The sequence below is a fragment of the Canis lupus genome, chromosome 1 (genome assembly GCF_003254725.2).
Source record: "Canis lupus dingo isolate Sandy chromosome 1, ASM325472v2, whole genome shotgun sequence".
Lineage (NCBI taxonomy): Eukaryota > Metazoa > Chordata > Mammalia > Carnivora > Canidae > Canis > Canis lupus.
The window spans coordinates 48,852,924-48,978,493 of NC_064243.1; the positions used below are offsets into that span (position 1 = coordinate 48,852,924).

Sequence of the window (125,570 nt, forward strand, 5' to 3'; positions counted from 1 at the left end):
AATGACCAATACTTGTCCTTCATGCTGAAGAGAAGTTGCAATTTTTTTATTTTTCTTTTAATCACCAATAATAAGAAGTTGCATTTTAATATGACTTGTAGAGCCACGTTTTAATCAGGATGTGGGCATTTCCAACTCTGCAGTACTTGGGCAAGAGGGCCTATTTTTTTCAATGGAAGGGAAGGGTTGTTCAGTTTTCTTTAAACCATCATCTAGGTAAAAGGGTGGTTTGTCCCACGGACAACAGCCACACTAACAGGGGTGTTCTAAATACTCATCTGTTATAAGCCACTTCAACTAACAGAAGGACAAATAATGGCATAAGAAAAGAAGATTGTATCCATTAAATAGGTCTTTCAAGGACCAGGATAAAATAAAGATTTTTTAAAAATCTGAGCGTTTGGGATCCATGGGTGGCTCAGCGGTTTGGCACCTGCCTTTGGCCCAGGGCGTGATCCTGGAGGCCCGGGATCGAGTCCCACATCGGGCTCCCTGCATGGAGCCTGCTTCTCCCTCTGCCTGTGTCTCTGCCTCTCTCTCTCTGTATGTCTATCATGAATAAATAAATCTTTAAAAAAAAAAAATCTGAGCGTTTGCTAGCAGCAGACCCTCACTAAAGGAAATCCTTAAGCATTTATTTCAGGAAAAAAGGATATTGTCCCAGATGGTATGAATGAGATACAGAAAGAAATTAAAAACAAAGAAAGGGGAAAATATGTGGGTAAATCTAGGAAAACATTGATACATAAAATAAGAAGGAGAAGAATGAGATAATAATGTTCTTGGAGAGTAATTTCAAAAAATAGAATTAAAATATACAGCAACAATAGCACTAGGTTAGAAGCAGTGATTGAAATGAAAGTGTTTTAAGGATTTCATGTTATTTGGAAAGAGAGTTTAGTACCAATTAACTTTCTAGTTTGATAAATTATGCATATATAGTTTTGTAGTAGCTGTGAAAAGAACAGGAATAAAATGTATTATTTTTATTTTTTTAAAAGATTTTACTTACTTATTCATGAGAGACACAGAGAGGCAGAGACACAGGCAGAGGGAGAAGCAGGCTCCATGCAGGGAGCCCAATGTGGGACTCGATCCCAGGACCCCGGGATCATGCCCTAAGCTAAAGGTAGACACTCAACTGCCGAGCCACCCAGGCATCCCTAAAATGTATTATTTTTAAACTACTATAGAAAAGAAATGACATGAGAAAACCTAACCAATCAATCCAAATGAAGATAAGAAAAGACAGGAAAAGGAATATGGAAATGGTAGAACAAGCAGAAATCACAAAATAATATAATAATATGGGAAATATAAACACTTCATTAATTACAATAAATAAACACTAATTTCCCCAGTTAAAAGACAATGATTAAGAGACATTTTAAAAAGAAATACATTAAAAATATATAGATACAGGAAATCAACATTAAATAAAAGGTTAAAAACATATATACAGGTCATTACCAGTTTTTTTTTTTTAATTTTTTTATTTATTTATGATAGTTACAGAGAGAGAGAGGCAGAGACACAGGGAGAAGCAGGCTCCATGCACCGGGAGCCCGATGTGGGATTCGATCCCGGGTCTCCAGGATCGCGCCCTGGGCCGAAGGCAGGCGCCAAACCGCTGCGCCACCCAGGGATCCCCTCATTACCAGTTTAAAAAAAAATTATTACAATTACTTGTAGTAATTTTAGAAAAAAACTGAACTTTAAAGCAAAAAAAATTTCTTGAGGTAAAGAGGATCACTGCATAATGATAGGTTTAATTTGCTAGAAAATTAAAATAATTTTAGACTATTGTGCCCCTAATTACAAGGCTTCCAAATAGATAAAGCAAAAATAGAACATGTAAGTCTACCACCATTGTGATAGATTTTCATATAACGCTTTCATAAGTTGTGAGCCCAAACTTTCAAAATATCAGCAAAGACATTGTGTTATTTGAAAATAACACAATTAAAAAAGTTTTACCTAACTGGCATAAAAACAGACACATAGATAAATAGAATAGAACAGAAAACCCATAAATAAACCCATGATTATATGGCCAATTAATCTTCAACAAAGGGGCAAGAATAACAATGGGAAAAAGTCTTTCCAACAAATGGTTTTGGGAAAACTGGACAGCTACATGCCAAAGAATGAACTTAGACCATTTTCTTACACCATACACAAAAGTAAGCTCAAAATGGATTAAAGACCTAAATGTGAAGCCTGAAACCATAAAAATCCTTGAAGAGAGCACAAGCAAAAGTCTCTCTGACATCAGCTGTAGCAACATCTTTCTAGATATGTCTCTGGAGGCAAAGGAAATAAAAGCAAAAATGGAATAAAGTGTAGGGACTTCATCAAAATAAAAAGCTTCTGCACAGCAAAGGAAACAGTCAACAAAACTAAAGGACAACCTATTGAATGGGAAAAGTTATTTGCAAATGACATATCTGATAAAAGGTTAATATCCAAAATATATAAAAGAACTGATATAACTCAATATCCAAAAAACAAATAATCCAATTAAAAAATGGGCAGAAGACATGAACAGACATTTCTCCAGTGAAGACATCCAGATGGCCAACAGGCACATGAAAAGATGCTCAACATCACTCATCACCAGGGAAACACAAATCAAAACCAACACAAGATATCACCTCACGCCTGTCAGAATGGCTAAAATTAACAACACAAGAAACAACAAAGGTTGACAAGAATATGGAAAAAAAGGAACCCTCTTATACTGTCGGTAGAAATGCAAACCGGTGCAGCCACTGTAGAAAACAGTATGGAGTTTCCTCAGAAAGTTAAAAATAAAACTGCTCTATGATCCAGCAATCACACTATTGGGTATTTACAAAAAAAAAAAAAAAAAAACACAAAAACAAAAACACTAATTCAAAGGGATACATGCAATCCTATGCTTATTGCAGCATTATTTATAATAGCCAAACTATGGAAGCAGCCCAAGTGTCCATTGACTAATGAATGGATAAAAAAAGATGTGGTATATATACAATGGAATATTACTGAGCTGTAAAAAAAAAAAAATGAGTGGAACTTTGCCATTTGCAACAACAGAGATTAAGCTAGAGAGTATAATGCTGAGAGAAATAAGTCAGTCAGAGAAGGACAAATACCATATAATCTCACTTGTAGGTAGAATTTAAGAAACAAAGCAAATGAGCAAAGGAAAAAAGAGAGAGACAAACCAAGAAACAGACTCTTTACTATAGAGGATGAACTAATGGTTATCAGAGGGGAAGTGGGGGGAAGGATGAAGGAAATAGAGGATGGGGAGTAAAGTGTACAGGGGTGCCTGGGTGGCTCAGTCAGTTAAGTGTCCAACTCTTGATTTTGGCTTAGGTCATTTTCTCAGGGTCGTGAGACAGTGCTCCACACTGGGCTCCGTGCTGAGCCTAGAGCCTGCTTAAGACTCTCTCTCTCCTGGGATCCCTGGGTGGCGCAGCGGTTTGGCGCCTGCCTTTGGCCCAGGGCGCGATCCTGGAGACCCGGGATCGAATCCCACGTCGGGCTCCCGGTGCATGGAGCCTGCCTCTCTCTCTGCCTGTGTCTCTGCCTTCTCTCTCTCTCTCTGTGACTATCATAAATAAATAAAACTTTAAAAAAAAAAAAGACTCTCTCTCTCCTTCTCGCTCTGCCCCTCCCCATCTACACTATAAATAAATAGATTAATTAATTGATTAATTAATTAATTAAACATTTATCATACCGAAAAAACAAAATGATTAAAATTTTTTACCTAATGAACAGATAGAATATTGTACCCAATAGCTACTGGACTATTTATAAATACTGACCATATAGTGTGTCATACAGCAAGACAACACATTTAAAAGAACTGGTATCATACAGAACTTATTTTATAACAATGCTACCAGTAAAAATCAATAGCAAAGACATTACTGAAATTGCCATATTGTTTGAATTAAAAAACCCTTTTCAATAATGTATACATTTAAAAAAAACTAAAAGTTGAAAATATATTAACTGAATGATAATGAAAATTCTAATGAAGATATACCAAAGTTTCCAGGGTGCAGTTGAAGAAGAGCTGAGATGGAAATTCATGGCCTTACACATTTAGATAAACAAGTAAAAAAGGAAGACCGAGAATGAACAATGCAAGTACACATCTCCGGAGGCAGGAAGAGAGCTCCAAAAGAAATTCATATTGGAAAAAAAAAAATTCATATTGAGTAGAAAGAAGAAAACAACGAATATAATAAAACATTATGAAACTAAAGAGAAGAGCGCAAGAGAGAGCAACAAATTGAGTGCTTTGTAAAGACTAATACAATACCATTTTACTCTGAGTAAAAGTAATAAAGAAAAAAGAGAAATCATGAACACTAATAGGGACATAGCTTCAAGGACTGCCAATATTAAAAAACATAAGAGCAGATTAGCAACAATATTGAGAAACAAAATTGTACAAATAAAAATTGTAATGTGAATGAAATAGTCCAACTTCTAGAAAATTATTACCAAAACTAAATTAAGAAAAACTGGAAGAAATTCATAGGCCATTGAGCATTGAAGAAAATGGAATCAGGAGTTCAGTCAAGGAACAGCTAATTACATGTTTGCACAAACTATTCTAGAAGGTGGAAAATAAGGGAATGCCTCTGAACTCATTTTGTGAAGTCAGTAGGACATAGGCAAGTGAAAGAGAGGGCAGAAAGAGTGAGATAAGCACTATACAGTATATGATTAAGAATAAAGGGTCTGCTATAAATACAGAGAACAAACTGGTGTTTGCCAGAAGACCGGGTGATGGGCAAAATGGATGAAGGGAGGAGGGGGATCCAAGCTCCTAGTTATGGAGTAAATGGCAGGAATGAAGGCAGAGCACAGGGAATAGTCAGTGGTATTGTAATGGCAGCATGTGGTGCCAGATGGGAACTACTCTTGTGCTGAGCACAGCATAATATATGGAGCTGTTGAATCACTACGTTATACACTTGAAACTAGTGTAACATTGGGGTCAACTATACACAAATTTTTAAAAAACTGAAAAGAGGAATAAGGGATCTGGAGTTATATCTACTGAGTTAGATTCTTAGGTTTGGTCAATTACGAGCCAATTTTATGTGTAAAATAAGTAGTTGTGACCAACGTACATTGGATTGAGGATTTTGAGGGGATTAAACGTGTTGTCACAAGGACTTAGAAAAACAAGCATCCAACCATATATGCTGCTGCTGCTGTTGTTATGAATTATTACTAGCTTATTGATATGAAGTCTGCCAAGGACTATAATATGAAGAAAGAAAATTACAAGTCAATCCTAGTCATGAAAATGGATGCAAATAACCCAAACAAAAAAAAAAAAAATAGCAGAAGGAAAAGATTGTATAAATAATACAATGATCTAACTAGGTTTATTCTAGAAATTCATGGTTGATTTAACATTAGCATATCAATTAATGTAACTGGCCACATCAGCAGCTTAAAGAAGAAAATCATACATTTATCTTAATAAATGTACAAAAACCTTCTGACAATAATCAACATTCTTTCATGATTTAAAAATATCTCCCAGCAAACTTGGAACAGAGTACTTCCTTATTCTGCTGAAGAGTATCTAAAACAAAACCAACGGAATGCTCACTTTTAATGGCAAAACAGTGGAATTTCTTTAAGATCAAAAATGAGATCTAAATCCTAAGTCCACTGGGCACTTCTGGAAAATTGACCACTGCTTCACCCCATGTCACCGTGGATTCTCAGAAATGGGCCACGGTTGCTATCAGTTTCTTGCCCTGCTGGGCAAACAGGCAAGAAGCCAGACTGGCGGGTAAAAACCCTGGTGTGAGTGGAATGAGGCCCTGTGGTAGAGCCTGACAGTCTCTTCACCCCCCAACAGGCAGGATTAGCTACAGCCACGGTCTTCTGGGGACAGGAAGCCTGCAAAGCTTGGTCTTGTCATTTCCATCATGCCACGGTGAACATTAGCTTTAAGTGAAACGTGGAAGCAAATCACCAGGACCTGAACGTGCTTTAATTCAGATGTTAGGATGTAAAATGACTTAGTCTTTGTTGAAAAGAAACTTGAATATTTACAATGAACAAAGTAAACAAAGAATCTTGATGAGTTGATGTATCAGCTGGAGGCAGCTCCCAAGCAAGATAAAACGTGTCCATATTCCAGTCTCCATCACAATTAGGAAGGGTTTGTTTTTGTTTTTTGTTTTTTTAACTTTTTCTATTGTAGTTTCCCCTTATTAAGTTGTTCTACTATAAGACACGGTGTCCACCCATCTGAAATATAAACTACCTCTACTGGAATGCACATTCAAGCTGAATAGAGAAGTGTGTTTTAAGTGATTATATGACAGTTGAAGTAGTGGAGGAAATAGAGACCATTTATAAACTGTGCTGATTGAACAATCGGACAGAGTATCCAAGTCTGTCTTGTCCCCTGGGCAGTGCTTTCAGTGAGAGCACTTCTAGACAGTTTCAAATCCTAAAACTGAACACAAATCTATGCAATTCCAAGGGGGTGTGGGAAGTTGAGGGGGTCCTCTGTTCCATACCAGCTGTCACTAAGACATCTGCATCCTCTCTACATATGGCCCCTCTGCTCTTGAGTGTCACATCTGGGACACAGTAATTTTTAACAAAGCTCAGGACACCTGTCCAGTTATACTCCAAGACCATGCCTTTCCAAGGTCCTGCCATCTTCCTCGGGCACCATCAGAAACTCAAAGATCTGCCCCTGCTTTCATTACAGGGCAACATCTACTCCTGTTTCTCCAAAATAAATTGATTCTTTCCTCAAAGCCTTTTCTTCTCTCTTGTTCTTGCCCTGGTGGATATTAACAGCCTATTAAATCCAGATTCTTGGGGCGTCTGGGTGGCTTAGTCGGTTGAGCGACCGACTCTTGATTTTGGATCAGGTCTTGATCTGTAGGCCGTGAGTTCAAGCTCCACATTGGGCTCCTTGCTGGGCATGGAGCTTCGTGTAAAATAAATAAATAAATCCAGATTCTAAACCATTACTACCCAAAAAAAAAAAAAAACAAGTTGCTTTATCCTCAAGGGCAAAGAGAATTTAATTTTTAAAATCCCCTAGGAAGTAAAGAGAAATATTTATGTTCCATCCTTCTAGCACATCAAAGAATGAACAAACGCAAAACAAAACAAAACAAAATTGTTTCACTTCCTATTAAAACAGTCCACACATTCATTTACTGTCACACTATGGTCATGAGCATTTACTGAAATCAGCAATGAGAAGCTTCACCCCCACCCCCATCCCCGCCCCCGCCCCTGCAACTGTGCCCTCCTGCTGTTCATGGTAGAGTGAACCCAGGGAGGGTGTGGTGACACTGCTGGAGGCAGGGATGCCTCCATGTTCCGTGGCTTGTGCGCTAAGGACCCCTGGAAAGGCAAATGGGCAAGGGGGTAGTGGATTCTACAAAAATCATACTAAATAGAGTGTTGTAAGCTTGTTTCCACTTGAAATATATTGCAGACATTTTCCCATCATTAAGTAATCTTCAACATTACTTTCAGTGGCCACTTAATAATCCATCTATGTGTATATTTAATTTGTTACCAAACAAGTCCTTATTGTTAGATATTCTCACTGTTTCTTATTTCTGACTATTATAGGTAATGAATGCTTCAATGACCACCTTGTGAATAAATATCCTTGCATCCTTGGTATTTCATTTGGATGCATTCCTAGAAGTAAAATTGCCAGGCCAAAGGATACAGCATTAAAAAAAAAAAAAAGGAATAGAACTGGTAAACGTCACCAAAATGCCCTTCAAAGACTTGTGCCAATTTCTAATCCTACTATCAAAAGAGGATGCTAGATTGCAGTCCTCAAAAGGCAATGTCTCGGGCTCATGAACTCAGTCCTCAGTCTGACAAGACTTTCCTTGCAAGTTGATTGTTACCACAGTCTCTCATGCTTTTAGATGTCATTAGTTTCTTCATTTCCAGATTGGAAGTACTCTGCTGAAACAATTTCTCAATCTGATAAATGCTAATAAACTGATATATACGATGCACTCTCATTCAAAGGAATAATTAAAGCTAACCTGTAAGTATATCAAATACCTCATGCCAGCTCTCATTCTTAGCACTACATATGCATATATCTAAATCTTCACAACTCGGGATCCCTGGGTGGCGCAGCGGTTTGGCGCCTGCCTTTGGCCCAGGGCATGATCCTGGAGACCCGGGATCAAATCCCACATCAGGCTCCCAGTGCATGGAGCCTGCTTCTCCCTCTGCCTGTGTCTCTGCCTCTCTCTCTCTCTCTCTCTCTGTGACTATCATAAATAAATAAAAAAAATTTAAAAAAAAAATAAATAAATCTTCACAACTCAATCAAGTAGGTGCTATTATTATTATTTTTTTTTTTTTTTTTTTTTTTTACAGATGAGGGATCTGAGACACAAAGAGACCTGAGACACAAGTAGCTGAGCTGAGAATAAAATTCAGGTGTTCTAGCTCCAGAGTCCAGAGTCTAACTGCTATATTATACTCCCCCTGTCAAAATTAGCTGTAAATTGGCCTCTTAGAAGTAACACAAATAACCTTTTTGGAAGCACCTGAGTATCTCGGTTGGTTAAGCATCTGACTCTTGATTTAGGCTCAGGTCATGATCTCAGGATGGTGGGATTGAGCCCTGCGTCAGGCTCCCCTCTCAGTGCAGAGTCTGCTTGAGTTTCTCGCCCTCTGCCCCTCCCCTCACTCTCTCTCTCTCTCTGTCAAAGAAATAAATAAATCTTTTTTTAAAAGGAAGAAATAACACAAATAACCTTTTTGACTGATTATTTCCTAAACATTGAGGACACAAATCTCATCCAAAGAAGAAGTATAATTTAACATCCAGATATCCCAGTCCAAAAGTTCCTCCTGCCAATGTACTCACTGGCTAGCCTCTGTCTAGATTTAAGTTTAGTGCTCTAAATTTTAAACTTTGCTTTAAATATATACTCCATTCAGATGGCTCTTAATATCAGGTAACCATAGAAGGTCTGCCCTTTCTCCAAATGTATCAGCAATGGTTTTAAATGTTGCTAGGATATATCAGCAAAGCTAAGGAAGGTAAATGTTAATCTCAAGTTATTCTAGAACATAGTTGGTCTGGTTCCTATTATATCCATGGAGGGCATTTCTCTACATATCAAAGCCAAGATTGTATCTGGAAAAGTCAGGGGGTCCTTCTCTATGGTATTTATTACAAAGTATAAATAATTGCCATCAAATAAAGCCATATTGATCAAGACTTAGCAGGCTTGGAGGATCTGATAGGTAATTGTTAGGCAGGATTCATCCTTATTCAGCCCTTAAAACATCTGACTTGGAGATTTTTAAAGGAAGGAGCAAGTTCTGCGATAAGCGCCAAGTGACTTTAAGGTAAATTCTAAGCCTTGGAGAGATAAGAGACGTATGGTCAGAAGCATCATCTGCTTCTAAAAGTGAGAATCTTGTGAGAACCAACAGCAGAGAATCTTAGAGACACTAATGCACTAAATCCTAACAGGAGCTACTGGCCTTTGCAGGAGGTCAACTAACCATCCCTCAAAAGTAAGGAAAGAAGCTTAGGCTGGGGAAGATCAGCCCCTGCTTCCTTTTTTTTTTTTTTTTTTTTTTTAAGATTTTATTTATTTATTCATGAGAGACAGAGAGAGGCAGAGACATAAGCAGAGAGCGAAGCAAGCTCCCTGCAGGGAGCCTGATACAGGACTTGATCCCAAGACCCTGGGATCATGATCTGAGCCGAAGGCAGATGCTCAACCACTGAGCCACCCAGGTGCCCCCAGTCCCTGCTTCCAATGTCATCTTCTCTGGCCCTGCTTGGGTGCTATCACCAGATGGGAAAAGGACAAGCACAGAGATTACACAGTAGAGGCCAAGAGAAGAAACTGACCCTTAACACCATCTGGTAGAATTAGGCCCCTAAAATTTTGGGTCAGACTTGAGTAAAAATAACAAAGTGACTCCTATTTGAGATTATCCAGGAACAAGGAAATAAAGCTACAGACCATAGGTTCTGTTTTTGTGTCGGTTGCTCAGGTATCCCGATAGCATCCTCTTTCACTCTAAAGTGTCCCAGTTTGGCTGACAAATTGTACTATCAGACTTACATTTCTAGTCAAGATGTAGTAGCCTAATTCCTTGCTAGTCTTCCCTCTTACAACTCAAAACCCCTGGACATAATACAACAAACAAACATAGAAGGACTGAAAGTAGAAAGAAGAAAGAGAACTGACTAGGAACTACAAATATCTAGGTTTCTTTTAGCTTCCTATATATCTTGGATGGGTGCTAGAGGAGGCTGCAATTCAAATCTCCCAAAAGGGGCACAGAAGCTTACCCTCTAGCCAAAGGACAAGGAAAGAAGCATAATAGAAATCTTCTTTTTTTTTAATATTTATTTATTCATGAGAGACATAGACTGAGAGAGAGAGAGAGGGGCAGAGACATAGGCAGAAGGAGAAGCAGGCTCCTCGCAGAGATCCCGGATCCCAGGATCACAAGCTGAGCCGAAGGCAGGCATCCAACTGTTGAGCCACCCAGACATCCTAGAAATCTTTTTGGTAATACCCACCCACCCAAACACCAAAGGAAAACTACCTACCACTCCTAACCAAAGGTCAACGGGGTTGAGCAGGGAACTGAAATTCTATCCACATGTGGCAGCAAAACAGAGTAAGGGTGTGAGTTGGTGCTCTGCTTTTGCAGGGCACACAGGGGTGTCAGTAGTGCCCACAGGGTTGTCAGCAGGGCCCACAGGGGAACTTTCACCATCGCACAACAGGAACAAGATCTAATGAAGCAATGCAGAGAAATCACCCACCTCAACACCAACTGGTGTCCTGCAATTTTGTTCTGGTGCTAACCACTCAGAGTTAGTAGAGACCCTGTAAGTTAAAGGGCATGGTCCTAAACAAGACTACCCTCACTCCAGATGCCAACTGCCAACTTCAGCAATCCCCAGGCCATCCACCCTTATTACCAACAAATATTAGGGGTCCCACAACCCCTCTCAGTTTGATAATTCACTACAATGACTTGCAGAACTGAGGAAAACACCATAATTATGACTAGTTTTATTATAAAGGATAAAAATTAGGATGAGCCAAATGAAGAGATACATAGGGCAAGCTCTGGAAGAACCTCAAACTCAGAGCTTCTATGCCCTCCCTCCATGGAGTCAGGGCATGTCACCCTCCAGCACGTCAATGTGGTCACCAAACAGAAAGCTCCACTGAACTGTGGTGTCCAGAGTTTTTATTGGGGTTGCCTATTCAAGATTGATTGAATCATTGGCCCCATTACTCAACTCAATCTCCAGCAGCTCTCCATTCCCAGAGGTTGAGCTGGCTCAAAGCCCCACACTCATAATCACAAGATTAGTCTTTATGGTGAATAGCCACCATCTTGAGTCACCTCAGCTTCTAGAATAAATTCAGGTGTGATCCCAGGGGCTCATGATGAACAGATGCTCCTTTTACTGAGGAATTTCCAAGGATTTAGAACTTCTTCCCAGGAACCAAGGACAAAGGCCAATCAAATTATTTAATACACAACACCTTCCTCTGCCTACTCTTCCTCCACTACACCCCTGAAGTTCAGTACAGCACTGAACTTCCATGTCCATGCGTCAGCTACAAAGCAGGGTGAAGCGAGCAAGACAGGACCCTCTGGCACTCCACTTTTGTTGGAGTGATGTCAGTGAGCCCAGGGGGACCTGAAAATCCATTCCCTTCTGGACCTGCATACTCTAAGAGGGTGACCGCCTGCAAAAGCAGAAGATTAAATGAGATCCAGACTCTCACAACATACTACTCCAAGTGTCTAGAACACAATCAAAAATCACTTGCCATACCAAGAACCAGAGAAATCTCTACTTGAAAGAGGAAAGATAATCAACAGACACCAACACTAAGATGACACAGATGTTGGAAGGACTTTAATTGTGCGATCATCCTAACTACAAGCATAATCCAGGAGAATAGTTCACTTTTGGAAATAAGTGCCATGAGGAATGGTTTCTGAGCAGTGGCAGTGTCAGCCTTAGAGTTTTCCAGAATCAGAATGAAGTTGAGGGGGAAGGGAAGAAACAAAAAACAACTATGGTAGAGTTAAGATCCCTCTGTTGACCAACTGGTGGTGCAGCCAGATTTTATAACTTTTGTAGTATATGCTAAAGGCCCTGGAAGCAAAACTAAGAAGTCTGTGGAGCCAAAAATAGTCATTCTGGCACAAGGAATGACGATTTTTGACATTTCCTGTAATGTACTATAACGTGAATACACACACACACACACACACACACGCACACCAGGTTAGATCTCCCTAACTTCCTGATGGCAAAGATTTTGTATTCTAGCTCATAGAAAAACCACTCAAAATACCTCACTGTCACAATTTATCCTGTGCTTAGAGTCACCTCATAGATGTGGGTTGTGTTCCTGACCTCTCCTCATCCCTCACTGAACTCTCCTCTGCAGGCATCTGCCCAGTCTGCACCATCCCTGAACACTGTCTTGGCCCCATGTCACTTGCTCCTCACAGTGGTGATGCTTCCCACATCTCCAGACTGGTCTGTGCAGAATCGAGGTGCAGGTTACTCATTGCCCTTGGCCTAAGACAGTTTCAACACCTATGTCACATTGGTATTGATTTTCTTTTCTCGTTCAAGTCAAGATTTTCCTGTTTCCTGGTGTGATGAGTGATTTTTTTTTATTGTATCCTGGACACTTAAGCGTCATGGTCCCAAAAGTATGTGATCTTGGAAACTCCTGAAGGTACCTAAACTTCTACCCACACCACACTCCACTTGGAAGATCTGTCATCACTTTACCACAACACTCACAGGGACAGACCCATCAATCTTCCCATGAGAATTTCAAAGTAGGGAGATCACAAGGTAAGGATCATTTATTTTTTTTCCCTCCAATGAGTATCAAATATCATAAGGAAAAATCTAAGAAAAAATAACTTTAAATTCCCCCAAGCTTCTCAAGTTTGAAACACACATTTCTCAAAGGAAAGCCTCCCAGTTCTTGTTTCCATACCTCCAACCTATAAAGCAGAGAAAACACTGAGTTTGCCAGGCCTTCTGCTAAGAGCTATTTATTATGACAGAGCCAGTTGTCACTGTCCACATGAAGTCATCTGGGCCTTAGCATGTTAGGCGCCTGGCTTAGAAGGCCGTATCATTCCTTGAGCTATGGAATATTGTTTTGGCAAAAAGCAGCTAGCTGTATGCTCTCACCCTTAGGAAACTATCCAACGCCTCCCCTCATCCAGTTCATCATAAGCACGCCATCCCCTAAACATCCTCCCCCAGCCCTGGATGTTTTCTGCAGACACATTCTCCTTCTGGGGGGGGGGTTGGGGGAAGTGGGGGCAATGCACCTCTTGATGGAGCAAAAAAGATATCAGACGACCCGAGCCCCAGTGAAGCTTGATGCAGGAAGGTCTACAGCCTAGACTGGCATCCCTCAGAAGCTGATGGTGAAGATAAACATGAGGTGTTCTTGGGAGCCCAGGACTCTGAAACCCTTCCCAAGTATCCGGGCCTGTGTGCATCCTGCCAGCTCGTACTTTTTCAGCTGAATCTACTTGAGAGCAAACTTGCCAGAGAAAATGGAAAAACACATCTTAGAGATAAATCAACATCAGTTCCAAGTTTTTGTTTCAGTTGTTTTGCTTCAGGGGCTGCCCTTGCTCATGATTGTGTTGCAATGACCTACTTGCTGCATGTTCTCTTAGGTCAAACAATGAGGTATACTCTAGAGAGTTAACTTTTCACCTGGGTGGTCTGTTATAAAATAGGGCTCCTATGAGAGAAACATAGGATTGTATAGTAGAAAGAAGATTAGATACCAACTATTCCAATAATCTCCCTTTATTGATGAAAAGATGAGGCCTAGAGAGGTTAAATAACTTCTGCAAGTTCACATAGCAATCAAGCTACAGAGCCAGGAATGGTGCAGGGTCTCTAGAAGGTACAGGAACCTTTCTACTTCAACATGGTAAATGCCCAGACTCTAGTTTTTAGTTGAGCTTGATTTCAAATATTTTCATTTTAGATGGAGATACCCCAAAATAACTTGAATCTCTGGGTACCTTTCTAAATTTTTCAACTTCTTTGGATCAAATAATATACCATTTTATAATATAAGCTATCAAATTTTGAAGAATGCCTAACCTAATCTTATTCAACTGAACCAAAGGGTTGCAGACTTTGAGATATTTAAAATGGTATTTCAAGTCAATTTCTGGTTTGAGTTTAGCATCATAAGTAAACATGTCATGTTTGTCATCTCCTTTGATGTATTTGGAGCCTGGAATTTATAGTCATAAACTATTCACCCAGTACGTCATCCTCATAACAGGAATCTATCAAATCATCATGGTAAAGATGGGATTGGTATGTCAGATATACTGATGACATTCTAGGCCAATAACACAAAGCCAAGAAAGCAATTACTAGATAGGACATATGTTCATATAATGTAGAACATTCTCAAACAATATACAGGCAGTACTTGATCATGTGTGTTTTGCATAAAGCAATAATTGGTCAACACCTCTACTAATAGTTTTCATATTTCTTAAAGAATATGTTCTTTAGATAAGGGCAAACTGCTCATTGAATAAAATCTTTCACTGAATTGTTTTGGAGACCTAACCTGTCCCAGACTTGCTTTTTGAGATGTTAGCATCTCTAGTTGGTTGAATACTGGCCCCCAAAAGTATGTCTACCCAGAATCTGTGTATGTGACCTTATTTGGAAAAAAAAAAAAAAGAGTCGTTGCAGATGTGATTGAATTCAGGTTCTCAAGATGAAAAGATAATCCTGGATTATCTGGATGGGGCCTAAGTCCAATTATGTGTCTTTATGAGAAAAGAAGACACAGAGGTATGGAAGAAGACATGGAAAAGAAGCTCACAAGAAGTCTAACATGCAGTTTGGAGTCATGCAGCCACAAGTTGAGGAATGCTTGGAGCCATGAGAAGCTAAAAGAGGCAAGGAAAAGCTTCCCCCCAGAGCTAAAAGGAAATGGGGCCCTATAGACATCTTCATTTTGGATTTCAGAAGATTTCAGACTTCTGGCTTTCAGAGCTGTGAGAAAATACATTTCCTTGACTTGTGGCCATATCACTCCAATCTTTGCCCCCATATTCACAGCACCTTTTCCTCTGGATGTATGTCTAAACTTCCTCCGCTTCTCACCTATCAGGACACTTATGATGGTAGTTGGAACTCATCCAGACAATCCAGAATAATCTCCTTATCTCAAGGTTCTAAATTTAATCACACCTGCAAAAACCCTTTTTTCCAATTACAGGTTCCAGAGATTAGAACCTAATATCTTGGGAGAGGGCCATTAGTCCACCTACTACTCTCCCAAGTCTCATTGGTTTAACACAGTAAAGACTAACATGAAAAAGTGGCCGTCTCCATCTTGTGGTATGCCATTGAGAACATGTGGCTGTCAAGGGCATAGTAGCAAAGAAAGAAAAGAGATGGGAAAGGAACCCAGGCATTTGTCCTTTGCCAAGGTGGTACAGTGCAATTCTAACTACTCAGAGTCAGGTCAAAGTTTCTAGGTTAAGAGCACAGTCTTGTAACCATCACCCTCAGCTCAGAAGTCAGCTGCAAGTTGGAGGTCTTGACTGCTACAAATTCAAGGATTCCCACCATCTCTTCAGGTTTGATAATTCATAGAATGATTCATAGAACTTGGGAAAACACTATACAGCTTTATTATAGTACAAAAATACCAATCAATACCAGCCAAATAGACACACAAGACAATATCTGAAAGGGTTCCAAATACAAAACCCCCATGTCCTCAGGTTGTGTCACTCTCCCAGAACACTGATGTACTATAATTACCAGAGTTTTTACTGGGGTTTCATCCTGTAGGTATGATTGATTGATGGGGTCATTGGCCTTGTGATTGAACCGTCTCCATCCACCTTTCCTCCGCAGGAAGTCAGGCTGATACTGTCTGGATCACAGCCCCAACTCTTTAACCCCATGGTTGGCCTTTCTGGCATGGCCAGCGCCTGTCCTGAAACTATTTAGGGGATGACCATGAGTCACCTCACTAATATAAACTCAGGTGTGGTCTTAGAAACCCACATTTAATTACAAAGACACTCCTATCACTTGGGAAATTCCAAGAGGTTAGAGGCTTTCTTTCAGGAACCATGGACAAAGGCCAGCCAAATTCAGCATATAACAGCTGGAATGATAAAAGTCTGTCTGCTACTAGGTTTCCTCCTCCCCATTCATTCCTTCTGTCCACCCCCATCACCTACCACATAGAGGAAAAGCCTTGTAATAAGAGTTGGTTATAATAAAAACCAACACAAAGAGAGAAGATGAGATGAGAGATGGGGAGTGAGAACAAGCCCTGACAACATCGTTTGATTCCTTCAGTGCAGCCTTCTCTTTCCCAAGTACAGTAGTCAGTAAATCTCAGCTCTTGCTTAAGCTACATGGATTTGAATTACTATCACTTGGCACCCAAATAAGCTAATATCCCTGCCCTCCAGAAGCATACTATTTAATTGAGGGATGAGACATACAAATGAAAAATTAAATAACATTTGCCAGGCAATAATTTAAAAATAATCACATTTAAGCAGGTACCAAAAGTGGAAGACAGTGATATTCTTCCCAAGGAAGTGTCCAGAGCTAGGACACTTGCTTAGGTTCCTGTTCCCATTTATTTACTCAACAATATGCCAGAACTTGAGATGTCAGGACAAAATTACTAGGAAACATATCTAAGAGCAGAAAGAACACAGGAAGAGAGTTGGATCTTATTTTATACCTTAAGGGGTTTCCCATTTTCTTCAAGGGAGGGACAGTCAGCTGGAAGAACAAGTGGAGGGCAGCCCAGGTGGCTCAGTGGTTTAGCACTGCCTTCAGCCCAGGGTGTGATCCTGGAGACCCGGGATGGAGTCCCACGTCAGGCTCCCTCCATGGAGCCTGCTTCTCCCTCTGCCTGTGTCTCTGCCTCTCTCTGTGTCTCTCTCATGAATAAAGTCTTAAAAAAGGGGGGGAGGGGGAGAACAAGTGGAGTCACAAAATTCTAAAAAACTGTGTTGATTTTAAAACTGAAAACCACCATTAAGTGTCAACCACTTTTTCAAAATATTAGTTATAATATTTATAATTCCCAAACTAGACTGAAAGGTGTATTTCAGTGAATTAAAGGTGGAGAATGATTACGGCAAATCACACAAAGTAACAACTTCCACTTCTCAAAACACTGGAAATCACTACTTCATACAAGAGGTGTCTTTCTGAGAATCTCTGTGACAATCCATGATTCAGGTCCTATTTTAGTATTGACTACCATGACTGTCTCAGAGCAACAGTCTGCCCCACTCAACCTGGCAATCAGCTGTATGTGATCTCCCCACCAGCCTCTACTGGGCCAGCGAGTAAAGCAAAAGCAAGTATTATTAAACTAGCATAGCTTCTCCAAAAAGTATGTTTAGTAGCACCCACTGAGTCCTGTCTGTTGTGGGTGTGGCCCATGTAGACAGCCTGGCAGGCCTGTGTTGAGCTCATCTCATCTCCTTAATGTACAGAAAGCTTCCTTTCGTGGAGGTAAACCATAAGCTTCAGTGTGAGTTGGCAGGGATCAGAGACATGCTTCACCTCCTGTAACAGTTCACAGAGCTTTGACAAGGAGCTTTAGTTCTAAGGGTCCTTCAACCTGAGAGACTGGACAGGCTCTGAAAACCCCTGAGGGCAAGTGGGAGTGGGATTGACAGCTGACAGGCTCAGAGACCAACAACTTTTAGCATCTGGCAAATTTATCTGTTGAATGAACTCTCCAAACACACTGGGATATCCTTTTGTGGTGCAAAGAATCCTTTTGCTAAAATGACATCACCCCCATACGCCTGTGATTTTGGTAAATTCTGAATCCTGGGAATAATATACCTCACATCTACCCAAGCTAATGTTTCAATAAGTCAGAAACAAGTTTCCATGGAGATGATGTGCTTCCAACACTAGGTTTAGAAAACTGGAGCTTCAGAACATTGCCAACAGCACCTGGGAATGCCAGCCAAGGACAGTCTAACCAGTGGTGGGGCCAGGCAACTTGAGAAATAAGGATAATAACTACCATTGATTTGTGCCCACAATGTGCCAGCTCCTGTGTTAAGAACTGTGTAAATATCATCTCATTAATTCTCACAGTGGCCTTACATGCTAAATACTGTTACCCCCATTTCACTGATGAGAAACTAAGGCTCAGAGATGTTACCCACTGATTAGTGGGACTAGAATGCAAGGCCTGTCTAGCTCAAACCCCATATTCCAAACACCTGCAAACACTGTTGATTGTCTTCTAACTGCCATTCCCCAATTCGTCAATATTTGCAGTACCCCAATTTTATATGAATGAGCACCCCTTCACTGCCATGCGTCAAGTAAAACATTATTGGTCTAAGCCAGCACTGTGCAAGAGAAACTGAATGTGAGCCACAAATGCAAGCTACACATGTAATTTCAAATTTTCTAGTAGGCACAGTGAAAAAGATAAATGAAACTATTATATTAGGTTTTACTTAACCCAACATATTCAAAATATTATCCTTTTAATATGCAATCAATTTTTAAAATTCGAAATGAAACCCTATAAAATTATCCATGTAAGGACAATAAAGAAAAGTAAACAAAGCATATGGATGGAGAGTGATGGTGAGGAGGGTGGTCAGCACTAACTTTGAGCAGATGCAAGAGGGAAGCGAGGAGTGAGCTATGTGAATATCTGGGATAAGCATCTGAAGCTGAGAGAAAAGCAAGTACCAAGATCTTGGGGGCAGGGGAGGGTGGTGAGGGAAGAGGGATGACTGGGGAATAGCAAGGAGGTGGACACAGCCTGAAAGAAGTAAGTGGAGGGAATGAAGTAAGGGCTGTGGTCAGAGGCAGATGGGAATATGGTAGGGCCTCCAGTCTGCTGTAAGGACTCTGGCTGTGGATCTGAGCAAGGCCAGAAGCCACTGGAGGGCTTTGAGAGGGAAAAAAGCACACATTGCCGTTACATTTTAACAATCTCACTGCTGAAGAAGAGCAAGAGTAGAATCACAGAAGCTAGGTAGGAGGTCACAGCCACATCCCAGGTGAGAACAGGTAATGGCTTGAACTAGGCTGGTCAGAAGCTGTCAGGATCTGGATATAATTTGAAGATTTGTGGGTGCTTGGGGAGATGTTGGAGAAAGAGTCAAGAAGAACTCCCAGGTTTGAGGGCAGAAGAAATGAAAGAATGGAGTTGCCATTCACAGAGATGGGACAACTGGAGGAAGAGTGCTTTGAGGCAAAGAAGAAATCAGGACTTGGTTTTGATGCTTTAAGTTTAAGATGCCAATTGGACATTCCATACCCAAGTGGGATGGATTTGTGGATTTATGAGTCTAGAGTTTGGTGGAGAGTCCCAAGTTGGAGATCTAAACTTGGAAGTCATTAGCACATAAGTGACATTTAGAGCCAGGAGATAAAATGAGATCACCAAGAGAGAGAACATGGGTAGAGAAGAAAGATCTGAGGACTGATCCAGTTTATGTCAATGCTTGAGGTCCAGAAAACCAGAAGAACCCCAAAAAGAGACTAAGAAGAATATCAGTGCTATAGAAAGGGAACAAAAGCCAAGTAAAAAGTATTTCAAAGCAAAAAAGAGAGATCGGTTATGTCAAATGCTGAGGAGTCAAGAAAAGAACATTATTTGCTCAATCTGTCAACATTTCTGGGACTTTGATGAGAGTAGATTCAGAGTAAAGGGCATGAAATCCTGATTATGCTCAACACCACTACTCACCAGGGAAACGCACATCAGCACCGTAATGGGACATCACGTATACTGGTTAGTATGGCTAGAATCAAAAAGGCAAAAAATAAGTTTTAAGGAGAATGAAGAGAAAAAATGAGCCATTGCACACCGTTGGCGGGAATGTGATTGGTGCAGCCACTATGAAAAACAGTATGAAGGGGCAGCCCGGGTGACTCAGGGGTTTGGCGCCGCCTTCAGCCCAGGGCCTAATCCTGGAGACCCCGGATCGAGTCCCGCCTCGGGCTCCCTGCGTGGAGCCTGCTTCTCCCTCTGCCTCTCTCTCTCTCTCTCTCTGTCTCTCGTGAATAAATAAATAAAATTTTTAAAAAAACAGTATGAAGTTTCCTCCAAAAATTAAAAATAGAACTATCATATGACCCATCAATTTTACTTCTGGCTATTTACTCAAAGAAAATGAAAACACTAACTCAAAAAGATATATATACATCATGTTCATTGCAGAATTGTTTATAATAGCCAAGAGATGGAAGCAACCCAAATGTCCATCATCAGATGCATGGATAAAGAAAATGTGGTATTTATATTCGATAGAATATTATCCAACCATAAAAAAAGGAAATCCTGCCATTTTTCATGATATGGATAGACCTTGAGAACATTATGCTAAATGAAATAAGTCAGACATAGATAAATACTCTATGATCTCACTTATATGTGAAGTTTAAAAAAAAAAAAAACTCAGAAACAGAGAACAGATTGATGGTTGCCAGAGGCAGGGAGTCGGGAGTGGACAAAATGAGTGAAGTTAGTCAAACGTCAATTATAAAATAAATAGGGAAATAAATAAATAAATAAGTAAGTAAATAAATAAAATAGGGGTGCATGGGTGGCTCAGTCAAGTGTCTAACTCAAGGTCATGAGATCAGGCCCCACGACAAGCTCTGTGTTCAGTGCAGAGTCTGCTTCAGATTCTCTCTCCTCCCTCTGCCCCTCACACTTGTGCTCCTTGCTCGCTCACTCTCTCTCAAATCAATCAATAAGTCACAAAGATAAAATGTACAGCAAGGCAACCATAGTTAATACCGTATTGCATATTTGAAAGTTGCTAGGAGAGTAAACCTTAAGAGTTCTCGTCACAAGAAAAAAAAATTGTATGTATGTGTGGTGCTGAACGCTAACTAGACTTATTGTGGTGATCCTTTCCCAGTATATGTAAATATTGAATCATTGTGTTGTACACCTGTAACTAATATGCTATATGTTAATTATACCTCAATTTTTTTTTGAAAGGCTGGTTGGAGAAGATTCCAAACAAACTTGAAGGAAGTCAATGAGTAGGGACAACCATTTGAAGGAGTTTTGCTGTACGGAAATAAGAGAAATAGGACATCTGGGTGGCTCAGTGGTTGAGCCTTTGGCTCAGGGTGTGATCCCGGGGTCCTGGGATCCTGGGATCAAGTCCTACACTGGGACCTGGGATCAAGTCCTACACTGGGCTCCCCACGGGGAGCCTGCTTTGCCCTCTGCCTGTGTCTCTGTCTCTCTGTCTCTCTGTCTGTCTCCCTCATGAATAAACAAATAAAATCTTTAAAAAAGAGAGAGAGAGAAATTGTGTTTCTAGGATGAGGGAGGTTTCAGGGCTTTTGTATGTGCTCCCCTGTGTGTGTGTTGCTCAGGAGAAGGAAAACATGATTTTGAAGCAGACAGGTGATAGCAGCACACGTGAGATCCTTAGATGGGCAAGGTGGGAGGACACCAAGCCATGCTTGCAAGAGTGGGATTTAAGCAGGAACACAAACAGCTCCCCCATGGCCTTTTGTTATGAAAGGGGATAAATCTTAATGTTTAAGCCATTTTGTTCAGGTTTTCTGCTGTCTACACGTGAAACAACATTCTAACAAATACACTTCACTAGGATACCCTAAAGGATTATACCCAGTGACTTACATGATCAATCAAGATGTAGGCTTGAAACAAATAGACCAACCGCCAATGCAGATTCAGACCTTTAGAGCAATGACTCTCAGCTGTCATAGATTGCAACCGGATTGAAGCTCAAAGCAAGAGGGTTTCATATGCTTTAAGAATTTCTGATTTAGGGGATCCCTGGGTGGTTTAGTGCCTGCCTTTGGCCCAGGGCGTAATCCTGGAGTCCTGGGATTGAGTCCCACATCGGGCTCCCTGCATGGAGCCTGCTTCTCCCTCTCCCTTTGCCTCTCTCTCTCTCTCTCTCTCTATCATGAATAAATTAAAAAAAGAATTTCTGATTTAACTGTTACCCATTTTTCCTATCCTAATAAATCTCTCATTAAAAACAAAGGGCTGAACCTCTCCAGCACACTCATGCTATTCTGAGATAATTTCCCTTGAGTAAGAAGCTCCCCTGGAATTAGATGTCCTGTTTGGCAGGAGAGAGCAAGGAGTCATCCCACATTCCTGTTAATAAAAGTCCCCTGTCTCCTGCTTAAGCTCCATGGGACTTCCCATAGTTAGTAGAGGCAGGTCAGTTTTAAGGATAGGGAAATGAGATGGCATGAGGAAATTAAGGGCTCTGAACCCACGGTTTTAAGGGCTCTTCCAACATGTAGGGTGCAGTTCTCCCTTTACCACTAAGCAATGCTCCAAGACACTAGTTAGGTGTCCCACCATTCAACTCAAATTTGACACTATCTACCACTATGTACCTGGAGACAGCATCAGATTCCACAGGTAAAGTGTTCAGTCCTACCAGGCTGCCCTCCACTTGAGACACCAGTCACAAGCCCGGCTTGTTGCGTGTGCTTCTGAACAACTGCCTATAAATTCCCATGAACCCCAACTTGGTTCAATTAATTTGCTAGAGTGGCTCACAGAACTCAGAAAACACATTTACTCACTAGATTACCCACTTATAAAATGATATTGAAGGATACAAATCAACAGTAAAGACAGTAAAAAGTATTTTACTGGTGAACAGATTTTATTTATATTCTGAAGTAATAATAGTACTCCAAACAATCATCTGAACTAACAAGTACAAAGCAAACAGTAGAGATTTAATTTAATTTAAAAAATTTTCCTCCAACATACATATATAGACTGTAACATAAATATATAAATATGGTAATATATAAATCATTTTTTCTTGGACCCCTTTTAGCCAATAACCACACATATTGGTAATCTCTCAATCTAATATCTGCTTTTCTAATTTTTTTCTCTAAATTTATACTGATCTCCTAAGCATTATAGACTATGTGGCAAACAAGTTCCTGTGCTAGTTGAGCTTACCTTCTTGAATTACATACACTTAACACTTATAAACATGTACTATGTACATATACTGTGAAGATATTTCTAATTCGTCATTTTCTCACTCATTACTATCAGGTCCACTGGTACATTTCCCTTCACTCTCTTTCATGCTTGTATAATACTTCAATCTATCCCATAAACTGTTTGACTACTTCCCTGATAGTAAATATTCCTTTTGTTTCCTTTTTTTTTTTTTTTGTCACTATTGACATCCTTACACATGTGTTATTACTTCCCAGTGTTTTTATTTCTATAGACTCAGTTCCTAGAAGTACAACTGTCAGGTCTGGATGTACATATTTATATCCAGAGTATACAAAGATTTGTTAAGGGAAAAGAGCCATGATAAAGGAAGGACACTAAACAGGCAGACATGCAGGAACCATGATAGGAATATCAAGGAGATGGATGATCAGCTGTGTCACATGTGAAGTCCACAGCAGAGCTGACTCTTTCCTAATTCTTTCTGCCTAGAGGCACTTAGAAAAATATTTTTCCTTCTATTCTTAGAATTCTGTATTGTTACTAGAAAATGCCTGGACATGTGCTTCTTCTCAACAAATTGGCCTCAAACCTGGCTAACTCTTTTAAAAAGGCAGACTTTCAAGAAAATGAGAAGACAAGCCACAGACTGGGAGAAAACATTTGCAAAAGACATATCTGATAAAAGACTGTTATCAAAAATATACAAAGAAATTTCAAACTCACCACTAAAAAAACAAACAACTCAATTTTAAAATAGGCCAAAGAAAAAAAAATAAATAAAATAGGCCAAAGATCTGAAAAGATATTTCACCAAAGAAGATTATCCAAATGGCAAACAAGCTGGGACACCTGGGTGGCTCAGAGGCTGAGTGTCTGCCTTTGGCTCAGGGTGGGATCCCAGGGTCCTGGGATCGAGTCCTGTTGCAGGGAACCTGCTTCTGCCTCTGCCTATGTCTCTGCCTTTCTCTCTCTCTCTCTCTCTCTCTCTCTGTGTCTCTCATGAATAAGTAAATAAATCTTTTTTTAAAAAGTGGCAAACATGCATATGAAAAAATGCTCCACATTGAATGTCATTAGAGAGATACAACTTAAAACAATGATGAGATACCACTACATACCTACTAGAATGGGCAAAATCTGGAACACTGACAATAATAAATGCTGGCGAGGATATGGAGCAACACAAGCTCTCATTCACTGCTGGTGGGCATGCAACACAGTGCAACCACTTTGGAAGACTCTTTGGCAATTTCTTCCAAAACTAAGCATACTCTTATCATACATACAATCTAGCAATTGCACTCCTTAATATTTACCCCAGTGAACTGAAAACTTATCTCCTCATTTAAAAAACCCACGTTCAGATATCTATGTAACTTTGTTCATAATTGTCAAAACTTGGAAACAACTAAGATGTTGCTCAGGTAGGTGAAGAGATATACAAACGTGGTATGTCCAGGCAATGGAATATTATTCAGGAATTAAAATACAGGAGACACTGAGCCATGAAAAAACATAGAAGAACCTTAAATGCATGTTACTAAGTGAAAAAAAAAAAAACAATCTGAAAAAGCTACAGACTATTTAATTCCAACTATATGATATTTTGGAAAAGGCAAAACTATGGAGGCAGTAAAAAGTACCAGGAGTTGGTAGAGGATGAAAAGATGGAATACAGGGGATTTGTAGGGCAATGAAGCTACTCTATATGATACTGTAATGATGGATATGAGTCATTGTGCATTTGTCCAAACTCACGGAATGCACACCACAAGTGAAGCCCAATGTGAACTATGGACTTTGGTTGATGATAAGATCAGTGTAGGTTCGAACACTTAATGGGGCATGTTGATGGTCAGGGAAGTTCTGGGGTGGTAAGGAGTGAGTCTCTGGGAACTCTCTGTGCCATCTGTTCAATTTTGCTGTAAACCTAAAACTATTCTAAAAAATAAAATCTATTAAAATTTTTAAAAAGAAAGAAAGAAACAGGCCCAAGTTTGCTTCAGTTCAGAGAAGTCTTCTGTTATCGTTAGTATAATAGTTGTCCCTCCTCTGTTGCTCCTTTCCCTCTTTCTGCTCCCACTACTCACAGTCCACAGTTTTAGGATCTATCTTCCAAGCTTCTTATCCTTTCCTACTTGTGTTCTATCTCTTCTTATCTTTGCTCTATGTCAAGATATTTCTTGCCTTCAATTTTCCTAGGATGCTAATTCAGATCGCCTGGTGATCTTCCTCTCCCTTAATTAATCTCTTGAATTGTATTTGGCTAGGAATTTATGATTTTTAGCTTCAGAAAGTCTTTTTGTGCTATATTTAAATCTCCTTCAATATGCAAGTTTTTTAAAAATTCAAGTTGCCTTGCAACAGCTGTTTGTTTTGCTGTGTCTTCCTCTCTCTAAAGCAAGTCCCTGAGAAGAGATATTGTTTTTCATTGTTGGCTCCTGGTTTCATGTGCCCTGATGGCAGCTGCACTCTCACCTGTGTGGTCCAGGTCACAAAAAGAAAGGTGCTCAGTCTCTGCTGAGGCCAAAGCCTCCATGTCCAGGGTCAAAGGCAGGAAAGACTCAACCCACCCATTCAGTTGCCCCTTGGCCTCCTTAGGGCCAGATAACTCAGCACACTAGTGACTATTCCCCACTAATAGTCATTTGCCTCAGAATAAGGGCAGGGAGACTGGAATGGCAACAGAAGGTCGGGAGCTCTCTGTTCATGGGGGTCTTCCCAGAGTCCCAGCATGAACTCTCAGACAAATAATGACTTCAAATGCAAGTCCAAGCAGCATCAGGAAGCCCCCAAGCATTCCAGTAGTACAAACTGTTCTCTCTCTACAGTTGATAGTGTTTTTCTGGGAACAGTTGAGAAAATGGAGCCAATGAAACCTGGAAGAACAGGGAAGTGAAAATGGTCAGATACACTGAAACAAATGCTTGAAAAACAAAGGTCTTTAACACACAGCTAATATCATCCTCAGAAACACAACAGGGATGTCCACTCTAACCACTGTTGTTCAACATAGTACTAGAAGTCCTAGCCTCAGCAATCAGACAACAAAAAGAAATAAAAGGCATACAAACTGGCAAAGAAGAAATCAAACTTTCTCTCTTCGCCAATGACATGATACTCTATGTAGAAAATCCACAAGACTCCACAAAAAAAATTGCTCGAACTGATACAGGAATTCAGCAAGGTTGCAGGATATAAAAATCAAGGCACAGAATTCTGCTGCATTTCTATATACTAACATGAAGCAGAAGAAAGAGAAATCAAGGAATCAATCCCATTTACAATTGCACCAAAAACCATAAGATACCTAGGAATATACCTAACAAAAAAAAATAAAAGATCTGTGCTCTGAAAACTATAGAACCTTATGAAAGAAACTGAGGAAGACATAAAGAAATAGAAAAATATTCCATGTTCATGCATCTGAAGAACAAATATTGTTAAAATGTCTATGCTACTCAAAGTAATCTATGCATTCAATGCAATACCTGTGAAAATACTACCAGCATTTTTTTTAAAGAGCTAGAACAAACAATCCTAAAATTTGTATGAAAACAGAAAAGACTCCAAATAGCCAAGGTAATGTTGGAAAAGAAAACTAAAGCTGAAGGCATAATAATTTCAGACTTCAAGCTATATTACAAAGCTGTAATTATCAAGACAGTATGGTACCGGCACAAAAACAGACACCTAGATCAATGGAACAGAAGAGAGAACCCAGAAATGGGCTGTCATGGTCAACCAAGTTTTGACAAAGCAGGAAAGAATATCCAGTGGAAAAAAAAGACAATCTCTTCAACAAATGGTGTTGGACAAATTGTACAGCCACGTATAGAAGAATGAAACTATGAAACTGCGCCGCTTTCTTACACCATACACAAAAATAAACTCAAAATGGATGAGAGACCTAAACATGAGACAGGAATCCATCAAAATCCTAGAGGACAACATAGGTAGCAACCTCTTTGACCTCAGCCACAGCAACTTCTTGCTAGACCTGTCTCCAAAGGCAAGGGAAACAAAAGCAGAAATGAATTATTAGGACTTCATCAGGATAAAGCTTTTGCACAGCAAAGGAAACAATCACCAAATTAAAAGGCAACCTACTGAATGGGAGAAAATATTTGCAGATGACATATTAGATAAAGGTCTAGTATCCAAAATCTATAAAGGTCTTATCAAACTCAACACCCAAAAACCAAAAAAATCCAGTCACAAGATGGGCAGAAGACATGAATAGACATTTCTCCAGAGAAGAAATCCAGATGGCCAACAGACACATGAAAAGATGCTCAACATCACTCATCATCAGGGAAATGCAGATCAAAACTGCAATGAGGTATCACCTCACACCTGTCAGAATGGCTAAAATTAACAACTCAGGAAACAACAGATGATGGCAAAGATGTGGAGAAAGAGAAACCCTTTTACACTGTCAGTGGGAATGCAAACTGTTGCAGCCACTCTGGAAAACAGTATGAAGTTTCCTCAAAAAGTTAAAAATAGAACTACCCTACAACCCAGCAATTGCACTAGAAGGTATTTATCCAAAGTATACAAAAATAGTCATAGCAGCAATGTCCACAATAGCCAAACTATGGAAGGAGTCCAGATGTCCACTGACAGATGAATGGATGATGTAGATGTGATATACATATATATATACATATATATACATATATATAGTGGGATATTTTTCATTCATCAAAAAGAATGAAATCTTGCATTTGCAACGATGGATAGAACTAGAGAGTATTATGCTAAGCAAAACAAGTCAGTCAGAGAAAGACAAATACCATATGATTTCACTCCTATGTGGAATTTAAGAAACAAAACAGATGACCATAAAGGAAGGAAGAGAAAAATAAAATAAGATAAAAACAGAGAAGGAAACAAACCACAAGAGACTCAACTCTAGGGAACAAACTGAGGGCTTCTGGAGGGGAGATAAGTGGGGGGATGGGTAACTGGATGATGGGCAGTAAGGAGGGCATATGATGTAATGAGCACTGGGTGTTATACGCAATGATGAATCACTAAATTCTACCCTTGACACTAATAATACAGTATATGTTAACTAAATTGAATTTAAATTATTAAAAAAATCTTTAAAAGGAATTCTCAGAATGTGACTACCTGGTTCAATTGTACTTAGCTGGTCAGATTGATGTGTTGCTTGGGCTGCTTTAACAAAATAACTGACTGGGAAGCTTAAAGAACAAACATTTAGGACAGCCCAGGTGGCTCAGCAGTTTAGCGCCACCTCTCTCTCTCTCTCTCTCTCTCTCTCTCTCTCTCTCTCTCTCTCTCCCTCCTCTCATGAATAAATAAATAAAAATAAAATAAAATAAAAAAGAGCAAACATTTATTTCCCAAAGTTCTAGAGGCTGGGAAGCAAAAATCAAGGTGCCAGCCAATTCAGCCCCGGTGAAAGCTGTCTTGCTATCTTGCAGACAATTGCCTTCTCACTGTGTGCTCACGTGGCAGACAGAGAAATCTTTCTCTCCTCCTTTTCTTATAAACTGCTAATGCCATCATGAGAGCCCCAACCTTATGACCTCAAACCTAATCCTAATTACTGCCAAAGGGCCTCATCTCCAAATGCCATTCCACAGGTGTTAGGGCTTCATAGATGAATGGGGGAACCACAGTTCAGTGCACAGCAGAGTATTGCAGCTACCTGCTAGAAAACGAACTCCCAACTTTCAGTGCCTTAATATTATAGAAGCTGGGGATCCCTGGGTGGGTCAGTGGTTTAGCGTCTGCCTTCGGCCTGGGGTATGATCCTGGAGTCCCATGCATCGGGCTTCGTGCATGGAGCCTGCTTCTCCCTCTGCTGTGTCTCTGTCTGTCTGTCTCCCTCATGAATAAATTTTAAAAATCTAAAAAATATTTATGTATTACAGAAGCTCATTTCTCGTGTATATGAAATCCAGCTGGAAGTGAGGTCTGGTTCAAGTAGATGTTTAGGGTCTGAGCTGAAAGTCTCTGTCATCTTCGACAGCTTGTTCCCCAGGGCTTTTGAGGACACAACATCCAGTCAGCAGGAAGGAGGAAAGATCAGGCTCCAGCATGGGAAGGTTTTCTGGACCAGTCCTGGTAATTATCCACATTAATTCCATCCACATTCCATTGCTATAACTCAGTCATGTGGCCTTACCTAACTGCAAGAGAGATTTGGAATTTAGTCTGACTGTGCACCCGGGAGAAATGTAGTCTACCTGCACCCAAGTTCAAGGTTTGTGAGCATCTGGTACATCCTCCCAAAAAGCCCTATTCATGAAGGTAATTGCTAAGATTCACTTCCCCAAACTGTATTAATTACCCAGACCTCCAAAATTAGCATATAATTACTCAGATTTGGACTTTAACAGAGCACATATGTTTTATAAGTTTCATCATTGTTGTCAACCTCAAGGTAAGTCTTGAATTTATAAAGTTAATGTAATGAAAATCCTAAATAATAAATTTTTTCAACAAGTATACTATTATCTTTGGGACTTATTATTGAAAGTTTAATAATGTACAGTGGGCCTTTGGCTATATTACATCACTATAAAAAGGAAGAAAATTAGATCACCAGAGCAGTAGTTCAAGCACCCAACTTTTCCAAGAAAATGGAACAGGACTATCCTCATCAGAGAAGGTAGACCAAAGGCGTAGACTTATGTCACAGCCAGCAGGTGAACAGCCTTGTTGTCTTCTGACCCCAGGTGCATAAGGACAGCATTTCAGGGCCCCTGTCTGGGAGATAAGCTGGTAGATGTACATGCAAAGACTGTATGCCAGGGAGGCAGCCCTCAGATCATCCCTTTCAATGGGGGCCAGTAGGTGTCTGGACCTATATCCCTCATCTCTAGATTTTATCAAAATCACTCCAACACACCTCTTCTCCCCATCTCTTCCCCCCGCCATCTTCATCCCAGCAGCCATCAGCTCACGTCTCACCTAGACCTCAGGTAGGCCTTCTAAATAGTCCCCCTATGTTCATTCTGCCTTCTTCCCACCCATTCCGTGCCCCTAATTAAAATACTGCTGCTCTTTCCCATTGCTCTTACAAAACAAAACTCTCAACAGGGCCTATCAGCGCCCACGTGGCTCCTTCCTACCTGTGGCCCCGTCCCCCTACCCAGTCCACTGGGCTCCAGCCACACTGGTCCTTTCTGTCCCACATTCTCTTCTCTGCACCTAGCACAGTTCTCCCTCCATCCCACCTCCTGACCTCTGCTTCAACCTCATTTGCTGGCATCGCCTGCCTAACATCTTTGAGTAAGTGTAGGGGATCAAAATATGCCACCCCCAGATAGGTATCTTTGGCATAAGGATTATTTTAAGCTGATTGTTTTTAAGAAATTGTAAACACAAGAGAAGCTGTGAAAACCAAGTCAAAATTACCCTTTTATAAGGGACATTTATGTGTCTAAGGGGAATCTCCCTCCTGTACCAGGAACAGGGAGATGACTCTAAGCCCCTAGAAACTCTTATCCATGGAGAAGACAGCAACTTAAATCTGCATAACAACCTTACCTTTGTTTACTGTGCTTTTCCTGGGCACCTAGTCACCTCCCCTAACAACTCCTACCCCACCCCCAATACACACACACACACACACACACACACACACACACACACACATCTTTTGTCTTTCACTGAAGGTAATATTTAAAGTGATGGCTTTAAAAAATAAAAAAATAAAAAAAAAATAAAGTGATGGCTTTGGCCATTTTGCAGAGTTTTTCTCTTCCTCTACTCTTCAAAGTTTTCCAACTGACCTAAAAATTAAATTTTACATGAGATGTGCTAACAAGAGGGAAAAAAAACAAAGTTTTATTACATGCACATGAAGGCCCAATGAAATTGAGATCTAAAGAAAGGACCAAGGCAGGTAGTTTTTATACATTTTGAACAGAAACAATAAATTTGTGAATAATTAACAGAATAAAGAAAAGAGGTATTTGGGAGCTTTAATTAGTAGGGAATTCTAAGCAGATTTAGGCTAAAGTAATAGATTAAAAAGAAATGAGATTTATTTCTACAGCTTTCTTGGGATATCTTTTCCCTTCTTAGTATAGGGAGGGTATTTTTCATATAAGAAATTTGTTTCTTGCTTTCAGGGGGACAGAGGAGGGTCTGAGTGCAACTAGCTGTTTCTTAAGTAACTTTATTTAAAATAATAAAAAAAAATTAAATAATCAATGTGCCAAGAGGGGCATATTTTGGGGCAACCTGACCTTGGTCCCTACATACACGTTACTAAACTTTTGTTTTTCTCCTTAATCTGTTAATCTGTCTTGCATAAATTTAATTACTAGACCAGTTGAAGAACCTGGAAGGGAAGAAGAGAAAACTTCCACCCCAATATGTAACCTATAGTCTCCCTCATAGGCTCTATTACATGGTGCATGTCTCCTTTGCCACTCACATTGATTTGGGTCATATTGGGTAGATATTATGATTTCCACTAGGGCTATGGAGAGTAAGTTCCCAGCAGGCATGCCCCCCATACCCAGGCAAGCTGTCTGGCACTGAGCAGATAGGTAGTAAGTATGTGCTGGAAAAATGAAAGAAGGACAGAAGTGCATATGAATAGTTCTCTGTCATTTACAAAGTGCTTTTGTACAAAGTATGACATGTGACCTTCACAACTTCACTTTCAAGTTGATTTTAGCACTTCCTTTCTTCAGAGGAGAAAGCTTAGTTTCATTCTACTCTCCTGTGGGTTTTTTAAATGCTATTTTATTATTCCTAGTCTTACCTTTATTGTCTTTATCTTTTTTGGGATTTACTCTATTGTTCCTTTCCTTCTTAAGTTGAAACTCAGCTCATTGATCTATGAAACTTTTTTTATGTGTACATTTAAAGCCAAAAATTTCCCTGTATACAGATTGCTTCAGCTACATTCCACAATTTTTGGTAGTGGTTTTATTGTTATTCAGTTCAAAATATTTAAATACTCCATTATGATATTTTTTTTGACCTATGAATCATTTAGAAGTATTTGTTTAATTTTTTAAATACTTATACCACACATTTTGGATGTCTTTTGAGTTGTTACTCTCAAATTTTGTTATATTTTGGTCAGTTTTTTAATTATTGATGATGCCAAAACTTTGGTTTTGTTGAGATTTCCCTTATGGTCAAGTATGTAAGTAGCTTTTTGTGTTTTTTAAAGATTTTATTTATTTATTCATGAGAGACAGAGGCAGAGGCAGAGGGAGAAGTAGGTTCCCTATGGGGAGCCCAATGCCAGACTCAATCCCAGGACTGCAGGATCATGCCCTGAGCCTAAGGCAGATGTTCAACCACTGAGCCACCCAGGCATCCAGCTTTTTTTTTTTTTTTTTAAGTATTATTTATTTTAGAGAGGCAGGCAGAGGGAGAGAGAGAAACTTTAAGCAGGCTCCCTGCCAAGCATGGAGACCAACTCGGGGCTCAATCCCAGGACCCTGAGATCATTACCTGAGCCGAAACCAAAAGCCAGAGGCTTAACCAACTGTGCCACCCAGGCACCAAGTGACTAGCTATTTTTAAATGTCCCTGGAGTGCTTGGAGCCTGAAAATTATATCTGGGAAGGCCCAGGTTGACAGTAGCAACATGGGGGAAGGGACCACTGAGCCACCTTCGAGGGTCTGCTTCAAGCAGGGCAGTGAGGTGGGGCTGCGGGAGTAAAGGATCCTCAGGGCATCTAAAATGTCATGTAGAGACAAAATTACCCATCCCACTGTGTCATTACTATTGTTTCTAATTAATTCCATGAAACCATCAGGGTCTTTGAGGTTACTTTGAAAGGAAGCATTGGAGAAGTGGGTGTTTTTCTCCTTTCATTGTTGGGTGACTAATGGAGCAATCTTGTTTTGTTTTCTGGCTTGAGATCCTGTGAATATTTTAAGAAAGAATAGAGACCTTTTCATAAAACCCAGAGCCTGTTTTTAAGCTCCTCAGGAGCTCCCAGGAGGAAGGCATCTCCTCAGCTCTCTTCCATTCAAACAAGAAAAACAAGATTTCCACATGTGAGACACACACCCCCACATAAAATAGAGATGTTAAGTTCATTCATGATTTTTAAAGTATGATCTCAAAAATCCTCAGAAAATGAAGCTAATGGCCTATGTGTTTACCTCTGTCATTGGAAGACCAAAAAGGAGCATCTTTTGATGAAATTCAACCCTTTGGGTTCTAGTGGCTTCATGCATGGGGGGGGTGGGGGGGGGCTCATGTGGTGGATTCTGCAATGGGAGCTGCCATGACTCCAGAGACTCAGTCACCAAAGTCAGGAGGAAAATCCAGGAGAGAGGAAGGTGAAGTACTGCCCAAATAAATTGGCACCAGGCTGGGTGGGCTTTCAGGTGCCAAGCAATGACTGAAGAAGGATTGCCAGAGTTCCCAGAATCTCATTCACCCTCATGATTGGGGGCACAAAACAATTTGTGAGTCTGGAAGGATACATATGCTCATATCACAGTGAGAATTATGTTTAATCACTCAGAGCTATAATGACCTCATGATTACTAAAAACAGGGTTCAAATCAAATGAACCCACTTTTGTAGAAACCATATCTTCTGGCTGAAATATTCAGTTGTCAATTTTTAGTTTATCATTACTTCTTCCCAAAATCATGCAAGTTGAAAGTTTGATTGCAACCAATCAGTTATTTCCAAAGGAATAATGGCCTTAATGCCCTTATTTTCCAAAAATGCCACAACACGCCCAACGTGTCATTCAATCAACAAACATTTTTGCATGCATCTACTTTACTTAGGCGACTGAGCCAAGAATGGAGTAATGTAAACAAAACATAAGCACATGAAAATGTTAGCAACAATGCCAAACATTGAATACTGGAGGTGCATTAAGAAATCTGTTTAATTTGCAAATAGAGCTGGAAAAGATACAGGCTTGAGTTCAGAGCAGAATGTCAGCAATTTTGCCTAGAGGGGTCAAAAGTCTTATGAGACAGATGAGTCTTGATATGAGCCCTAAAAAAAGAGAGAAGTTGGAAAATCAGATAGTCCAGTAGAAGACATTCCAAGACAGACAAAATGATGTGAATAAAGTCAAGAAATCTGAACCGTGTCGATAAAGTTTCTTAAAGGTAAATTTCATTACCTGAGATCAGGGCCAACTGGTGATGGAATTAATACATAAGAAGAATTGATCTGCTGCCCTACTTCCTCTCCTCTCTGCTTAACTGCCCTAGGTTCCCAGCATGCAAGGCCAGCTACAGAATTTGCAGAACCCAATGCCAGATGAAAATGAGAATACCAGTGGAGAGCGTAAGTGGGCCTCCCCCTTCCCTTGGGCTCCTGGCCCCAATCCTCAGGGAAATGGGTGACTCCAAAGGATTGCAACCTTCATGCAAGAATGCACTGGGTCCCTGGACCAAGTAGCAAGGACCCCACTCAAGTTGAGCATGGCCAGCCCAGGGAAGGACAGCCACTGCCTTGCCCAATCTGAGAGGCTGAAGCTGTGGAGGGCAGCAGCAGAACCTGGACCTCCCCAACCAATGCCCCAGGATAGAGAGTAACATGGGTTTGAAGCAAGGATGGGGATAGAGCCCTGGGCAGGATCCAGGTTCCAAGAGTCAGAGTGCAGGCTACTGCAAACATGTCCCAGGGAGGCAGTGGGAGGCTCCTGACCATGCTGCATCATCCTCCTGGACTTCACTTACAAAACATAAACTCAGATAAAACTATTAAGAATTTCAAGATGGAGGGACACTTGAGTGGCTCAGTGGTTGAGCTTCTGCCGTTGGCTCAGGTTGTGATCCTGGGGTCCCGGGATCGAGTCCTGCATTGGGGAGTCCAATTGGGAGAGTCTGGTTGTGTCTCTCCCTCTGGTTGTGTCTCTGCCTGTCTCTGTGTGTCTCTCATAAATAAATAAATAAATAAATAAATAAATAAATAAATAAAATCTTCAAAAAAAAAAAAGAATTTCAAGATGGCAACCACAGGACAAGGATCTCTAAGGGCCGGGCCCCATGTGACAGCACAAGTCTCTGGTCGATGAAGCCAGCCCTACTGGCATCCCACAAGGATCTGCCCTCCCTAGACATCTCCCCATCTTGCAGAACTTTCTCTACACTCACCACCCAAAGTTATATTACAGTCACATTCTAAACTAGTCTGAAAAACTCCTGCTAATCCTTTATGAGCAGAGGTCCTACCTATGTTAAGCTACATTCACCATGAGTCAGACCTGACCAAGTGTGTCTGCAAAACCAGAAGCAAGTCAGCCCAGACTCTTTCCCAGAGAGAATGAGGAACCTGCTAGATAGGAAGGTTTCCGGAGGAGCTGGTGGTCCAGCATTAACTCACCCAGTCCTGTAAAGAGAGATCCTCAGGCAATGGATTTGCCTACAGCATCCACAATGACCAGTGAAGATAGAGATGGTTATTCCTGTGCAAACATAAGTCACCCTTGAAGATTCCAAGCAGCTGGGTGACACTCTGAAAGGAGCTGGAGTTTTGACAAGTTCACTGGTAGTTTCCAGGGTCAGAGAAATACAGTTGGTGAAATGATGACCTCACTCTCACTTTTTTGGTTCAAGTGTCCAGGGGTTTCTGGAGTTCTAGCAAACCCACCTGCCTTTTAACACTGGCTTTCTGGAGGCAAACATTTTCTAACACAGAGGGACAACCATGTATGAGATCTCAAGGCATTATTACATTTTGGAAAGAAGGATCATTTTTTTATGTTTATTTTATTTTATTTATTTAAGAGAGACAGAACAAAAGAGAGAGCACCAGCAGGGGTGGAAGGGGCAGAGGGAGAGGGAGGAGCAGACTCCCCGCTGAGCAGCCAGCCCAAAGCAGGCCCACTCCCAGGACCCTGGGATCATGACCTGAGCCAAAAAGCAGATGCTTAACTGACTGAGCCACCCAGGGCCCCAGAAGGATCAATTTTTAAAATAAACTTTTATACTCCACCATATTATAGCAGAATTCCTAGTCCCATTCCTCCAAGGACAGAAATGTTGATGCTATGTGACACAGAGAGACATCATAACCCAAGTTTAATTTCTCTCTTTGAGAAATTACAGGACACTACAGGACAGTCAGGCAAAAATGGTAGAGGGTCAAGCTGTCCTTACAATACACAACATAAATGGGTTCTGGTCACTCCAGGGACAACCAGAACAGTGACTCTTTCTACCCAGCTGGCCATATCCTGTGCTTTGTAAGAAATAAACATCTACCAGTTAAGAGATGATGAGTAAAATTAAGTTCTCTTCATATATCATCAAGCAATTTAATGTGTAAAGCCCATATGATAATATTAAATCTCAACTCGATCTGTCACTGTTGAAGTAACTTTGAGAATTTTCCCATTTTTGTGCCTCTCCTTTTGTGTATCCTACCAAGACAAAAAGCCAACTATCATATTTGGAACAGAGTCCTTGAGAAAATGAGGATACATCTTTCTGAGCAATTTCTTTCATCTCATCCGATTATTGGTGGATTCCTTAATTTTTATGCAATTTAATGTCTCCCAAAAAAATGTTAATTTTTTTCCATCATACCTGAGAGAATTCTAGAATTTATGTTTCAGCTGTCCAGACAGGAGAACAGGAGACCCAGTAGCTTCCTAAAAGTGAGACAGAGTCCTGATTCTTGAGTCTGGGATCACCTGACTCAGCTCCAGGAGGAGTACCTAGATATACACCTAAAGCTCCCCAGAGCTAGGTCCTCCTTGAGAGACTCTGATGGCTGAGGTCCCTTTGGAGACAAGTACCATTCACTCATGTATTTTAACTATACTTTGAGTTTTCCACAGCAGGAGAAAGACAACTGTGACATGCAAATTTTGCCCTGGTTTGTTGCAAAGACCTCTGACTCACCTTAAAAATATATAAAATATACACATGGGCCCAGAAATGCATCGTATTCATGAATTAACCAAATAGTCCACAGTCAATTCTCTACTCCAAACCTGCCTGTAGTCTTAAAACAGAAATTTTTTCTAAAGGCAATTTTAAATCATACAGTATATTTTTTGGCTAATTTTTTTCCAACTCTTTATTTTGAAAATGTTCAAGCCTAGAGTCAAATGACAGAATGATGCACTGAGAACCTTTATACCCTTCACCTACAAGTACTGACTGTTAACACTTGGTCACATTTTTTTGACTGAGCAGTATTTACCTTTGTTGCCAGCATGGCATGGCCCTTGGAAAGGGTGAAATGAGCCTCTCTTAGACCGAGACACTCTTGTTTCGTGTCAGAGCAGGTATTTGCCTAGACACCAGGTGTGGTGAGATGTCTCTGGGCCTCCCCCCAGTGAGGTTTGACTGCTTTTTCTGAATTAAGAAACAAGGGAGATTGGTTGAAGAAAAGCATGAATTGCACTTATGTATGCATACTTAAGAAAATGTCAATAAATTCGGTAAATATAAAGTTTTGTTTCATTTACTGGTGTCCATTATAAAAGCAAAACCCTTCTCTAAACATTGTCTCGGATCATACATCCATTCACCAAACATGCAGGAAACGCCTGCTCTGGGAGTGCAGGGCGCTGTTCTGGATGCTGGAGACAGAGCCCTGCACAGACAAGGCTGACATCTCACGAGCTCCCCCTAGAGGGGCGAGGACCAACAATGAACTAGCACAGAACTGTCACATGGGGACAGGTGCCCTGAACAAAATGAAACAGGGTAATATGCAGGGTGGGGTTAGTGACTCCAGCTGATTCTTTTGGGGTCACAGGACCAGCAAGTAAAGAGACCCCACATTAGCAAGTGAGATTCCAGAAGCAAACAGGCTGCTGGAGCTGAAAATAACAGCAGAGGAAGGGGTAAGGGATGAGGTCAGAGATAATGGGGCCAGATGTGCCAGGCCTCAGGTCACCCAGGTCACCACTGGACATGTAAATCCGGGAATAAGCACCATATGGATCCTCATATGAAATTGAATTTCCTAATAGGGCCGTTGAGACTTTGAACGAGGAAATCATTTTGAAATCATTGATAAAGACTGTTTTGATCATTTCTTACATTTCCAGAGAGTCACAACTTGAGGCTTCACGATGACAGGAGTGCGGGGATGTCACCTGCTGGCACCTTAGTTCACGTGGGGCGTCTGAGGAAGTGAGGTGGGCTGTGCTGCTGGCTTTGTTGCCCGTGGACTTCCAAATGCTCGACTCATTATCAGTTAAGGACAGGTAAATCTTGTCTGAGGTGACAAAATGTTTCTGTAGTTTGAACAATTGTGCTTAAAGCCAAAATAAACTTATAATAAAAAGTATGGCTCCCCTTTTTGATGGTCCCCGACAGCCTTTAAGCCTCAGCCTCCCGCTCTGCCTCCATCCACACCTGAGCAAGCTGAGAAGGCCCCAGGGCTCCCTCCTCCACCCGCATGGGAGAGTCCAACACTCCAGCCTCTCCCTGGGCTTGGGAACCCTCACCCCAGCGGTCCCCTTAACCGTCCTGAGCCCCCAAGCCAAGGCCCTCCCTTCTTCTCTCCATATCTGTGTGATCCACTTCTCATATACCCTCTTGGTGTGAGTGTGGGTGGCATCAGCCCTCTCCACATCCAAGTCAAATTTGGGGGGCGGGGGGGATCCCTCTTCTTCAAAATGGTTAAAACAAAACCCAGGAATCAATCATAAAGTCCTGTTTCTAGCAGAAAAGAAAGGCTTGGCACTACAATCAAAAAGAGGAAAAGCAGTTTGGGGACTGAGGAACAGTGACCCATACAAAGCTGATCCTGGACAAAGGCACCCACCACCTTCCCGGGGTGGGGGAGGGGGGGGCGTCTCACACAGAGCAGGGCGGGCAAAGCCTGGCCGGAGGCAGGCCTGGAGCTGGCGCCACTCCTCGGGCAATTGTCTTCCACCACCACTCTTACCACTCGGAGGCTACACTGGAAAGAGGGATGTTAGTAAATTCTAGAAACTCGCTTCCTGCGCAGGGGCCCAAGGGCCGGCAGGGAGGAGAGGGGACGGAGGAAGGGCGTGAGGCGCGGCGGGTGGAAGGTCCAAGGCCACACGCTCCGCTCGCCCGGGAAGCCCACGCGGCCCGGTGTGCAGAGGGGCTGCTCCTGACCTCGCGCCGTTCGGGTCCTCGGGGTCCCAAACCCAGGCTGTCCCGCCCCCACGCCCTGCTTTGTCCTTGGGCGGGAGGAAGCTCCTGGGCCCGTGGGAAGGCCTGGTGCGTGCATCTCCTCTGCGCAGGTGCAGGGGTGGGGGCAGGTGCAGCTCCGGGGGACTCCGCAGGTGGGCGGGGGGCGGGCGCAGCCCTTGGCCATCGCTGATCGTGGGAGACTCGTCTAACATCTCGCCTCCTCGGGTTGTCCTCCAAGAACCAGCGAGGTTAGGTGGATGGTGGCCGGGGTCTGAAATCACCCTGGTGTGAATTCCGTCTCTAAGTCCCAGACTGCGGGCTCTCCGTCTGTAATTAGAAAGGGGGCAGGGAGGGCACGTGGCCACTCAATTCCCCACCAGCATGATTTTTGTTCTTTAAACCTGTGAACCCATCCCAGTGAGATTCCAAGTCTCCCACCCTACAAGATCCCCCAGTAAATCCTGGGGTGGGGGGCAGCAGCCACTATTACTTCCAGGGCTGGCATCCAGGGGGCCCACACCCCTTTGGAAAACAGCAGTCAGGAGGCAGCTGGGCAGTGACTTGATCCTTCCAGTCCCGGGGACGTTGCTCAGGGTTTCTCCACGTGGGCTGCCAAAGGCACTGAGCCCCGTTCCCACAGGTTCGCATGGCTGCTCCCCACGGAAGGGGGACCGAACAGGACAAGACAGGCTGCAAGGCCGGGCCCAGAGGCCGCTGAAGCCCAAGCCAGCCCCCGAGATGTGCACCAGGAAAGCGCTGCTTTCCTCTCCCCCTGTAAGGGGTGCAGGCAGCTGCTGAGAACTGAGCAGTAAAGCTAAGCAGACTTTGGAGAATATGTATTTCAGTGTTTTTTACATTATGCCATTGACTAACAAGCCACCTGGAACATCTGTTTCTAGCTCTGAAATCATTTGCAGAAAACATTCTGGCAAATGCTCTGCTCCTAGAGCTCTCCTCTGCCCTCAAGCCACCCACGCCCCCCACCTCTGGGACCACAGGAAAACCAAGGCAAAGGTGACCCACCTATTCCTGAAGATTAACTGAGCAAGGTTCCATTGACTAAGTGTAACGACTGTAGAAGTTACCATTAATTCACACCTAAGAGGAATGCAATCATACCAGGAAATAGATTTAAGTTTGCCTCCTTGACATTATGGGTTTCTCTCCTTTATGCAGAATATCATACATCTTGTACGAGAGATACTCGTACATACTTTCCTCCCTAGCTGTGGATATATTGCTATGGCATTAGCTTTTCCCCTCGTCTTTGCAAATAGAGAGGTCTCTCCCCCCTCCAGTTTTTTTTTTTTTTTAATTTTTATTTATTTATGATAGTCACACAGAGAGAGAGAGAGAGAGAGGCAGAGACACAGGCAGAGGGAGAAGCAGGCTCCATGCACCGGGAGCCCGATGTAGGATTCGATCCCGGGTCTCCAGGATCGCACCCTGGGCCAAAGGCAGGCGCCAAACCGCTGCGCCACCCAGGGATCCCACCCCCCTCCAGTTTTTAAGCCCTTTTATCCCTTCTTGTTGAGAAGGTCATCATCTACCTAGAATAGGGTGACAGGCCTGGGACCATGCCTGGCTAAGAGAGAAATACACTTTCACTTCCAGTTGCAAAGTATACCTATAGGATTAATATTTCCCTCATGCTATTTACATATTGGTATGAAAGAATCAAATTTACAAAGGGTGCTCAGTCTCTGGGAGGCTGGAAGGGTGAGAGATGTCTCTCTGGCTTAAGAGGAGCCCACGGTTAGCAAACCACCTCTGATAAGTTCCCCTTCCAACATGATTGGCACCCTAAAAGACACACACACACACACACACACACCACTTTCACATGCATCAGTCAGAAAAACGAGTTGACAACTTGCATTTGAATGATAGCATCAGAACATTCAGTAACAAACAATAGTAGCTACTCCCATTTGCTTTGGGTATTGTCAGGTTGTTGTATTGTTTTCCACTGTGGTTCCAGATTCTTCACCTTGGCCCACATCTTCACTGCCCCTCCATATGTCCTTCCCCAAGCCCTGAGACCCATACCCAGAAGTCCCTTCTGATGGATATCAACGCATTTCTATTTAAGAAAAAAAAAAAACAGGTAGTATAACTGAGTGTCCCAATATTTGGGCTAACAATTTTTTTCTAGGAAAACATTGGTCATCCCAAGAACAAGAACAAAAACTGATGAACAATCCCATATAGACATGCAAATGAGTGATGACCTTAGCTTTTGCAGAGTCTTCAAGTCATGTCAAAATATAGAGTAATGTAATTCTTTTTTATTTTATTTTATTTATTTATTTGAGAGAGAGAAAGCACAAGCAGAGGAAGAGGCAGAGGAAGAGGGAGAAGTAGACTCCCCGCTAAGCGGGGTCCCTGATGCAGGGCTCGATCCTAGGACCCTGGGATCATGACCTGAGCCAAAGGCAGAGGCTTAACCGACTGAGCCACTGAGGCACCCCAGTAATGTAATTCTTTAACCATTACCATCTATAACCATTACCATTCCCATTTCGAGGATGGGAATACGAAGACAATAGTGAATATAGCTGTTTTGTATAGCTCCAAAGATCTGTCAAGTGTGAGTGTATGCCTATATTCTAGTCATCCAAGTTCCTACACCTGTAAAACAGTACACCACAGAGGCTGATGGCATTGGTCAGATGTTGTCTGTCTAACCCACACATCTAAGAAGAGAGAATTTTAGTGTCATAAAAGAAAAATTTTTATTTGTTGAAGAACTGGAGCCAGAATTCTCCTTAGGGAGGAAAGTACCCTGGTATGTTGCCTCAACATGGGAGGGCTCAGCAGTGCTTTGCTCCTGTCCAAGAGAGGAGAGACAATGAAGAAGGGAGGAAGGCAGGAGCTGGTGAAGGGGTTGAGGCAAGCCGGCATGGAGCATTGCAGTGAGAAACCCCCACCACTGGTGGCTGAATGGGCTCTAATGATAAATACGTCCAACATGATTTTTAGGTTCTTTGCTGTAGTAGTAGGGTTCAAATTTACACAGATGTTTGAAATGTTATTTCTTTTCTTTCTTATAGCAGATCTCACCTGGCTTCTAATCCCACTCACCCTTGATAGTGTACACTTGAATTTGACAAAGTAGCTCTATCTTTCCCGGTATAAATCTTAGTCTGAAAAAAAAAAAAAAAACTTAGTCTGTTTCACATTATAATCATCTCTTTACAAATCCTTTCTCAACCCCTTTTCTCTTCACCTTCTCCCTAGTGGCATCTCAGGCATGTGTGTTTCTGTATATGAGTGTGAGTGTATGTGTGTGTGTTTTCAGAGTTTTGTGTTTGATGCACATCATGAAATCTCACACTTGGCAGGGGCACTACTGGGCTTGTTCATCCAGTTCTCTCTTCTTTAATCTGGCTAACAAACCTCTTTGGAAGTCTTATATCACCTCCAGAATCATGAAAGGCCACAAATGAAGACAAACAATAGGTTAAATACCAGCCCTGGCAAAACTAACTCCAAATCGTTCTCTGTCACTAAGTGCAGTATAATAGCCAGTATAATACTGGCAAGGGATGAATGTGAAGGCATATAAATGACTAACAGGTCTTGGTGTAACTGTGTCTGTGCAGCTGAGCCCTGAAGTACAGGTGGTGCCTTCTATCTTGAACACTTTAGAGCTTGGAAGTTGTCCTCACTGTTGAGTTCTAAAAACACTTATCTCAGCAGATTAAGGTCCCATGTGTTCCACCCTAAAATGTAACCATAGCTAGAAACCTGAGCTTGAATATCCATCACTCCGCAAGCCCAGAATGAGACTATTGCCAAAACATTGGTCGAGTTTTCCAGAGAGAGCCCATTTGAAGATTTGGGGATGGCTCATCTTCTTTCAAAAAAAAAAAAAAAAGGTTTATTTATTTGAGAGAAAGCGTGTGCAAGAGCAGGTGCAGGGTGAGTAGCAGAGGGAGAGGAAGAGGGACAAGCAGACTCCACACTGAGCACAGAGCCCAATGCAGGGCTCAATCCCAGGACCTAGGATCATGACCTGAGCTAAAACCAAGAGTCAGACTCAACCAACTGAGCCACCCAGGCGCCCCTCATCTTTTCTGATCACCTCCTAGCCTCTTCTCCATTCCACTCTACTCCACCAGGTCCTTCCCAAAAGGAGTAAATGACCAGATCAAGCCTACTGATGATGGCTTACCCAGAGCAGACCTGGAGTAAATATTTGTGGCTAATAAGCGTGCTGAAACCTGCCACCCTGGACCAATCTCGCCCTTCTAAGAACCAGGTGAAGAAAATGGAGAAGGTTCTTTTTTTTTTTTTTTTAAAGATTTATTTATTTATTTATGACAGACATAGAGAGAGAGAGAGGCAGAGACACAGGTGGAGGGAGAAGCAGGCTCCATGCTGGGAGCAAATGGGAACAGAGAATTTTGTATAAACTTCTTTATCAAATTGAGGAAGTTTCCTCCTGTTCCTACTTAACTGAGAGAGCTTATCATAAAGGGATATTGAATTTGGCAAATGCTCTTGACAATATGGTTTAGTTTTTGGTGTGCATGTGTGCTATGTGTTTTAGTTTGTTAACATGGGCAATTACATATGCTAATTTTCAAATTTTAAACCAATTTTGCATTCCTGGGATAAATATATTCTATTCCTGGCCACAATATATTATTCTGCCTATATATTGTTGTATACAATTTGCTATATAAGTTTGTTAAGAATTTTTACAACTATTCCCATGGTGACATTAGTCTGGAATTTTCTTTCCTTATAATGTCTTTGTTTGTTTGTTTGTTTGTTTGTTTTGTCCATTTATCATTTATTAACAGGTAATGTTAACCTCAAAAAATGACTTACAAAGTATCCCCTTTTCTTCAATTGTCCACAAGAATTTAGATAAATTGATATAAGTTTTTCCTTACATGTTTGGTATGATTCATCAATAAAGGCATTTGTGCCAGAAATGTTCTTTGTGGGAAGATTTAAAACTATAAATTCAGGGTCTTTAATAGGACTACTTAGGTCTTCTACCTCTTTTTGAATGAGTTTTAGTAGCTTCTATCTTTCAAGGAATGTGTCCATTTCATCGAAGTTGTCAAATTTATTAGAATAAAATTTGTTCAGAATAGTCCCTTATTATCCCTTAATATCTGTAGGATCTGTAATGACATTATGTCTCTTATTTTTATGTTGTGTCTCTTTCTTCCTGATCAGTATGGCTAAGGCTTATCAGTTTTATTGACTTTCTTTTTTAAAAAAGCAGTTTTTGGCTTGTTAATGTTCTCTATTGTTTTTCATTTATAGTCCATTAAGTTTGTTATTATTTCTTTTTTCTGTTTATTTTGAATTTAGTTTGCTCTTTTCTTATTGTTGGTTTCCTAATTAGTAAGCTGAAATCATTGAGACCTTTCTTCTTTTCTAATATAAGCGTTTAGTGCCCTAAATTTCCCACTAAATACTAATATAGTGTCCTGTCACAAACTTTTATATATTGTATTTTCATTTTAATTCAGTTCAATACACGTTTTATCTTTTGGATTCTTCTTTGATCCATGAACTTTTTAGAAGTATGTTGTTTAATTGTCAAAGATATGGGAAGTTTACAGAAATCTTTAGGTTATTGAGATTTCATTTAATTCCATTATGATCAGATAGCATGTATTGTACAACTAGAATTCTCTTCAAAGTATTAAGACTTCTTTTATTGCCCAATAGTTGGTCTATCTTAGTAAATGTTCTATGTGCACTTGAAAAGAAGGTGTGTACTGCTATTGTTAATTGTAGTGTTCTGTAAATGTCAATTAGGTCAAGTTGGTTAGTGGTGTTGTTCAGGATTTCTATATCTTTGTCAATTTTTCTGTCTACTTATTTTATTCATTATTGAAAGAGAGATATTGAAAAATCTGACATGATTATGGCTTGGCTATTTCTCCTTGTAGTTCTACCAATTTTTGCATTATGCATTTTGAAGCTCTGTTACTAGGTGCATAAAAATTTTTTATTGTTATGACCTCCTGATGAATTGACCCCTTTATCATTATAAATTGACGTTATTTATTTCTATTAACTTATTTTGTTCTGACATCTACTTTGTCCAATATTAATGAAGCTACCCCAGCTTTCTTTTGATTAGTGTTAGCATGGTATATCTTTTTCTATAGTTTTACTTTATCTTTATACTTTTCCTATACTTAACTTGTATCTTTACACTTAAAATATGTTTCTTGCAGACAGCATAAAGTTGGGTCTCACTTTTAATCCAATCCAACCTCTTCCACTTAATTGATATATTAATTTTCTAGGACTGCTGTAATAAAGTACCACAAACTAGGCTTATGTAACAGAAATCTACCATCTCACAATTCTGGAGGCTAGAAGTCCCAAAATCAAGGTGTCAGGTGAGGTTGGTTCTTTCTAAAGACTGTGAGATTAAGATCTGTTCCAGGCTTCTCTCTTCCACTGGTAGATGGCTATCTTCTTATGACTTTACAGTGTCTTGTCTCTATGCATATCTATCTCTGCACCCAAATTTGCCCTTTCTATAAAGACACCAATCATATTTGATTAGAGTCCACTCTAATGAACGTATTTTAAATTGACTGCCTCTATAAAGACCCTATCCCCAGAAAGGTCATATTCTAAGGAACTGGGGGTTAGGACTCTAACATATCTCTTCCAGGAAGACATGATTCAACCTATAACAAGGTGTTTAGACCATTTACATTTAATGTGGTTATTGATACAATTAGATTTAAGACCATTATCTTATTTTCTATGTGTCCCACATGTTCTTTATTCTTTTTCTCCTATTGCTTTGGAGTAATCCAATATTTTTCATGGTTCCACTTTCATCACTTGTTGACTTACTAGTTATAGCATTTTGTTATTTTCATAATATCTTGGAGCTTATAGTATACACCTTTAATTTATCACAATTTAACTTCAAGCAATATTATAGCACTCCACATATTAAGTGAGAACTTTACAAGATTACTCATTTCTCCACCACTGCTTTTGCAGTTTTTGTCACACATTTTACTTTTTTTTTTAGTACGGTTGACACACAATGTTATATTAGTTTCAGGTGTACAATTTAGTGATTTGACAAGCTTATACATTATGCTGTACTTTTACAAATGTTTCAAACCCCATGCCACATTGTTTTTGTTTATTTGTTTAATTATATTTTGAGGGAATTTAAATAGTAAGAAAAAAATGCTTTTACGCTATCCACATAGTTACCATTTCTAGCGCTCCTCATTCTTTTGTTTAGAGCCATATTTTCCTCTGATATCATTCTTCTTCTGTCTGGAAAACTTTCTTTAAAATTTCTTATAATGGGGATCCCTGGGTGGCTCAGTGGTTTAGCGCCTGCCTTCCGCTCAGGGGGTGATCCTGGAGTCCCGGGATCGAGTCCCGCGTTGGGCTCCTTGCATGGAGCCTGCTTCTCCCCTTGCCTGTGTCTCTGCCTCTTTCTCTCTCTCTCTGTGTCTCTCATGAATGAATAAATAAAATCTTTAAAAAAATTTATTATCATGTAGGTCTGGTGAATTCTTTCAGCATCTGTGGGTCTAAAAAAGTCTTTATTTCATTTTCATTTTTGAAAGATATTTTTCCTAAGTATATAATTCTAGGTTTACAAAGGTTTTGTTGTTGTTGGGGTTTTTTTTTTCAGTCAGTAGTGCTTTAAAGATGCTGCTCCAAAATGCTCTTGCCCACACTGTTTCTGTAGACATCTGCCATCATCCTTAACATTGTTCCTCTGTACAAATGTATATTTTCCCCACTGGCTGCTTTTGGCATTTTCTCCTTATCACTGATTTTGAGTAACTTGAGATGTGCTTTTTATAGTTTTTTGTATGTGTTTCTTCTCTTTGGGGTTCATTTTGCTCCTTGGATCTATGAGTGTGTAGTTGGCATCATATTGGGTAACTATCAGTCATTATTTCATCAAATAATTTTTTCTGACCCTTTCTCAGGGCACTCCAATTCCATATATATCATACTGCTTTATAGTTGTCCCACAGATCACTAGGACTCTGTTTTATCATTATAGTTTTACTATTGTTATTGTTTTATTCTTGTTTCTATATTGGTTTAATTTTGCATGATTTCTATTTCTCTGTCTTCAATTTTTTCATTAATTTTTTTTCTTGTGTAATGTCTTATCTGCTTTCAATTCCATCCATTGTATGTTTATCTGAGACACTGTTGTCTTCATCCATAGAAGCTATATTGGGGTCTTTTATAACTTCCATTTCTCTACTTGACTTTCAAGCATATAGGACATAGTTTTAATCTTTTAATGTCTTTGCCTGCTAATTTTAATATTTGTCAGCTCTGGGTTGTCTTAAATTTTGGCTTTTCTCCTCATTATGAACCATGTTTTCCTTGCATGCCTGGCAATTTTTTATCATACATCAGATATTTTGAATTTTCATTTATTAGGTATTATGTATTTCTGTATACCCATTAATATTCTCGAACTTTGTCCTGGAGATGTAAAGTTTTTTAGAACCAGTTTGATGCTTTCATGTCTTGCTTTTAAGTCTTGTTAGGAAAAACTAAAACTGTTTGGTCTAGAGCTAATTATATCCCAATACAGTGACCAGACCCTTCAGTGTACTCTACCTGATTTTGCATGAGTTATGGGGCTTTTTGGTCTGACTGATGAGAATAGGCATTATTGCTGGCCTTGTATGGACACGGGTGCTATTCCCTCTAATCCTTTTAGAGAGTGCCTTCCTGGTCCCAAGTACTCTTCTCATACATGTGCTGAACAGCACTCTGATGAATACTCAAGAGGTGCCCTCCGCAAATCTCCAGAGTTCTCTTTCTGTGTAGTTCTCTCCTCTCCAGAACTCAGTCCTATGAACTCTAGCCAGTTTGGTTCTCTCCCCTCAACCTGGGCTCCACATGGGTTCCTCTCTCTTTGCTGCAGCCTAGAAACTGTTAAAGCAGTAAACCAGGGTAATCACAAGACTCCATCTTTGTTTTCCATATCTCATGAATTACTTCATTATCCAATGCTTAGTGTTTTGAAAACCATTGTTTCACATATTTTGTCTGATTTTCTTTTTTTAAAGATTTATCTATTGGGATGCCTCAGTAGCTCAGTGGTTAAGCGTCTGCCTTTGGCTCATGGTATGATCCTGGGGTCCCAGGATTGAGTCCTGCACTGGGCTCCCTGCAAGGAGCCTGCTTCTCCATCTGCCTATGTCTCTGCCTCTCTGTGTGTGTCTCTCATGAATGAATAAATAAAATCTTTAAAATAAATAAATAAATAATTATAAATTAAAAAAGAGGAAGAGGGAGAGAATCTTCAAACACACTCCACACTGGATGTGGAGCCCAATATAAAGCACATTCCCCACTGGATGTGGAGCCCAATATAAAGCTCTATCTCAGGATCCATGAGATCATGACCTGAGCCAAAACCAAAAGCCACTTAACCAACTGAGCCACACAGGCACCCCTGGTGTTTGTTTGTTTGTTTGCTTGTTTGTTTGTTTCAAGCACAAGAATAAATCTGGTCCTTGTTACTCCAAGTTGGCCAGAATTAGAAATCTTCTCCTCCAGATTCCTTTCCTTTTTTTCCTTTCTTAGACTCTGATCCTAAGAGACAAATTGGCATTGCCCATCCCTAGGATATGTAGGATATGTGGGATACTATAAAGGCAAGAAGACCCCTCAGGCTCTTCCCAGCCTCATAAACCTTTGTGTCTGTTGGCTTGTGGGCCTTGTATCACTCCATAAGTAGAGAGATTCCCCTGCCATAATTAGAACATCTGACCTATGAACCCCACCCAACCTCTATCCTGTTCACTTCTGGGTCCTCATCTGGACAAATCCCTCTCACTTCACTGTTTGGTCCCATTCTTCCAATGATGATGGAGTGACTAATTGGGCAGGACCCAAGGGTGGGAATGGGGTGGGGTCCCTCTTGTTTGAAGCTGGCTGAAAATCAGAAGAGAAGTTCAGCTGTGAGCAGAACCAAGTCTAAATGAGTAAACTGGTTCAGAGCAACATGAGAAAGGAAGCGGAGTTTAGTGAGGTAGGGAGGCTAGTGAGGAAGACATAGGGACCAAAGTGCCCCTGAAGACAGTGAATTAATAACCACAAACATTTATCTTTCAATACTGAGGAAGCTAAAAGTACCCTCCAGAAGTAAATACTCTATGGATGCTGCCATTAGGCAGCCCTTGACCTGGACCTCTCACCAACCGTTCATCAGCAGTGGGAATACAGCACTCTTGAGACCATGACTCCAGACCTTCTTTCTCTCACTGAAGCTCACTTTCCACCTCACCTACTTCTACCAATATCTGGATTGCTACTATGTCATAGAAAATATATATATTGATCTCTGCCACCAATTCCTGGCACAGAATTCCTAAAACTTTTGGTATTTCTTAAGTGATGAGAACACTAGAGTACCTCTTGTTCTAATATTTGTCTTTGACACCCTCCCTGACATAGATCTCCTAAAATCCTTATAAATTCTTAAGTGATAAGAGCACAAACAGCATTTTTTGTTCCAGTGAAGTGACTCCAGTGGGCTTCTGGATGGGGACTGTTCACCACAAAGACCAAGCCAATGGAATCTCCAGCCCTACCTTTCATCCTTCAAAGAGGAAAGAAAAGCTAAAAATGTAGTTAATAATTGATCATGCCTACTTGAGGAAGCCTCCCTAAAATCCCAATAGTAAAGGATTCAGGGAGCTTCCAGGTTTTGAACACATCCATAACAAAAGGGTGATGCCCCCCCAACTCCATGGGAATAGAAGCTTCTGTACTCAGGACCCTCCCAGACCTTGCCCTATGTAGCTCTTCATCTAGCTACTCATCTGCGTCCTTTATCACATCCTTTAATAAACTGGTAAAGGGAAATAAGTGTTTTCCTGAGTCATGTGAACTGCTCTAGCAAACCAATAGAAACTGAACCCCCAATTTGTAGCCAAACTGGACAGAAGTTTTGGATAACCTGAGGGCCTACTACTTGCATTTGGCACCTGAAGTAAGGGACCACCTTGTGCAGCTGAGCCTTCACTTATAGAATCTGATGTTTTCTCCAGGCTAATAGTGTCAGAACTGAGTTAAACTATAGGATATCCAGCCAGTGTCACAGATAATTGGTTGGTGTGGGGAAAAGCCTTGACACACTTGATAACCAAAAATGTCTGAAGTGAGGTGTGCTGCGTGGGTGGTAAAGGAGCCATGCAGGAAAGCAACACATAGAGGGCAAAACTGAATTTTTCCCTGTGCCCTACAGTCTTTGACTCCATCTTGAAGTGGGGTCCCACACTCCCTTCCCCATTTCAATTAGGGTAAATAGAGATGGAATAAACCCTATTCTCCCACCCCAATCTACCCCAACAGGAGACTCTACTGTTTCTGTAAGACTCTACTGCCTGCTAACTTTTCAGACCAGCATCACTCTGCAGACCAGATGTTGCCCTGGGCCCAGCCTCGCCTTCAGAGATATTTATTGGACCACATACTATATTTACATCTTTCATTTCCAAAACTTTAAAAATCTGGAGATTTTTACATTAAAAATATTAATTCCCAGCCTATCTTGAAAAATCAGAAGCTGTGGCGACACTGCATTGGCCTTTCTCAATGACAGCTCTGTTCAGATGAGCACTTGTGTCCAGGTGGACACAGCCTCCACCTTCTGGCTTCACTCCCATAATGTGAATTACTGCTTGGTCCACATAGGTATTTGATATTGCCACAGATGGGAACTTGTGCAAGATAAACATGGGCAGATGCTTTTTCTCCTCTTTGTGGAAGTCACAAACATAATGTCCAGATATAAGAGTCATCTTCAAAAAAGCAAGAGCATAAAACATTTGTGCCAAATTATGAACTGTAATGACTTTGCATTGAGAAACACTCCTCTAAGCCTTTTCCTTTAGGCTCCTCACCTGCCTCCATTCTCAGAACTGTGATTCAGTCTTCTGTTCATTTGTCAGGATTTTTACTCTTAAAAGATTTGTTTTAAAACACTTATATACTGACATACAAGTTTTTGGCCACAGTATTGTCATTCTCTGATTTTAAATCAAAATGGTATGGAAAGTACATCACAAGGAAATTTTGAACCTTAAGAAAATGCATATTTTAGCACATGTTTTCAATTACACTGGAATGACTTTGAAGCTATGGAGACCCAGCTTGGCACAGTGAACAACTGGCCTGGTGACCATCCCCACAACTTTCATCATGTGATATGCATAAGCCTTCCAAACAGAGTCTTCTGAGGTCAGCTTCCAAGTGTCATCTGGCCCAACCTTTTACGAAAAGAGGAAAATATGTATTATCCACCACTCAAGCTCTTACACCAGTGAGTAAATCAGGACACAAGATTCCAAAATTTCATTCGTCCTGAACACTGCATCTCAGAGGCACCAGCCTACCTTCCCACTGTCTTCCATTCAAAACAGAAAAGACAATTAGGGTAAAATTTTGTTTTCTCCATATGTTGGCTTAAAAAAATGGTTTGCACTGAACATCCACCTACGTTGAGTGAGTCTTTCATGTGTCAAAATTGGCACAGTATTTTTTATGGCCAAATGTCATATTATTTTTACCATATTATAGGCAGGAGAGTTCTGGGGGTCCACTAGGTTTCAGGGATACTTGGTTAGTCCACTAGGAGTCAAATTCACATGACTGGATAGATTCCAAAAAGTCATTCTTTTCAATGAACAGCCTCCCAACCATTCTTTAAGAGGCTGGCAGTTCTGCAGAAGTGCTTATGTGCTGCCTCAAGGATGAAAAACCAAGAGTGAAGGCTCAACTGCCAACCCAGTTTTCAACTAAGGCACTTCTATTTCATCTGTCTTAGTATTAGCTTATTTAGAGTAATATTTCACTTAAAGAAAAATCTAATGTGTAAAAAGTTTGAAAACCATTGCATAAGGACAGATAACATTCAGGCAACCTAAACATTACCCTCAAAAAAAGAGTGTTACAAAAAAGAGTATTAGTATTTACACAGAGTTTTGTTTTGTTTTAATAAGTAGTTCACATGACATAACTATTCCTCACTATCCAGAGTTATTTGCTTCCTGAACTTAGTAACAGAAATCTAGATAGACACACGAGCTTCTTCTATTGAGTGACTACAATGAAGCTTGTATTGGCAAGTTCGTGGTGAATCTTCATTTAATGGTATAATTTTGAGCTTTTCATATTTTAATCACTAAACCTCAACCTATGAAGCTTAGGAAGGATGAAGCTTTCTCTGACATCAGAGAAAGGATGTGACCAGACTCTACACAACACACTCATGTTCAAGTCACGTCTAATGCTCGAATCCCCTCAAATTATCATTCTAAGAAAGAAAATATTAACAAAATTCACATTTGGATTTCTGATCATATCTGTGGCCCACAGTTAAAAACACAGAAACACTTGGTTACGTCTGAGTTGAGAAATTGGCTTACCTGTTATAAATGTGAATCCTCCCAATAAGCAATTCTTGACCACTAGCGCCATAGGTAACGTGGCTCAGCAAAAACCTGAGCTTGTGTCCTGGGGAATGGGAATCTCAGGGCAATGGGACCCCACTGTAAGCCTATATCCATATTTCCCAAGACTAAAACTAGAACTCATGATCAAATTCAACTATGCTTTGGGGAACATTTACACTGAATCTCTAAAACCACTTGCAATGTTTTGATTATACATTTGTCAAAAGCCCTGAGTTCCTATGGGAAGTGTGGAAGCCAGAAGAGAAAGCTGGAAGGAGGGGCCCAGGAGCTGGGCAGGCACACACTTGGCCTGCTTCACCATTTGTTCATTGTGAGCCTTGAGCTTCACAGCTATTTCTCACAGGTGGTGAAACCAAAGCCCAAGAGGTTACTGGACAGGAGTTGGCTAGGTTGGAAGAGTACCCTGGGTTGCTCAGGAACACAGCAGGCAGGAACTTGGGTTTGGAGTCAGTTTCTAAAACTATTTCACAACTTCCAAAACTCTATGTGGTTTTCCTTTAGAAACAAAAACAATATTTCTCATTTCATTTTCTTTTTTGCCAAACATATAGGTTTCATTCAAACATTTACAATCTGACCCAACCCCACTTAATCCTGTAAATATTTTCAGATCAACTTTAGCAGGCATTCTCCATGCACCAACATGAAGCAATAATTGCACATGAGGTGGATTGAGAGGAGGAGCTAATTCATAAGAGCACAGGATAAACTGAAAACCGGAGGGTGACCATGCCAAGGTGACAGTGGCTAGATGTAAAGGTCATGGGCAAAGGAAATTCCTTCCACCAATCACTAATTTCAATTTATGTTTAAGGTTATTTGTGCTTTCATTATCATAAAAGATGAGTGAGGAAAGATTACATCCTTGATGCCTGTTAAATGCACCCTCAATGATCAATTTCTCCATCTAGGAGTGGACACAAACATCTTAACGCCCACTACTGGGACTGTGGGGTAGATGTCTGCATTTAACTAGACCATAGTCATGTAGCGTGACTTTCTTAAGTCATTACATAGAATCATCAAGACTTTGGCACTAAAGAAACTATGATTTTGGTGAAAGTCCAAGTGAGAAAAAGTATCAAAATGTAAAAATTGCATTTTTCCTTTATTCTCCCATTTTATGAAATGACTTGTTTTCTTTATTCTTGTCTTTCACTTAGTGATCATTTATTTAATCACCATGTCCCCCCTTGGGGAGGCCAGAAAACTTCAGACTCTAGCACGAGGGTGGGAGTTGACATATAATTTCCAGACATCCATGCTAGATCCAAAAGAGCTGCCAAGTTGTCTAATTGCCCCATAAGTCACATTTATGAAGCCCTGAATCCTTATTTCCCATATCCAGAAAATGATTTTTGTCAAGAAAGTCTTTCCAATACTATCATTAAGTTCCTTCTCTAGTTTAGCCAAACATTAGACTCACAAGGTGAAGGGCTGAGTCTCAGGGGCTGGTGGTGACTGAAGAAAAGAAGTTGAAAATTGGTAGAGACCAAGCAGTCCCCTTCTCAATGGCCCCAGGCTCTCAGGCACAGACCCAGTGAGTCACAAAGGGACACAGCTGAGTGTTGTTAATGGTCAAAGAGAAAACAGAGCAGAGGAAATGAAATTAAAGAAACTGAAGTATTATCACCGTATTTTATCACATCAAACTTAGGGAAATATGCTCTCCTTCCTGATTTTGTTAAATGAAGTGTTTCTGTAGCTAATGCTGCATTTGCTTTCTTCATTTTCTTTTTCTTATTGGTATTCTCTAGATTAATGTAGTGGTGCTAGACCAGTGCTGTGGAGCCAAATAAGCATGTGTACTGGATGCCAGAAAAGGTTAAATATTAGTTCATGTCTTCATAAATATTAGCATCCTAATTTTTAAAATATGAAAGGTAGAGAAAGAGAAAAGCACATCAGAGGCTTCCCCTAGTTCCAGAAGAAAAATCAGGGAAAAAAGGATGGGGATGAGGCTATGGACAGCCGGGTACAGGGACAAGCTCCAGGACATGTTGTTCTCCGTGCATCACCCAGCTGCTGGCAAGCAGCCACTGCTCCCTCCCTGGGATCCTCGATCTGCCCAGGCAAGGCCAGTGCATTTTATCCTGAGTAGCATCTTCTCTCAGGAAGTGCAAATAATTAAGCCATGATTGCTTATCCTTTCAAAGCACGGACAAAGAAAACTACAGAGTGGAAATGGAGACTTTGCAAATGAAAGCCAAATTTCTGCATCTTTGGCTAAGACTTTTTAAAAAATGATATGATCTCAATGTTATACATTAATGAGCACTTGGTTATACATTAATGAGCACTTGGCTATCAGTATTATTTCCATTCTTATAATCTAACACTAGCTCCAAGCCTTTGAACCTCTGATCCCAGTAGGCCTGTGGAGTTATTACCTCCAGACAGGAAATCTTTGTGTCTACAGATTAAATAATAAATAAATAGATTGATATGCATACCACTTTTTCAAGTGTTTGTAAATGCCTTTATAAATGATAAAATACAAATTTATGAAAGCATTACTAAATTCAGGTCACCTTTTATATTTATATATTTGTCAATGATTTCACATAAAAATATAACTATCGGGCAGCCCAGGTGGTTCAGCGGTTTAGCGCCCGCCTTCAGCCCAGGGCGTGATCCTGGAGACCTGGGATCGAGTCCCACGTAGGGCTCCCTGCACGGAGCCTGCTTCTCCCTCTGCCTGTGTCTCTGCCGCTCTGCGTGTGTGTGTGTGTGTGTGTGTCATGAATAAATAAAGAAAATCTTTTAAAAAAATAACTATCATATAGCAGGTTCACTGGGAGTCTCATCTTTCTTTACTTTCTTTCAACTTCATTCCAATTCTGAGTTTCCATCCTTCTGGACAAGCCAGAAATTCAATCTGGTTTTCTCTAGATTCCCCTCACCCACATGTGAGGCTAGTCTTACATCATTCATTCTGCCCAGTCGTTTTGTTGAGTATGGAAATCTTCAATGGGCCTGGATGTCGGCAACTTGGGACCCAATTCCACTGGACGCAACCGGCAGCTTCTGAGGCCTGTCACCTGTCAGGACCAAGACATAGACTCCTCCAACTCTAGGCTTCAAATAAGAAGGGAGTAAAATATATAAGGGAACAAACTCAGTATTTCTATTGATTATGCTACTATCATCTTGTATTAGTCATGGTCTAGTTAGGAGACAGAAACCACACAATAATTTTAATAGGGAGACTTTAATATAAAGAATTATTAACCATAACAGGGGGTTGACTATCAAGGGATAAAGAGAACTCTAATGAATACCCAAGAGATGAAGGAGAATGCCCAATGAAAGAACAAACTTGAAAAGGAGAGCACTCCCCCTTCCAAGGCTAGGATTCAGATCTCACTAAAAGGTGTGATTGAAGCCCATTGGGTGGTGGAGAAACTCTCTGGATTGACCTGAGCCAGAGCTGGTCCACAGTGTCTAGCAAAGGTTGGAAGGCAGGGTAACATGGGCTGGGACTGGCCAGTGGGAAACACCCCACCAAGGTGAAAGAGGATCACAGCTGAGAACCCAACATCTCGAGTGCCTGTTAGACCCACTGAGAATCTACCAGCACAGATGCTACTGAAACTTGGCGGGGGAGGGGTGCACCACTAGATGTCCACCACTTGTGCCACTGACTACCACAGTAAGACTTAAAAAAAAATCACACCAGTACAGTAAGTAATGCCCATCCTCCTCTACTTGCTGCAGTGTCCTGCCTTAGCTATATTTGCTATGGCCAAATTGCTCTAAGGCAAAATGAAGCCAAATGCTTCACCACCCACTGGAGTTCATGTGGCCAAGATTACTTGAGAGATTCCATGGTTCTCCATTCTGTAAGAGATCATTAATAAAGCAGCTTCTAGAACCCAGACATTTAACCAAGGAGACAAATCACAGCATGCTTGATGAAACTTGGAAATGCTTCTACCCTCCCGTGATGGAAAGTTCCCAGGCTTGCCTGGCCCTTCTGAAACTTGGGCAAAAGCCCCCAGCCTCTCCCGTCACCAGTTTGCCAACATGCCCAACTTCCAGCATGGTCACAGTTCTATACCAGAAGGTTCCTCATCAGTAGGGGTTCCATGAAGGGGCTGAAAAGAGGGCCTTCCTTCCCTCACCCCACCCCATCATTGTTACCAACAGCCCTCTTCCACATTCTTTGATGAATAAAGGAAAGATTTTTTCCATCTTGTATAAAGTACTGTGCAAATGCAGCTACTGGTCATGTCCCCAGCCCTATGCCCTTCTAGCTTGATAGCCAACCTATGGACAAGCTCTGCAGGTTCATCCTATAGAAAATTCTGGCATCTCTGCCACCAAGAATTCCCACCTTCACCCCCACCAGAGAGGCTTCAGTGGGGTCCACCCAACTCAGGTGATAGATTTGGAAGGATACATCTCAGTCCTCACTGATTTGAACTGGGAGCTGGATGTCCCACCATCCCACTACCAGCCACTTTCTGAGCAAGAGGGAGGCCAGAAAGCAGCAGCCTCCCAAACTCACTACTCTTCTCGCTCTTTCCAAGGTAAGCCAATTCTTCTCTAATGAGAAGAATTTTATGACAATAAAGAACTGGAAAATTGTGAATATTTAAAGAATAAGAATTTTAAAAGAGTTGCTCGTATCTGAATTTCCATTTGGCATGTTCAGAGATGTACCCCCTCTTTAGAGCAAGAATTCAGGAAAAAAAAAAAAAAGTTGTTTGGCTTTGATCCCAAATGAGGAACTGGTTATTTTGGAGAGGCTTTTTTATTCAATTTGAGGGGGTTTGGGTTGGTTTGTTCATTTTTTTAGGGAGTGGGTTTTTTGGTTCATTGGTTGGTTGGCATTTTAAATCCATGGACACTAGTTCAGTTTTGAAAGACAACTTTGCCCACAGGTACTGACTTAAAAATACAAACTCAGTGACTCAGAACTCAGAGACCAGAAAGAAAAAGGAAACATCCAGCCATCTCTCAGTGTTCTTGCATACATGTTAAGGGATTATTTTCCCTTGAAGTAGTCTGAATGGAAGAAAGAAAGAAAGAAAGAAAGAAAGAAAGAAAGAAAGAAAGAAAGAAAAAAGGAAGGAAGGAAGGAAGGAAGAAAAAGAAGAAAGAAAGAAAGAAGAAAGAAAGAAAGAAAGAAAGAAAGAAAGAAAGAAAGAAAGAAAGAAAGAAAGAAAGAAAGAAAGAAGAAGAGAAAGAGAAGGAAGAAGGAAGGAAATAAAGGAAAAAGGAAATAAAAATATTGGTTCTTGGAGTTTCTTTTTTGGACTGGGGTAGAAAGACTTCTTAAAATACTATTATATTCCAAAATATTAAGAATTTAGCAATTTACTGTTATAAAACTTAAGCCCTATGGAGATCACTCCTTTAAAAAAAAGAAATATATAAAGAAAGAAATAGGGAGTTGGGTTTAAATTTGGAATATACAATTCGGTAGTATGGCCAGAACATTAAGGTGCAGGTAAAGCTTTTGCTAAACACAGAGAAAAAGCTTAGCATTGTAGAATTATAGTCAGCAAGGAAATAAGAGCACAGCTGTTAACATTCAGATTTGAAACATATGACTGCTTTGGGATTTATTCTTTATTGGAATTCACAAATTGCTAAAACGAGGACCAATAACCATTCTCCTTGGCAATGATTTTCTTCTGTTCTTAGAACACCCCCCTGTGAGAGCGGTACTGAGCAGCCACTTCTGACCCTAGAGAAGCCTCAACAAAACAGTCAACTTCTGGAAGTGGGGAACAGCTTCACTGGCCCCAAGGACAATACAGTGGGCTAAGTATTTAACTAAGAAATCAAGTTTCTTTGTCCAAATTCTTCTACTGATACTGAGTAAAACGGGAAAATAACAGTACCTCCCTCCTATGGTTGTCATGAGAATCAAATGGGTTGACAGTTGTACAGCACACAGCTCTGTGCCTGGCACACAGTAGGCACTTACTTGGTGTTTGCTCTGACCTCACTTCATATGCCTGGCCACTCTACTTTAAAACTCTGCAAAATCATTCTCTGCATTTTCCAATGTGTGCATTTTCTACAAATGTATGCAATTCTAGCAACCAGAGGCTACAAAAATTCCATTATTCTGCAACATTACATATCCCCTTTGAAAGTGAGACATCTGGGAGTGACTTAATCTTTCTCCTCTTTGTGAACAGTCATCTTAATTAATCTAAAATAGTGGAAAAATCAGAGGACCTCTCATCTTGAGCTATAGGGAGGCCCTGAGGTCTGGATACAGAGGAAAATTAACATCGTAAATAATATATTACATATTGATATTACATTACAGTCCACCACATGTAAAATGGTATCACGTGTTATATTCAGTATAACTTCTCTTAATGCAATGCACAGGTAAATTGCAACGGACACAGTACATTAGGGCAGCATCTCCTCCTGCCCCTATGCCTGCTTCAGCGATGCATTGCCTCAGATGACCTGTGTCTCTGATTTTCATTGACTAAACGTGTAATCAAGGGCATTCAGATCTAGCAAGCATGTTGCCTTCTCCCATTGGCCACATTATCTACTCTGATTTGGGAAATTAATCATCTAATCACTTTGGTGTAATGGGGTGACATGTTTTTCTGCTGGAATGACTCAGTGACCTTCCTCAACAGCCTTCAAGTGCATGCATTCATTATCAACCACATAAAAGTCAAATATGTCAGACAATTGTCTGTGTTAGCAAACTTTATGGGTCCCTGTCTATGGACCCAAGTATTCTGATATATCTGGACATGGCCTGAGGACTCTTTCAGGTGTCTCTTTGCTTTAAAGGTCAGAAGCCTTCTGCCAAAAGATTCATCTTCAAGAAGAAAGGAACAGGTGCTTAGAAGATTGGACCAAGAAAAACTCTTTTCAGTTAAAGAGAGGGATAATTATGAGTACCTCTCTGTTCCCCAAGGGGCCCCCCAAGAGCAGGTTTTGCTGAGCCCTGCAGAGACCAGTTTGACCAAATTGACCAAGTTTTTATCCTGGAAAGATATTGTGACCCAGCCATGCTATCTTAAGATCATGTAGCGAGACCCATTACCCCGTTAGCTATGGCCCCAAACATCCTAAAGTCATGAAAACTTAAAAACACAAAGACCACTTGATGGGCAGAACCTTAAGAGAATCATCTTATGAGTGTCAAGAAATATCTTGAGAATGTTTCTCCTACATAATCTGTCAACTCCAAAATTACAACTTCCTATCCCTTCTCACTATTCCATCCTCGGTTCAATGTACATGGTGGCCCCATGATAACTGGAAGTAAAAGGGAAAGGAATGAATGTTACAGACCACATGATCATATAATTTATTTCCAAAATCAGGAAACTTCTGGGGTTATAAAGGAGTATTATCAAATTCATGCCAAGGCTGTTCTAGGACACTAGTTCAGTTTTGAAAGACAACTTTGCCCACAGGTACTGACTTAAAAATACAAACTCAGTGACTCAGAACTCAGAGACATCTGAGTCACCAGCATCTGATCACCCTATGAGTCTGAAAATTGTAGGAGAGAACATTTGTCTCTCTAACTTTAGCCTTTTGTCCTAATCAACTTTTTATCCCATCACATAGTCTTGCTCTTTTAGATACATCGTTGGCCATTCAAAGCAAAAATCCAAGCTTTCTAGACATTTTGATGAATTCTGACAAAACTAGAAAATCCTAAATAATAATCCTATATGTTTATCCTGGATCTTTCTCACTTGCATTCTTACTTCACAGAGATTTAGAGAGACATACTTCCTAACAAAAAAGATGCAAGTGGTTATCCATTCAAAACAATCTTACCTTAGAGAGCTGCCTCTTATTCATCCAAAACAAAAACAAACAAAAAAACACAGTTATGAAATGCCAGACATGCTTCTAGGTATTGGGTGACACAGCTTTTAAAAACACAAGACTATCACCCAGCTCAGGGAATTTTACATGCAGTGAGGGAAGCAGCTAATGAATAAGCAAATAGATCACTGTGGGATTAGCCGATGGAGTTGTCACCCCAAGATGGATGGAGGGAGAGTCTACTGTAGTAACAGAGGTCTAGGAAGACATCTCTGAGAAGTGACATTTGATCTGAGTGCAGGACGGACACTGGCCAGTGTAACAAGGCCCTTTCACAGATCACATCAATTTCAATTCCAGCCCTACACCAACTTTTCTTGTTTCCTCCTAGTTTGGGAAGATCAGGGACTCCTCTATGATTTTCTCTGAAATGGAATGAATACAGATGAAAAGCAAAAGGAGTTTCCACTGCACACTTGAGGAATCATGGGAAATAGAACTATCACCATCAGTCAGCCTAAAGCAGCCATGGGGTGCCTGAATGACCCACTACTGAGTGTGATTTTCATCAGCCACAAGGGCCTGTGCACTTTTAGCATTCCTGGGGGTGGGCATCAGTCAGTGGAGTCTGTACCCAGAGAAGTCCTGAGGACAGGCAGTGCTTGCTGGGCTTGGCTAACCACAGTATTTTCTCAGGGCAACTTTGAGCCCATGTCTATGCCAAAGTCAGCCTGAAAGGCAGTTTTCTGAACCCATCATGTTCCTGGCATCATTCCTAGCCTCTGGTGGCCGCTGGTCCCACTGACCTATCCATTCTTGTGTTTAGGTTACTCCTGCATTCAATGTCTATTCCCCCTGCTGGCAGTGTCACATTGTGACTTCTGATCCCGATGTCCTTGACTAATCAGAGTAATCGAAGCCTCTCTCTTCCAAACCTGAGCCACAAGTCACTGTCAGCATAGAGCTGGTCTGGGCGCTGCTTATTGTAAGCTTTCTGTACCTCTCTTGCTTTCCAAACTCTGGGTCAGGATCCCTACACTCCTCTCCACAGTCTGTAACATGTGATTTTTGGAAATGTAACCAAAAGAAAAGTCTGAATAGAGCCCAGCAAGAGCCAAAAGAAATGGAATAATGAAGTATGTCCTGCTATTCAGCCTGGGTCTGTTACTGTGCCCAAATGTGGCTTTGCCTTCTACAGTATTTAGATCATACTGTTGACTCATGTTCCATAAGGACAGATTCGATTTATCCATGTAGCCTCTTCTACTCCCCACTGACATTCATTCTCATCTTCCCTTCCTTTGCCTCCGGGAACCTCCTGCCCAAAGGCAGTTTTTGTAACAGCACCTTTGATTGGACTATTGTTCCCAGTTAATTCATCCAATTGTTCTTTATTAACTCTCCTTTGATTGCTTTCAGATGTTTTTCTACTTGTTGAGATAGGTAATAGGGTTTTTGTTCCTCTGTTACATATTATAATATGGTTATTTGCCATAACATTTGGATCCTCAATAGATCTTTTTTCAGGTATTCTTACCACTTGACATCAGGTAATGTCCAGTAACTATAGCAAACTTATAAATAGCACTTACTATATTCCAGGCACTGTTCTAAGGACCTTACGTTCATTAACTCATCAAATCCTCAAAACTCTAACACGTAGGTATTATTATAACAATTTACAGATGAAGAAACTGAACCACAGAGAAGTTAAGTAACAGTCTCACATAGCTAATAGTGCTGAACTCATAGTATTTTTTCCTTGGCACTCAAACTCAATAGTAAAATTTCACATTATTTTTGTTCATGTTTAATTACCATCAAATCCCTATCTATTTTCTAAAACAGGAGAAAAAGATCAGACCAAAATAATCATAAACATAGTCAAAATGATACCAATCATCCCCTTTAGATTGAGTGATTAAATTGAATTGTTTGTACCTCTGTTCTCTTCAGAGAACAAGTAGTTCCCTTCTAGAGAAATGACTCAGATACATTAGCTTCTCCAGGATGCTACGCTATGATTGAACTTATCAACGTTTAGGAGATTTTTTTTTTTTGAGATTTTTTTTTTTGATCCAAGTTCTATAGCTTGGCATATCCAACTTTCCACTATCTGTGTCCAGCTTCCTTCTTCCTAGTCTTATCTCTTGCTCCTCCCCCACCCCTTTACCCCTTCCAGGAGGCTCCTTCTCAAAACTATGTCCATTCCATTGGCCCAGAATGCTCTACCCATCTCTCCACCAATTTTTCTCTCACTCTTGGTTAATTTGTGGTCCTCTCAAAATTATACATGTAACTTTCTTAATAATAGTTCTATAAATCTTACAGTAAAGAAAAACAATCATCCTCTGCCCAATTTTTCCACACCCCCAAGTCTTAACTATGTTCAACTCTTTGAACTGTGTCTTCTCTATATTCTAAACAATGTTCATTAAATGGATTAGGATTATGTTCATTTGCAAGTAACAGAAAACCTTTCTAGAGTGACTTAAACAAGCAAGGAATTCATTTATTTCATATAAAAAGAAGCCCACAGGGTAGCCCCGGTGGCATAGCGGTTTAGCACCACCTTCAGCCCAGGGTGTGATCCTGGAGACCCTGGATCGAGTCCCACGGCAGGCTCCCTGCATGGAGCCTACTTCTCCCTCTGACTGTGTCACTGCCTCTCTCTCTCTCTCTCTCTCTCTCTCTCCCTGTCTCTCATGAATAAATAAATAAAATCTTAAAAAAAAAAAAAAAGAAGAAGAAGAAGAAGCCCACAAATAGACATTCCAAGGCAGGCATGAGTCTCAACAGGTTCTTCAGAAACCAGGCTCTTTTTACCTTTCTATTCCACCTTCTTTGCTTGTGACATCATCACAAGATGGTGGCTCTTACCTCCAGGCGCTGTGCCCACATTCCAGGAAAAAAAAAAAGAATAGAGAAGGACAGAGATATCTTTCCTAGTAAGACTTTGCCTTTTACTTGAAAAGGAATATCCTCTGCAAGAACTTCTGCCTATGTTTTGTCTAGTCTTTTCAAAGTTATCTGTTGGGGGCAGGATGGAAGACTGGGAGTGGGGAGAGTTCTGCTTCTCAAATTGTCTTTTTCCTCTTCCTTTTTTTATTTGTGTTTGTCATTTGTTTGTTATTGATCTGCCTTTTAATGTTGGAAACTTTCCCCTAAGTCTCAAGATCTTTGTGTCTGCTCAATCATATTTAAGAGTAAATCTCAGATAAACTGTTTAGAATTCTGTGTGCATGGTAGGACTTGTGGACAGGGGGTTACATGGTGAGGAAATTGGGATGTAGTTTTCACTGGACATGCACAGTTGTTAGTATATAAAGGCCTTTTCTCTCAGGTTGCTTAGTTTCCCCAGAAGAGAACTCCAGCATTCTGCTTGGGGTATGTGAGTATGGTTGCCAGTACCCCGAACAAGACTGGGGAAGGTTCTAGTGTGTCTCACTATCCAATGTGTAGCCTCCAGCCTTAACTGAGCCTGATGCCCCTCAGGATATCTTCACAGAGTAACCATACACTCTTCTGCTCAGCAGAGGAGGTGTAGCTGCTTAATGGTATGGGATGGAGGGGAACCCTAAACGCTTCTCTGCAGACTTTCAACCTGTCTTCCCATCCCAGCTGCACCTGCATCTTCAGAGATACTTGCAGCTCCAGATCCTGAGCCATTCTGGCAGCTGCACAGAGCAGCAGCATCCTGGCTCTTCCTTCTCCTGCTTGTGTATCCAGTGTACCTGCTCTGCTAGGTCAGTTCTAATTTATCCAGATATTATTCGGCCTCAAAAATAGATCCCATTCATCTCTACTCCTGATTTATCATTTACAATTTAAAAACAAAATTTAAATCACCATATGGTTGTTTGAATGGGGATTCCAGAGGAAGCAGGGGTTAATCCACCAAATTCATCCAGAACTCAGATTGGGGGTATCAGAATGCAGTCATCCCTCAAGGCCAAGTGCAAATGTCTGCTCCTCTGCAAAGCTGTCCCCACTTCTTCTCCACTCTCCACCCTATAAATTAATGTCTTCCTTTCTATAGTGCTCAGTATACCCTTCCATTACCCCTCTTATCACTCAATGTCACAATGAGGGCTTCCCACAGCTCTCCTCTGCTAGACAGCAAGCCCTACAAAGACAGAGATGGTTTAATGTTCATCTTCATATTCTTACTTCCTGGCTCTCTGCTTGCCTAAGTAAGTTCTTTATATTTTTTGACAGATTAATGAAGCCTGATTTTAAAAATAATGGACTAAGAGACAGGCGTTCAGTATTCCGATCTGAGCTATAGTGCTGAAATAGTTATCACCTTATGTGTATGTCTTAGTCAGCTAGGGCTACTACAATGAAATACCATAGACTATATAGATACAGACATTTATTTCTCACAGTTCTGGATTCTGGAAGCCCAAGACCAAGGGGCTGGCAGACTCAGCTCCTGGCAAGAGCCCTCTTCCTGGTTTGCAGACAGCCACCTTCCCACTGTGTGTGCAATGGGACAGGGAGCTAGAGCAAACTCTGATCTCGTGGTTTCATCCTCTCCATGTAAGGGCCCTAACCACATTACTGGGGGCCCCACTCTCATGACCTCATATAAACCTGATTACTCCTCAAAGTCCCTACCTCCAAATACCACTAGATTGGAGGTTAGGGTGTCAACATATGAATTTGGGGAGGGTCAAATGGGTGGAAGAAGATGCAAGCATTCAGTACAAAATAGTTTATTTTTCTAGTTGAAAAACAGTGCTCAATAATTGGTGGTTATTTTTATTGTCAGTATCTCTAAATGGTGAGAATATTCACATCTCACTTTAGAAGGCAAACAATATGCTTTACTGAGGGAGGGAAGTTCAAGATTAGGAGGACACAGTAGGTGGCTATGCGCCAGACTGCCTCAAGTATAGAGTGGGAAATATTCTGGCATTAAAGGTAGTTCAGCCACTGAGATGGCCAGTTGTTTTTATTTTTCAGTGTCTTTCTGTGCTGTAAAGTAAAAACAGTATTTACTCTTAATCAGTAAGTTTGCACTTTGCCTAAAGTTGCCTTCATTAAAAATGTTAGCAAGCCTTCCTTAAAATTCTTACCAGTTAGTGACTTTGGTCATGTGAAATTTCTACCTAGCTATTCTGATGACACACTAATGCTGTGGGTGCCTTTATTTTACAGAAAAAGAAATACATGTGAAAGGCTAAAATGATATATAGGTGGCTAAGATATATGTAACTACACATAGCTTGCCTCTAAATTCAAATTCCTTCCTCAAGGTGCTACTGGGATACAAGTGCATTCCAGGATCTACATCTCCTGTATTTAATAATAGTATTCAGAAATACTATTAAAGACCATAGGCCCAAAATGGAGTTACATATGCTAAGCCCCGCATCACCATGAGACTTAATGACAATTTCAGCTCTCATAGAAATGGACTCTTAAACCAGTCATCAGGAATCACCAGATCAGTATTAGGTAATCTGCCTGATTTACCCTTCCATCACTTAAAGTAAAATAACTTCACAATAACCAATCTGCTTTTTGGCCGAGTACCACTTCTTTGTCCCTACTCCCTTCTGCCTATAAAATCTCTTGCCTTGTATAGCTCTTCAGAGCTCCCATCTGCTAGATTGGATGCTGCCTGATTCGTGAATTGCTGAATAAAGCCAATAAGATGTTTATATTTCATTGAGTTGAATTTTGTTTTCTGACAGTACTTACTATTAAACTGAATTATCACATTTCATTTGTGGATGGTGAGGACAAGAACTAATATCTTCTAATTAAATATTGTCCTTGTTCCTAAAAACCATCCAGAAAAACTATGAATTGATGTGAGAATCACTGATTCCAGTCTTAAATCTCACAATACTCTCACTTGTATCCATTATAATTGAGCTCACATACTCAAATAAAGAAGGAAGAACTAAGCCACAGAGATTGCAACTCTTCCATGGAAATGTCCCTACACACAACAAAGCCACAAATCATGTCTGATTGGTTAGCCATTTCATGGAACTTTCTCTGCACACAACAAAGCCTCTGATGTCTAATTGCTTAGCCAAAGTTTTCTCTCAGAAAAATACTTTGGTTTCTGCTAGAGATTCCCTCCCTTTCATGCTTCCTGCTTTGAACACACAGAAACCTGGACACTATAAGAAAGACAAGGAAGGAACCTGCACAAAGAGAAAAAGCTCAGGTTGCAAATGAGGAAGCAGAGATACAGGTGGATGCCCTTCTGTGAGCACCTAACACCTGGAGCTGCTGTGGAGATGGAGAGCCAGTGCTGTGACCATGACCATGACCACATTCAGAGCAGAGCCTGGCCCACCAAGAGTAATCACAGCTCTTACTTCAGCAAGAAAAACATTTAGCCCAGAAAGGAAAAGAACACTTGAAGCAATGATGACCTCGCACAAACACAACAAAAGACTTGAAGAATCTAAAAAAAACCCCCCTCTCTCAAAATAAAGACAACAACTCACTTTTAGACTACAAAGGTGGGACTAAAACAATACACAACAATGGAAGATGGCAAGTGAGTTTATTAATTAATTTGTTTGTTTGTTTACTTATTTATTTTAAGTAGGCTCCTTGACCAATTTGGGGCTCAAACTCACATCCCTGAGATTAAGAGTCACATGTTCTGTCAACTGAGACAGCCAGGAGGCCCAGATGACAACTGTATTTAAAGAGAAGTCAAGCATTCTAAGGTCACTGTCTTTTCAAAAGTAGGAAAGAGATATTTATTAACTTTAGATATTGTTAGAAATATATATACATATATAAACAGAAACAATGCATAATTTCCAAATGAGTAAAAGAACAAAATGGAAACTATTAAAAGAGTGAGAGAAGAAAGGAAAAAAGAAAAATATGTATCTTTTACTTCAAAGGAATGCAGTAAAGAAAAAATAAGAACCAAAGAAAAACACAGTAGTTACAAAATGAAATGATAGAAGTCTACATATGTAGTAACTACAATAAATATAAATGTATTTGATCTACCAATTAAAAGACAAACTCCCAGATTTATTTCTTTATTTTTTGACTATCTAGTCTTTCGCTTAAAAATTTGACATTAAGGGGAACCTGGGTGACTTAGTCAGTTGAACATCTAACTCTTGATCTCGGCTCAGGTCTTGAACTCATGGTCATGAGTTCAAGCCCTGCACTGGGCTCCATGCTGCATGTGGAGCCTATTTATAAACAAATGGGACATTAAAAAGTCGAAAATAAAGACAGTTTAGCAGTATTAATTTAACAACAACAATGAAAGAACTACATATGAACATTTATCAGATGCAGTTAAAACAGGAAGCATATTTTTAAAAAACAAAATGCACAGGGATGCCTGGGTGGCTCAGTGGTTGAGTGTCTGCCTTTGGCTTGGGTTGTGATCCCAGGGTCCTGGGATCAAGTCCTACATCAGGCTTGCCTCATGGAGCCTGCTTCTACCTCTGTCTCTGTCTCTGCCTTTCTCTATATATGTCTCTCATAAATAAATAAATAAAATATTTTTAAGAAAAGCACAAATTAATGAGATAAATATTCAGTTCAAGAAGCTAGAGCCTATAAATACAGAGAACAAACCAGTGGTTGCCAGAGGAGAGGGGAGTGAGAGGATGGGCAAAATGGGTGAAGGGGAGTGGAAGTAACAGGCTCCCAGTTATGGGAGGAAAAGTCACAGGAATAAAAAAAAAGTCACAGGAATAATAGACACAACATGGGGGATATAGTCAATAATATTGTAACACTGATGCACGGTGACAGATGGTAGCTAGCTAGCTACACATTTGTGGTGAGCACAGTAATGTATAAACTTGTTGAATCACTGTGTCATACACCTGGAACTAATGTAATGTTCTGTCTTCACTATACTCAAATAAAAATAAACAAATAAATAAATTTTAAATCAATGCAAAAAAAAAACTAGAATATATAAATATAGAGAGCTCATGGAATTAAAAACTAAATATATTGGGATACCTGGGTGGCGCAGTGGTTTAGCGCCTGCCTTTGGCCCAGGGCGTGATCCTGGAGACTCGGGATCGAATCCCACGTCGGGCTCCCGGTGCATGGAGCCTGCTTCTTCCTCTGCCTGTGTCTCTGCCTGTCTCTCTCACTGTGTGCCTATCATAAATAAATTAAATTAAAATAAAATAAAATAAAAAAATAAAAACTAAATATATTAAGCATATTGTATGTTAATTATATCTCAATAAAACTATTTTTAAAAGTTTAGTGTTGGTACAAGAATTGACAAAAAATTCCATGAATCAGAAAGAGAGCCCAGAAATTGACCTGTATATATGTGGTAACTTGGTATATGATAGGATGGAAGTACCAACCAGTGGAGAACTGAAGAGCCTCCCAATAAATAGTATTAGGGCAGTTGAGTTTCCATATTGAAAATTTAAATTAGTACACTTATTGTGATGAGCACTGAGTCATACATAGAATTGTTGGATCACTATACTGTACATCTGACACTAAGATAACATTGTATATTAATTATACTTCAATAAAAAAGAAAAATTAAATTAGATGCATACCTCTAAAATCAGTATCAGATTGATCCAAGACCCAAATGGGAAAGAAGAAAAATATCTTAAATTATTAGTAAAAAGTATAAGAATATATTTATGACTTTGGAGTAGTGAGGTTCTTTTATCCAGGACACAAAAAGCATGAATGATAAAAGAGAATGTTTGACTCTGTCAAATGTAAAACTTCAATTTTTCAAAAGATGCCATAAACAGAATTAAGAGAGAAGTCACAGCCTGGAAAAAGTCTTTGCCTTACACAGAACAAACTATGGATTCATATCCCAATGTATATATTTTTATACAACTTACAAATCAATAAGAAAACAGAAAAAAAAAACATGCAAAGTGCCGACTATACAGTTCTCAGAGGAAGGAATGCAAACAGACAATACACTAATGGGAAAAAAGTTCAATGGAAAAAAAATGCTCAACTCCATTTGTAATTAGAAAAATCCAAAAAAAAAAAAAAAAAGGAAAGAAAGAAAAATCCAAATCAAGGTAGAGATAGCACTTTTCACCCATAAGACTAGCAAAAATTTAGGATGTGGAAGTATCAAGAGTAGGCAAGGATTGCTTTGGAAAGCAAGTTGGCATCCACTATATAATAAAATTGAAAATGTTTTTATCTTACAACCCAACAATTTTATTGGGGAGGAGGCAGTGATGACGTCTAGTCAGTTTGTACCATCTGTGTTCCCCGAAAGATCTAGACTGTGTGCACAAGCTCTTATTTACGGATAACTTGTGCCACCATGGCAAGAGAGGAGATAACAATAGCATGGGGTCATGCAGGAGAGAATGAAAGCACAAACCCACTTTGTCATTGTTCCAACAGCCACCACTTGCTCCTCCATGGTGCCTGTTTGGAAGCTGGAAGCCACTTGTTCCTCTCTTCCTGCCACACTCTGCCCTCTGAGTGACTGGGCCTGCTCACTCCATGTTTGCTGCTATTGCCACCATGCTGCCCACCCTTGTCAGACAATAGTAAAACTGAGCACATGATATTAACAACAGGGGGCACCTGGGTATTTCCGTCAGTTGAGCATCCAACTCTTGTTCTTGACTCAGGTCATGATCTCATGGGTTGTGGTTTTGAGCCACACACGCATCTCCACACTCAGCAAGAAGTCTGCTTGAAGATTCTCTCCCATTGCCCTTCCCCCCACTCTTGTTTTCTCTCTCTCTCAAAGAAATAAGTAAAGCTTAAAAAAAAAAAAAAAAAAAGATGTTAACAACAGGCCTGGCAGCATGTCTGATTGGGTGAAACTAAGGGAGACAGTCTTCATCCTCACCCACAGAACTAAACAGCCTTTCCATAGAAAAATAAACAATCTAACTTTTCCATATTTGTAGAAAACAGCAAAGAAGCTCTATGTGTTTGTGGTATGGAGCATGTCAGTCTCATGTGCAAATTACCTCACTGACCCACCCACATTATAGCCAAGGGTTGGAAATGTTCCCTAGTCAGCATACCCACAAGGACACCGGATAGCCCTTGGTGTGGCTTGATGCGGGGTTGGAATGGAGCAGAGCCCACAGCCCTGACCTCACCCGTGCCCTGCCACGGCCCCTGGAGCCAATCAGCCCCAGACAACCCCCTATCTCAAGGAGAGGGGTGCCAACGCTTGCACCATCTTGTAGTTCATGATACAAAATGACAACCATCTGTGTGCACCCAGCACTGCCTAACTGATAGTCTTTCACTGTGTGTTTGACACTTATTTACTGATATTCTATCAATAAAACTGTATATACAAACAGACTTTTTACCAATGTATTACCACAGGCCAACCCAGAGCCAAAGTTTTAGAGGAAAAATAAACTGGCAATTTCCCCACTTTTCTGCAGTTTTTTTTTTTTTTTTTCTCTATTTGGTTTTCCTTTGGGCCTTTCAAGATAAGAGGATTCCAAAAGGCAAACAAAAGGGTTTTAATTTAGGATAGCAGAATCGGTTCCCAGTAATAGAATGGTTCATGCACCAGCACTCCTGCTGGCCTTGACTTTCAGCTGATAGAGCAGCCCCACATCACAAAAGCCCAGGGATGGCTGGTGTTTCCGGGGCGGGGGGAGGGGGGGGGGTTTGCTCCAATCCCACACCACCACTTTGCTCCAGGGCACTTTCCCCCTGGAGAGCAGAATCAACATGTCTCCAGCTATAAAATGACTTATCTGTCCTTAAAATGACCCACATTCCTGCTTCACTCTAGCGATGGTGCAGTGCTCTCTGTCAATCAAATCACTGCCCAGCTAACCTGCCCATAATTTAATTCTTATTTTAGTCTGAACCATCCAGCACTGCCAGCTCAGGATCAAGCATGAGCAGGAAGGACTGTCAGATTGAGGACCTCCAGAGCTATACAGGTTGCCATGTGCAAAAGTGAAAGTTCCCTGTGGGGGACAAGGCTCAGGGCCACCCCACAGAGTAGCTGAGCTCAGCTCCATTCACCCCTCAGCAGGGCAGCTTTGAGTTGTGCAGAAACTCACCATTCTTCAGGGTATCTCTGGCCAGAATCCCTTCCTTGGCTTGAAGACCATCTATCAGTCTAGCTTTTCCCAACCTTCTTATCATTACCATCCTTTTCCCCAGAAGCCATATTAGGCATAAAATTTTAATGCCACAGATATACTGTGCATCTCTGTAGATTGAGGCCATTCGGGAGACCATAGACCAATTCAATATCTAAGACTTTTTTTTTTGCCTTCCAAGGACAGTGTTGGAGACACCTCCCCTCCCACCCCCATTACTGAGAATGCATGTGTTAGCTGTGACTGCAGTAGGGTCTACCCTCTATCACCAGAGAAATCCACCTGCCCAGGGAGGGTAGGACCAGCTCCCAACCAGAGCTAAAATGACTGATTCCTTATACCAGTCCCAGGCACCTTCCCCTCCAGGATGCCCTGGCTGGGGCACAGACCTTCATTCCTGACCCTGTGCCCTCACTAATCTCTGCTCTTCATCCGGTTTCATTTTCTTTCCACATGCTGCTTCCTGGTGTGTAGGAGACAGATTCGGCCCACAAGGAAATTTCATAATCCTTGAATACTCAGTAAATCAAAAACCCCTAAGTCTCTAAGTTAGGCAAGTTGATAATGTAGCAAATGTATTCATTTATTTATATGTTGTTTCAGTTAATCAAGTAACATAAGGAAAGGGCTTTGTGTGCTGGGTGAACAAGAAGCAGCCATGAAGCACAGGACATAGAGGGCTAGGAGTACATAGTGACTTCTAGAAAGAGCTGATGCTTGGCCAGTCCTTGAGAAGCAAACACAATCTAGTTTGGAGAGCTGGAGGGACATCTGTGCAAAGACCAAGAGGACAGATGGAGTGTGAACAATAGGCTTGGGAAACTGTGCTGGAGGGCAGACAAAAGAACACTGAACCCCAGGTGAGCAAGGAAGGCAGAGAAGGGGCTGAGAGAGGTATTATCAAGTCAGTCTGTGCTCTTGCACGGATATAGAAAAGACACGTGTGTCTCCTGGGGAAAAGTGACATCTCAGGCTATGCCCACACAAGGGATTGTGGGAGTTGAGGAGGGTCTAACAGCGGAGAGAGATGGGAGAAGAGAGAGGAAGGGAGGGAAAGAGATAGCCCATCAGGTTCAGATGGAGCAGGATGAGCTGAACAGGAGAGAAGAATCAGAATCCACACAGACCCATGGGAAGAATGAAGGCTGAGGTTCTAGGCATAAACACACTCTTTAATTTAAATTATTTCCGGAAGTCACAAAGACATATGCGGGTTTGAAACTAAAATATAAACCCACCAAAAATTAAGAAAGGAAGACACGACTACCCTAGCCAAAGGTCTAAGTTGAATCTAAAACATCTCATAGACCCCTAACTCTGGGAAACGAACAAGGGGTGGTGGAAAGGGAGGTGGGTGGGGGGTTGGGGTGACTGGGTGATGGGCACTGAGGGGGTCACTTGATGGGATGAGCACTGGATGATATGGTATATGTTGGCAAATTGAACTCCAATAAAAAAAATTTTTAAATAAGGAATTTCAGGGGTTACAAGAAAAAAAATCTCATAATATGCTTATTACCGTGCAGGAAATTGGCAGAATTCAGATGGACAATCCAACCTCAAGCCTAGAACACAGCCAGCAACAAGAATTACTAGATAGTAATCTCATGAGCTTCTGACCTACACTTTTCTGCATCTTCCTCATTAGACACAGGACTGTCCAGGCATCTGTGACAGGGTCAGCCTACAGCCAGGGGCCAGGTGGATGCAGATTCCCAGGTTAAGAAGGGAGCTAGGCAGAACTGTAGCAGGAGAGAAAAATATCAGTGCAGACAGACTAACTTACTTCTGACCTGAACACATTCATTTCATGTTCATGACCTGAACATGCCCATTTCAAAGCATATAATCCCTTCCCAACAGTTCTCTAATCCTGGAGTTATCACTAAAGGATCCCAACTAATGAGATGTTGACCAAAGGAACTGATTCTAATTTAAGAAGAGCAACCACGTTGAAGGAACATCCACCCCAGCTGAGGTAGTGAGAAAGAACACAGTTCACAGTAGATGGAGAAGGAAAACTCAACCACTTGAGAGTGAACACTGATAGTAACAAAAGCATATGGTAAACTCTTGAGTGATCTGAAGAATGGAGAAGAAGGTCACAGATTAACCCAGATTAGTCACACTGTGGTTCAAATACAGATAAATGTAACAAGTTATTATTCAGAATTAAATTCTTAAAATAATTTATTTATTTATTTAATTCATCACAAAAATTAACTCAAAATAGGTCCTAGCCTAAATGTAAAATACAAAAGCTACAAAACTTATAGAGGAAAATATAGAATAAAATGTATGTGACCTTTGATTTGGCAATGACTCTGGACACAATACCAAAAGCACAATCCATGAAATAAAAATCAGTAATTTAAACTTCCTTGAAATTTAAAGACATTTGGTCTAGGAAAGACACTGTTCAAAGAATGAGAAGAGCAGTCACAGGCCAAAGAGAAAATATTTGCAAAACACGTATCTGATAAAGAACTTAAACTCAAAATGTATAAAGAAGTTTTAGGGATCCCTGGGTGGTGCAGCAGTTTGGCGCCTGCCTTTGGCCCAGGGCGCGATCCTGGAGACCCGGGATCGAATCCCACGTCGGGCTTCCGGTGCATGGAGCCTGCTTCTCCCTCTGCTTGTGTCTCTGCCTCTCTCTCTCTGTGTGTGTGTGACTATCATAAATAAATAAAAATTTTTTTAAAAAATGAGAAGTTTTAAAACTCAACTTAAGAAAGCAAACAGTCCAATTGGAAAACTGTGCAAAAGATCTGAACAGACACTTCATTAGACATACAGATGGAACATCCAGATGAGCATATTCTAGTCAAAGAAAAATTGTCGTATTCAGGCCAGAGGTGATTCATTCTGTTTGCACTGATGTTTTTCATTCCTGATGTGGTGGTGATGGCATAGGAAAAGATGCTTGACGTCGCTGGTAATTAAGGAATTGAAAATTAAAACAATAGAAAAATAAGATACCACTACCCTTAATAAAATGGTCAAAATCTGGGATGCATGGGTGGCTCAGTCAGTTAAGGATCTCTCGATTTCGGCTCAGGTCACGATCTCAGAGTCATGAGATCGAGCCCTGTGTCAGGCTCTGCACTAGGAATGGAGTCTGCTTAGGATTCTCTTTCTCCCTCTCTCTCTGCCCTTCCCCTATGCTCTCTAATTCTCTCTCTTAAAAAAAATTAATAGATAAACAACACCAAGCGCATGTAAGTATGTGGAGCAACAAGAATTCTCATTCATTGTTGGTGGGCAGGCAAAATGGTGCAGTGACTTTGGAAGACAACTTGACAGTTTCTGATAAAGCTAAATGTAGTCTTACCACAGGATCCAGCAATAACACTCCTAGATATTTACCTAATTGATTTGAAAATGTGAGTCCAGAAAAAAGCCTGGAAATGACTGTTTATAGAAGTTTTATGCAACCAAGATGTGCTTCAATAGGCAAATGGATAAACAAACTTTGGCACATCCATACAATAGAATATTATTCAGCAGTGAAAAGAAATGAGCTATCAAGCCACAAAATGACACAAAGAAAATTTAAATGCATACTGCAAAGTGAAAGAAACCAGGCTGGAAAGACTACATACTATATGACTCCAATTATATGGCATTCTGGAAAAGACAAATACATAGAGACAGTTAAAAGAGTAGTGGTTACCAAGGGCTCAGGTGGAGAGGTGGGGTTGAAAAGATGGAGAACAGGAGTGTTTAGGGTGGTGAAATTATTCTACATGATACTATCATGGTGGGTATGTGAAACTGTGCATTTGTCAAAGTCCAAAACACTTCACAGCACAAAGATTGAGGCTTGATGCATGCACTTATAAAAAATCATTTAGGAAGTAAGAAAATCCCAGGAAGGAAGGTAGACTATGACAAAGGATCTAGCTGTAGGACAAATGTATGTTGCAATTTCACTGAAGGGTGTTGGGGAAAGGTGCTAAACTAAGTAACTTTGGAAATGAATGGAATCTATAAGATTAAAGGCAGAAAGGCACTGCACACAGGCACCACATTCTAGTTGATGAAATTGTTTCCCATGGGTGTACAGCTCAACAGTTGGGATGCTGCTATATTGTATACTGGAATTAAACAATGAGGTAACATATAGCAGAAGGTCAAGCAGGCGCTGATGGAAAGAGAATTTACAAGTAAGCAAGAAGGCCAGGATGATCTATGTAGTGATAAGTTAGGATTGGAGCCATCAGCCCGGAGTCACATTTAGCTTAATGGAACTACAGACGGTTACATGTAGAAATATTCCCAGCATGGGGCCTGGGTCTGGGCAGAGAAGCCTTGGCTGCACTTTCTACCCCTTTTTGGTGGGCCATTCTCTCTTTGGAGGTCATGGCTCCAGGGCCCATCTGGGGAGGGATCCTTTTAAGAAGGCCCCAAGCCAGCTTCCTTTTAGTACACTCCACTTCTCATTCCCTCAAATCCACACGTTGGCCCCACCATTGATTTAGGAACAGCCAAATCAGCCAGTACCCTCCTCACTGCTTCCTGACTGGCAGGAGCAACAGCCACATCTTCTCACCTTTATACTTTTCTTACAAAGAATTAGACACTTATTCATGTGCCCAAATCTCCAGGGTCCTTGAGTTCTCCAAGGGTCCTCTTGGAGCCCCCTCTTGTGGGTTGAATTGCTTCCCCCAAAAAGTTATGTTGAAGCCCTAATCCCAGAATGTGATCTGGAAATAGCATCATTGTGGATCGTAATCAAGTTAACAAGCAGTCCTATTATGTAGAGTAGGTTCTAAATCCAATCTGACCAGTGTCTTTAGAAGAAGAGAAGAGACAGACATACAGCAAGAAGATGGCCATGTTATGACAGAGGTAGAGATTGGCATGATGCTACCACAAGACAAGGAGTGCCAGAGATCGCCAGGTACCACCAGAAGCTGGAAGAGACAGAAGAGCATCTTCTCTTAGAGCCTTCAGAGGGAGCCTGGCTGGCCCTTGATTTCAGACTTTAAGGCTCCAGAGCTGTGAGACAATAAATACTTGTTGCTTTAAGCCACTCATTTTGTGATACTGTGTTATGACTACCCGGGAACCTAGTATACCCCCTCTGTCACCTGGCTTGAGATGAGGGACATACCTCCACCCTTCCTGCTAGAGAAGGAGAAATGTCTCAGCATGATGACAGCTCTTTATCAATCCCTCCTCTTCCTCACCTCTTGGACCTCTTGGACCTCAATGCTCTTCTAGGCTAGAGGTAGGTCCACCTCTTGGACCTCAATGCCCTTCTAGGCTAGAGGTAGGTAGTTCATTAACATGCAATTCACCTGGGGCCATTCCCACTGCAAGTCCTACACAACTGAAGTGCTCCTCACTTCAGAACATGGGGGCACACAGCACCTGGGCTTTGCTTTTGGTTCTGGGGACCTCTGCTGAAACTGAAGTTTTTAAAGCACCATTTTAACATCCTGCTGCATATCATACACAATTCAATGTGTCCTATTAGCTGGATTTCTTCTTTGCCTCTTAATTCAATCAGAATATTTGGGTCAGAATACACCACATATTTCCTGCTCGGAGTCATGCTGAGGCCGGCTCCCTAACTTCTGCATCTGAAGCCACATAAGCCCCATCAGTACTCACAGTCCCAGCTCCAAACCCCATTCCAGAGAAAGACAGCAAGATCTAAAGAGCTATGGTGAAATAGCCCATCTGTTCCACAGTAAGTTGGTTTTCTCATTCATTCTTGGTATCCTCAGGGTTCTGAAACCGAGATTTAAGACGTCCTACATCCCACTTCCTTCTTTCCTCAGCACCTTCAGAGACAAAATTCCTCCCCTAGCACACAGGCTCTCCTAGCCACAATGACTACATTCTTGGCTCTGAACCTCAGCCCCATGAGATTAGGTTTTAACCATCTCTGTTCAATCCTTGACTCACCTTGAAGAGAAAGCCTGGCTATTGGATCAGGGCTGTACCTTTTGCTAAGGAATAGCATTCATGTCTCACCTACCTTTCTGCCTTCCCTCTCCATCCATTGTGGTTGACTTCAGAGAACCACAGGACACCAGACTTCCCTCCCACTGGAAGTGAATGGACAAGTTTGAAGCCCAACTGTGCTGCTGACCAAACCACAACTCCTTAGAAAACAAGCCTTTGCTTGAAGTTGATATTATGGATGTCAGAGCAGACAGACAGAAAATGTGATCTTTGAAGACCACATGAGCCATTAGATCAACCAGCCCTGAAGTTCACCACATCCTCAGACTTTTGTTACTTGAGCCATTTAGTGTTCTCATTAGTTAAGCCAGTGTGAGTTGGGATTCTCTTTCTTTGCAATGAAAAATCTCAATTTGGGCCAATGGTCAGGCTCATGGCTCCACATGCTTGTCACCAGATGTTCAACTGAGTGTGCATGTTTGTCTACACTTCTGTATAAACACCTTGAAAACCAAAAAAATGCAAATTAAAACTTGTAACATGATTTTTTGTGTTTTCATACTCTACAATGTGTCAGCAAATTAAATAGTGACAGACACAATAAATATGCATAGCTGCCAACATACACATGCACACACACACAAATACGGCTTACTTGGCATAATCTTAACTAGAGGGGAAAAAATCAGTGATTTATGTCAAAAATAATGACACTTTACCAAAATGACTTTAATGGCAACCCCCTCTGGCAGTAAAACTTAAATGCTTTGTTGTAAAGTTTTAGGATGGGATTTTAAAAGCTATCCTAATAACCATTAGAATCCTAACAAAAATAATGAGCAAGTCTTGTGGTAAGCAGACACGACACTGAGGCTATCACAATGGCCAACATTCGATACAAGTAAATATGTCTATTGGCTACACTATGCAATGGCCAGGCCTAAGTAATGCCCAACATCTGACTGCAAACTAAAAATGATCAAATTACAATGGGTGTCTCCACAGTTATGAATTTAGACTGTGAAATAGAATTTTACAAGTTAATATTTTTATTCTATGATATGAATGTAATACAACTTTGCTCTTTATCAAAGTCAGAATTAAATTTAAACACTGAATTTTTGGGATGCCTGGGTTGCTCAGTGGTTAAGCATCTGCCTTCAGCTCAGGACCTGATCCCAGGGTCCTGCGGTTGAGTCCTGCATTGGACTCCCCACAGGAGCCTGCTTCTCCCTCAACCGGTGTCTCTGCCTCTCTCTCTGTGTCTCTCATGAATAAATAAATAAAATCTTTTTAAAAATAAATAAACACTGAATTTTAACATTTGTGTATTTCACTACTTAAGAGCTAATGTATTTTCTTTGTAAACCACTAGAATTGCTTCACACATAGAACTAGAAAGTAAGACATGAAATTAAATCTGAAGTCCTTGCACTTTTTGTTATATGGTCATCTCAATATTGAAATTCTCATGCATGTTCAAGATGGTGATTCCACACAAATGTCACAATTTGGATTTGAAACAAATGTATTTCAAATGTTCACAGATGTTAGAGTTCAAAAACTCGCATTTAAGGCATATACTTTCTTTGGCAATAGTAAAGTATATACTATACTTCTGAAGAATTCACAGAACACTCCAGAAAACATTTGTATAAAGAAAAAAAGTAACTTGACATTTTAACTGAAGTCAGCCTCATGACAATTACAAAAGGCTAAAAACAGATAATTAATCCATTTATTATGATCCAAATAAACACCAGTAAGTTTTAGATAAACTATCTAATGAACAATCTAAAACATAACGCAATGGTGAACATCATCTCCAAATAAAATTTTAAAACATTTTACTTAAGTGGAAAATAAAAGCAATAGTCTTGGCATTGGCCCAAGACATGCATTCTCAAATTCATGTATTTGTTTACTAGAACTGTATAGTATCTTTCATCTCAAGAATTCCAACTTAGTGTTAAGAATCTTGAAAATAACCAGAGGCAAGCATACTGCTTGATTGTCCTCAAAGATCTCCATAGGAAATTATATACCCATCCAAATTTAAGGACTAGCCTAAAATAAACAAGTACATTTCAAGAATAACTTCTCTCTCATTCCTTCCCTCTCTCTCCCTCTGTCTCACACACACACAAATGCACACACAGAGAAAATACACACACATGCACACACAGAGAAAGAAAAACCAAATCAATTATTTGGGTCTGAATAGGCAATAAGTAACTATTTACCCTGATGTTTTTAAGGCACAGTCCTCTAAACTATAGTTGGTCACTCTCAATTTTTTTCTATACAAAGAAGTTTATCATTAATTATTTTTCATTTCAGTTGTAATGCATAAAATTTTAATTTAAGCATTTTCTAGGCTATCAGAACATCTGCTTTATGTCTAAGGAGACTTCATTTGCAGCGGGGCTTACTGATTAAATAGTCATCGAGTAATACCACTTTAAGTTTGACAAACTAGGCAGAAATGGAGTTAGTAAATAAATGAGGCATTTTTAACCCAGTGGAGGTAAAAGGTAAATTGCGTTGCAGATGGCAGAAGAAATATGTATTTTGCAATATTTTGAGTGAGAGGAATGTTGGGAGAAGTTCATTGCCGTAGGGAATAATGTGCAAACCTGCCAAGGGAAACAGGCATGGGGGGCAGGCAGGGCAGGGTTTGCACGGGAGACACAGTCAGGTTCACTGATGTGCTTCCTTTGAATTATATCACTTTCATAATTGTGTTCCTTAATATTAAATGATTTATAGTTGTATAAGATCCATTAAAGAAAAGATTTTTATATAGGTTTGTATTTTTACATATTCATATTAATTTAAGAATCATTTAAGTTAGTGGCACCTGGGTATCTCAGTCGGTTGGGTGTCTGACTCCTGGTTTTGGCTCAGGTCATGATCTCAGGATCATGGGATCAGTATGGAGTCTGCTTGTCCCTCTCCAACCCTCTCTGCTCCTCACCATCTGCCCCACCCCCAGCTCATACACAGGCATGTGCCCTCTCGCTCTCTCTCTCTCTCTCATAAAAAAATAAATAAATCTTTTTTTAAAAAAGAATAATTTACATTAAAAAAAAACAAACTGAGTCTCTCCTGAATTCTTTCATTTACACACATACACACACACACACAAATGCGTTTTCTTATCAAATCTTACCATTCCTCTGAAATCTTCTTGTCTGACTTACCAACAAATTGGCAGAGAGGTAACATTTCAGACAGTTGCTAAATCATGACAAAAGCAGGGTTCTCTAGCCCACATCTTGTTGGCACAAAGTGCAGTCTTGCATTGTGTTTTTAACCAGATAGATTTTATCCAATAACATAATTGCCTATGGCTCTGTGAACACAGGTTCCATGTGTGGCTCTAGCTTTATGCAGCAAAGAAAATAGAAATTATCTCACTGATCCAATGTATTTCCTCATTCAACCAATATTTATAAGTGTACAGGACTGCATAGTTGGTTCCAGGGACACAATGCTGATTTTGAGTATATGTACTGCTGAAGTGAGCACTCAATGCTGATTTTTAAAACAGCTCCATGACCTTTGCCTTCATGGAGCTCATGGTCTAGTGCAGTAAACCACTACTAACCAAACGATCAAGCCAAGACAGTAAAAACCAGTGATGGTACATGTTCTGAAGTCGCCTACTGCTATGCGGAAGCTGTGCAGGTAACCAACCACGTCAGGTTTCATCAACCTAACATTCTGTTACTAAAGGGGGCCCTTGCTTTAACCTGAAACTGAATGTAGACTAGCACTCCAGCTCTCAACAAAGGGACACAGCCTTGGAAGTCACAGTTTTCATAATCTTATCTGAGAAACAAGTTGAACAACATATCCCTCACCCACACCCTCCAATGGCTCCAATTTTATTCAGGGCAAAAACCCATGTCCCTCCAGAGGCCAACAGGCCTAAGTGAACAAGGCCCCTAACCCTACCTCAACCTCATTACCCACTGCAACCTCCTTGGTCTCCAGCCACATTGTTCTCCTGGCCATTCCTGGAACACACCGGAAACTCACTCCCATGCCAAGGCTTTAGTGGGGTGCCCTTCCCCTTAAGCATCTGTGCCCCTCACCCCTACTTCCTTCAAGTATTCATTCAAACGACACCTTCCCATTGAGGCTCACCATGACCACATTCTTAAATGTACCCTCTTCCCCCGCTTTCTTGTTCTGTGGAACTCTTGCTTTCTAACATATTAAATAATGTACTTATTTTTTATACTGATTGCCTCCCACCCCTGACCAGCAACTAGAATATAAGCTTCTCAGGGGTAGAGATTATTTAACATTTTGTTCATTGTTCCATCACCAGCAATATGAATTGTGCCTCGCAATAATAGTCAACAAACACTTGTTAAGTAAATGAATGAATGAACATCTTTGCAAACCTCTACTATGCCATCACAAGGGAACTCTGTCATAACCTTAACCCCATGAATGCCAATGATAGTTCACCTTTGTGCAGTTAATAATTATCAAAAGTTTTAAGTAGTTTTTAAATATATGCCCTGAACACTTATGATCAGCCAAGCACTGTGCCACATGCCGCAGGTGAATTATTTCATCATTGCCACAACCCTATCAGAGGTATTCGTACCCTATGTTACAGATGAAGGAACTGACACTTAGAGAGATCAGGTCATTTGCCAATGGTTACATGGGTAGCAAGAGGAAGAGCCAGGGTTAGAGCAGGATTCAAGTCAGAGCATCTGTATCTGATGCCCAAGCTCTCAACCACTGTTGGTACTGCTCACCTCTTCACCAAAGAAGGTCTACAGAAAATAAATGCAGTACACGTGAGCAGCAATCCAAAGGTCTGCTGAATCCACGAATGATTTTATTTATTTATTCATGAGAGACACAGAGAGAGAGAGGCAGAGACACAGGCAGAGGGAGAAGCAGGCTGCCTCCAGGGAGCCCGATATGGGACTCAATCCCAGGACCCCAACATCACAACCTAAGCCAAAGGCAGATGCTCAACCACTGAGCCACCCAGGTGTCCCTCCACGAATGATTTTTAGCAGATCTAACCAAATCTGGAGAACAGGTGGACTGTATCACTTTTGTCATAATTATCATCATCATAACCACAAGGAGGAGGAAGCAGGTGATGGCAAAGGATCAGAGCCCATCATTCATGAATGATCTCCATGTGATGTACTAAGTAGTTATGCTTCCTATAAATGTATATAAATGTATATAAATATTATTTCTTGAATTTTACAAATATTGGCCAGGAGAGAGTTTGGAGTTTTACTCTGACAACTATCTAAAGTGCAAACTGTGTACTGCAAAATATGGGCAGGTCCACACCCCTTCATTGTCCACTAGGTTGAGGTAGGATTTGTAGAATAAACTACAGAGTGCATGAACAGAAGGCGGTTCAGTCCACAGGAGGCAGCCCAGGGCCATCTCCTTCTCCACAGACAGTTTCTGGGTCTGCTTCAACACACAGATACATGGACCCTTGAAGTCTGACTTCTGACATTAAGGATATCCACAATAATTTTCATCAAGCAAGAGTTTTTAAATGAATCTTACCAAATGCTATTTGTAGCCATTGTTTAAAAAAAAGCTAGTAAAGGGCCAGAAATGTCTTAAAGCATTCTAACCTTGGGGATCCCTGGGTGGCTCAGCAGTTTAGCACCTGCCTTTGGCCCAGAACACGATCCTGGAGTCCCGGGATCGAGTCCTGTGTCGGGCTCCCTGCATGGAGCCTGCTTCTTCTTTTGCCTGTGTCTCTGCCTCTCTCTCTCTATGTTTATCATGAATGAATAAATAAAATGTTTTGAAAAAATTAAAAAAAAACATTCTAATCTCCCCAAAATTTAATGAATTGGGTAGACTATTGTAGAGTGGTTAGCAATGAGCCTTTAAAATGAAGATTTGAGTTTTCTTTTTTTTTTTTTAAGGTTTTATTTATTCATGAGAGATAGAGAGAGAGAGGCAGAGACATAGGAAGAGGGAGAAGCAGGCTCCCTCGGGGGAGCCCAATGTAGGACTTGATCCTGGACCCCAGAATTGTGCCCTGAGCTGAAGACAGACGCTCAACTGCTGAGCCACCCAGGTGTCCCAACAGTTTGGGTTTTCAAAGAGATTCTTAATGTTCTGCTCACTGACAATAATAAGATGTCCATTAAGACAACTTCTAGTTATTGAAAATAAAGCCATGTCATCAAGTGTATGGGATAATGCTCTCTATTCCATTTTCCACAACCAAAAACATATGCCAGGTAAATTGAGGAAAATGCCAGACTGAAATGTGAGAAGAAATCAGCTAAAGGGAAAAGCTGTTGAGGGCATCCCTTTTTACATAGGCTGACCACAAGCCAGGGGTCAAGCCCTGTGAGAAGCTTTAGGGATGCAAAATGAATAAAGACCAATTCCCACTCTGGAGAAACTTGAAGCCTCTTGGAGAACATGGATCTAGAAGGCAATTATTATTATGTAATATGTAATAATACATACCAGAACAGAGATGGGAGTAGACAGGGTACAAAGGACTGACCAGTTTGGCCTGGAGCATCAAAAAAGGCACCATTACACCAAATCTTGAAGAATAAGTGGATTTTTTTCAGGAAAAGAAAGAGGTAGAAGGAACAAGGGGAATATTTAAAGAAATAGGAATTGAGAATTATGATCACCTTCTTGAGGGAAGAAACTCCTTGGCAAAAAGTGGGGGACATACAACCAGTGGGCAACATCATGGCTGACACCCACACATGGTTTCCCTTGACTTCAGTTGGGCTCTCCTTAAAATGTCTGAAAACTAAGGATGGCCTTTTGTAACCTAAACAGAACAAAAGATTTGGGGGGAAAAGAATGATACAGGAGCTTGTGCCTAAAGGAAATTTTTTTTTCAGGGGGTGAGAAAGATGTGAAAAGAAGCCCGTGAATTCAAATGGCATACCACAGAAACTCACCGCAGGCGAAGTCGGAAGCTTCCTGTTCAGCCTTTACAAGACTGTGCATGTAGGCTAATGACCCTGTCCAAGGGCATTGAAGTACAAACCAATGCAAAGGGTGTTTTCCCCCACTATGACTGTTTGCACAGGGTCCATGATGTGGGGGCCTTCTAAAGACACTCACGGCAGCCTCTGAGGCAGGTTTTCTGGATCATCAGATGCCAGAGCCAAGGCCAGCCTTCTGATCTCATGACCTGTGCAGACCAGTGGGCACCTACACTTAGAAGAGCCCCTCCCTCGCTTTGTTTCATACTCAACTGTCACATTCTTAAAATTCTTTTTTTTTTTTAAGATTTTATTTGTTTATTTGACAGAGAGAAGAGAGAGAGCACAAGCAGGGGGAGGCGGTGGGGGAAGGAAAGGGAGAAGCAGGCTGCCCACTGAGCAGAGAGCCCACTGCAGGGCTCCATCCCAGGACCCTGGGATCACAACCTGAGCTGAAGGCAGACATTTAACCGATTGAGCCACCCAGATGCCCCAACCTTCTTGAAATTCTAAATAATTTGGTTTTTGAACTTGTGCTTTGAAAATGAAGTCTAAAAAACAACAGAGCCTAGAGTAAACCAAGGAGACACACGCGATAAATGTCTGTCATGCCCTGACATCCCCTTCACATGGGGCATCCACCCTGTGCCATGACCACAGGTTCTCATTCCCATGCACCCACTGAGAGTTCAGTGAGACTCAAAGCCAGGACACGGGAAATGTGCTCCATCTGTGACTGACAGCTCTGAGAATCATGCTTTCCATTTGGACTAGAACCTTCTTCCAACCCAAAGAAAACAATGATGTTCTAAGAAAAACAGAAGACCATATTCCTTCTTACTCCTGTTCTATTGTATGAGCCAACCAACTTTGCTGGATTAATGGACCTAGAAGGAAAAGGAAAGATATGGCTGATTGTCAGGGAGGAAGAAATATTCTTCTGTCCAAGATTATTCTGGTTGGACTAAGAATTTAACTGACATAAGACAGATCAACAGAAGAAAAAAAAAAAGTTGATTACATGCACACCAAGGCCCAGGAATGAAATGGAGATGAAAGAAGTGGCCCCGACAGTTTTTATACTTTTTAGGCAGAGACAATAAATCTGTAAAGAATTGACAGGACAAAGGAAACAACTTTTAGAGCTTCAGGTGGTAAAGAATTCTCAGCAGAATTCAGGCTGGACTTAGCAATTAATAGAAGTTACAAGAGTATAGGTGGCCTTCTGGGCACTAACTTCCCCATCTCTAGTGACAGGATGTCTCTCCCTCCTGCTCCAGGGAAGGCACCTCTCACATGGGAGACTTACTTCCTGCTGTCAGGAGGACAGGAGGGTCTGAATGTCCTCCCACTAGCAGTCTCTCATGTATTTGTATTTAAAATAATCTCTATGACCCAGTGGCTTCTCTAGGGGCGGTCTGACAGGGCTCCCCCATAATTTATAACTCCTTTCCTAACGTCCCTCCTTACCCATCAGTGAGCCTGAGCTGAGCAATGTTGGTAGAACATGTGCATATCAAGAAGGGAAATAAGTTAAGTCAGTTTCATGAGGTGTTCCAGTTGTTCTGGTAAAACAAAATATGTGTGCCTGTACAAAATATGTATTATTCTAGGTGATTCCACATACAAATTAAAGGCTTTTATATTTTCACTGAAAACTGGCATTGCACAATACAAAGATGAATAGTAAAGTTCATGCTAATAATTTAAACTTTTAATTATCCCTTTCCTGGAGTGACATTAAATAGCAAATTAAAAAATCATAATGAGTTGAGAAAGACTGGAAAATGGGAAAAAGCTTCATATTTCAATACCTTAAATAGCACTTTTTTCTGTTTTTTGAATAAGAGACATCACATTTTCCTTTTGTAATGGGACCCACAAATTATGTAATCAGCTCTGATGTGAACTCAGCTTTCAGTATATACAGATACAGAAAAAATTGTAGATGTAATTGTCTGATAAATATGTAGGTATTTTCATATATGTGTGTGTTCATGTGTTTATCTATGTGTGTGCACATATATATGGGTGTGTATACAGGAGTTTATTGTGTGTTTATCTATGTGTGTATGTATGCGTATGTGTATTTATGTGTGTACACCTATGTGCATGTATGTGTGTACCCATGTGTATCTGTGTGTATATGTGCATCTACATGTGTATCGATATGTGTATATATGTCTGCATGTGTGTGTGTGTACACATACATGGATATTCATATATTCCTTAGAACTCTGCTCAACAAAAGACCTAGGAGCAAGAATGCTCCAAAAACAATGAACTCATCTAGCTCCTAGATCTGGTTTCTAAATACCATTTTCCACTAAAAGAACCCAGAACTCGGGCAGCCTGGGTGGCTCAGCGGTTTAGCACCACCTTCGACTCAGGTCGTGATCCTGGGGTCCAGGAATGAGTCCCACATCGGGCTCCCTGCGTGGAGCCTGCTTCTCCCTCTGCCTGTGTCTCTGCCTCTCTCTCTCTCTGTCTCTCATGAATAAATAAATAAAATCTTTAAAAAAAAAAAAAAAAGAACCCAGAACTCTTAAAGAAATGGCAGATGAGAGAGCAAGGAAAGTACAATGAACTTTGCACGTGTTGTGCCAAAAATTAATGATGGAGTATGTCAAAAGGGTGTAGAAGAAAGACACCTCAAAGAGGCTCTCACTGACTAAATCTCAAACAGCCCACTGAATAAAACTGCAATTCATCAGTCCATTCTGGTATGAATAAATGAGTAATTCAAAAATTTGATGATAGACATGCTATTCGCATATTCTCCAAAGTATCTCTTCATTAAGATTAGTCTTATTAGTTACAAAGAGAGTAGGATGTCTGTATGATGGACCTGGCTGCCAGGCACCATGGCAACCAAGTGGTCAGAGTAGCAGCAGCTCACCAGCCACAGAACAAACTGGAAGCCTGTGCCATCTGATAGGATCTAGTGAAAAGAACACTTCTGTGATAATCCTGCCAAAGATGCACAAGCTGAATCTCATAGAAGGACACAGATACACCGAGGGACATTCTACAAAATCACACCCATAATCTCAAAAGTATCAAGGTTATGAACACAAGGGAAGACTGTGGAACATCCTCAGCTTGAAGGATATTAGGAGATACGATGACTACAGTGGTGATTCTGGACTGGGTCTCTGTGCTCTAAAGAGCATAATGGGGACAAGGGGTGAAATTTAGATGGTATTTGAGAATCACAGAATGGTAACTCACGGTTGTTGATTCCCTGACTTAGAAGGCTCTCTAGTGGCGATGTAGAAGAATGTCCTTGTTTGCAGGAACTATGGGTAAAAGGACTTTGTGGTGATGGGACATCACGTTGGCAACTTACTTTCAGAAGATTCTCTAAAAAACAAGGTTCTTGAATTATCATTGCAATTGATATTTTATGCAATTGATATCATTGCAATTGAAATTTTATGTAAATTTGAGATTGTTTCAAAAGAAAAATGAAAACGAGGTAAAAGATTATCTGTTCTCAAATGAACAAAACTAAAAAAGTCTTGTGCCTTTGGAGGCCTCCTCTAATACTATCTCAACACCCTGAACCCACTCTGCTTTTACATAAATCCTGTGTTAAGGAGAGTACGTAGGAAAGAGAAAAGTGTGGGAATACTGCCACCTACTGGCGTAGGGCAAATATATTTAGGGTAATGGGGATGCCAGAGAGGAGACAATCCTGAGGTGTCCTCTGCGCTGGGAGGAATAGAGCTTTTAATGGGGATTGACCTTTAGAGCTGTCAGAGAGCAGGGAAAACTGGTCATTTAACATGAGGCTTGCCCAAGAATTCTTTTTTTTTTTAATTTTTTTATTTATTTATGATAGTCACAGAGAGAGAGAGAGAGAGAGAGAGAGAGAAAGGCAGAGACACAGGCAGAGGGAGAAGCAGGCTCCACGCATCGGGAGCCCGACGTGGGACTCCATCCAGCGTCTCCAGGATCGCGCCCTGGGCCAAAGGCAGGCGCCAAACCGCTGCGCCACCCAGGGATCCCCTTGCCCAAGAATTCAATCAAACACTCGGAGCTGGTGGAGATGGCTGTTTGGGCTTCAGATGAGCCCAGAGCATACTCTAGAATGAGGAGTTTAAGAGAAAGGGATACATTTACGGGGTACGAAAAAACACAAAATTTTTCCATCCCCAACCCCATCCCCAGCAGCCTTGGAGAAGACAAACTCCCTGGGAAAGAGAAGAAATGACAGTACTGGCCCAGGGACGTGTGGGTGGTTCAGCGGTTTAGCGCCTGCCTTTCACCCAGGGTGTGATCCTGGGGTCCCAGGATCAAGTCCCACATCGGGCTCCCTGCATGGAGCCTGCTTCTCCCTCTGCCTGTGTCTCTGCCTCTCTGTCTCTGTGTCTCTCATGAATAAATAAATAAATAAATAAATAAATAAATAAATAAATAAATAAGATTTTTTTTTAAATTAAAAAAGAGAGAGAGAGAGAGAGTACTGGCTCAGACAAGGTGTCAGGCCAGGACCCAAGGAGAGAGAAAACAGCTAGCAAGATCTAAGCCAGCTCACAGAGCAGCCTTGTGGGAGTTGAGAGGTTCAGCTTCACACCAGGGCAGGAGAAGGCTGGATCTCAGCCCACACTCCTCCTGGCCCAATCCTTGCAGGGCATACACAGCTTACCTATCTTACACAGAGGCCCTGGCCACTGGTAAATCTCCCTGCACAGTGGAGTGAACATTTAATCACCTAAAAATTATTTGTTAGTTTTTTGAAATTCCATTTCTACAAAACTAAACATAGTATCACTATATGATCTGGCAACCACTTTCCTTGATATTTACCCAAATGGGTTGAAAACTTATACTCACACAAAAACCTATTATAGCAACTTTGTTCATGACTGCCAAAATCTACAAGCAACCAAGATAAATTGTGGTCTATCCACACAATGTAATATTATTCAGCACTTAGAAAGAAATGATCATTCAAGACTTGAAAAGACATGGAGGAACCTTAAATGCATATTACTAAATGAAAGAAGCCAATGGGAAAAGGTTACATTCTGTATGATGCCAAGCATATGATATTCTGGGAAAGGAAAAACTATGGAGACAGTGAAAAAAAATCAGCAGTTGCCAAAGGCTTGTGGGGATGGAAATATGACAAGTGGAGCATGGAGGACTCTCAAACCAATGAATCTATTTTGTATGATATGATAATGGTGTATGCACGTCATCATATATTTATCAAAACCCAGGTGATTATGATTTGTCAATATAAGTTCATTGAATATAACAAATGTATCTTTCTGGTGAGGAATGTTAGTAGTGAGGGAGGCTATATAAGGCCCGGGGGCGGGATCCCTGGGTGGCGCAGCGGTTTGGCGCCAGCCTTTGGCCCAGGGCGCGATCCTGGAGACTCGGGATCGAATCCCACGTCGGGCTCCCGGTACATGGAGCCTGCTTCTCCCTCTGCCTATGTCTCTGCCTCTCTCTCTCTCTCTCTCTCTCTGTGACTATGATAAACAAATTAAAAAAAAAAAAAAAGGCCCGGGGGCAAATGGGAAATCTCTGTACTTTCTGCTCTGTTTTGCTATTAATCTAAAACTGCTCCAAAACATAAAGCTTAGGGGCACCTGTGTGGCTCAGTTGGTTAAGCATCCAACTTTTGTTCTCAGTTCAGGTCTTAATCTCAGGGTCATGAGTTCAAGCCCTGAGTCCAAGCCCCTGTCCAGCATGGAGCCTTCCTTAAAAAAAAAAAAAAAAAAAAAAAAAAAAAAAAGATGAGGTATATGTATACAGTGGAATATTACTCAGCCATAAAAAAGAATGAGATCTTGCCATTTACAGCAATGTGGATGGAACTAGAGAGTATAACACTAAGTGAAGTAAGTCAGAGAAAGACAAATACCATATGGTTTCACTCACATGTGGAGTTTCAGAAACAAAACAAATGAACAAAGGAAAAAAAGAGAGACAAACTAAGAAACAGACTGTTAACTATAGAGAACACATTGATGGTTATCAGAGGGGAGGTGTGGGGGAGGGATGGGTGAACTATGTGAAGGGGGAATTAAGAGGACATTTATCCTGATAAGCAGTGAATAATGTATAGAATTGTTGAATCGCTGTATTATACCCCTGAAGCTCATATAACACTGTATGTGAAGCATATGAACCATACTGGAATTAAAAATTAAAATAATTAAAGTAATTAATTAAAAAAATACACACTATGGCTAAGCCAGAACTTGACCAAAATATACCACTTTTTTCTGAAAAAATTTCAACATCCCCCTCCAAAAAAAATATATCAATTTGTTTACAAGGACATGTAAGGAATCTTACGCCTTTACTATTTGATGGCTAAGTCTAAGACAGAAAGAAAAGAAAGGAAGGGAGGAGCAGGGTGAAGGGGGAGAGATTAAAGCCTTTCCCATCTGCTGTCTTTGCAGTGATAGGTATATTCACTTTTGCTTATTCCAGGCCTTCTCACAGAAAGGCTTAGCCAAATAAAAATATGTTTTTAAGGGAAAAAAGGCTTTGTCATCTTCCTTCAGCTCAGATCATGATCTAGGGTCCTGGGATTGAGCCCCGTGTCATGTCGGGTTCCCTGCTCAGCGGGGAGTCTGCTTGCTGCCTCCCCTGCCCATCCCTGCCTCCGCTTGTGTTCACACACTCTCTATCGCTCAAATAAAAAATTATTTTTTAATGCTTTGTAAACAATTACAGATTTTGGTGCAGGTGAGGAAATGAACATAATCCTTGAAACATGCATACAGAAAAGTAAATCAAACACATCAGCAGAATTACTTTATTAAATCGGGAGATGAGAGTTTTTTCCTAAATGAAGCAGCTCTGTTCCCCTGACTTAGAAGGTACATGTAAAAGGCATCCTTTCAGAATACCATGCAGTTCTATGGAATGAACACAAAAGCTAGCACAGGTTCCCAGAGCTGGCAGTTGAGCCGGGCCGGGGATTTCTGTCTCTGTCCGAGTCTGCATCCTCCGTGCCTTGGCTGACGTGGCTGAGTCAGGCCACGGGGAAATTGGGAAGCCACGTTGAACTGTATTGCATGTCACACACCAGACACTGTTCTAAGAACCTCACATGTATTAAGGAATCTGAAATTCATAACATCCCATTATCAACAGCTGAGGACACTGGGACACAGAAAGGTCAAATAAACCTGGTCACAGCAGCAGAGCTAAACTGTATGTCCCAGCCTGCCTCCCAGGGAGGGACGGGGCAGTCACCAATGAAACAGGAGCAGGAGCATATGCACCATCACCAGGCCTGGCCCATTAAAACCTCAAACTCACCATTGTCGTGCTTGCTGACACCACCAGCTCAATGGAGATGACAAGAACTACCTTGCATGACACTTACTGAGATGGCAAAGCCGTAAGACCTAAAGAGCCTGGATCTTGGAAGCTCTTCTTGGAGGAAAGCCCCTGCTAACCAGAAACCTTCATTGTGGACTTTGCATGAGTAAAAAAAGTCTATTGTCCTTGAGCCATTGCATATTAAGGGTTTGTTATCAAAGCAGGAATTTGTTACCCAAGTTAAGTCAAAAATTCAGACCTATTAGTGGGTACTGCCCCAGCCAAAAAAAAAAAAAAAAAAAGCTATGTGAAAGTAGGTAACACATTGTCTTAGTGAGTGGTAAGAAAATGGGAATCAGAAGCTGAGGAGATGGAAAGCCATGTAACACAGTGGCAAATCATGCAGCAAAGCCATTTCCTGCAGTAACATGGAGGGCAAGGCCATGGTAGCTCTAGATATGTTTGCAAAGAACCAAACTGATGCTGCAATGTTGGCTCTTATCTTCCCCTTTTGCAAGGTATTGCTGGTGCGCTCAGGAAAGAACTGGTCTATCTGCAAGCAGAAATGAAAGGGGGGAAAAAAGAAATGAAGAGGATGTAGTTTGGAAATTTGGGACTTCAAAGTCTGGAAAGCTGGGGTTTTCTTCTTCTTTTTAAAGATTTATTTATTTATTCATGAGACACAGAGAGAGAGAGAGAAGCAGAGACATAGGCAGAGGGAGAAGCAGCAGGATCCCTGCCAGGAGCTTGAGCAGGACTTGATCCCGGATCCTGGGATCACACCCTGAGCTGAAGGCAGAAGCTCAACTGCTGAGCCACCCAGGCATCCCAAGCTATTTCTAAATCTCAAACAGTAAGACACATAAGACTGGAAAAGGCTCTGAGCAACGAAGGCTCCAGACTCAACCCCAAAGCAAAGATGAAGGATATGGGCTTTCCATGTGAGCCTGTTGTTTTAACTGACTCAATGTAGCTGCTATTAGGGCATCTGGGTGGCTCAGTTAAGCATCTGCCTTCAGCTCAGGTCATGATCCTGGGGTCCTGGGTCAAGTACCATGTCCGGCTCCCCACTCAGTGGGAAGACTGCTTCTCCCTCTCACACTGCTGCTTCCCCTGTGTGTGCTCTCGGTCTCTCTTTTAAAATATTAAAAAAAAAAAAAGTAGCACTATTACATTGATGGGGTGAAGAAGCAAGGATATAAATCAATCTTCAGAGGTCTGTCTAGTAAAAAATTGTAGAAGTGGGTCCTGGCACATGAATTGGCAACAAGTAGAAACGAAGTGTTTAAGGGGATCGTATCGCCAAGGAAACAATAGAGTCAAACTAAAAAGTCAGCATTTGAGTTTTAAAATAACTTTCAGACCTCCCAAACTTGCATGGACAGAAACCAGGCCAGGAAAGCTATACGTCCTCTGAGTAGAAGGAATTGCCCATCACCTACCCCCAATGAATCATGGAGGATGCACAACTGAGAACCTCCAGAGGGTAGAACCAGTTGTCAGAATACCGCACAGGGAGCAAACCCAGGTCTAATCCGGAAACTGCTCTCACCCATCACAATGCTACCATGGACCAGTGGGTGCTGAGTTATCTTCCCCCCCCTTCTCAACAAGACTTGTTACTGTCATTTTCTGTGCATGCACCTCCATGTACATCAGGTTGGGATGGGACAGTCGGGCAGACACCGTGACTTTTTGGTTCATAGGTCACCAGACCATGAGGGGCCACAAACAAACCTAGTGGACAGGACTGTGTATCTCTTGGAGTTGGGACTTTGGGGATAGATGTTCTGACAATGAGAAACACTGACTGAGAAAGGTGACCCATAGACAAGATCGCACCAGTGTCCCTTACCGTTTGGAACATGACTCAATTCTAGCCAGTGAAATGTAAGCAGAAGTGATGTGTGCCAGACCATACAAGCTCCCCAGGAGCAAATCCCCCATTTGTAAACTGGGGGCAACCCAGTAAACTGGGCAACCAGTAAACTCAGGCAACCTAGTTCCACAATCTGTGCTATGCTACTCCCTGTGAAGAAACAGGAGATATTATTACGAGCCATTTTCTTTTTCTTTTTTCTCTAATAAAAAAATTGTAATGTCTAATCTGTAGTAGTCTCTAAATCTAGTGGGTGCCAGGGTTTATTGTATCTTACTTTCCGTAAGGGTTATTTCCCCCCAGATCTCTCCTCTGTTTTCAAGACTCTTTGCCAGAAATTTAACAGTTCACTGAGAATTTCACAAGTCAATGGCATGCAAGATGTCTCTGAAAAGGCAATAAAGAAATAACATACTCCAAATCAATAACAGATTAGTCACACAATTACTCCAGGCCAAAGGAGATAAAAGGAATAAAGTCCGAATTTAGTTAAGGTGTAATTTAATACAAGTTGGTACTCAGGAGACAGCTTAGCCAACTGAACACTCCTTTTTGATATTGCTTAAATGCTGGTGGGGATAAGAAACTAAAAGACTCGTTTGTTTTTTTTCTTCCTGGCATCCTTCTCAAGCCCCAGTGAAAGATGGAGTCACTATGAGCAACACCAGCAAGTCTTCTATTGGAATACTTAATAATAAGCTGGACGGTTGCCTTTTGTAAGTGACATGACCATTTCGTATAATCAGTATTCATTTATCCACCACAATTTTAGTCAATACACAGATAAATCCATAAAATGCTGGGAGTTGGCAGGTAAGATGCTCTCTCCAAATCTATCCTTCTAAATTAAAGGGATGGGACCTGAAACATGCATGCTGACCATATCACACAGCTGCTGAGTGAAAGCACCAGGACCAGAACCCAGCCCTGCCAGTGTGGAATTCATGGTTTCTTCCTGTGACGGGTACAAATGCCGGCAGCAGGGAGAGTAGCAAGCATGAGGGCTTCAGTCACAGCATCTCTGTGGGTTTTGGGAGGTGAACTGAACCTTGCAAACATGTATTTACAATGAACATTGAATTAATGACACCATTTAATATAAATATTTGAGTATGGGCCTAGAACAGTGTACTCAGTCCCAAAGACACAAATGAACAAGCTTTTGTCCCGGGCCTTCCCAGAGCTCGTGTTTGAGTGGGGACTGACACAAACACAGATTTGCCTCTGTGTTGAGAGGCACCAAACGTGACAATGGCACACTGAACATAAAAGACTAGCAGAAAGCAGGGATTCAGAGGCACTCCTTTGCCTTCCTTTTCACAATTTAAATTGAGAGGTCTTATTTTTTTGTAAAATGTTCCAGAAGAATCTTGAGAATAGCACCCATTACCATTTTTTCAAGATTTTAAGGATTTTATTTATTCATGAGACAGAGGCAGAGATGCAAACAGAGGGAGAAGCAGGCTCCCTGCGGGGACCCTGATGCAGGACTCGATCCCAGGACCCCGGGTTCATGACCTGAGCCAAAGGCAGACACTCAACCACTGAGCCACCCAGGTGCCTCAGCACCCATTACCATTATAAGCATGAGTGGAAGAGCATGCAGCATGACTTCACCAAACACGGGTGCACCTTACTTCCCTTTCTAAAACTGTTATATGTATAGTCCAGGGGAAGATGTATGAGGTGAGCTCATACTTCTGAGTGGATAAAGTATCACCAGCCCAGAACTTTTTGGAAAAAAAGAAGTAAACAGCCTTTTATCACAAGATGTGCTACCTATAGTTAAGACAATTTTCTTTATATATATATATATATATATATTTATTTATATTTTATTCATTTATTTGAGAGAGAGAGCACACACACAGGGGGAGGGGCCAAGGGAGAAGGAGTGAGAATCTCAAGCAGACTCCCCACTGAGCATGGAGCCCAGCATGGCCCTCAAACCTACAACTCCAACATCATGACCTGAGCCGAAACCAAGAGTTGGACACCTAACCAACCAAGCCACCCAGGCACTCAAAGGCAATAGTTTACATCTGGTTAGTGTTTGAAGATGTTATAACGGGCAGCCCCAGTGGCGCAGTGGTTTGGCGTCGCCTGCAGCCCAGGGTGTGATCCTGGAGACCCTCGATCGAGTCCCACGTCAGGCTCTCTGTATGATGCCTGCTTCTCCCTCTGCCTGTGTCTCTGCCTCTCTCTCTGCCTCTATGAATGAATAAATAAAATCTTTAAAAAAAAAAAAAGATGTTATAACTTTATAATTTAGTACATAAAATACTATGCTATTACATTATCAGATGTTACTACAGATATGAAGAGGCTTCATATGCCTTCTGAGTTTTAATAGTAAAATAATTTCAACTACCTATTTATTATCCCTTTCCAATAGAAAAGCAGTAAAAATGACAAAGCATTACAGGAATATTAATGTTTGCACACACATGCATAATACAAGACCTCTTTTGATAGTTGATTCTTTTATTAACAATCAAAAAACTTCACACTTAAAATAGGAAAATAAATGTTTCTCTAATGGATAATTAAATGAAAACTATCCAGGACCTTATAGGATTTTTACTGTATCCCAGGTTTGATGTGTACCTTGGAAGACAGGACATCAGCTTGCCCAGTCATTAAATATGACTGAAAATGAGAAACAGTGATTTATAAAACATTTCCCCAATAGCTTTCCCAAATAGTAGCTCCCCTGAAATTAAAACAGGAAATAAAAGTTGTATTTAGATGTAGTTTTAGATATGAGTAACACCACACATCAATCCTAATTTTATCATTTTAATGTTACTTTTTCAGAAACTCCAATCTCATTTTAGTATCATGTATTTGAGGAGTACAATAAAACTGTAATTTCTCAACATCAAAGTTTAATTATTACACAACAGTTCAAGCAGCAGATTCTATTTTGGACAGTATTTGTCCTGGGTCTTGTTTTCAGCACTAATCACGCTATGGTGTTTGAAGCAAAGCTAACAAAGAGCAGGCACTGCTGATTCAGTCACAAAAACCCCTCTTGGATGAACAGTGCTTGGTTCATTTCAGAAGAAATGGCTTTTATTTTTTCTCTTTCTTTTCTATTATGAAAAACCGGGCTAAACAAAACCTTGAAGTCTCATTCTCCACTCGTTGATTAAAATCTTTATCTGTAAATTATCTTAGTCTCTTAAAATCTATCCAATGGGGAGGAAAAAACAAAACCTTAGGGAAGAACAGTGTGTTTTCCCTTGTTCCCTCAACATAAAATCAAAGCAAAAATAGAGCCCCATAGAAATTTCAACATTGATTTTTTTTTTAAATCGTAAAGCTTAATAAAAGTCAAAGAGCTTTATATGAATCTGTAATCTACGTACGTGCTAGTTCAATACAAACCATGATCTAGCAGATTACTTGTATTCAAAAGCCCGCCTTTCAAAAACGTTCTACTTTGGTAAGTGGTCTGTTTAAACAGAGTTCTCTACCATGTTTATACATATATATCTGCATACATACGAACATATGTGCCCGTGTGTGTATATATATACATATGTATATATACAACAGATATCTGTGTGTATATATGTAAGCAGTAATCACATGACCCTCATTTGCCCTCCATGAAAGTCACTTTACCGTGGTATAGGTAAGGATGGCAATCCTAGTCTCCAAAGTGTCTTCAATCCACAAGCACACACACAGTTATCACTAATATCATCAACACTACTGACAATTCAGAAAGCCTAAATACTTTCTAATTGAATTTTGAAAGAAAAGTGCCTTAAATTTAATTTTTTTTAAACTTCAGTCTTCAATATTGAAACTGCTAAGTTACTCCATTTTCCTGTGCAAAAAAAAAAAAAAAAAATAGAATAAACTTGGGAGAAAAATAATATACTAACTTGGGAAAACATCTTGTTACTAAATAGGTTTAAGAGGAAACCTATATAGAAAAATTATTTTAATAGAAATTAAAATCTAGGCAGCCCAAGTGGCTTAGCGGTTTGGCACCACCTTCAGCCCCGGACGTGATCCTAGAGACCCGGGATTGAGACCCATGTCGGGCTCCCTGCATGGAGCCTCCTTCTCCCTCTGCCTGTGTCTCTGCCTTTCTCTCTCAATCTCTCTCTCTCTCTCTCTGTCTCTCATGAATAAATAAAATATTTTTTAAAATTAAAAAAAAATAAGGTAAAATCTATGTAGGTTGCTCACCACAGCATTATTTGAATAACAATTAGAAACCAATGAAATATTCAATAACAGAACTGTAAAATAAATTAGGAAGTGTCCAATTGATAAATTATACAGCCACCAAAAATAAGGAAAATGATGAAACATGGAACATGTGACAATGTTAAGCCAAATTAGAAAAGGATCCTGCGGGGATCCCTGGGTGGCTCAGTGGTTTGGTGCCTGCCTTTGGCCCAGGGCACGATCCTGGAGACCCAGGATCGAGTCCTGTGTCGGGCTCCCGTTGTGGAGCCTGCTTCTCCCTCTGCCTGTGTCTCTGCCTCTCTCTCTCTGTGTCTATCATAAATAAATAAATAAATCTTTAAAAAGAAAAGAAAAGAAAAGGATCCTGCTAGAGTTAAACAATTCCAACTGCAAACACAAAACAGCAACACAATCTGACATGCTGCATCACTGGATTATGGGTATTGTTTTCCTCTATTTAAAGGACTATACAGTATAAAGCTACTATCATGACTGCACATTTTTTAAAAGAAAACAAGATCAATAATGATAGAATAATTCAAAGACAAGTGTTTGAAAAGCGGTGTTCCCGGACAATTCCTCCCCATTTTGCCACTCTGGAAAGGCAGCACCCCACCCAGGCTGCTGCTGTGCAGAGTGGTACTCGTGAACAGGGCAGGGAAGGGGGCAGGTGCCTGGCCAGAATGGTCTCTGGCCTCATTCCCAACGTTCATTTTATCAATAAGGCCCAGATTTGTCCGCCTTAAGCCTGTACCCAACACACACATCTATGTTTGATGACAAAATTTCACATGAAAGTCTTTTTATTTCTCCCAACAGAAACATTCAAAGGCAGAACCATTTCCTTTTCATAATAAAGCAATTCTCAATTAGCAATCAAGTTATATTTTTTTTAAGCCAAAATGGTGTTAACCCTATGGAAAATGTGACCAAAAATAATTAAAGGCCCATGGGTGATATCTACAAGTACTACTACTAGACAGAAGACTACTTACAAAAAGAGCAATTTTCATTAGAAAAACTGAACATTTCCCTTGGGAAACAAATTTAATCTTTTATCGTTAAACAAGTGGGGCAAAGGACCAGATTTTCTACAAGTGCAATAGAACTGAGGCAAAAGGCTTCCCTGGAGGCCTGAAGAGGACAAGGATGAGATCTTTTTGATGGTTTTATGATGGCAATTATAACCTGCTAGCTATCTGAACTCTATGAAAAAGATGTTCAATGAAAAGACTATATCACACAAACCACTTACTTTTTTCAGTTGCCCAACAACAAAATTTGAAAACAAGAAATCCATAGCATTGAATCATGTTCATAAAACGCTTGAACAAGCTACATTAAGAAATGCTACAATAGAGCAGCTTACTGGTTTACTATGGTACTCTGCACTACTACAAAAATAGTTGTGAAAACCTTATTTTGCTCAATGTAATGATAATGTTTTACTTTTTGCAAGCCATGTATCTCTCGGTTACATTCTCCCAGTTGATTACATTCCAAATAGCTTTTAGATAATCCGGTCTGACATTTTTATACTGAAGGTAATAAGCATGCTCCCACACATCGATCCCCAGTAGTGGAATAAGACCTATTGGAGAGAAGGGGGGAAAAAAGCAAAACCTGTGAATTTCAATCTAAAACCTGACTGCATATTCTCAATTTAAACTTTATCCTATGCACACAAAATTACCCTTCACAACCTTGCCATCCATTTTCTGTTTCTTTTACAAATAGGAAGTTTGCCTAAGAACAAATACCCTATAAAAAACTTTCAAACTTTACTCTTTGGAAGAAAATATGATAAATAGTAAGAAGTCTAAAATAGACTTCGGAAAATTATGTACGGTATTTTAACGGCTGTTCTTAAAATACCAACAAGTCCATCCACAAGCCAATTCTTGGGGAGATCAGTAAGGTTACCATGTTTATGGGGGTGGTTGAGGAACTTCTGAAGCTGTCAAGAGGGTTTTAGGAGAACCACTCTGCTCCCAAGGCTAATATTGTTAGTCTCAAAGAATACAGAGCATTTATGAGACACTAAGAATGAATAAGTTAACAAGGAAAACTGAAAAGGAAAAAAAAAAAAGAGACACTGTTCTCAGAAATTAAATACTGCGAAGAAAGAATTACTTATACAACACTCATTTTCAAAAACTCTCAAACTAAATGATAGCTCTCCTGTCCAACAAGTCCCAACCAGTAGGTCATCAGTGGGGAGCTAGTCACTAATCATGTATTATAAATAATTAAGGTAACAAACTTCATAAATGATTTTTCCCCTAAATAAACTGCCATGACTTTTTCACTGATTTTCATTCCAATGGGCTTTCCTCAAGTGGAAGAGAAACAGGTGTGGCCAGGGTTTACCTGGAAATCACAGCCTTTTCTGTCACGCCTTAAAAGATAGACCTGACTATAGCATTCTCTAGTATCTCACTTTCCCCAAAAGAGCCATTTAGATTCTGGCTAAATCTGAACATATCCAGGGAAGTGAAGCATGTAAGAAAGTCTGCTGACATGTATGAAAAATGTTGGAAAATGTAGCTGAGGGACTCCTGGGTGGCTCAGCAGTTGAGTATCTATCTGTCTTTGGCTCAGCATGTGACCCCAGGGTCCTGAGATCAAGTCCCACATCGGCTCCCTGTGAGGCACCTGCTTCTCCCTCTCCCTGTATCTCTGCCTTCTCTGTCTCTCATGAATAAATAAATAACATCTTTAGAAAAGAAAAGAAAAGAAAAGAAAAGAAAAGAAAAGAAAAGGAGAGGAGAGGAGAGGAGAGGAGAGGAGAGGAGAGGAGAGGAGAGGAGAGGAGAGGAGAGGAGAGGAGAGGAGAGGAGAGGAGAGGAGAGGAGAAGAGAGAGAAGAGAGGAGAGGAGAGGAGAGGAGAGGAGAGGAGAGGAGAGGAGAGGAGAGGAGAGGAGAGGAGAGGAGAGGAGAGGAGAGGAGAAGAGAAGAGAAGAGAAGAGAAGAGAAGAGAAGAGAAGAGAAGAGAAGAGAAGAGAAGAGAGGAGAGGAGAGAAAAGGTGGCTGAGAACTGGTGACTGAGGTTGAGACGTCACCACAGGTCTATTACACTGCAGATCAAAGTTCTAACTAACTGCTGGCTGCCTTATGACTATCTCCTAAAGACATTCTAATTCAACCTGGCTCAACATGGAAAAGGGTTTGGTGAACCCAGCCTGCAGCTTCTAATCCAAATATTTTCCTATACCAAAACCAAAACCCCCAAAAAGCAAGTCTGGAAATCTGAGCTCCAGTGCCAAGTTTGACCACAGGGAGTCGCCAGACGGGCTGAGAGTCCAAGGTCTAGGTCAGACTCAGCTTACAGGTCTTTTCCTCCTTTGTGGTGTTTATCTAATTTCAGTGCATGTAATTATGTAAGCTGATAGAAATTCTCTGTTAAATGAAGTAGAGTTTATGTTCAAAACATTTTTTGTTAACGTAGCTGTAAAATTACATGTACTAATTTTACAAAATATCAAGGGCTTTTAAAGCATTTTTGCTTGACTCAGTATTATCAGCTTATTATCAGCTGTTAAGACTTACTCACATGAGTACGTGTTCTTAATAGCTTCAATCATTGCTAGCATTCCTTATTTCAAGGTAAATGCTTTACAGTGAACCACCTCCCACTAACCAAATGTGAAACCATTTTCAAATCTAACCTGTTGTTCCTTGCAGGGGATCCTGGTTAAAACAAGCAGCAATCTGCAAGCGTCCCTGCTCCTTATTGAAACCAAGCCAACCCCAACCTGAGCCTTGGACACCGACGGATACAGTGGTCAACTTCTCCTTAAATTTGTCGAAGGAACCAAAATCACGTTTGATGGCTTCCAGCAATTCCCCTATTTAGAAGAATCCAAAAACACCCACAAATGAACAGATTGCAACAACTGCAATAAAAAAAAGTCATTACATATTTAAAATAAGCTTGTCATATGGCACAAGATACAACTAGGCAACATATGAAGACATAACCTAACCCTGTGAGCCCAGATAGCACCAAGTTGCTCTTGCCCTGACACCAGCGTCATAAGGTCTCATTTTAATACATGTGTTTGTTACTGAATCACGTTAGAGAGATTTCTTCCCTCACTGTGCTATTTCCATCAGAAAAGAAATAATATTTTCCATTAGCTTTCTTTTTTCCCTTCAACAGAAAATTTTACTTTGACTTCTACCCTACCTGTTACTCTGTCTCAATCTAGGAATAAAATTTTATGGTTGATATTTGGTTCTTCCCCAAGGTGGCCTAGATCTTTTCTTTCACAATTACATAATTTTAAAAAGAATGATTTTGTCTTTTATTACTGAACAAAGGGTACACTATAAGAGCTAGTCCTTTTATTCTGTAGCAATGTAGAATATAATTCTAGATTGACTACATCAACCAAATCAAATGGGCCAAAAATATCACTTCTCTGATTCCAATGGTTTCAAAGTAGTTATCTATTTTAAGCACAAATAGAATAAAGTGGTACAGGGGATCCCTGGGTGGCTCAGCGGTTCGGCGCCTGCCTTTGGCCCGGGGTGCGATCCTGGAGTCCCGGGATTGAGTTCCGCGTCGGGCTCCTGGCATGGAGCCTGCTTCTCCCTCTGCCTGTGTCTCTGCCTCTCTCTCTCTCTCTGTCTATCATGAATAAATAAATAAAATCTTAAAAAAAAAAAAAAAAAGAATAAAGTGGTACAGATAACCCAAAGTGTCAGAGTACCAAGATCTTTGGCTGAATATGGGCACATCTGACATTCTACTAACTGTCAAAAGTACTAAGTCACCATCTGCAGACCTAATGCATAAAAAGACATGTCCAGCTTCCCATAGTTACTCTCCCGTTCATCTTTACTTACAAATGAAATTGCTTATTGCAAGTACCAAAGATGCCTTCCACAAAACAAAAACAAACTCACCCACAGAAACTAAAGTTGCCCAGAGACAGGGAGAGCTCTACTTATGCCCCATACCTTCCCTGGAGTGAGGAAGAGAATTCAAGTTGTCTGGGCCTCCACATGTCGCACAAGAGATCAAGTAAACGAACCGCAGTGAACAAGACCATTGGCTCTGTAGTCCCCTCATTAATCTGCAGGTGTCCTGCAAAACCTCATTTTCTCGGACAACTGACTTTTTATCAGGAAGAGTAATAATAGCAAAAGGCACTATTCTAAGCATTTTAACGCTTGATAACTTATGTAATTTTCAAAACAGCTCTATTATTATGCCCGTATCATAGAGATGAAGAAAGTATGTACAGAAGGATTAAGTATCTTACCCACTCCTGGGTTCCTCAATTCTTCTAAAAACTGTTTACCAGTCTTATTCTAACGTAAACACAGTACATTTCAACCAGAAGTTGATACCATATCTGACACCGTGTGTGTGTATTAAGGTGATGACATAACTCCCTGAACACACTCTCCATTCCTACACATGTCCCTTTCCAAGTTACAATTTCATTGTACTCCTTGCTATGAAAAATATGCCACTATGATACCTCAGAATTAACATAAGAAAAGCACCAGTCATTCCTATTGTGCACAACATTTAGCTAAGACTACATCAATATCTACCAACCTTTTGGTTCTCCACCACCCTTAGGGCTCAGGTTTGTCCAGAAGATGGAATGATTGATATGACCTCCTCCATTGAACTTGAGCCCAGGCTGAAGAGCTATCTGAGCTGTAATGTCACCTGTAAAGAGGTAAACAGACTTTTTATAATTCTTACTTTTCAATCCTTCTATACACCATTTTTTTTTCTGTAAAATGTCATATAATAGGACTAGCTTATCTACAACATTCCTATAGGTCCTAAAATTCCACAATTCTGGGATTCTACAAAAAAAAATTTTTTTTCCTTAAAATTCTTTGTCCTGGGATGCCTGGGTGGCTCAGTGGTTAAGCATCTGCCTTCGGCTCAGGGTGTGAACCTGAAGTTCCAGGATCGAGTCCCACATCAGGCTCCCTGCATGGAGCCTGCTTCTCCTTCTGCCTGTGTGTCTCTGCCTCTCTCTTTCTGTGTCTCTCGTGAATAAATAAATAAAATCCTTAAAAAAAAAATTATTTGTCCCAGTGGATTTTCAGTTCAATTAATAACACGCTGAACAACTAATGAGAGGCCCAGTAGGGGGTACAAAGCATGCAGAAAATTCTTTCCTGAGCTTCAAAGAACTCAAAGTTTTCTACAATATTAAAGATTTCAGCAACAGGGATGACTGGGTGGCTCAGTGGTTGAGCATCTGCCTTTGGCTCAGGGCATGATCCCGGGTTTAGGGATTGAGTCCCACATCAGGCTCCCTGCAAGGAGCTTGCTGCTCTTTCTATGTCTCTGCCCCTCTCTCTCTCTCTCTCTCTCTCTCTCTCATGAATAAATAAATAAACCTTTAACAAAAAACAAAAAAAAGGAAGATTTCAGCAACGATGAGAACAGACACAAAACAGTGACACACTGACATGTGTGGTTCCATAAACAGACTAAATGATAAATTTTCAGGGGTGCTTGTGTGGCTCAGTCAGTAGAGCATGAGACTCTTGGTCTCCAGGTGCTGAGTCCGAGCCCCATAAGGGAGGTGGAGTTTACTAAAAATAAATAAAAGTTTTTAAAAATAGATTTTCAGCTCTCATTTTCTACAATTCATCAGAAAATAGTTCAACATTACAATAACCAAAAAATTCATCATATTCAAAACTGAAACTCTAGATTTTCAAACCCAAACTTACTCTCCAAATGGCCTTCCCCATCCCACGAAGTGCCAGCTGTTTTCTCAGGACATTTCTGATAACTTAGTCATTTCTTACTCCTTTTCTCTCACACACCACATTCAATCCAACATACCCACCGGCAAAGCCAGCTCTACCTTCAAAAAAGACTCAGCACCTGATCCCATCTTCCTACCTCTGGTGCAGACCAGCAACATTACCTACCTGCATCCATGCCACCATCCCACACTGGTCTCCTGCTTCCACATGTGCCCCTTACACTGTTCTCAACACAGTGACCAGAGGGCTCCTCTAGACCCCAAAGTGACTATGGCATTCCTCTAGTCAAACCCCTCCAAAGGCTGCTCCTCTCACTCAGAGTGATCCCCTACAATCGGCTTCAAAGATGCACGTCATCTGGTCATCTGACCCTCTGCAGGGCCTCGCTGCCCCAGCTCCAGGCACAATGGCCTCCCTTGCACTTACAAGACAGCAGCTCAGTCTGCTCCCAGTTTAGTTTCCACTGACTGTTGTTGCCTGTACTAGGATACTCTTCCTGCAGATAGCCTCATGACTCGTTCCCACATTTCTCCGTCAAGTCTCCACTGACATGTCAACTTCGTCAGCGAAGCCTTCTCAAACCACAATATACAATGGGCTATTCCCCGCCACTTCCCCTATTCCTTTTTCTTGATAGGACTTAAAACCCCTGGCATACTATTTACTTGTTCATCTGTCTCCCCACTAGAACCAAAGTTCCAATTATAACAAGGACTTCTGGGCATTCTGAGTTCCAAGGGCCAATATACTGCCTCTGACATATCAGGCACTCGACAATGTTTGCTAGCTAGATAAATGAATATATTAAGTGTAATTTTTATGGAAAAAAATTCTGACAGCTATACACAAAGTCACATTTGAAGACTTTTTTTTTTCTATCTTGTAGGCAAAATATTCTTTTCCAAGTCTTCAAGAAACTAACCTTAACTATTAACAAAAATGGCAATTCCCTTGTTCAATCAAGTCCCAAATGTTCATTATTCACAAAATACTAAGGGGCAAAGTGAAAGACACAAAGTACCACTGAGAGCTCAGTGCTTAGGGAGTTTACATAATAGAAGTTCTCTAATCTGCTCTTAGGGCATACCTCAGAGAAGTGAGGGCCAAGTGATCTCAGAATACACAGACCCTCTGTGAGAGCGGTTTTAAGATGCCACCTTCTTGTTATGTTTACAAAACAATTTTCTTGGGCAGTCCCAGTGGCTCAGTGGTTTAGCCTGATCCTGGAGACCCTGGATTGTGTCCTACGTGGGGCTCCCTGCATGGAGCCTGCTTCTCCCTCTGCCTGTGTCTCTGCCTCTCTCTCTATGTCTCTCATGAATAAATAAATAAAATCTTTAAAAAAAAAAAAATTTTCTTGCTGACCACTGTCTCTCTTAGTAATTATTCTAAGGAAGTCACTCTAAAAGTTTCATATTGGTTTTTAATAAGTCAACAGTAATTAATACTTCCCAATTGTAAAGAAACATGCTTATTGAAAATTGCTTAATGATCTCAATCTCTTAAAGTTTACTTCGTCATTTTTAAATTTTAATATAAAATTGAGGGGGCACCTGGCTGGTTCAGTTGGTACAGCATATGACTCTTGATCTCGGGTTGTAAGTTTGAGCCCCACAACAGATGTACAGCTTATATTTCAAAAAAATAATATTAATAATAAGAGAAATTTGGGCAGGGCCTTACTATTTGCTTTTAAAAATATTTTTCTTGGGACTCCTGGGTGGCTCAGAGGTTGACCATCTGTCTTTGGCTCAGGGTGGGATCTAGTCCTGCATCAGGCTCCCCACAGGGAGCTTACTTCTCCCTTGGCCTAGGTCTCTGTCTCTGTGTCTCTCATGAATAAATAAAATCTTTAAAAAATAATAAAAACTTTTCTTAAGTTCAACATTTTCTTTGGTTTCAATTTTTTTCCTGTTAAATACAATAAAAGTTAAATACTTTTGTGTGAAACTTATTTATATACTTGTCATGAGATTGATGACGTTATTTCACTTAATACTTTTGCCCCAAATTTTCAAACATGAAAATCTAATTCTTCAATAGTCTTTAAAATATATATATATTTTTAAATAAAAGAAAACTCTGCAGGTACTCATGATAGTCAACAAAACACAACATAATGCAAAGTTTTTTTTTTTTTTTTGTCAGCAGCTTTCATGAAACAAGTAAAGGTATGATTGCACAATGGCTGAAATGAAGTTGTTTTTAAAATATTGAAGAGAATGGCTTGCCTTGTCAGATGTTGTCATCCAGGAAACAATTTCACAACTGGGATATTCCCACCTTGTCATCATTACCACATCTTTACCAAATTTGTTATTCTCTAAAACCCTTTTCCCGTTCAAATCACCCCACCTTTTTCCCAGTACTCAAGGTTTCTGTCACAAATCTTCCAGAATGTGGCAACTTCCTTTTGTTTTTGTTTAGCCAATTACCACATACAATCAGGCTGAAATACTGCATTTTCCCACTAGATGCCCCCAGTCAACAAGATGTCACCGTCTGAAATTTACTCAACAAATTTCAGGGGCTCTAAAGTCAATAAAAAGAAAGGGAAAGCACTTTTTAAAAAAAACTATGCAGCTTATTAAGCAATACGTAGAGTGAATTATTTTTCTAGTACTTTCTGATTTCTCAGTGCACTGATTTTTTTCAATGCCACTGATTAACAGGCTGAGAAGTGTAACACGGTTCTGTATGGAGACATGAAAACACAGATTCTGGAACACACGCCCGCAGGCACACAAAAGTCCACACGTTACTGTTCTGTCACCTGAGCTCTTTAGGGGAAACAAACAAAAAAAAGTGTAAGTGTCTATTATATGGTAATACTGAATTCTACGTATTAGTAGATAGTCACAGGCCTGTTCCAATTTCCCACAAAGTGAGTGCTGTCCTCGTGAGTGCTGGCGCCAGGTCAACCCGGGGGCAGGCGACGCGGCCCCGCCGACCCGCCCGCCCGCCCGCCCGCGGCCCGGCACCCACCCTTCTCCAGCGCCTCCAGATACTTCTCCTCGATGGTGTTCAGGTTGTTCACGTAGGCGGCGTGGTGCTTGCTGTGGTGCAGCTGCATGATCTGGGCGTTGATGTGAGGCTCCAGGGCGCCATAATCGTACGGCAGGTCGGGGAGGCTGTGCTTCTGCCGGGACCCCAGACACCCCAGCGCCGGCACCAGCGTCCTGCTCGTGCTGGAACCGGAGCAGACACACACCGATTCGTTCACGCGTCCACGCAGACCCAGCGCCGCCGGGGCCTTTCCCCCGCCCGCGAGCCCGCCCGCCCGCGCGCCCTCCCGGTTCCCTGAGGCGTGACACCTGCCCCTCAGGCAGCGCCGCCGCCGCGTCCCCGCGACGCCGGGACCCCGCAGGGGCGCTGGAGCCGGGGCTCGCAGGGAGCGGGCCGGATGGAGGCGGCCGCCCGTGCCCCTCGCCCTCGGGGCCCTGACCCGTGTGCGCGGCGCCGCGCGGCCCCGACGCCTCACCTGAGCGCCGCCCGGGACAACATGGTGAGCGCGCCTGCCAGTCCGCGTAAGGAGACGGAGGGTCGCGCCGACCGCCCGGCGTCCACTGACGCACGTCTCCGGCGGCGCCGCAAGGACACCGCCGTCCTCCACGGGCTCCGCCCCCTGCTCCCGCCGCTCCCACGCCGGGGGGTGCACGGCCCCGGGGTCCGCCCTGCCAGAGCCAGCCCGCGCCCTTGGCCCAGGGAACCCGACAAGGGGGGACTTGAGGTACCTGCCCCAGGGGGTCCGGGGACCGGCGGCGCCCACCCGCCCGTTTCTGGGCGTGTAACCATAGGGAAGGCCGCGCTCTACCCCCCACCCTGGTGGAAGATGGTACGGCCCGCGGCCCCGCCCCCGGGGCCTGTGGCCCCGCCCCTCCGCCGGCGCGGCCCCGCCCCTTGGCTCTCGCTGCCGCAGGGCAGCCGCGGCGTCGGGCGACCTCCCACGAGCGGAGGCTGCGGCTTCGCGGAGCCGCTGGGGTGCGCCCTAGCGGGCTGCTGAGCTCTCTCCGGAACCTGGGTTCCTCAGGGTGCCAGTGAGGTGCCTCAGGCTCCTGGGCATGAGTAAGGTGTAAGAGCCAGTGCCTCTCCAACCGCTGCGCGGAGTGACCTTTCTTTCCGAGTGAATTTGACCTTGGGACAGGAGCCAGGCCCGCGGCGGCCTGATGATAGTGTTACTGGACGCCTACAGTGCTGTGCCAGGGACTACGCTGCAGGGCTTAGATGCATTTATCTCTACGTCGCTCCTAGGGTAGGTACCGTTGATTCCAGACCACACGAATGAGCTCACTGAAGTTAAAGCAGGTTGCCTTGGTCACACCGTTAATAAGTAAAAGACTGGACTAGAAATGAAAGTTCCTACTTTCTTGATCACTAAGCCTTACCAGTCAGGACCTAGTGTTTGTTCTGAGTGACTTCCATAAACCAAAAGCTCGGGAGAATATTTAAAAGCACAACTGAGGATTCTTTGCTACTCTGTCTTATGAGTAGCATCTAATGAGCTGCATCTAATGCTTTCCCAACAATTAGAAGAACAATCCTGAACTGTGTGAATCCTCCCTGTATAGAAGTTAGGAGAGCCTTGCACTATTACTGGCAGAGTTGGGTCCTTATTGATTAGAATAATTTAAGAGGAAGTAGAGAGTAGGTGCTGAATAGTTTCAGCTACTCTCTTCCACGCCCATCTCCACCCCCTTCCCTCCCCAGGGATGACTAGGATTTGGGTTGGGGAATAGCTAAGGGGAACCACTGAGCTGGCTTCTCGGCCAGAGGGCTGGGGCTTGCTGACAGTTGGGAAACTAACCAAGAATGTATGACTGGGTAAAGGAGGAAAATCAGGTTGAGGAAAGGTCAGACATGTGCCTCAAAAGGTTGGTTACAGGAAATCAAGCATTTTAGCAGAACTGAGTGAGACAAGGTAGTTTTTCAGTCAAGGTACTCTGTCATTGATATGGTGAAGGGCAAGCTAGTTAGAAAGCTGTTGTGTGAATCCTAGCTGAGGTCCTAAGAACCAGTTTTAGGGTATTATATATGAGAACTGGAAAAAAAAAAAAAAGGAGGACATTTTAAAGGATGAAATGACAGAATTCAGCAGCAGATCAGTCACTGATAAAAAGGCTTATTCTAGTGAGAACAAAATATCACTGTAAGGAGATTGAGCCCAGTTAGGCGGCATGGGATGTACTCCTAGTTTGTACAGATGATGATATTTTAATACTTAAATTGACTCCCTCAGGAGACACCCTTTTGAACAAGCAACAATTGCGAGTTAGTGACAGTAACAGTCTGGTAGAAGTGTCTCTAACATCATATCTGTAACAGCTACATCCCTCCAGAAGACAACCCCGACTGTGAGAGTATCTGGATTGAGACCAAGGATTTGGGGAATGCTGGAGTTAAGGAGATTTTTTTTTTTTTTTTTTTTGGAGATTTTTTACCTTCTTTGTTGGCCACACCCAATGAACAGGTCTCTTTTTCTTTTTTGCTAGCCACTATATGAAGTACTCATTCAGTATTGGCCCAAGAGTTAAATGCAGTTGACTGGGGTCTGTCCCAAAGTCTTCCAGCCAGCTCAGGGTCTCATCTGCGACATCTGGCATCATAATTGTGCATTTCCCTTGCATAAACTTCCCAAGGCCACTTCACAGCCATCTTCAGACCTAACACAGTTAAACCAACATATTGGCTGGAGGAGGCAAAATATGGGTTGGGATGAAATCCTTTTGAGCCAGTTATTAATTGCATTCATGTTCTAGTGACTGAGTGTCTCAAACACAGAAGAGCATATTCATTCCCTCACATAAAAGCGATCTGAAGTAGGTAGTCCAAGGCTGGGATGACAGTGCCATGAAATTATCAAGGACCCAGGCTCCTCTGTCCTCAGAGTTTCTTCATGATCCACAATAGCTTCTAGAGCACCAGCCATCTCACCTCCTTCCCATGAAGAGGGGAGGACAAAAAGTTAGGCCCCAGTTGTCTCCCTTTTAAGGATTCTTTGTGGTGGATTCACTCAGCAGATTCCACTCAGAAATGAGGCACACTCAAAGAACACATTAAATACCAGAAAAGGAAAGAGGGAGCTTGGTTCATAATGAAAGTGTTTTATTGAACAAGACATATAGGGAGTTAATTGTATCTATAAAGGAAGAAGGGAACCAGTGTTACTGAGCAGCCCCTCATATGTGCTAGGTACTAGGTCAAATGCTCTATATCACCTCTTAATTTTACACATCTCTCTGCAGTGGCTTATCATTCTTCCTTTGCATGAAGACAGTAGACTTGCCCAAGGTCACACACACAGCTTGTAGGTAGTAGAGCTGAGCTTTGAATGTAGGGTGCTTCCTCTGTTAACACTGACATAACCCTGTGCTTTTAAACAGCTGCCACTCCCTCTCCCACATTCCTTGCACCAATAAAATTGAGCTCAATCTTATCTTGTTTGTGTATAGCTCAAGTATTGAAACTCCCCCATGTTTCTTTTTTTTTAAGAGTTTATTTTTGTTTAATTGACAGAGAAAAAGCACAAGCAGGGGAGCAGCAGGCAGAGGGAGACAGAGAAGCAGGCAACCCACTGAGTAGGGAGATGCCACCTGAGCTGAAGGCAGATGCTTAACCAATTGAGCCACCCAGGCAACCCTCCCCTCCCATGTCTCTTCCTGACATGTTCCTATCTTCTCAGCTCCTGACTGATCTCCAGACTCATCCTTTGCATATGATTCAAGTCATAATTCTTGGACCTGAAGCTTGATATTGCTCCTCTGTTTTCATGCTGGGTTGTGTCTTCAATCACATTAGCTTCTTAGCCTCAGTGAAAACCCAGCTTCCTAGAGCTGCCTTTGGCACTGGGTCGCCTGACTCTTCCCAGCCTTGTGGGCCATAAACCTGAGAAACCAGAATGGAGGAGGGTAAAAAGAAAGATCACTCTATATTTAGAGTCCAACAGATCCCTCCATAAAGGCTATGCAATATCTATCCTTTAAGGGGAATGGATAACCCACCATCATAACTACTCCCATGTGTATTAGAGTTGCCCCGAGAAACAGAATTGATATGATTTGTATATATGGAGAAAAAGAGATGTATTAAGAAACAGAATTGAGGGACAACTGCATGGTTCAGTTGGTTAAGTGCCCGACTCTTGATTTCTGCTCAGGTCATGCATAATCTCAGGGTCATGAGATTGAGCCTGGCATTGGGATCCATGCTCAGCACAGAGCCTGCTTGGGATTCTCTCTCTCCCTCTCCCTGTCCCGCCCCCCCCCCCACCATGTGCTCTCGCTCTCTCTCCAACATAAATAAATAAATCTTAAAAGAAAAAGAAACAGAATCGATATTTGTATATACACAGATAAAGAGATGTATTTATTAAAGGAAATGACTCATGGATTATGGAGGCTGGCAAGTCCAAAATCTACAGTGTAAACTGACAGGCTAGAGACTCAGGACAGCCAATGGTATGAATCCAGTGCAAAGGCAATCTAAGGGAGACTTCCTCCTGCTTGAGGAGGTCAGTTTTTGCTCAGCTGATTGAATGAGACCCACCCACATTATGGAAGGCAATCTGCTTTACCACAAATTCACCAATTTAAATGTTAATTTCATTCAAAAACACCCTCCAAACTGACACATAAAATTAACCATCACCTAGGTAAAAAAAAAAAAAAAAAAAAAAAAACAGCATGGCCAATGCATTCTGTGTGAGAAGTGGCTTGGTCTATTAATACCCCAAGATTATTGTGGAGTAAAATTGAATTCATGGGCACAGTTCTAAGAATGATTCTCAAGAGCTATTCAAGATGAATACACTCACATCCCTGAGGGCAATGACCTCAGGCTGGTTACATCTCCTGGCCAGCGTGTGCCAGGGGTTACACCCCACACCAAGGAACCAGAGTAGGTGTGCAGGAGGCTTGGCCTCATACACCACAGAGAGGTTCATGCCAGGACTTGATCCACTGGGAATAGTATGAACTTTGGATCCATCTCAGGCATGTCCCAGAACACTAGCCATCCTGGTCTACATTCCCCTGTTCTGGTGCTAGCTTATATCTTCACTGGCCCATTTGTGGAGAAATAGAATGAAATCATGTGAAATAAGCCTAGAAGTGCTTTCACCCTAAGAATATTAATTTAGTTTAAGGAACTAGTCAGCTATATATTGGTACAAGATATTCTGGTTGACTAGCTGATCAATCACTCTTTTATGGGGTTTGAAGAGTATCCTCTCAGCAATGTATAAACCAGAACTCTCTAATCTCAACATTGACCCTGAACATTCAACTCTTCCTTGAGCAGACATCTCTTAGTTTTGTCCCAGACCAGCCTAGTACTTAATCCAGTTGTTACGGACTATATTGTGTTCCCCCAAACTTGTATGTTGAAGGCCTAACCCCTAGTACCTTAGAATGTACCTGTATTTGGAGATAAGGCCTTTAAAAGGTGTTTAAATTAAAATGACAGTTTCACACCAGTGTGACAGGTGTCCTTATAAGAAGAGATAAAGTCACACACAGGCTGAGAGGTGACCTTCTGCAAACCAAGGAGAGAGACTTGAGGAGACATCAAGCCTGCTGACAGCTTGATCTCAGACTTCCAGTCTCCAGAACTGTAAGAATATAGATTTCTGTTGCATAAGCCACACAGTCTATGGTATTTTGCTTTACAACTCAAGCAAACTAATACAGCAGTTCACAGCTTTCCGTAATCCAATCTGGTTATTAAACTGTCAGCCACTGTTGAGTTTATAATCACAATCACTGGAGCTTCTTCTGGCCTGGGACTCCCCCACTACACTCTGCTCCACTCTCCTCCTTGCTCTCTTTCTTTAGAGGGCTTGCTGGCACTCACCTGCAGGAAGGGAAAGGAGACTTTGTATCCTGGAGGGATGGCCTTTGTGAACTGGCTCTTGCTTTGGTGTCATCTGACCCCATGTGTCAGTTCCAGCCAGTCAGGGGCTGAGAGAGAAGAGGTGTGTTCTATCTTGGTCTGGTTCAACTTCATTTTAATGGCCACAATATGTCCAAGCATTTTTGTACAGGTGACATATCTGGCTCAGCTTCACCCCCACCTGGCTCTCTGTCAGGTAGACCCCCTGCCCTGCCCAGGTGCGGCCATGCCTCTGTTTGGCTCCCCTGTCCCTTTTCCGGGTGAATGTTCCTTTGATCAACATGTAGCCACCAGGGCAGCCTGGTACATGCTTCCTTGTCATGCTCCCTTTAAGACTGGTTGGTGCCTTCCACCTTCAGAAATATCCTGACAAAAAGTGGGTACCAGTGTCCAAGTTCACCCCCGATGTTCAGGGTGCATAGGTTGCATGACCCCCTTTCTCCTAGGGCATACGTGGAGAGCAAAATCGGAAAGGATCAAGCCCAACACTCGGTTAAAACCCAGAACAGCTCTTCCTTTCAATCACCCTTCTGTATTTCCCAGTGGAAAAAGCTGCCAAACCTGCACAGCCTGTCCACAACATAAGCTTTTCCACCTCTGATCCAGGCTTTAGGGAATTCATAATCCTGCTTTTGATAGCAGCTGACTCCATTACTTGGAGTTGGAGAGTGCATGGGAAAGAATTTCAACTGGTGCTTTAACCTTCTTCTGTTATTATTTAAACAGTAATATACTTACTATTGTCTGGATGCTAAGTTTGTTAGGAATTGTGTATAGAACCAGCCATGGTCCTTATCCCCAGGAGCTTTGTCCCAGACCTGGGGAGCCTGTCACTCAGAAAGGATAGTGGCATCTGAGAGTGTTGATGGAAGGCCATCCAAACACTGGAGTCTGGGGTTGAGGCCAGAACTCAGAGAGCAGGGTCTCTCAACCCGGCACTGTTGACATTTTGGACCAATGACTTTGTTACGGGAGTTGCCCTGAGTATTATAGGATATTTATCCACCCCCCTGCCACCACCCATTAGATGCCAGTAGCACTCACCCACCTCCAGTTTTGACAACCAAAAATGTCTCAAACTTTGTCAAATGTCCCCTGGGGGCCAAATCATCTCCAATTGAGGACCACTGTCGTAGAGCTAAAACTATTACAAAAATGTCAAACCAAGTGAGTTAGTCAACAAAGGATGCCAGACCATGGAAGGCTAGTCGAGAAGCCCATGCTTTTCTATCATACCATGCTGTTTCAGGCAGAATAAATATAGTAGAAGCTTTTATACATAGCCACCTCAACAGCTTTCCAGATTAACAGTCATATTTCCATTTCTTTGTAGGGCATAGTGACAGATGCCCATAGTGCCTGAATACTCAGAGCCAGACCACTCACTCTGGCCCCAACAGCTGAGGTGGATGCCTACCAAGAGTTTGTATATGTTCCCCAAACAGATTTATGCCTAGTTTTATTTATTGACCAGTTATTGAAATTATGTGATTTAATCAAGTACTATGTAAATTGATAAGATGTGAGAAAGGAAATTATTTTAATGAATACTTTCTAAGGTTTCGATAAAGGTGAGCCACTAAAAATAATCACTGTTTGATTAGATGTGCTTAAAGCAAATAATAGAAGATTGGGAAGATCACTGAACAGTGAAAAGATCAGGTTACTTTGCAGGTGTCTTCAAGTTCCCATTCCACTCTGGAGAACTGCAAACATAGACAATGCATTATTAGTGTGGTCATGGGAAGCTTCAACAATTTTCTGGTTCTTCATCTGAAAAGTATTGAATGGATATGCATTTGCATGTTTTAAGTTACAATGCAGTGCTTAAGATTAAGTACGTGACATTTTTTTCTGACTCCAACTTTTTTGACCACATGGAATAAGATGTCTCTTAATGCTAAATAAAGAACAAATATCCCTTGGTTCGCACTTTGGAAGTTGTGTTTAAATAACTGGTCTTTGGACATAACATCTATTTTTGTTAAAATTTGACTTTCTGCTGGCCTACTTTTCTTTCAGGTTCAGTATAAAGCAGAGATTTTTTTTTTCTTATGCTTCCCTGGAACACAATGCAGTCTCTTAGCTTTTTGACTAAGTTCAGGCCGAGAAATCCTCAGTGACAGGTGGTCTCCAAAACCACAACAGTCAGTATCAAAATAGCCAGACAAGACAATAGTAGTCAAGGAAGATTCCCCCACAAGCCCCTCCCTCCCCACACCACTAACATGAACCATAACCCCACACCTCCTCTCTCTTGCAGCTCAATCCCTGGAAAGTTGGAAAACAAGGTTAGCATGCTAAGAAAGGAGGAGCAGAACTAGGCAGGAAGGCCCAAAACTGGAAGAGCCAACAAGTTACTGCCTCCTTCTCCCACTGCAGGCTGCTGGCTAGAAGCCTGCACTAAAGGACAAGTCTCAACTTTTAGTCCACGTCAGAGATTTCTACATAGGACCAGGCATTTAAGACTGAGCTTGTGTTTCAACTTAAAGTGATTATATGATTTTTTAAATCACCTACATTTTTTTTAAAAAAAGGTCCTGGAACCAGCATTTTGGTCCAAGAGCAAAGAAAAAACCGAGTTCAGCTTCCAATGTAATGACACAGTGGAGTCATTATACCATCACCTCCCACAGGTCATTGCTACCCAATGTGACAGTGACACATCAAGACTACGTCTACTAGAGGGGCATCTGGGTGGTTCAGTTAGCTAAGCGTTCAACTCTTGGTTTCTGCCCAGATCATGATCTCAGGGTCCTGGGATCGAGCCCTGTGTGGGGAGTCCACTTGAGGATTCTCTCTCTCCCTCTACCTCAGGCCCTCCCCACTACTCTCTCAATTAAAAAAGAAAAGAAAAAAAGACTATATTTACCAGAAATTGTCTCAGATTTCTCATCTTTGAGTAGCACTTCAGATTTCATGAGTTTATCCCATGGGTTCTTTCAGTAGATTTTAGAGGCGAGCCTATTCCCATACCACCACCTTGTCCAGGGGCACCCACCTCTAATCAGAAATATGACTTTAAATCTAGAAAATAGTGTGAAAAGTTACAACTTAGTTTCCTCAAGACATGTTATGGCATTCTGAATTGTTTTCAAATGTTTCTTGAAATTCTTTTAGAAAAGTTGAGGTGCCTAGTTGCTCAATTAAGTGCCTGACTCTGGATTTCAGCTCAGGTCATGATCTCAGTGTTGTGAGAGATCAAGCCTGGGCAGCCTCAGTGACACAGCGGTTTAGCGCCGCCTGCAGCCCAGGGCGTGATCCTGGAGACCCTGGATCGTCCCACGTTGGGCTCTCTGCATGGAGCCTGCTTCTCTCTCTATTTCTCTCTCTTTGCATCTCTATGAATAAATAAATAAAAATCTTATTAAAAAAAAAAAGAGAGATCAAGCCTGGACTAAGGTGGCAGGGGAGGGGGGCCTCCATGCTCAGTGGGGAGTCTACTTGAGATTCTGTCCCTCTGCCCCTCCTATTGCCCCTCCCCTTCCCTCTCTAAAAAAATAAAAAATAAAAAATAAAATATTTAGCAGTAGTTTGAATTTAACCAATTTTCTATTTTTATTTTTTTTAAGATTTTATTTATTTATTAAAGACAGAGAGAGAGGGATCCCTGGGTGGCGCAGCGGTTTGGCGCCTGCCTTTGGCCCAGGGCACAATCCTGGAGACCCAGGATCGAATCCCACATCGGGCTCCCGGTTCATGGAGCCTGCTTCTCCCTCTGCCTGTGTCTCTGCCTCTCTCTCTCTGTCCGTGACTATCATAAAAAAAAAAAAAAAAAAAAAAAAAAAAAAAAAAATTAAAAAAAAAAAAGATAGAGAGAGAGAGAGGACACAAGCAAGGGGGGAGTGGCAGAAGGAGAGGGAGAGGCAAGCTTCCCACTGAGCAGGGAGCCCAATGCAGAGTTTGATCCTAGGACCCCAGGATCATGACCTGAGCTGAAGGCAGACGTTAGACACCCAGGCACCCCTAATTTTTTCTATTTTAATTTTCTTCTATGCACTACTCAGTGTTCATCATAGTAAGTGTACTTTTAATTTCTTCTCTTACCCATGCCCCACCTCAGCTGTGGTAATTTCTTCTCTGGCATCAAAGGAAAATACAACAGTATTTAACTTAATTTTAAATATTTGATATAACAATTTCTTAGTATGTCAACTGCTATATTACTTCTGAGGTTACTGCTGTGCCTCCTAATAACTGTCATTGTCAGTGAATGTATATGTGTGTCCTTATTATTGCAAGTGTCAAATCTTGTAATACTTGATGGTATTGGGTATTGGGAAGGTTCATTTTAATAATGAATTTTATGTATAAAAGTCATTTTTTAACAATTTTATTTATCTGAGAGAGAGAGAGCATGACCAGGGATGGGCAGAGGGAGAGGGAGAAGAAGACTCCCCACCCAGCATGGTGTCCTACATGGTGCTCCATCCCAGGACCCTCAGATCATGAACAAAGGTCATGAGCCAAAGTCAAACACTTAACCGACTGAACCACCCAAGCACCCCTGTGCAAAAGTAATTATTAAGAACACCTTAAAAAAAAACCTAAAAAGCTAAATACATTTGAAGATAGTTTAAAGTTAATGAGAATGTTAAATATTATGTAGATAACTTTAGGAAGACCATGATATTCTTTTGAGTCAATAAATACTTATAAGGATTTGAATGATATTAAGCAGAAAAGATGTATTCAGCTCTTTTAAAGTTTTTGTGAGGGCACCTGGGTGGCTCAGTGGTTGAGCATTTACCTTTGGTTCAGGTCATGATTCCGGGGTCCTGGGATTGAATCCCATATCAGGGTCCCCACGGGGAGTCTGCTTCTCCTTCTGCCTTTGTCTCTGCCTCTCTCTCTGTCTCTCATGAATAAATGAATAAAATCTTAAAATTTGTAAAAAAGTTTTTGTGTAATGAATATACATTTATGCAACTGATAGAATTTCAGTGAACACAAAATCCAAGAAGATGTTTACTACATGCTATATTTATCTATTGAAAATCATCTGAACAGTGCGCCTTGATCCCATGAGTGATGTTGTCGCCCCAGTTGAATATGACAGTAACTGAAGCTGTTACACAATCTCTTGTCTAGCACAAGGCTAGGGATGGTCTAAATGACAACTAAGTGAGCACTTGTTTCCAGCTTTCCAAAGGCCAAGGCTGAAGCCACATATACAGGGGGTTTGGGAAAAATACCTAGGCCAAAGCCACACCACGGTTTATGCTTTAAAAATCTATTAAATAAGAGTGTCTGGGCAGCTTAGTCAGTTAAGTGTCTGGCTTTGATTCAGGTCATGATCTCAGGGTCCTGGGATCAAGCCCTGAGTTGGGCTCCCTGCTCAGTAGGGAGCCTGTTTCTCCCTCTTGCTCTGTTCTCTCTCTCTCAAGTAATTAAATAAAATCTTTAAAAACTTATTAAATATTTATTATCTTTATAATGCCTTATAGTAAGATTCCTATACAAAACAAGAACATTTATCTGCTGTGATTTATTCTGTATATTTTACTCATTCCCCATTTTCAATGTCTGAGGCCCACGAACATGTCCTGGCCCTTGCCAGTCCCTTCTTCTAGGGCCTGGATCCCCGTCTCTGCATCTGGGCTCCTGCTTGGGCTCCCACTTGGATTATAATGAGCAGTGCTGCTACAGCTCTAAGATCACCTTCTACCCGTAGGACCCTCACTGCTGAGCCCTGCTCAGAGAATGGACCTCTGGAAACATTTGTCTGCCTAAACACACCTATGTTTTCCGTGCCTTCTGGATATGGCCTTATACAGCTTGGTTGTCCTTTTTAAGAAAGACCCTGTGGCCACTGCAGCTGCTTTCAGACTGCCTCCTACCCAAATCTGCCCTCATTATCATCTGGCTGTTCCTCTCTCTGGGGCAGAAGCACTACTCAGACTTATTGGACAGTTTGGCTATATTAGGCACTTATTTTCTAAGGAATGAGAACCAAATCCCCTCCACTGTGCCTAAACTTTCTCCTAATGACAGGGGTCTTGTTCTTCAGCTCAAGGGTCTACAGGCATAAAAAAGGATGTCCCAAAGAGGGACCCTTACTTTTATAATATCAGGCTGAGGAGAGTAAACATAGTTTAAAGTCACATTCTCTGCAGTAGTTGTACCTTTACTTTGCCAAAGGTTTCTCTTTTGGCATATATTCCTGAGGGAAGCCTGTTGTGTATGTTTAAGGGAGTAATCAGCTTAACTTTATCTAAGTTGAGGCGCTCTCTCTCTCTCTCTCTCTCCTTTTTTAAAGATTTTATTTACTTATTTATTTGAGAGAGAGAGAGAGAGAGAGAGAGAGGGAGGGAGGGAGGGAGAGCGAGCAGGGAGGAGTAGTAGAAGGAGGAGAAGCAGGCTCCCCACTGAGCAGCAGGGAGCCAGACGTGGGGCTCTATCCCAGGAACCTGGGACCATGATTTGAGCCAAAGTTAGGTGCTTCACCGACTGAGCCACCCAGGTGCCCTAGGCTTTAGCTCTTCTTATCGGTACTGTTACTGAACCTCTCTGGGCCTCAGCCGTCTGCCAAAGGGGACTAATACAGGATCTCACTTCCCTGGAAGTCCGCTTGTGAGAACTAATGACACAATGTATGTAAAACATTCAGCTAAGTGCATCATTTTCCTTCTCCCTTTCTTTCTATAACTTTCCCAATATGCCTTTTCCTGTCCAGAAACCCAGGACCTCAGATACCCTGAATCCCTCAGGGTGTGACACATGTCATATAGAATTTTCCCTCCTCTGGAGGGATGAGCCCAGCTTTGTTCTGGAACATTGGGCTTCTCCAGACTGTGCACCACCTGCTGGGGAGTCAGCCTCTAAGAGTCTACGTTGACTTGGATTTGATCAAGGGCTTAGAGGCACAGCCTTTAGATTGTTTCCTTTTATTTCATCACAAGGTGGTGCTCTTTCCCAGAGTACTATAAAGCACTTCCTGTGTTGCCATTTGTTGAAAAGGGTAACAAATAACTCTGGAGTGCCTGGGTTGTGAGATGCTCCTGGCCAGGTGTTGTCTCCCCAATGAACCACATCCTGGCTCACCCATGCTTTTGATCAGTAACCCGTGGGGTAGGGGTGGAGATGTTGGCTGGAGAGAGTGGTCACTGTCCCAAGATTTTCTCTCTTGCTGGGCTGCCTCTTCCCTGGTCCTTTGGTTATAGGGAGCAGGCTTTTTTGGGGGGAGAGAGGGCATGTTTTGTCTGTGCCTGTTGGTATTTCCAGATTGCTTGCTTCTGAGGTATAAGAAGCAAAAAGAAAGCCCACGGAATGCGGGGCAACCTTTGTGTTGTCCTCTGGTCCTTATGCCCCTAGGCAGTGTGCTTTTCTCGTGTTTGTTTTCATAGGTTAACGTGCAGGATTTTGTGTTGTGCTTCGTGAGAGAAACATGGAGTGGTATGTCTGCTCCATTATCCCAACAGTGGAAATCTCCCAGAATTGCTGTGTGGAAGATGGTTTTGATGAGTGGCAGAGGAGGCTGTTGGAGTTTTCCATGAGAAAAGATAAAGATCTGGCTGTGGCCAGTAGCCCTAAACACAGATGAGTGAGACAGAGAAAAGAGGTTAAAAAAGGCAGGAAAGAGCAATGAAAATAAATTATGTTGTTGCTAACAGATGTCTGTAGCAGGTGGTCAGCATGGTGACTGGGACAACCGCTTTTCTCTGGCAGAAGTACAGATTTTCAATGATCAGGAGTGAGTCAGGCACATGGTTTTTGGATGGACTGTCTCCTGTTCTTTAACTTGTGGGGAATAGAAGGCTGTCCTTTTTAAAAATTAGAAGAGGTGGGGCACCTGGGTGGCTCAGTGTTTGTGCGTCTGCCTTCAACCCAGAGTCCTGGGATCGAAGTTCTGCATCAGGCTCCCTATGGGAGCCTTAATCTTAAAAAATAATAATTTAAAAAAGAAGAGGTTTCATTTATTTAAGAGAGACACAGAGAGAGGCAGAGACAGGCAGAGGAAGAAGCAGGCTCCCTGCAGGGAGCCCCATGTGGGACTCATCCAGGAACTCTGGGACTCAACACTGAGCCACCCAGGTGTCCCTCTTCCCATTTTCTTTCTTTTCTTTTCTTTTCTTTTTTTAAGATTTTGTTTATTTATTCATGAGAGACACACACAGAGAGAGGCCGAGACATAGACCGAAGGAGAGGCAGGCTCCTCGCTGGGGGCCCGATGTGGGACTCAATCCCGGAACTCCAGGATCACGCCCTGAGCCAAAGGCAGACACTCAGCTGCTGAGCCACCCAGGCGTCCCTCTTCCCATTTTCTTTAACTTGTTTATCATGTAAATACTCTCTTTCCTTAACCAGGTAAGTCAGAACGTGTTTGGTGATGTTTTAACAGGCACCCTGATGGACAGTGATTTAAAATATAAGTACAGGGCAGCCCCGGTGGCGGTGGCGTAGCAGTTTGGTGCCACATGCAGCCTGGGGTGTGATCCTGGAGACTTGGGATCAAGTCCCACATTGGGCTCCCTGCATGGAGCCGCTTCTCCCTCTGCCTGTGTCTCTGCCTCTCTCTCTCTCTGTGTGTCTATGAATAAATAAATAAAATCTTTAAAAAAATAAAATATAAGTACATTTCTATTTTCATAAAAAGCCCAACAGTTGACAGTACCTGGGTTCATCTGGAAGCTTAACAATGTCATCCAGGATCCAAGGACTTTTCACTCCCTACTCTGTATTCTCAGCAGGCTGGTCTTTCTTTTCTTTCTTTTCTTTCTTTCTTCTTTCTTTCTTTCTTTCTTTCTTTCTTTCTTTCTTTCTTTCTTTCTTCTTTCTTTCTTTCTTTCTTTCTTTCTTTCTTTCTTTCTTTCTTTCTTTCTTTCTTTCAAGATTTTGTTTATTTATTCATGAGAGACACAGAGAGAGAGAGAGCAGACATAGGCAGAGGGAGAAGCAGGCCCCATGCAGGGAGCCTGACATGGGACTCTGATCCTGGATTCTGGGATCATGCCCTGAGCCAAAGGCAGATGCTCAACTGCTGAGCCACCCAGGCGTCCCTGGTCTCTGTTTTCCCATTTGATACTTCCTGATCAGGAGATGGTTCTTATAGGTGCAAGCATCACAATCACAGTCTCTCCCAGACTGTTAAGAGGAAGGGAGGGGGGGGAAAGCACATCTCTCTTATCAGAAAGAAAAGCCTTTCTTTGTAGTCCCAGGAGATTTCCTCTGGTCCTGGGCAAAACTGGTCAATTGGCCAATTCTGCCCACTGGAAGACGAGGTGTCATGATTTGGGTCAAGAAGATCTTAATTCCTTAATCAGCTAAGGTTCTCATCAGGTGAATCCTGCCCATACGAGGTATTTGAAATATAGAGGGGGCACTTTCAGGTGTCACACAGAGAGATACTATTGGCGTTTAGTGGGTTTGTATTGGGATGCATAATGTTCTAAAATGCACAGAATACTTTTACACACACACACACAAATTCATTCTACCCAGAATATCAGTAGCACTCCTGTTAAGAAACATTGGCTCATACTGGCCATAATTCATTCCCTGGGCTGAAGATATTATGACTCAAACAACCATCAGGAAACCATCAGCAAGAAGAGGAACATGGCTCCCAGCAGTGTGTGCCATGGTACCCTGGTGGAAGCTGGAAGGAGTACAGTGATGCTTAGTCATGTTGGCACACTGAATCCTTTTCAGAAAGCAGTTATTTGCACTGAATGGTAACAAGGACAGAGATCATGATAGGGAAATTATCTTGGTCTGCCTTTTTTAAATTTTATTTTAATTTATTTTATTTTATAATAAAGGGATTTTCCAGGAACTAGACAAGCCTGTTTCCAAGAACAAGTGATTCTAAGTTCCCCACACCTCTATTATCTCTGCTCCCTGCCCCCACCAAGGATTCAGAATGATTGAAACTTCACTGTATAGCCACTGTTAAGGGATAAAATTTCATTTGTTCTTAGTACAGTGTGACAGGTATTTAATCAATGTTTCATGGGTATATAACAAATACACTGATTCAAAACAGTACAAGAAGGGGCACCTGGGTGGCTTAGTCGGTTAAGCATATGCCTTCGCTCAGGTCATGATCCCGGAGTCCTGGGATTGAGCCCTGCATTGGGCTCCCTGCTCAGTGGGGAGTCTGCTTCTTCCACCCCTTTACCCTGCCTCGTGCTGTCATGCCTCGTGCTGTCACTCTCTCAAATAAATAAATAAAATCCTAAAAAAAAAAAAAAAAAAAAAAAAAAAACAACCTGGCAGCTCCGGTGGTGCAGCGATTTGGCACCACCTGCAGCCTAGGGTGTGATCCTGGAGACCTGGGATCGAGTCCCACGTCGGGTTCCCTGCATGGAGCCTGCTTCTTCCTCTGCCTGTGTCTCTGCCTCTGTGTGTGTGTCTCTCATGAATAAATAAATAAAATCTTAAAAAAAAAAAAAACAACCAAACAAGGAAACAAAGCCTGGAAATTGTTCAGAATTATATTCAAGGAGATTGGTACAGTGAAATAGCATTTTTAAAATAGTACTGGTAGAAATTATTATATAAATATAATATTTTTTTAAAAAATTGTTTAAAGAGTACCAATGGAGTTCTTTGTGGTCTGCAAAGACTAAACATCATTAGCTTTACAGTTAAAAAATGTAAACTAAACCTGAAAAAATAGATACATTTGGTTAGTATATTGCATTGAGGTTCAAAGAAAAACTTTATAAGAAAGTACTTGTAAAACCCACTAGGTTAAAAAGAGAAAATTGTCTAGAAAGCTTTGTTTAACAGCCATATATGTAAAACTACAAATCTCTATGACTGACACATAATCGGCTAAAGAATGCCTCTAAAGCTAATTACTAATGTGTAACAGGAGATAACCTGGTAAGGAAGAGTCGAAAGAGCAAGGCAGACAGAAAGAATGGACCAAGCAAAAGTTAATGACTCATGGAAAAACTTGACATGCTCAGGGTCATGGTCATGCCATCTCTGAGCTCAGAAGAACTCTGTGAATCACTGCTAACTTCTTTAAATGCCAATTCTGCCCATCTCCAGGTTCCCTGGACTTCTTATATGCCAACGACAAAGGCTAGACTTACTGTGAATGCCTTTTTTTTTTCTTCTTCCTCTCTTTTTTCCTATTCACATTTTATTAGATGATGCCTAAGTCAAAGTAGTAGCATTATTGGTTATAGGCTAACTACTAGGTTGACGGGAAAGAAGTGGCCAATTTACTTCACTCAACAGCATGTGCTATTTAAAACAGCCAAACATGGGAAGCCTGGGTGGCTCAGTGGATAAGTGCTTGCCTTTGGCCCAGGGTGTGATCCTGGAGTCCTGAGATTGAGTCCCACATCAGGCTCCTTGCATGGAGCCTGCCTCTCTCTCTACCTATGTCTCTGTGTCTCTCATGAATAAATATTTAAAAATAAATAAATAAAAAAGTCAAATGTAAGTAACTTTCAGCACACTTTGGTAACTCTTTTGAAATTGCAGCTTAAAGTTGGGTGGATATTGATATTGAGGACTGTGCTAGACCTAACTCAGGTGCTCAATAAATATTTATTGCTTACAGTTTCATTAAATTTTGGGGAGAATATTTTTGCTAGTGCCATAACTTTTTTTTTTTTTACTATTTTCTGTAAATTGGAGGTTTTCCCACTATTACAGATTCTAAATTTGTTCATATTGTTCAGATGGTGACCACCAGATGACTCCACTATACAAATATATTCTCTTCACAATTAGATAATAACCTGAGAAATGTTATTTTGGTTTCAAATGTATGCTCCCATTTCCCAACAATCTGTCATCTAAAGGTTTTAAAGTCCATAAATGATCCTTGACTTATTTAAGATTTGCATACTAGTTATTTGCTAATTACATTATTTATTCTACATTTATTTGCTAGCATTCTATTGTAAAGAAGAGGTTTTCCTTATTAAACCAGGAGTAAACCACAATTCTCTTTTTCAATAAACAAACAAAAGGGAGGGCAAATACTATGTTACCGTGAATAGCTCATTATCAGAGTGATTTGATGTAACAGTCATTTCCAATGATGGAAAATTGTTCTCCACCCTGTCTTTCATCAAGTTTAACTGTAGGGTCATAGATTTTCATCTATTCAGTATTTACAATTAATTGTTGCCATTTCCTTTTTATGTTAAAATTGCGCTGAATGTGGCCTGTGGCAGATGCTTCAAGTTGGTTCCTGT

General features: G+C 41.3%; 1 protein-coding gene and 2 long non-coding RNA genes across 6 annotated transcripts; 1 reads left to right on the forward strand and 2 right to left on the reverse strand.

Annotated features, from left to right (window-relative positions):
• Nucleotides 1-22,769: 22,769 nt before the first annotated feature.
• On the reverse strand, nt 22,770-83,166 carry LOC118353008 (uncharacterized). Of its 4 annotated transcripts, none has more exons than XR_007412938.1 (7): nt 69,983-83,166; nt 68,402-68,545; nt 38,863-39,491; nt 38,097-38,274; nt 35,422-37,403; nt 29,686-29,849; nt 22,770-29,269 (listed from the first exon to the last, which is right to left on the reverse strand). It is a non-coding gene; the product is annotated as an uncharacterized LOC118353008 (long non-coding RNA). The 4 variants fall into 4 exon arrangements; XR_007412941.1 differs by having other exon boundaries at nt 22,770-29,849; nt 35,422-35,503; nt 36,627-37,403; nt 69,983-83,163; XR_007412940.1 differs by lacking the exon at nt 29,686-29,849 and having other exon boundaries at nt 22,770-25,981; nt 69,983-83,165.
• A 13,172-nt stretch (nt 83,167-96,338) lies between these two features.
• On the reverse strand, nt 96,339-108,162 carry SOD2 (superoxide dismutase 2). Its single transcript, XM_025422665.3, has 5 exons — nt 108,002-108,162; nt 107,506-107,708; nt 103,337-103,453; nt 101,433-101,612; nt 96,339-99,355 (listed from the first exon to the last, which is right to left on the reverse strand). Exons 1-5 carry the CDS (start codon nt 108,022-108,024, stop codon nt 99,210-99,212), a joined length of 669 nt encoding a protein of 222 aa, XP_025278450.1. The 5' UTR covers nt 108,025-108,162; the 3' UTR covers nt 96,339-99,209.
• Nucleotides 108,163-108,448: 286 nt separating this feature from the next.
• Nucleotides 108,449-116,292, forward strand: LOC112643799 (uncharacterized). Its single transcript, XR_003125904.3, has 3 exons — nt 108,449-108,772; nt 114,740-114,811; nt 115,670-116,292. It is a non-coding gene; the product is annotated as an uncharacterized LOC112643799 (long non-coding RNA).
• Nucleotides 116,293-125,570: the final 9,278 nt, after the last annotated feature.

Bases quoted from the DNA above. Each gene is read 5' to 3' on its own strand.
- SOD2 (XM_025422665.3), bottom strand. From the start codon at position 108,024: ATGTTGTCCCGGGCGGCGCTCAG. The intron at 107,709-108,001 runs GTGAGGCGTCGG...CTCCGGTTCCAG, and splicing joins TTGTCCCGGGCGGCGCTCAG to CACGAGCAGGACGCTGGTGC. The intron at 101,613-103,336 runs GTTGGTAGATAT...TCTTCTAAATAG, and splicing joins GGGTGGTGGAGAACCAAAAG to GGGAATTGCTGGAAGCCATC.